This window comes from Hippopotamus amphibius, chromosome 6 (assembly GCF_030028045.1).
Source record: "Hippopotamus amphibius kiboko isolate mHipAmp2 chromosome 6, mHipAmp2.hap2, whole genome shotgun sequence".
NCBI lineage: Eukaryota > Metazoa > Chordata > Mammalia > Artiodactyla > Hippopotamidae > Hippopotamus > Hippopotamus amphibius.
Window position 1 is genome coordinate 27,240,455 of NC_080191.1, and position 144,179 is coordinate 27,384,633.

Genomic DNA, 144,179 nt, shown 5'->3' on the forward strand with positions numbered 1-144,179 from the left:
TCATATTACATTCCCACCAACAGTGCACGAGGGATTCTAATTTCTCCACATCGTCATCAATGCTTGTTACTTTCTGTTTTTTAGATATTAGCCATCCTAATGGGTGTAATGTGGTATGAACACGTTTTAAAATCTATAGTCTTCTCTGTTCCTGCTCAAACTCCTGTGGGTCTCTCTTTAGTTCCTTCATGACATCACACTCTCTTAGTTTTCCAATTTATAAATTAATATAAACACAGACTGTGTTGTAGGTCTAGAGTCTACAGAATAATGATACTCCATGGATTAGATCGGTGATTCTCAGCTGGGAGTGATCTCCCTCCTCTTACCCCAAGAGACATTTGGAAAAGTCTGTAGACCTTTTTAGTTTAGGGGGAAGGGAAGGAGCAGTGCTACTGGCATCCAGTAGGTAGAGGCTAGAAATGTTTTTGTTATGCATCCTTTAACGCACAGGACAGAATCCCACAACAAAAAATTACCTGCCCTCAAATGTCAATAGTGCTGAGACTGAAAATCCCACAGTTAGAAAGATTTTGAGAAAAGACTGAAGAGTAGGTTTAATGGATTTACAAATAAGGCTTCACGAGGATAGGCTTCACCAGAGCTGGCAGAAAGACTTTGGATGAGGTATTGCTAAGAAAGGAAAATGGTCAGAAGTCAGAGGAGTGAATGGCAGTCACAGACTAAAGAAAAAATTTATGGAACGATTAAGAAGAATGATGAAAACAAAACAAATATCTGGAAAGACAGTCAAAAAAGGTCTTGCTAAATAAGACTCGGTGCATCCCAGAGAATACTGGGAAAAGTCAGAACTGAGGTGCACGCGTATGTCTGCATGGGGTGGGGTGTCACTGGTTGAACAGCGTAGAGTAGAACAGTAAGTGAGAGAGTTAAGACAGATTCATTAGGAAAGAATCCACATATTAACTAAGAACAGGAAAGATCTATTCATGCCTAGATGAACAAAGTTTCTAGTTCAAGTTAATCCTAAAAATAGCAATTAAGCACACAGATTTAACTTATAATTAGCTAAATGTACAACTAAAATTTAAATTATAAAAATTTACAAAATAGATGAAAAGTTATAAAAATGTCTAATGAGTCAACTTAAAAAAGAATATGTTTTCCTCTCATTTAAAGATCAGCATTTTATTTCTTGTTACCTGTAGACTCTGACTCTGTACATCGTCAAGAGTTGGAAGATCAGCCAGATACTTTTCCAAGGTCTCAATTCTTCTCTGCTTTTCTTTATTCTGTTCAGATTCCTTCTGGCATTTCTTTTTCAAGCTACTGATGTATCTGTCTCTGGTTTTAAGCTAAAGAAAAATATGAATCTTCAGTGGTTTTGTGCCAAAAAGTAGTAATATCAAAACCAACATATGAATCTCAGGCATCACTGAATGCACCAACAGTTCCAGATATAGTTAACACCACTTTCAACTTAAGTATGATTTATCTTATTTCATCAATTCTAAGATCCACATTTTTTCAAATTCTCACATCACTGAAATCAAGAGTTTTGAAATTTTTGTTTAATTTTACAATTGATGATAGCCTATAAACTGCAGTCAGCCAGGCAACGGTAATGATGTAGCTTTTATCTCCTGCAAGTGTGCAAATTTGGTCAAGGCTATTCATGTCTTTGTCATTTCAACAGTATTATGTATATGTTGAAGCTGTGTTAAGTTTAAATGATGTTCAAAATACTTTTGAAATGTTACATTATAATTTGGCATTGAAAAATGTTATTGAGGACGCAGAAAGAAACAGTTTCAGGATACAATTTTGAAATCAGTGAAGCTAGTATTCACCTCTGAAAGTATGACTTCAATTTCTTATTTACTGCAAACTTATATGCAATGTTTTATGTGAACTAAGAAAGGAAGATACCTATAAGTAATTAAAGCTGTCTTGTTACTTACAAAGGAACTGCTCATCACGTACTAAAGCAATGCAATCAAAGCCAGGGCACTTACCAAAATTATCAAATTACTTACTTAGGAGCAAATAATGGGACTAGTGAGACCAATCTATACCTCAAGCAAGACTCTTATTAAGGCATTGTGTCAAACTGACAAACTAACACAATATGATTTCTTATTACAAAATAAAGATGTGCCTTACCACATCATCTGATGAAATACGTTACTTGAACACCTACTATGGAACATACACAATTCACGATCCTAATAAATCCCAATTTGCGTAGGCTGAACCTCAGATTTTTATGTACTATTTTTTTTCTACCTTTCTACTTGAAAAATATAAATCTTTAATTCTGTAGATATACTATCTTTAAAGTTCTTTCATACACAAGATCAATTAAAAACCATGTATAAACAAACAGTTGCCTAAAGAGTAAACTCCAGACTCACATTTACTTTAAATTACCAGCCTTCCAAACATTTAACATTCTTTCAGAAGCTTACAGGGTTCTAAAATATCTTTATAGCCTTTTCTCATATTCACCAGGGAAATAAGTATCAATAATTAGTACTATAATGGATTACTCTTTCAAATTTTATTAAAGCTAATGCTTGTCTACAATCTAGTTTCTTTCATGCCTTACCTAATTTCTTTCAGGTCCAATGTAAAACAACTTTTATTAAAACAATTTCAGTTGGAAAAACAAATCACATCTCATTTCACCTGTTCATTCCATTAATAACATTAGGATCCACTTACTTCTCTGGATAAGGAGCAACAATGGTAAAACAGACAAATCCTATTATTCTGGGGGGCTTTCTGAAGACTAAAATCAAGGGTGCTGGCGTGACGATTTAGCTTGTGATCCAACAGAACTCACAGACTGTTGGCACTGGCCATGGTCTGAAAGACCATATAATCCTGTTCTTGCCTTAGCAAATCACCCTGTAAATTACAGAATTAAACATAACTAACCAGCCTATTTTTCACCACATGGTCCTTAATTTACACTTAATTGTTTAAGTGTCTTAAATGCGACATAATTGTGTCCTCAAAAAGCAGCCACTAGAATAAGTTAGTCATGCTGCCTTCTACTTTGCAAAGATGTCCTAGGTTTCTTCTTTTTCTTTGGTTGGTCAATTCTCTCCTTTGCCATCATGTCAAGCTTGCTGCTCTTGATCACAAATCTTGGCCAACATTCTCATACTGGAGACCATCTCTGTTATTTGTGGCTGCAAGCTGAATCCACACAATTACTGGATCTTGTTTTTTTGTTTGTTTGTTTTTTCAGCTCTGCTTACTGATGAGAAGCTCTTTATATTTTGCTTTTTATTTTTTTAACTTCCAAGTTTTGTGTTGTTTCAGATTAATAGAGGTTACTGAATCTGGAACATCAGTAATTACCTACGAGTAACCGGCGCATCACTAATAAATCTTTCTTTCTTTCTTTTTTTTTTTTTTTTTTTTAGAATGCAAAGTATTTTATTTTTAAACTTCTAAATTTGAAAACAAGACAGCTTAGGTTAAATAATAATAAAGGTTCCCAAAGCTGAATGTGCTCATTTGGAGCTCAGTTTTTCTGCTTGAAGTCCCAAAAAACAACTTCCTAAAACTCCTAGACAGGAACACTACTGTTTGGATGATCTGTGATTAGATGAACTGATCAATCAGTTGGTAACATCCCTTTTTTATTCCTTGGTAAATAAGGGTTTAAAAAATTCTAGAACAGATGCTTTTTTTTTTTTTTTTTTAAACTCTTACACAGACAATTTCATTCCAAAAGTCTCCTGAGAGGTGTATACCATATGCAGGAATCCATCTTCATCCTTCTCACTTTCATACACTTCACAAATCGGTGTGGACACACTCACCATGCTATGTCCATTCACTAACAGGAAGAAGGCTTGATTAGCATTGAGCTGTAAGTGCCTTCTAATTATCTTGATGAACTCACTCATGTTGACATGATCAGGCACCAGGAACTTTGTTTTATCCAGGACTGGAAGCTGCTTCTCACCTTTGTATCGTTCTATTATTACCGGGATTTTGGTAGGATGCTGCTCTCGGATAAGTCGGACATCTTCTACTCTTTGTTCGAAGGTTCGGCGCTGTTTGAAGGTCTTCTCTGACGGCATGGCGCGGCAGGCTGGGCGGGGGCGGCGAGGTGGAGGGTCCCGGGGGCTCCAGACGGCGGCTCCGACTGTGGCGACAGCGACCGCTCTTGTCTATCACTTTTTACTAATAAATCTTTCTTATTCTAGTTATAAAAAGTTAAGTTTTTTCTTTCCAGGAGGTATTATGCAATACTGAGATCATTCCTAGAAGGCAATAGGAGGGCCCCCTTTTAGAAGAGGCTTAAGAACAGATTTATTTTTCTCTATTTTAAATACAATTATTAGAACAAAATAGATTAGGGGGAAAATGTTTTTCCCTAAATTTTTTATAAATTATTATTAGAATCAAGGCACCAGCCAGAGAGTTAAATTGTCTTGAATTTTACTTCTAGCTTTTCAACAATTTCTTATCTACATGCAACTGGACAAATTACCTAACTTTTCTCAAAATTTCAGTTACCTCATTTTTTAAAAAATGGGGTATAGTATATACCTCATAGGGTTTTTGTGACATTAGGATTGAATAAGAAAATGCTTTTAATGTACATTAACAAACTATCTGGTGCATACAAGAAAGAGCTCAACAAAGAGTAACTTCCCTTGTTATTCTTACCACTTATTAAATGTTTTTCGGTCTCAGAATTGGTCTTGATCAGGGTTACTGAGGAAATGCAGAAGGAAAACAATGCAGTCTAATCTCATGTGGGCCCAGGGTGCTATTCAGTTGATGCATTATCAGTGAGTCTATTTTCTAGCTTCTATACTCCCTTCGAGAACTCGTCATCTCCATGTCCTCTGCCACAAACTCTACCCTCTATGTTAACTCACTCCTCAAGATTCACAGGTATAGACACTTCCACTCTAATTGTCTCACTTCACAGAAAGGCTCTTCCTCTTCTTTTCCAAGGGGAACTCTTCCACCTTGGCATCTGTTATCAACATTCTCCTATTTCTCCTTAGGAATGTGCTCCATCATGCACCCAGTCTGACACCTTTGATATCTCTAACTATTCTTTCCCTAGTCCTTTGTTGGGATTATCTCATTCCCTTTTCTCCCCTCATGGCAAAAATCACTTGAAAGCATTTGTTCATTCACTCAATACACCAGGGACCATGGCTGCTGCCATACATGCTACAGTGGCACGTTCAGATACACCCCTGCCTCTACAGAACTTGCAGAGCGATGTAAACACATAGTAACACTAGAACCTGTGCTAAGAGCAAAATGCTTTAAGTACACATAAGAAGGGGTTGGAGGGAAAATATATTTAAGTTGAGACTTGACAAAATATTGAGAAGTAGATGACTGCGGAGTAGGAAAAGAGAGCCAACTATTCATCAGGCAAAGAGGACACTTTACGTAAAGAACCTAATACCAGAAATAAGGTCTCACCTGTTTAGCAACTGTAAGACACTGTACCAAGACACAGTGTACCAGATGGAGACTGGTGGAGCTATATAATTACATAATTATGCAGGCTCTTTCAGGTCATGGGAAATATTTAATTCTTATTTTAAAGACAATGAGATGGCATTAGCGGGTTTTAAACCTAGTAAGAAAAATGACTGGATTTTCATTTTAAAAGGTTCATTCCTCCACACTACTAAGAATGGATTTGCAAGGCTGCAGAGCACCTAGAATGCTCACTCACTGGTAGTGGAAGTGTTAAATGGTACACATACTTGGGAGAACTTGAGTAGTTATTTTTTTTCCCTTTTAAAAAGAGTTTTATTAAGATATATTTGACATATAATAAACTGCATATATTTAAAGTGTAAAATTTGATATTTTTTCTTATTAGTCATCTGTTTTATACATAAAAAATGTATATATGGCAATCCCAATCTTGGGTAGTTTCTTATAAGTTAAGTACCTATACTATGAACCATATGACCTAGAAATTCCACTATTAGGAATTTATCCAAAAGAAATGAAAACCTATGTATACAAAAAAAAAAAAAAAGTCCAATAGAAGAACGTTCACAGCAGCCTTATTCATAATTTTCCCAAACTGCATACAATCCAAATACCCACTAACAGGACACTAGATACATTGTGAGAGATCTATACAATAGAATACAACTCAGCAATTGGTAGGAACAAACTACTGATACACGCAACGGTATAAATAAACCTCGAAGACTGAGCAAAAGAAAATACACACAAAAGAACATATACTGTATGACTCCATTTATACGAAGTCCAAGAATTCTCAGAACTAATCTATAGTGATAAAAAAGTGTTTCAGGGAAGGAAAGAAGACTGACTAGAAAGAAGTACAAGGGAACTTCTTGGATAACTGAAATATTTATGGTCTCATTTTAGACAGTTGACCTTTGAACAACAAGGGTGTAAGGGGTGTTGACCCTCCATGTAGTGGAAAATCTGTGTACAACTTATAGTTGGCCCTCTGTATCTGCTTTTCCTCCACATCCTCAGATCCAATCCTCAAATTGTGTAGTATTTACTACTGAAAAAAATCCATGTATAAGTGACTCACACAGTTAACCCGTGTTGTTAATGGGTTGGCTGTATACTATTAGCAGTATTCGTAAAAACTGAATACCCAAGATCTGCACATTGGACTGTATGTAAATTATGCTTCAATTTTTAAAAGTGTAATAAATAAAACACATAGAATTACACCAATAACAACAACAAAAGTGACTGAAGAGAATGGGAGAACAGGTAGACAGGGCAAGGGTGAATTCAGAGACACCAATGAAGAGGTCATTACAAAAGCTTTGCCAGAAGATGAGAACTTGGACTAGGCTGGTAGTGTTGGACAGGTACTATACATATTTAGAAGACAGGCTTGATTACACTTAGTTGAGCTTCTAGCATGAATAACTGAATATATGCTAATGAACATTGAAGAAAATGTTTTTATTTCATTTGAGAATAGGGCAGTCAGAAGACAAAATTAAGAACTGATTTTGGACATAAAAAGTTTGAAGTATTTTGAAGACATCCAATTAGGAGCTGTCTAATAGATAGGTAACATATAAACTGATTTTATAAAGCACTAGACAAAAAATAATAAAACAGAAAAATTTAGATAAAACATATAAATATATTTTAAAAATCACATCCACTGAATCTTCACAATTTTCACACAATCTTTTAATTAGAAGTCTCAAGTGAGAAAACATTTAACCCCTCCCACTTCTCTATGACCGATGAATATTTCCATAGCTCCCTACAGATTGTGGTATTAAATAAAGCCCCCAAAATAAAGAAAAGAAACAAGAAACAGGTACTTAAGGTACTTTCAAGTTAGTCACAATTAAATACATCATATAGTTGAGAAAGAGAAACCATGTAAAGTTTGTCAGTTTGGGATCAAAAATTTTAGCATGCACGTGTGCGCGTGTGTGTGTGTGTGTGTAATGAGTTCTCTATTAATAGCTCCAAACCTGCCTACAGAAATCCTGGTGACTGCCTCAAGATCACTTTAACGGAAGGTCAGTTAATAGCATAATAAGCTGCTTAGAACAAGAGAAATCTAAAACCAGTCCTGCAACTAAGTAGCAGCTTACGGATCTATGCCTCTTCAATAAATGAGGGCTAGCGTGTTTCCTTATCCTATTTGATCTTTAATGATGCTATAACGGAATGAGATGAAGTCTGTGAAAATACTTTAATAAAGGTGGAAAGGTCAAATAAATGTAGATATATTGTGTATATATAGGTATTTGGCTTTCAGCTACTTATTCTGAATCAAGGGCTTCAGCTTAAATAACTTGAAGTCATGTGCTTCTGAAGGAAAGACCACTTTTATTTCATTTACCAACCCTTCATATCCCAAATGACAAAGCCCAAAAAGGAAAAACAGAACAGTTATTGGTGTCACATCTCAGTGTAGGCAACTAACTTTTAACAAAAGCTTTACTATTACTTAGAAAGACATAATATAACATACAGTAGTATTTTGATCTCTCAAAATAATGCCTAGATTTTTTGTAGATAGCACAGAGTTTCTCAAAAGTTACTGTAAAACTAATCACTTCAATATAAATAAAACCTGGTACGACACCTGGCATGGAGTAGATTACAAAAAAAAAAATCATATGGTGAAGAAATGCCCTTGACCTAATTCAACTTTATTAAAAATACCTACCTTTTCCTCCAGTTTCTTCTTCTCTTCACTAAATTGGCTTATTCTTTGTTTCAGACACTGATTGAGCTGTAAAACCTCTTTCTCAGTAGATGCCAGCTTTTGCTCAAGTTCCTCTTGCTGGGCATGGGATGCTGACTGGTCTGAAAATGGACTCTGGAGGGAACTGTTCTCATATTGTGGCTATTCAGAAAGGAAAAAACATAGGTAAGACTTTAAACATTTACTTATCTTGAACAAATGGAAAGAAATTGGAAATGAGGAACAGCATAAAGAGCACACGTAGCCTTTAATGACAGACCTTGGCATAAACCCCAGCTCTCCTGCTTCCTAGTTGTGTGCCATGATCAATTCAAATTACCATCACCAAGTTACGTACAGTTCCTAGCACACAGCAGAAGCTTAATAAAAGGCAGTTATTATTTGGTTAAAAAGTGTAATTAGAGTGTAAAAAGTACATTTTAAGGAAGTGAAAGCTCTGAGGAAATAAATAAAAACTAAAGAAATATTTCCTCACAGGTGATCATTTTTAGCTAATATTAAACTCAGTAAGTATTAATAGAGTGTTTCTCCTAACTAGAAAGCAAGGTCCATGAAATCAGGAATTTTTGTCCATCTTAGCTGCTCTTATATCCCTATTTCATAGAACAGTGACTGGCACAAAATAAGTGTTCAAAAAATAATTGCTTAATGAATAAATGTATTATTCTTTTCATGAGCAGGCTTTGAAGGAGAGTCAGACAAGATCTTTTCCCTCTCCTTCCCCCTGCAGCATTACAACCTAGAAGGGGAGGGCAGGAAATACAAATATTTCCTACAGCAAATTAGAATGTGATACATGCTACAAGAGATATCAACAAAGTAATGTGAAAGTAAAGAAAGATTATTTTTCTATTTACTGAGCACATATGTTAGGCATTGTGTACTGGGGAGTCCACAGTTAATAAAACAAGGTCCCACCAGTTTAATGAAATGTCACACACAAGACAAAAACTGTCTAAGTGCTAAGATAGTTGTATGTGTAGTAGCTATGGAAAGGCTTTATAGAAGTGAACTTGAATTAGGCCTTGAAGAACTCATACTTTTTCAAAAGGTAGAGCTGCAATTCAAAAATTATATACACAGTATGGTACTGACATAAAAACAAACACATAAATCAATGGAACAGAATAGAGAGCCTAGAAAAGAACCCATACTTACATGGTCAATTAATCTATGACAAAGGAGGCAAAAATGGGGAAAAAAGCAATGGGGGAAAAACAGTCTCTTTAATAAATTATGTTGGGTAAACTGGACAGCTACATGGAAAAGAATCAAAGTGGATGCTTCCTCACACCATATACAAAAAACTCAAAATGGATTAAAGACTTAAATGTAAGACCTGAAATCATAAAACTCCTAGAAGAAAACACAAGCAGTACACTCTCTGATATCAGTTTTAGCAATTTTTTTTGGATTATGTCTCCTCAGACAAGGGCAACAAAAGCAAAAATAAACAAATGGGACCAAATTAAACCAAAAAGCCTTTGCACTATGAAGAAAACTATCAACAACAAAAAAGGTCACCTACTGAATGAGAGACGGTAATGGCAAATGATATATCTGATAAGGGGTTAATATCCAAAACATACAAAGGACTCATACAACTAAATATCAAAAAAAAAAAAATTAAAAATGGACAGAGGACCTGAAAAAATATTTTTTCAAAGAAGACATACTGATAGCCAACAGGCACATGAAAAGATGCTCAACATCACTAATCACAGAGGAAACGCACGTCAAAACCACAGTGAGATTTGACCTCACAGCTATCAGAATGGCTATCATCAGAAAGACAACAAATACCAAATGTTAGTCAGGGTGTGGAGAAAAGGAACCCTCATGCACTGCTGGAGGGAGTGCAAACTGGTGCAGCCACTGTGGAACACAGTAGGGCAGTTTCTCAATAACTAGAAATAGAACTATCATATGATCCAGCAATTCCACTCCTGGGTATTTATTTATCTGAAGAAAACAAAAACACTTAATTTGAAAAGATATATGCAACCCTATGTTCACTGCAGCAGTTTTTACAATAGCCAAGAAATGGAAGCAACCTAAGTGCCTATCAACAGATGAATGAATAAAGAAGAGGTGACACCTATACCTATCCATCCAACAGAATATTACTCAGCTATAAAATAAGATGAAATCTTGCTATTTGCGACAATATGGATGGACCTAGAGGGTATTACACTAATTGAAGTTAAATCAGGTAGAGAAAGACAAATACCATATGATTTTGCTTACACGTGGAATTTAAAAAACAAAACAAATGAACAAACATAAAACAGAAACAGTCATAGACACAGAGAACAAACAGGTGAGGGAGGTTAAGGGGTACAAACTTCTAGTTACAAAATAAATGAGTCACAGGTATGAAATGTACAGTGTGTGGAACGTGGTCAATGATAATGTAATATCTTTGTACGGTGAGTGCAGGTAACCAGACTTACTGCGGTCATCATTTTGTCATGCACAGAAATATCAAATCAATATGTTGTGCACCAGGAACTAACATAATATTGTAGGTCATTTACACTTCAAAAACTAACAAATAGACAAACTCATAGAAAAAAAGAGATCAGCTCTGTGGTTACCAGAGGCAGAGGGTCAGGAAAGGGGAAACTGGACGAAGGTAGTCAAAAGATACAAGTCTCCAGTTATAGGATAAACACGTTCTAGGGATGTAACGGACAACATGATAAGTATAATTAATGCTGCTGTATGCTATATATGAAAGTTGTTAAGAAAGTGAATCCTAAGAGTTCTCATCACAAGGAAAAAAATATGTTTTTTTCCTTTTTTTATTTTCTATTTGTATGAGATGGTGAATGTTCACTAAACTTACTGTGATAATCATTTCATGATATATGAAGGTTAATCATTATGCTGTACACCTTAAATTCATACAGTGCTGTATGTCAATTGTATCTCCAAAAAACTGGAAGGAAAAAAAAATTTTAATTTTGTAAATAGCATTTATCATGTGCATGGTATTTCAAAGACAAGAGACTCAGGCACTGCCCTTTACAAACTCAAATTCTAATCAGAAGCATAAGAAATCCTTAGATAATTATATACAGAATACAATATAGTATGGCAGCCAAAGGAAAGCCATCTTTAGTACAAAGTGTTGGGAGATGGGAGGATAAATGAAGAGAGCATTAGGAGAAGCAGGGAAGAGGCTTTACTGGAGAGGTGGCTTTTAAGATACTTTGAAAATAACGAGGATTCCAGCAGGAACAGAGAAAGGAAGAAAAGCATTCCAGAAAGAACATTTTAAAAAGGTAAAAGATGGAATATATGTAGAGAGTACCCATAAAGTTATAGGTTACAAGAGGGGGGAATATAAGAGAAAATTAAAACATCTACATGAGATCATACTTTAGAATCACGAGGTTCAGGATTCAATGTTAATTCATAGGAAATGGGAATCCAATGATGGTTCTAGAACAACAAAATAACATGTTTAAGAAGTCTGTGAACTGTTTCATAAATCTTTGTATTCCCTAGCACTTACTTTAGTGTGTAAACTCTTCGTAACTTTAGATTAAAGGGAAAAGAAAAGAGGAAAGAGGAAAAAGGACAAGAGAGTACTATACCAACTGGAAGTAATGAAGAAGATGAACTAAAGGATATGCTGAATGGATGTGAATATATCACTTTAAGAAATTATCCTAACCTATTTAGCTAAAAAAACCCAAGGAGCTGAACAAGAACACTGAGAATAGAAGGAAGAAACTCTGGAAGCAGAAGTGAGAGGATTTAGAGAAAATTATTTTCTAAGGTGCGAATGGACAAGAAATGTTAAAGATAACTAAAGGTTCGAAATTCTGAGTCTAAGTAACAGGGAAGATCATATTCTGAGCAGAGGTAAGGAGGTCATGTGGCAGAACAGGTCTAAGCAAGCACACTTAATAGGAAAATCAGAACTGTAATTGATGAATCTGTTGCAGGCTCACAGTGAAAAAGTCTGAGTCAAAAACTCCAGGGGCACCCAGTCATAGGCGACACCCGATATTCTTGAATTACACCACTGGGAGCTCTACCAGGTCTTCACAACGAATCCCTTTATACTTCAGCAGAGGGAGGAGAAAATAAACCATTTCAAAATGCACTATGTTCTTCTTAACCAGGTCTGTCCTCAGGAGAAACTATTTTACCAGAGACTAACCTACCTAGAAGGGAACTAACACACCTAGAAGGGAACTAACACATCTAGAAGGAAAAAATCCCAAACCAGCTCTCTCTAGCCTTACAAATGGGGGGAGGGTTAATATCCAACTCAGTTGCCTCTAGCCATCGTTCCCACCTGAGGGTGGGAAAGAAAAAACTAAGAAGCACTGGTTCACAGCCCAGGAGCACAGGCTCAGGAAAAGATGAAGTCAGAGGACCACAGAATGCTTCCCCTGCCCCACACCTTACCATTACATTACTAAAGTCCTATTTACCACGTTTCTTTTTATCAGTACATGTGGAGAGACTGAACAAGCATCAGAACTAGAGTCAGACATGTCACGAACATTGGAATGATCAGGCCAGACGTTTTTTAAAACTATGATTAATATGCTAAGGGCTTTAATGCTTAAGTATACAACATGCAAGAACAGATGGATAATATAAGAACAGAGATGGAAAGAATATAAAAGAAACTCTAGAGACAAAGAACACTGTAACAGAAATGAAGAATGTCTTTGATGTGTTAGTAGTAGACTGGACCTGGATCAGGAAACAATCTGAGCTTGAGGATATGATAGCAGAAACTTCCAAAACTTAAGAGCAAAAAGGAAAAAGATTGGAAAAAACAGAACAGAATATCCAAGAGCTGTGAGACAACTACAAAAGTTGTAATATACATCTTATGGGAATACCACAAGAAAAACAAAGAGAAAGAAAAGAGCAATATTTTAAACAATATGACTGAGAATTTCCCCAAATGATCACATAACACACCTCAGATCCAGGAAGCTCAGAGAACACCAAGCAGAATAAATGCCCCAAAACTACACTTAAGCATATCATATTTAAATTTTTGAAAATCAAAGATTTTAAAAAAATCTTGAAAGAAGCCAGAGGAAAAAACACCTTACCTATAGACAGGAAAAGATAAAAGCTTTATATAACTTCTCAGAAACCATGCAAGCAAGAAGAGGGTGGAGTGAAATATATGAAAGTCAGGCACTTTCTTTCCTATATCACAGCAATGAACAAGTGTAATTTGAAACTAAAAACATATTACCATTTACATGAGCACCCCAAAAAACAAAATAGTATAAATCTAACAAAATGTGTACGTACAAGATCTACACAAAGAACACAACAAAACTCTGATCAAAGATATCAAAGAAGGACAAATAAATGAAGAGATATTCCTTCACAGATAGACTCAATATTGTCAAGATGTCAAGTTCTTCCCAATTTGATCTATAGATTCAATGCAATTTCAATAAATATTCCAGCAAGTTATTTTGTGGATAGCGACAAACTGATTCTAAAGTTCATATGAAAAAACAAAAGCTCCAGAATGGCAACTTAATACTAAAGCAGAAGAACGAACCAAGATGGATCACTGACACTCCCTGACTTCGAGACTTACAGTAAAGCTACAGTAATCAAGAGTGTGTGGTACTGGGGAAAGAACAAACAGGTCAATGGAACAGAGTGGAGAGCCCAGAAACAGATCCACACAAATATAGTCAACCAATCTTTTGACAAAAGAGTGAAAGCAGTACAAAGGAGCAAAAACAGTCTTTTCAACAAGTGATTCTAGAACAATTAGACATCCAAATGCCCCCCCCCCCAAAAAAAAAGAAAATTCTAAACACAGACCTTACATCCTCCACAAAAATTAACTCAAATGGACCACAGACCCAATAAAATAACATAGGAGAAAACCCAGATGACCTTGGATATGGCAATGACTTTTAGATACATTGCCAAGAGCCATGACCCATAAAATAAACAACTGATGAGCTAGACTTCATTAAAATTTTCTACTACGCAAAAGACAATATCAAGAGAATAAAAAGACAACCCACATGCTGGAAGAAAATATTTGCAAAAGACACATCTGATAAAGAACTTGTATCCAAAATACACAAAGCACTCAAATTAAACAATAAGAAAACAAACACCACAATTTAAAAGGGGCAAAGATAGGAACAAACACCTCAAGAAAATATACAGATGGAGAATAAGCATATGAAAAGGTGTTTGACATCACAGTCTTTAGGGAATTGCAAATTAAAACAACAATGAGCTACCACTATACACTTGTTAGAATGGCCCAAGTCCAAAACACTGACAATATCAAATGTTGGTGAAGATACGGAACTTTCATTCATTGCTAGTGGGAATGCAAAGTGGTACAGCCACTTTGGAACAGCATGGCAGATACTTAAAAACTAAACATACTTTTACCATATGAATCCATAATTATATCCATTGATATTTATCCAAAGGAAGTGAAAACTTATGCCTACAAAAAACCTGCACATGCATGTTATTAGCAGCTTTATTCACAACTGCTGAAATCTGGAATCAACTAATATTTCCTTCAGTAGGTGAATGGATAAACTGGTACATCCAGACAAGGAATATTATTCAGTGATAAAAAGAAATGAGCCATCGATACATGAAAAGACATATAGGAAACTTAAATGTATACTTACTAAGTGAAAGAAGCCAACCCGAAAGGCTATATTCCAACTACGCAACATTAAAAAGATTAGTTGCTGCCAGAGGTTAAGGGGCAGGGAGGCAGAATAGGCAGAGCACAGATTTTTAGGGCAGTGAAACTATTCTGTATGATACTAGAATTGTGAATATATATCATTATACATTTGTCCAAACCCACAGAATGTACAACACCAAGTGTGAATTAACTCTAATGTAAACTATGGGCTTCAGGTGATAAGGATGTGTCAATACAGGTTTAACTGTAACAAAAGTACCCTTTAATACAAGATGTCAATAGTGGAGGAAGTTGTGGGTGTGTGGGGAACTCAGTATGGGAACTCTCTGTACTGACTGCTCAATCTTGCTGTGAACCTAAAACTTCCCTAAATTATATCATTTATTAATTCTACAAAAAAGTTAATACAAGTGTTTTATTATAATTAAATGTACACATTATTGGAAACCCACTGGAAAATGATGAACTAAAAATAATAGGGCTTATGGAAAAGTAGGAATAAGAATAATCCACTCAAAACCTATCCAACTTTAAATCAGATCACTAATGAAGACAGTAACCAGGGAGTAAGCTGAACATTCTGGGCAGGCAGCCATGGTTGATATTAAATACAGCCAAAATGCTGGTGTCACTTTGATCAGAGCAGGTGTGGTGGGTGTTGAGATGATGAAGGTAGAACTCTGCAACAGAGGGACTGCCATCCAGATGGGCAGGAGGAAATACAACCTGCCATGAGTTGGAAACCACTAGCCGAGGAAGTGCACCTCTCAAGCAAGGACAGGTCCTCACAATTTTCTTTAAATGAAGCTTGAAGAGGCTTCTGTTGCCAACACAGTAGGTGAGCCTAGGTCTTTTTTACAGCCTGCCAAAAATTCTAATTTTACCCCCATTATTCTAACTCACCTTGCCCAGAAAAACAAAACAAAACAAAAACACGGATGAACCAATGAGACTTGAAAACTATGCTGACATCATTCTCCTATTTATCATTCCTGTATGAGCAAATTTGCACTACAGAAATGTGTTTTGCTGCTAGACGAGCTGTAGCTGAACCTCCAGATGAAATTAAGCAGAGAGAAAAGTCTAAAGCTGAAGAGCTTTAATTTCTACCTTTAATAAGATCTTTTCAGCCTTTACACCTACTTTCTCTAAGTGTCATACAACCACTAATTCTGGAGAAGGTCTTTCTTCCCTTCATTTCTATGGCAATACCCCACCCCACCTCCCATTCTCTTTCACATGTTGTGTTCTTCTAGTACCTTCTAGAACACTACTGTTCCTGTCTTTACTTCTGAATCCCATTTTCTTCACTCCCTGCAACAGCTAATCACGCCCAAGGATTCAACAACTATGCAGGTAGACTGACAACTCCTAAATCTCTAATCTCTCCCTCAGACCTGTACCTGGGAATCCAACCTCCCTCATCTCAGTCCCAAATTTATAATACATAAGCTTCACTCATTATTTTTCTCCTCTAAACCTATTCCTAATGGAGTGGTCTCTATTCTTGTCACTGACAATACAAACCAATCAATTTTCCCCACCTGAAACTAGGCAATCATCTCTTTCATCACATTAATGTCACTAAATCTAGCCCATGCTTGGTCACACAGATGTTTAATAAGTACTCTTCTTCTCATCCTGACCAACACTGTTTTAAAATTCAGGTGTTCACTTAACTTTCAGATTACTGAGATAGCCTCTAGACTGTTTCCCTGCCTCCAAAACCATCTTAAATGCAGTCTCTATTATGCCACTGGAATAATCAAACCAAGATATTTGGGTTAGTGAAAGACGGTGCTATTAGTAATTATTCTAGTTCAACAGACATTAACTGGAATTGTCCCTAAATTGGGGACAAATGGAGCCCTTAATTCTCAAGCCTTTGATACAACTTGACCCCTGCTTACCTCTTCAACCACATTTCTTACCACTATACTCTTCTCTCATTTTATACTTCATCCTTACAGAAGAATTTGTAGTTTTCCAAATGCATTACCTCCTTTCTTGCCTTTATGCCTGTTTGCATGCAGTATACTATGCCTCAAATACTATTCTGCCACCTCCTTCATCTGGATGTTTTCTTTTAGTCCATCCGGTTCTCAGATTAGATATCCCTTCCCTATAGGAAGCTTAACCTGACCTTTGGAAGGCTGGTTTGTATGCTTTCAGTATGAGTTCCTATAGTTCTTCAAATATATCCCTCTTGGGTACCTCTAACATAAGGCAATTGTCTGATGTTTATCTATGTTCTTCATTAGATTGTACACACTTTGAGGGAAAGACCAACTTCACTTACATATTACTAAAGCCTAAACAGTGCCTTATCCATAGTAAACATAATTTTTGAAGAAATGGATAAACATGTTTTTTGATATAGTCTCCCTTTGTGAACTTCAAGTTCCATGAAGACAGAAACTGTTCTTCACTTTTGTGGGCCCGGCATTTAACACATTAGATATTTATATTCTGTTCAATCAGCTCCTTTGCAAAGGTGGGATTCATTTATAAAACGCTCATTAGAACCAAAGGACTTGGGAGTAGAAAAAATAGCTGAAGGAAAAAGGAACAGAAAAAGATGATATAAATGGAAAGGAAAAGAATAAAATGGAAAGAAAAAAGGAATGATGCCTCAATAAAGCTTAAGAATAATCATTTGATTGGTCTTTCAAAAGAAGAGTTCTCTTTCTTCTTCAGTTTTTAACAAAAAAGGAAAAAGGGTCTTTCACATTTGGGTTTTTTCCATGCAAACCTGTTAACCACAGGTTGAAATTTTGGTATAAGGTATTATAAGCACAAATTACTCCTTGGTTCTACCAATTTCACTATTGAAACAACCTAGGAAGTTTGGATTTCAGGATAAAGAGCTGGTTCTTATTTTCTACCTATGAGACTTAGCAATGTCTAGTTCTCAGGTCATTTTGATCGTAAGGTTATTCAAAGTTTTTAATAGGCAAATAGACATTACTTCTCAAGAATATATTTTTCATTGATAAATTAATAAAAAGCCTTTTTATTTCAAAACATACTTTTTAAATCTAGAATATACAGAATATTAAAAGTATAATTCCCTTTTTAAAATATACTAGAAATTAGGGTGAACAAGTTATAGACCCCAAAAATGTGCATATACAAAATGTTGTGCATAAAAAATAATGTTGATAAATCCAAGGAAAAAAATTCCTTTTCTGCTCTTTACAGAAATAGAACAAAAATCCCTAAAATTTGTGTAGAACCAGAAAAGACCCTGGACAGCCAAAGCAACACTGAGAAAAAAGAACAAAACCAGAGGCATTATACTTCTAGACTCCAAACTATACTACAAAGCCACAGTAATAAAAACAGTTTGGTACTGGCACAAAAATAAACACACTGACCAATGAAACAGAACAAGAGCCCCAGAATTAAACCCCAGAATTTAAGGTCTACTAATAGTCAACAAGAAGTGAAGAATACCCAATAGGTATGGTGCTGGGAAAACTGGAAAAATACATGCACAGCAATGAAATTGGACCCCTATCTCACATCACTCACAAAAATTAACTCAAAATGGACCAAAGACTTAAACATAAGACCTGATACCATAAAACTCCTAAAAGAAAACACAGGGAAGAAGCTGACTGATATCTGTCATGGCAATGATTTTTTTTGACAAGATGCCAAAAGGAGAAGCAACAAAAGCAAAAATTAACAAGAGACTAATCAAACTCAAACGCTCTGTACAGCAAAAGAAACAATTAACAAAATGAAAAGACAACCTATAGAATGGGAGAACATTTTGCAAACCCTGTATCAAATAAGGGGTTAATATCCAAAATATATTAAAAAAATTCATCCAATTTAACAAAAAACAATGATTAAAAAATAGGCAGAACTAAATACACAGTCTTCCAAAGAGGACATCAAAATGACCAACAGACACATGAAAAGATGTTCAACATCACTAATCATCAGGGAAATACAAATCAAAACCAAAATGAGATCTTACCTCCCACCTGTTAGAACGGTTATCGTAAAGAAGACGAGACAACAGGTGCTGGTGAGGATGTGGTGGAAAGGGAACCCTTAAACATGGTTAGTGGGAATGTAAATTGGAATGGCCACTACAGAAAGCAAGATGAAGGTTCCTCAAAAAAATAAAAAACAATTCTACCATATGATCCAGCAATTCCATCTCTGGGCATATACGCAAAGGAAACGAAAACAGGATTTCTACAAGATACATGCACTCCCATGGTTATTGCAGAATTATTCACAATAGCCAAGATACAGAAACAATCCAATGTCCATCAACAGTTGAATGGATAAAAGATGTAATACACAATGGAATATTATTCAGCCATGAGAAAGGAGGATATCTCCATTTGAGACAACATGGATAGACCCTGAGCACATTACGCTAAGTGAGATATATCAGAGAATGCCTAGTATTGTATGATATCACTTACATGTGGAATCTAAAAAAGTTAAACCTGTAAAAAACAGAGAGTACCTCCTTACTAAAGATGGGCGGTGGGCCGTGGGGTAGTGCCCACAGGGGATGAGAGTGATGGTGTTTAAGGGTAAAACTTTAACAAGCAGTAAATATGCCATAAAAACCTAATGCACAGTGTAATGAATACAATTACATTGTGCTATAATTATGTAATGTGATGAAACCACAATAGCAATCATATTACATACAAATGTGTCAAAGTAACATGCCACACACATTAAACTTACACTGTATTACATGTCAAATTTGTTCAATAAAAAAATGAAGACAAATAAAAACACTATTCACATGCCAAAAAAATTCCTTCACTAAAGAAAATTTTATTATCATATTAGTCTTTTCTCCTAAACCTTTGCCGTTTTATCCACTCTCTGTATCAATATATTTAAAAAATTGTTTATCATATATTTATCATATCCATTTAGTACTTAGGGTTTTCCTTGCATTTCCTTTTATTAACTTCACTTATCTTTTAAAATGAATTTCTTAACAATATTTTAATTTCCCACACACTTTAAAATTCTTCTAATATTTTTAGCAGCCCCATTTTCTTTATCTTTCCAGATATTTCTATCTGTCCTTGCAGACTGACTTAGAGAGCCCTCTTCTGGCCTGATGCTGTGTCAAAAAACATTTTGTTCAGCTTGCAGATAATGTAAGTTTTATATGCTTTTGCTAATATACTAATTCAAGTAAAACCTTTATTCGGAATAATAAAGTTATAAGGAGAAACTGCATGGCTCTATTAAAATACCCTTATTAAAGCAAATTATACTACTTAAGTAGTATAGTAATACCACTTTCAAATAACTGTACACTATTAACGTCAGTAAGCTAGAGCCTATCATGTGATGGAACTTGTAGATGAAACCACACAATAACAAGGTATTTGATATATTAGTAACTGAAGTATGATAATCTGGAGTCTCTGTTAAGTGCCTCTGCTTCAAATAAATCTGATAGTTATTTGGTCTTTAATATGTTCTGATTTTAATGTAACAATGCCTTTAATAAAACTACAAGTTTGAAAATATAATGGAGGAAAAAATTCCACTTAAATTTTTTTTAATTCTGGGAATAAAGATGTTAATGAAAATGACCAAACAGAGGTATATACCACCATAAAGTAATCTGCCAATAGTTTTTTTCTTTTGAAAATAAGCCAATTATAAAGTTTATTTAGAAATATATAAAAACAAAATTTAAGGACAATTCTTAAAAACAGTAATTATGAAGAAAGTAGTCCTTCTGGGAATATAAATTTTGTTATAAGGCCTCAGAGACCCTATGTCTGTGATCCCATTAGACTGAACTCCCAAGGGCAAAACTAATCTTGTTCACATTTCTATTCCTAGCATAGCTAGACACTGCCTAACCTATAGTGAACACAAAAAATTTTAAAGGAATGGGTAAATGTGTTTGCCTATATGGTCTCTCCCTTTATAGTTTGAGATTCATGAAGGCAGGAAATATTTTTCACTTTTGTGACCTCAGAATTTAAATTTAGCACAGTGGATGTTTAATAACTGTTTATTAAATGGGTTCATTTGTAAAATGGGTTTATTTACAAAATACTCATTAGAATTAGAGAGACTTTGTGGTAGAAAAAAATAAAGGAAAAAATTACAAAATGATATAAATAGAATGAACATATGACAAATTCAGAAAATGAGTTTTCATATCAAATTAAAGGAAAAAAGTTAATTTCTTTTACATATAAAGGTTCATAAAATCAACAAGCAAAAAATACAGAAAAAATAAGGAAAAATATGAAAAAACAATTCACAGAAAAAGAAATATGAATGGGTCTTAAATAGAAAAAGAAGTTCTAATCACTCTTAGGAGAAATACTAAAACCGTATGGAGAAAACAAGAAAAAGATCTCATCAACAACCTGACTTTACAACATAAGGAACTGGAAAAAGAAGAACAAACTAAACCCAAAGCTATCAGAAGGAAGAAAATAAAGATTAGGGCAGAGATAAATGAAAAACAGAGAAGAGAAAAATAATAGAGAAAATAAATGAAACCAAAAGTTGGTTCTTTGAAAAGAACAAAATTGACAAACCTTTAGCTAGATGGCCTAAGGAAAAAAAAAAAGACTCAAATTACTAAAATCAGATATTTAAACGGCAATAATAACTTGATTCTATCAAAAAAAAGATTATAAGAGAGTAGCATGAAGCATTAACTGTGTCAACAAATTGGATAAACTAGATGAAATGAGCAAATTCCTAGAAGCAAACCTACTAACACTAAATCATGAAGAAGCAGAAAATGTGAGTAGACCTATAACTAGTAAGGAGACTGAACCAGTAATCAAAAATCTCCAAACAAAGAAAAGCCTGAACCTGACAGCTTCACTGGCAAATTCTACCAAACATTTAAAGAAGAACTAACACCGATCTATCTCAAAAATTTCTAAAAACTGGAAGAGGAGGGAACACATGGCTAACTCATTCTGAGGGCAGCATTATTCTGAAACCAAAGCCAGATGAAGACACTACAAGAAAACTATAGACCAACATCCCTTTTGAACACTGATGCAAAAACCCTCAACAAAATATTAGCAAACTGAATTTAGCAGTATATAAAAAGGATTATACTCCATGACTAAGTGGGATTTATTCCTGGGATGTAAGGATGGTTTAACATACAAAAAGTCAATCCATGTAATATAGCACAAAAACAGCATGAAAGAAAAAACAATCATCTCAACTGATGCTGAAAGCGCACATAGCAAAATCTGACATCCCTTTATGATAAAAAAAAAAACACTCAAAAAGCTAGGAATAGAAGGAAAATACTCAACATAATAAAAGCTATATAGAAAAAACTCAGAGCAAACATCATACTCAATGGTGAAAGACTGAAAGCATCTGCTCTAAGATCAGGAAAAAGGATTCCCACTTCCAACATTTCTACTGAATAGAGTACTGAAACTTCTAGCTAGAGCAATTAGGCAAGAAAAAGAAATTAAAGGCATCCAAGCTGAAAAGGAAGATGTAAAATTATCACTATTCACAGATGATGTGATCATACACATTCTTTAGAGATAAAGAATGGATTCAGAATACAAATTCAATACACAAAATTTAGTTGCATCTCTATAAGAGGAAATATGAAAACAATTCCATTTACAATAGTATCAAGAAAAATAAAATACTTAAGATGTAACTTAACCAAAGAAGTAAAAGAACTGTACAATGAAAACTACAAAGCACTTCTGAAAGAAACAAGATGACACAAATAAATGGAAATATATCCCATGTTCATGGACAGAAAAACTTAGTATTATTAATCTGTCAATGCTACTCTCTCAAAGTGATCTACAGATTCAAATGCAATCCCTATCAAAATCCCTATGCAAAATTTTTTTTGCATAAATAGAAAAACCCACCCTAAAATTCATACGGAATCTCAGGGGACTACAAATAACCAAAGCAATCTTGAAAAAGAGGGACAGAGGAGGACTCACACTTTGTAATTTCAAAATTTTCTACAAAGCTATAGCAATCAAGACAGTGTGGTACTGGCATAAAGAGAGACATATATAGACCAATGGAATAGAACAGCGAACCCAGAAATAAACCCTCACATATACGGTCAAATGATTTTTGACAAAGTACCAAGACAATTCAATGGGGAAAAGATAGTCTTTTCAACAAATGATGCTGGGAAAACTGGATATCCACATGCAAAAAGAATGAATTTGGACCCTTACCTAACACCAGATACAAAAATTAACTTGTAATGGACCTAAGACTTAAATGTGAGACCTAAAACTATAAAACTCTTAGAAGAACACATGTGGCAAAAGCTGCATGACACTGGATTTGGCAATGATTTCTTGGTTATGACACCGAAGACACAGGCAATAAAAGAAAAAGTAGACAAATTGGACTCCATGAAAATTTTTAAATCTTGTGCATGAAAAGACACAAAAGACTATCAACAGAGTAAAAAGGCAACCCACAGAATGAGAAAAAAATTTGCAAATCATATATCTAACAAAGGATTAATATTCAGAATAGAGACCCTCTAAAACTCAATAAAGAAAAAACAAAAAGCCCAATTAAAAAACGTGCAAAGGACTTGACAGACATTTCTCCAGAGAAGATATACAAGCAGCCAATAAGCACATGAAGATGCTCAACATCATTAATCATTAGGAAAATGCAAATCGAAATTACAAGATGTAATAACCATCTGGATGGCTACTATCAAAAACCAGAAAATAACAAGTACCAGTGACAATGTGGAAAAACTAGAACACTTGTACACTGTTGGTGGGAATGCAAAATGGTACCACCACTGTAAAACAGTGTGGCAGTTCCTCAAAAAATTAAACGGAATTACCATATGATCCAGCAATTCCATTTCTGGGTATATACTCAAAAGCACTGAAAAAAGGGTCCCAAAGAGATATTTGTAAACCCATGTTCAAATAAATAATATAAAAAATGTTCATAGCAGCATTATTCACTATAGCTAAAATGTGGAGTCAACCCCAGTATCCACTGAAAGATGAGTGGAAAAGCAAAATATGCTATACATACAATGGGATATTATTCAGCATTAAAAAATGAAATTCTGACACATGCTACAACATGGATGAACCTTGAGGATATTATGCTAACTGAAATATGCTAGTCACAAAAAGACAAATACTGTATAATTCCACTTAACATGAGATACCTGGAGTAATAAAAATTATAGAGACACAAAGCAGAACGGTAGTTGCCAGGGGGTGGGAGTGAAATGGGGAGTTACTGCTTAATGAGTATAGAGTTTCACTTTTATAAGATTATGCATAATAGTCCCAAACTAGAAACAACCCAAATTTTGACAAGTAGAGACAGGTTGAATAAATTATGCTGTCTCCATAAAATGGGAAATCAAGCAGCTGTAAAAGCAAAGCAAAGGGATGCTGCCTATGTAAATAATACGAAAATAATCACTGTATTTTATATAATTTTATAAAATATAAAGGAAAAAAGCAAGGTGTTGAATATTGTATATATTTTGATACTTTTTGTGAAGGTAGGAGGATAAAATACATTTATATCTGTTAGTTGTGATATACGTCAACTCTGGAAGGCTACGCTAGAAACTGATAATAGTAGTTCCTGTTTGTGTGGGGAAAGGATGTGAACTGGACAGATGGAAAACAGCACTTGGACATGTTTTACTACACATATAAATATGAACCATGTGAACAGATTATTAAGTCCAAAAAATGTCCTAATCTTACAAGCTTAGTATATAACACGTTTTACTAATAAAACAACTACAAAATCCTTTGTAATCTTACCTGCAAACTAGCCACATAAGAATCCTCACAATTTACATAATGTCCTAACATTGCATGTTGTGCTCGTAATTCATTATCCCTTATTCTTTCATGCAGGTGAGTAATTTGTTGCTTCTGCCTGCAAAACATAAATTGAGGTGTCACATTACAAAAAAATATACTTTTCTAAGTGATAATTAAAAGCAGAACTTTCAGTATTCTAATTTGGCATAGAGTTAAAAGTATGATCAATCTTAAAATTCATAACAGGAAATCTTTTTAAACCACAGTACCATGATATACGTTAAACACAGAAAAAGTTTATATTGTAGAGTACACTTCTGACACCTTAAAGAACATAATCTCTTGAAGAACACTCTTCTTAGATTCTAACAAAGCCATGCTTTGCTTTCTTTCCTCTTGTTGCCTAACATAAAAACTGTTTCATCCTCATATTATTATTTCCATTCATCCAAATTTTGTTCAACATTTAATACCAGTTGAAGCTTCTGAAAATTTCATTGTCAAGGGTGAGATGTAATATCATCTAGCTCAACTGCTGTGCTATGCCTGCATCTTATCTACAACATCCAGGTTGTATGGTCTACACATAAACATCACCAATGATGGAGAACTCACATAGTGGCAGATTTGCATCTCTGCATAGCACTAAAATTTCACTTTAATATAATTTTATGCTGGAACCAGACACAGTGAAGTTCAGATATTTCCTCAGCGGATCATGGCTTACTTTAATCAAATTATTTTTTTGTGAATAGATATCCTTAATCATTTGAAAACTATTATGTGCCAGGCAACACGCTAAGAGCTTTTTATGTACTATCATTAATCTTCAAAAATTTAATAATAAATCTCATAGTAAGGTCATGAGAGAGAGAGTGAGAGAGCAAGACAGAACGAGAGCCCACTTTAAAGGAATAATAAAGATACATGTGGGTACACAAATAGCTTGATGTTTTCCAAAATTACTTACAAAATAACTTTTGGAGCAAGTTCAGACTACATCAAAGAGCTTATTCTATTCAGAGCTGTTTTTATTTATTTTTCAGATATGCTATCCTTTAATAACATCCACATAGAAAACATCAAATAGGAAATAGATAAGCTGGGAGAGATTAGTCACATGGTTCTTCTCAAATAATGTAAAACTTTACAAAGAAAACTAAACTTCCCCTTCCAGCCACGATGGAGCAACAGGAATCAGTTTTGCCCTTCCGCTTGACATAATTACAAAACGGAACAAAAGACTCTCAAGACACCGGACAACAGGCAATTAGTCACAGTGACTTCCGGTGGACAATAATTATTTGAGTCCTAAGATTGCCAGAGATTACTGTTTCAAGCCTCTGAACAGGGAAAGAGACCTCTCTGAATTGAAAAAACATAGCTGGGAATCTGGAGAAACCAAGGCAGCTAGAGTTCACAGTGCAGACCCACCCTTGAGTATTTAGTTGAGGGTTTTTTTTTTTTCCCATCTTTATTGGAGTATAATCGCTTTACAGTATTATGTTATTTTCTGCTGTACAACAAAGTGAATCAGCTATATGTATACATATATCCCCATATCCCCTCCCTCCCACCCTCCCTATCCCACCCCTTTAGGTCTTCACAAAGCAACAAGCTGATCTCCCTGTGCTCTGTAGCAGCTTCCCACTAGCTATCTATTTTACATTTGGTAGTGTGTATATGTCAATGCTACTCTCTCACTAAGTTCCAGCCTTCCCCCAACCCTGTGTCCTCAAGTCTATTCTCTACGTCCGAATCTCTATTCTTGCCCTGTCACTAGGTTCATCAGTGCCATTTTTCTAGATTCCATATATACATGCGTTAGTATACAGTATTTTTCTTTTTCTGATTTACTTCACTCTGTATGATAGACTCTAGATCCATTCATCTCACTACAAAGAGCTCAATTTCATTCCTTTTTATGGTTGAGTAATATTCCATTGTATATATGTGCCACATCTTTATCCATTCATCTGTCGATATAGGTTTTTTAATTAATTTATTATTTACTTATTTATTTATTTTATTGGCTGTGCTGGGTCTTCGTTGCTGCACACAGGCTTTCTCTAGTTGCGGCGAGCGGGGGCTACTCTTCATTGTGCTGTGTGGGCTTCTCACTGCGGTGGCCTCTCGTTGCAGAGCACGGGCTCTAGGTGCGTGGGCTTCAGTAGTTGTGGCACATGGGCTCAACAGCTGTGGCTCACGGGCTCTAGAGCGCAGGCTCAATAGTTGTGGCGCACGGACTTAGTTGCTCCGCAGCATGTGGGATCTTCCTGGGGCAGGAATCAAACCCGTGTCCCCTGCATTGGCAGGTGGATTCTTACCCACTGTGCCACCTAGGAAATCCACCTAGGAAGTCCAATATAGTTTTAATAGTGTGTTTCTATCTAAGTTATTCTGGTTGTTTATATCCAGGTATACAACATTATAAAATCAATTTCTAAATCTATTTTGTTTCAAGGTCAATTGCTACACTGTGTGCAATTCAATTCTGACACTAAATACCTTAAGTTAGCACCAGACTCCATAGCTTTAAGGGCATCCCAACAAGAAAGCCTCACTTCAGATGCCAGATTCAAGTGGGATCCCCAGGTCACCCACACTTCTAACCAACTGGTTGCAAATCTGGGGAGTTCCCAGAGTTTTTATGATAGAATTTCATTGTGTGAGTATGACTGATTAAATCACTGGCTGTGTCACTGAACTCCACCTCTAGCCTCCTCCTCTCCCTGGAGGTTGGACTGGCTCAAAGTCCCAGCCTTCTGATCACAGGGTTGGTCTCTCTGGTGAATAGCCCCCATCCCGAAGCTGCTATCCAGGCCCCAAGAATCACCTTATTAGCATAAATGCAGGTGTGTTAACAGCAACAGCATAGGTTAACCAACAACCTTAACCTCTTTTTCATTAAAATGAGGCTATTTCCTCTGAATGAATATTTAGTGACTTCCTATTCTAAGTAATAAAATTTACATGAAACTGTCTCTTCTGTGAAGAGATCAGAGTCTACTTAAGAAAGATAAGCATGTAAACATAACTATTATATGTACAAAACATGTATAATGCGGCTACTATTTGCTGATGGCCACTATGCATCAGACAGTACTAGGGCTTTTTACACACAGTCATTCACTTAACCCTCATGCTATACAACTAGGTGCGAGAGCGGAGTTGCCTAGAACAGTGACCCTCAAAAACCTCTTTTTTGCTTAAATGGTGAAAGTCCTTGTACCCAGGTAGATGAGAAGATCAATATGCAAAAGGTCAAGTACCTTATTCAGAATTACCTAAATGGTTAGTATCAAATATAAAGAATTAGAAACCAGGTTTCCTCCTTTTTTTCCTGAGTTGTTTTTGAAATTAACCTATTTGCTTTTTCTCACAAGACGGGGAACATTTAAGAACAGTTTCCTTTTCTTTAAAATTTTTAAATTTTTTATTTTATATCAGAGTATAGTTGATTAGCAATGTTGTGTTAGTTTCAGGTCTATAGCAAAGTGATTCAGTTATATATATATACGTGTATCTATTCTTTTTCAAATTCTTTTCTCCATTTAGGTTATTACAGAATATTGAGCAGAGTTACCCGTGCTATACAGTAGGTCCTTGTTGGTTATCTATTTTAAATACAGCAGTGTATACATGTCCATCCCAAACTCCCAATCTATCCCTCCCCCCACCCATAAGAACAGTTTCCATAGCAGTTATTTTTCCTTAACATTTGATCTGTTTTGACCTAATTATCCAAAATCCATAAAAGTTATATGCATTGTGGAAAAAAACACATTTTTCTCATGCAATTGTGAATAACTTAATATTTTCAGGGGGGCTTCCTAGGTGGCGCAGTGGTTGAGAATCTGCCTGCCAATGCCGGGGACATGGGTTCGATCCCTGCTCCAGGAAGATCCCACATGCCGTGGAGCAACTAAGCCTGTGTGCCACAACTATTGAGCCTGCACTTTAGAGCCCATGAGCCACAACTATTGGGCCCATGTGCTGTAACTACTGAAGCCCACATGCCTAGAGCCCGTGCTCCACAACGAGAAGCCACGGCAATGAGGAGCCCGCGCACCACAACGATGAGGAGCCCCCACTCATTGCAACTAAAAAGAACGTCCGCGCACAGCAAAAAAAGACCCAACACAGCCAATAAAACAAATAAATAATTTATTAAAAAAAATTTTTTTTCAGGAATAATATCCAGCATACAATTTTTAGTTAAGGTCTTAAAATGTGTCATCAACCACACTGTATTCCAAAGTAGAAAAGCGCAGCTTCTTTATTTTTTATTCCTTATATTTATTTTCTATTCAGAAAGAAACTAAACCCTATCAATTCTACCTCTGAAATAGCCTCCGTATGCGTTACCACCATTGTAAAGGCCATTCATTATTCGAATCTGGTTCTTGGAAAAAAGATATACTATTATTTTTGTTCTAATTTTTTAACACTATATGTGTTACAAAGATCTTTATATATGAACATTTTTACTTTTAAATTCCGGTCATGTTGCTTTAGTTACAGGAGTTGCTACTTTTTCTTCTGTTTTATACAATATCAAATGCATTAACCATCAAAAATTTTATAATAAACTTATAAAATATCTAAGATTATTTGATACTGTGTGTGGTAGAGTGTTTACAAAAACATCCATAATTACTCCCTTCCCTGTATTACTTGTACTCTTTTACAATGTGATTTTGCTGTTCCTACTGTCCACAGATGAAGTCTCCCGGCCTTGTGACCAATAAGAACATAGTGGAAGTGATTTTGTGCCAGTTCTAAGCTTAAGCTCCAAGAGAATATGTACGCTTCTTTTACTCCTTGAACTTCACCCAGCCACCCTATGAACAAACCCTGGCTAGCACAATGGAGGATGACAGACCCCATGGAGCACACAGACCGTCCAGCTGAGGCTAGCCCAGGCCAGCCAACTCCTACCTGACAATGCAGCTACCACAGATCCAGAAATGAGACTAGATAAAGAACTGGCCAAAAAATGCGCAGAAGACCTAAAGAGACAATTCTCCAAAGAAGACATACAGATGGCCAACAAACACATGAAAAGATGCTCAACATTGCTAATTATCAGAGAAATGCAAATCAAAACTACGATGAGATCTCTCTCACACTGGTCAGAATGGTCATCGTCAAAAAGTCTACAAATAACGAATGCTGGAGAGGGTGTGGAGAAATGGAAACCCTCCTACACTGTTGGTGGGAATGTAAATTGGTACAGCTGCTATGAAGAAGAATATGGAAGTTCCTTTAAAAAACTAAAAACAGAGCTACCATATGATCCTGCAATCCCACCCCTGGGCATATATCTGGAAAAACCTGTAAACTGAAAAGATACATGCACCCCAGTGTTCACTGCAGAACTATTTACAATAGCCAGGATACGGAAACAATCTAAATGTCCATCAACAGATGAATGGATAAAGAAAATGTGGTACATATTTACAAGGGAATATTACTCAGCCATAAAAAAGAATGAAATAATGCCATTTTCAGCACGATGGATAGACCTAGAGCTTATCATATGAAGTGAAGTCAAAAAGACAAGGACAAATATCATATGATATCAATTATATGTAGAATCTAAAAAAATAATACAAATGAACTTATTTACAAAAGAGAAACAGACTCACAAACATAGAAAACAAACTTATGACTACCAAAGGGGAAAGATGAGGGAAGAGATAAGTTAGGAACTTGGGAGTAACATACACACACTACTATATAGAAAATAAACAACAAGGACCTAGTGCATAGCATAAGGAACTACACTCAATATTTTGTAATATCCTATATGGGAAAAGAATCTGAAAAAAGAATACACACACATACACAACACACACCCCGAATCACTTTGCTATATCCCTGAAACTAAGAGAACACTTTAAATCAACTATACTTAAATTAAAAAAAATTTTTAATTAAAAAAAAAAGAATTGGTCAATTGAGCAACTTAAATGATTTTGGATTATTTCCTCAGTATCCTTTTATACATATAAAATTGACAAAATTAAATATACAAAATAGTATCCTTTTATACATACAAAATTGACAAGTAAAATATATTTTAATAGATTATATCAATAATTATCTGCATTTCTTATTGCCATAGACTGAATGTTATGACCTTCCCCCGGCCCCGCCAAATTCGTACATTAAATCCTAGTGTCCAATGTGTGATATAGGAGGTGGAGAGCCTTTGGAAGCTGATTAGGTCATGAGGGCAGAGTCCTCACGAATGCAATTAGTGCCATTACAAAAGAAGCTCCAGAGAGCCCCCTTGCGCCCCTTTCACCATGTGAGGTTACAGCAAGAAGACAGCCTTTTATGAACCAGGAAGCTGGCTCTCACTAGACATTGAATCTGCCAGTGCTTTGGACCTCCCAGCCTCCAGAAGTGGTAAAAATAAGTATTTGTTGTCTATAAGCTAGCCAGTCTATGGTATTTTGTTATAGCAGCGCAAATGAACTGACACCTATTAACTTATACCCAACGAAATGGTATAATGGTGTTTAAAAAATAAAAAAGCCAAGTGATTCTGAGTTAGGGTGAGTCTACTCATGAAAGTCTGAATTTTGGTGTGTTGAAAAACAGTATTAATTTTGAGTATATACAATGAATTGAATTATTTAAGTGTTCAAAATATATATATACAACTGTGTCTATACTTATTTATATATAAAATTCACTTGTACTAGAAATATCTAATATCTTAAAATAGCTTTTTCATAAACTCAATTATAACTATCTCCTACCATCTTCATTCACTTATCAAGCATGGAAGCATCAAACACTAAGCACATGTACTAAATGTGCCAGGCTCTGTTCAGGATGTTGAGAACACAGTGGAGAATAAGGAAGTCCAGATGTCTATGTTCTAGTTTATATTCCAGCAGATCGTGCTTAACACTGTTAAGTTTCTAAGCAAAACCTTTTGAAATTTCAACTTTTAAATATATTTAAAGGTTTGAATTAAGATTTAATTTTAAGGCTAAAATATCTACTACTTTATCCCATATAAGCACATGAAAATAAGTAGTAACTAGCACTGATTAAGAAAAAATGGCTCCTCAAACTATTTTCCAATTACCATGATACACAACATGTTTAATTATCCCCAAAGTAGACATAAATGATGTACAACCAATATAGATCATAAATAAGTAATATTAAAGTTTATTGCTCAGAATAATCAGGAGACTATTAAGTTTAAAAGAACCTTTTTTTTTTTTTTTTTAGAGTTCTGGTACTCAAACAGGCAACATTTTGGAAATGTCTCCCAAAATTTCCAAAATTCTTATCTGTAAGTCACTTAATTTTAAACATTCATGATTTTCATACTTTCTGTACCTTCAGATCTAACATACATTAAAGGAAACTACCACTTTAAAGTAGCTTTCCAATTTGATAGTTCCCAAGTATAAAACACAAAGACACTAGCTTTGATAGTTCATTAGCACTGCAGCTAACTTGTTACATGTACAAAAAAAATGGAGAGGAGTTTCCAAATAATGAGTTACCCTAATGTAAATGGGAGGATGGTAGAAAACAGACATTGGTAGGCAAATAGATAGATAGACAGACAGGTAGATGGATAGACAGGTAGACCGACCAACTGATTCTCAGTTCTGACTGAGAGCGGTTCTTAAAAGCACTGGGACTGGGGATGGACAGACATGAGACATCAATGTACTTTTAAGGTTTTATTTCTTAAACTCTAAGTAGTGGGTACAAAGATATTTGTTTTTATTAATATACATTTCTGCACGCCTGAAATATTTAGCATTTAGAAAAAAATTAAGACTCACCGATCAATTACAATTTCTTTCTGCCTTAGCAGTCCTTCTTTTATTTTCAGCACTGATTCCCACTTACTGAAATCTTGATAGCCAGGAGGTGAATAACTCTGACAAGATGATCCAGTCAAAACCTGCACAAACATGTTTACACTATTAGTACTACAAGTGGCTAAAGGGAACATTTATATGTCATCTTGTATTTTCCCAACGATTTTCATTAAAAAAAGACAATTGTCCATTTGATTTTTTAAAAAAACATCTTAAATCACACCTGTGAATACAACATAATGTGAAGAATTTCAAGGAAGTTCTAAAGTAAATGTACAAATCTAATGAAGAATTGGTGACAACAGAACATATTATAATACTATATGTAAGATCTTGTTCTCATTATCTTGTGGAAGCTTTCTGGAAAGAAGAATTTAATCATTGCCTAAGGAAGGAGTACAATAAAAGAATATACCAAGGCTAGACTGTACAAGCATTACCAGAAGAGTTTCCACAAGGGAGTAAAAACAGCATCTGTAGTATTCAGACTTCAAATTGTTATTCAGCACATCATCCATTAATTACATTAAAATTTCAAAAGCTAAAATATTTTCACAAAGTAGTAAATATATCCATAGAAACTGACTATTTAGATAATGTAGATGATTACTGGTCTCCAGTGTATATCATTTAGAAAAAAACACATTTAGACTTTAAGAGAAATTTAAGATATTTAAAACAAATAAACAATAACAAAAACCAGTATAGAGGTCCTCAAATTTCTATCATTGAAACAAAATCAAATTTTCATGCTGGTGGTACTGGTTGAACTGTGTCTCCTCAAAAAGATGTTGAAGTCCTAACCCCCAATACCTCAGACTGTAACCTCACTGGAAACAGGGATTTTGAAGATAGACTCAAGTTAAGATGAAGTCATTAGACTGATGCAAAAGGGGAAATCTGAACACAGACACGCACATGAACACAGAAGACTATGCAAAGAGTACAGAGAGAACACCATGTGAAGATGAAAACAGAGATTGGACTGATGCATCTACAAGCAAAGGAACACAAGACTGCCAGAAAACCACTAGAAACTGGCCTGAAACAGATTTTTCTTCACAGCCCTCAGAAGGAACTAACTTTGCTGACACCTTGATTTTGGACTTCTAACCTCCACAACTGTGAGACAATAAATTTCTGCTGTTTAAGCTACCTCGTTTGTGTCCTTTGTTATGGCAGCTCTAGGAAATTGGTAAATTTCCAATACAACTGGTAAACCAAATAGGAACATAAATTCCTTGGCAAGCTAAGAGATGCAATATTAACACCAGAAAGCAACTTTAGGAGAATTCAAATGTGCAGCAATATTTTTATCCTTGTTTTGCAAAGATGTACTGACAAGACCTACTTCTGAATAAACCACTAACTGGGTGACATCAATTAGTCCTAGATTAAACTTTTAAATTAAGATGATTGTCAAGTAATACTAGGACAGGATGTTTCAGGCAGCAGAAAGGACAAGATGAACAGACTAAGAAGGGTAGAAACTAGGTGATAACAGGGTACATAACTCTGTCAGATGAGCAGATATTTCCAGTCTAAGTGAAACATAGGGTTACAGAGACAGGTTAGTCAGAGATCCGGTCTTTGAACTTCATTCTTTCTCTTGCCTAACACACAGCTCAAGCTGATACTGGGCCAGCAGGCACCAGTACAGACATATTAGTTGTTGCAGTACTGAAGTACTTTCACTGTGGTTGAAAACTAGCTGCTGCCCAAACCCCCTGACTGTCCTATCCACTCCTCAGAACTTTCCATCATCCAACAAGTAAAGAGTTACTTCCTGGCATAAAAAAGGGGCCTTCAGGACACTATTTATGGCATCCTTCCTGTTTGGTTGCTTTCTACTAGTCTGCCCCTCCAAATTCTCCCATCTCAACTCTACCTACCAGCTTACATTTAGTTGGCAGAGCTAGGATTCAAATACAGGCAGCCCAACAAAAGAGCACCACACTGTCTCACTATTTCTACTATAGCCCAGCTGACCAAGAAGGTATTTCAAATTTCATATCATCACAGGAGCTAGAAAAAATGTTTGAAAGTAATTGCTCTTAAAAACTAAGAGAAGATTAAGCACTATCAACAATATTGTTGGTATGAAGAGAAAGTCTCTGCTTATTGCAACTCCATGTTACTTAATAATGACTATCAACTTAATGAGTAGTCATTTCATGAAATTTATTTTGTCAAACTGTAGCTCAAACAGGAATTCATGAAAACTGGTAAAAACTAAGCAAGACAGAGGCCATCAATAATTCCAAAACCCAACATAAGATGTGGAAATTATCAGAATGATATGGCAAACCATTTGTGCTGTAATTTGTAATACTAAATATTTACTTGTAGAATAAAAGTGAATGTTTTATTTATATATTGAATTATATATTAATATCCTGATAACAGGTTACAGATATTTTAAATATTGGTTTTTGTATATTGTTATTATGCCTAACAAAAAACTTCTAAGATAGCTTGATAATCTATGGTATCCTCTTCCAAAAATCTATAAGTTTCTTCCATTGTTGATTACCGCAAATCAGGAATGCCCTATATCACAATCTTTTAAGCTATGCTTTACCTTATATGTCTTGTACCTATTTCAGTAAGACAAGTGCCTAGACAACAGACGATGATCTTTTCAAGAAGACATTAACTATTCTATTCCTCCACAAGTTATCTGCTAAAATTTTCCCATGGCTCACAACTTCCTAAGAAAAAGCCTTTTCTTGTTTTATAAAACTTCTTGATATCAAGAAAGAGGGAGTAAAGAGAAGAAAAAAGTAGGTCTGCAAGAGAAAAGCAAGCAACAATACTATTTGGTTTATAGCACCTGAGCCACTGACAGGACGGACTGCTGAAGTACTTGCCAGATATGTCCAGTGAATACACATAAAACAAAATATGAGACTTTACTCTTCTGATTTGTAGCTCCCTTAATCTAAACTCTTTAGAAAACAAAAAAAAATTGAGCTATAAAACTGAGCAAACAGGAAGAAAGGAAAGGAAGCCTTTTTCTGTAATTAAGATGCAATAAACAATTATCAAATCGGCAGCATGGCAGTCTTCCTACTCAACTTCAATCCTGATTCATAAAATTAGTTTAAAAAGGAGAGTGAATCCTGACACACAACCAAATGCTGCATGCGGAGTTATACGTAATTTTAAAAACCTGTTTATATCAGCCTATCACTGAAAATGACAATTATGGAAAAGTATCTTTTAAGACTTCTGTAATGAGGCCATAGTACATGTTATACTAAATGAAGTTAGAGAACACAATTTGAATTACCTAGCAAGAGTTAGTAAAATTATATTGTGAAGTCTCAAATAGCAAGGCAGCCAGTGTACCTTTATAATTTTGCATACTATATAAACAATGCTACGCTACTAAAGATATATAGAAAAGAAACTGATGAAATTTTATTTTTATTATAATTTATAGCAAATTGGACGTTTGTACCCTTTGACCAACATCTCCCCATTTCCCCATCCCATAGCCTCTGGTAAGCACCATTCTAGTTTCTGTTTCTATGAGTTTGGCTTTTTTAGATTTCACATATAAGTGACATCATACAGTATTTGTCTTTCTCTGACTTATTTCATTCGGGCAACTAACTTTCAAAAAAGGGGCAAAGGTGATTAAATGGGGAATTGAATTCAGTATCTAATCAAAAGAAGTGAAAACGTATGTCTATAAAGACCTGTAGGCAAATGTTGTTTAATCACCCAAAAATGGAAACCAACCATTAACTGATAAATGGATAAACAAACTGTGCTACATTCACAAAATGCAGTACTAACTCAACAAGACCAAAATATATACTAACCACAGGCCTAGACTTTATTTTTCTCTCTACCTCAAAGCAGGAAATGAGGGGAAATGAAGGGCTTGCCTTCTGGAGAGAATATGTAAGTACTCAAAGATGCACTGTAGATGATACAATGCACTATCTTGGCTATAATTTCCTATCTATTCATCACTACAATGCTATCCTACATCAGCAAATAATCGACAGATAAAAGACTAGATGAAGTAAATACTGTACAACAAGAATGCCAAAACAGAGTTGGTAATGAAAGGTAGCAGAATATGCCACCCCAAAGCACGACTGTAGTAGTTCAGGACATGCCACCGTAATAAATGACATATTAATCATTTTGAGCTGTAGGCACTTGAAAACCAGCAAATGCAGGGAGAGGCTTTCTCTGAACTCCACTCTCTGCCTAAAGACAGATCTTCCCAAAGGAACTGGATTGTCATAAATCCCCTCCCTGGGAGTTTCATCAATCAGGGAGGATTGGCTCTTATCACAGGCAAGAAGACTAAAAGGAGACACTGCACCCAAACTTTCTCACAGGTTATCATCTCTCCTATTTATTCTTCTAAGGGCCTATTCATCTCTCATAAAAGTCATCTATTCTCCCGAGAGGCCTGCACCTTCCTCTGCTTTTCCTGAATTGAGTGGTATTTAATCCTTAATTCTAAAGCCACCTCTCTGAGTTCCTCATTTTTCCCTGAGTATCTTCCATGTGTATACAAGGTATACATGTTAATAAACTTCAATTCGTTTTTTTCTTACCTATCTTTTATTACAGGGGTTTCAGCTAAGAACTAAGAATGGTAGAGGGAAAATTATTTGTCCTCCCCTGTAACAGCCTACAAGCTGGTTCTTAAAACAAGTTGTTAATACTTAAGAAGAACAAGAAGCCTTCTACTAAGATGGAATGACCCTGTTTCCAAGTATGAAAAAGAAAGCATCTCATATTCAAATAACCTCTCCCCTATAGCCATTAGTAACACATTTTTATCCCAAGCAGTTAGAAAACAATTAAGAATTTCTATTCAATAACATCATAACTGGTCATGGGAGGAATACCATTTTGTGGCTGAATTTCAAGTCATCAGTCATGTTTCTATTTTACTGTAACCAATATAACTAATAAAGGAGAACATAATTTAAACATATGAATATATAATTTATATTTATAGCTTGCGAATAATAAAACTGTAACTAGACATAAACATGAAATCTAGAAGATAATTATCAAGGCATGTAACTGTGTGAGCTAACCTCAAGCATGGAACAGAAGGGAGGTCAGCAAAGTAACGAACATTTCCAAATCTGTACAGGGAAACAAGGACACCTTTTACAAGTGAACATTTTTCATACATGTTTGGTAGTTACCAAACTCAGGCAGGGAAGGGAACTCCTCATTTAGATGTTTTACCTAAAAATATGTAAGATACATTGTTGCAATGGTGGTTTAGAGGAGAAAACAGTAGACTAGCCAGTCTAGCCAGTCGACTAGTAACTCTTCTGCATCTAGAGCTAAATCACCAAGAGATGTAACACATATATAGGCACTTCTTACTGTAAACAGCAAATTCCACTCTCATAATTGAACAGGGAAAGCAAGTTATCTACAACAATCCCAAATATATCTATTTAGATGAGACCCAGATGCTATGAAAAGTTGCCAAAATATGTCATGTAATGGTCAAACATGCTTCTAAAATAAGCTCACTATTTGCATCTGAAAATAGCTCCAAATTCTTTGGCCTCAGCCTGGACAAATACTGTTAAATTTAGATAATCGTGTGTTGCCGGACTTAACTGGAATACAACCTCTGCAATTCTTCAAGTTTGTTATCTCTCTTTCATTTGCTTTTGTTCCTTAGCTCATTCATCACTCACAACATGTCAAATAACACAGCAAATCTTCCTCTCTTTCCTGGAATAGTCTATCTGAAGAGATACTCTACAAGTGCTTTTTGGTAAAAGAATCAGGAGACCTCATTCAGCAGCAAATTCACAAAGCTCAATAATGATGATGAAAATAAATTACAAATTACACAGAATTTAAAATTTTTAGTCAATAAGGAAAAACATGGACTATATGATTACTAAAAGAATTGTCATTAAAATAAAATCTGTATCTTACATTCTGTATTATTACCAAAAGGATGTGCATTTAATTAAAAAAAATCTGTATCTTAACTAAGCCCATGTAATTATTTACGGAGTGTATTACTACATATTTCTCTAACAAAATAAAAACAAATCATATTAAAAAATTCTATCATAACCTCTTCATCAGAGTGACTAATTATAAACAGAAGCCTGCACCGTGACTCTTGAAATTCAAATTACAGAAGGAACTGAGTTTTTAATGATCACATTATTTCTTTAATTTGTCATTATAACTAACTCTGTAATGCTATTCTTGCCATCCTGATATGCTTTACTGAAATAACAATGCAAATATATCAAGTGACTTCAAGGGTAAAAGACCCTAAAAAAATGATAAAAAGAAACCAGTGAGAGAAATATATACCTACATCTTACATCTTAAAAACACACGTACATGAAAATAAAGAGAACCCTAAACATATTACTGATTTCCACCATGCTAAATGACTAGGTTACTATTAACTTAGCTCTTTTCTTTTGGAGGAAGGGACATTTTTCCTTTCAAAAAATCAATCTGGTTTATGTCTAATGTGTCAGCATTAGTATGTTTTTTTAAAATGCCAACAAAGAAATGGTCTATGCATGAAACATTGCAGTTATAATGCAAAAGTGAAGGGGGGTAAATGATGTATCCAAGACTGAGAAGCAAATCATTTTCCCCAAGCAAATATAATTAGAAGATTGGGGGGTGGGGAGAGTATTTAAGTGTTCAAATTTAATCATGAATTTTACTTATAAACAAACAGAATGTAGCATTTTCCAAACCTTTTGTATAATTACTTAAGGATAACAAATGTACCAGACTACAGAACCAGATTCTACTGAACCAGAGCTGTAGCATAAGGACTAACATATTTCACTTCTTTTTAAAAATATTTTTATATTAATTTTATTTTATTATATTCTTTTTTTAAGCTCTTTATTGGAATATAATTGCTTTACACTCTTGTACCAGCTTTTGAGGTACACCAAAGTGAATCAGCTGTATTTATACATATATTCCCATATCCCCTCCCTCCCGCGACTCCCTCCCACCCTCCCTGTCCTGGCCCTCTAAGGCATCACCCATCATCAAGTTCATCTCCCTTTGTTACACAGCAACTTCCCACTAGCTAGCTATTTTACAGTTGGTAGTATATATATGTCTGTGCTACTCTCTCACTTCGTCCCAGCTTCCCCTTCGCCCCCTCAACCCCGTGTCCTCCAGTCCATTCTCTGCATCTGCATCTTTAATCTTGCCCTGTCACTGGGTTCATCAGTACCATTCTTTTTTTTTTAGATTCCGTATATGTGAGTTAGCATACAGTATTTGTTTTTCTCTTTCTGGCTTACTTCACTCTGTATGACAGACTCTAGGTCTATTCACCTCATCACACATAGCTCCATTTCACTTATTTTTAAAAGCAGATTACCAAAATATGTTTTATCTATTTTTTTATCATATTGTACTATCAAGAGATAAAAGAAAAATACATTATAATAAATGTGTTTTGAGACCTAAGCACTGCCTACATTATTTTAAAATGTATGAAAGGATTTTTCTAAAAGGAATTATTAATGTGAGGATAGAGCGAGTAGGCTTTTACTTTATATCAGTTGGGATTAACTGATTTTGCTTACCATACATATACTACTTTCTTCTTTTCTGACAGTGTAGTTATGGGCTAATAAATACTTTCTTCTTCCATATGTTAAAATTACTGTTTTTTTTTTTTTTTTTAAATTTCAGAAGTCAACAAATGGGTGATTTAAAATTGTTGAGAGGAGTTGAGAGGCAAGTTGATTGCTATTTAATTGAAACATCCCTTCACATATTTCTCTAAAAAGTGTAAGCACCAGAATTGTTAGAGATTTTCTTTTGTAATGCCCAGAGTCTAGTTCATCCCCTAGCCCAGAGCACACAATCAACAAAAAGAGAATGACTAATGACAATCCCTCAAGCATACTTCTCACCCTTCAAAATATCCAAAATTATTTTGAACAGCACAGACAGGTATTATAATTAGAGTATTATGACAGTACTTATAACAGTGGTTCCTTTCCCAGTTTAGTCTGCATCATGATAAGCTTGGCCTTATTCTTTTATAACTCCTGGTACTTAGCACAGAACCTGACAATGTTTGCTAAATATTAAGCAATCTAAAACTTTACAATCTACAAAAGGTTACCATCCCTGAAATTATCATTACTTAAAAATCTCTACTATCATTTTTATAGCAATGATATACATAATAAAAAGAAATGTATACACTCTAAAGATTATAGCTCAAAGATCAATCCACAAACTTACACTTGAATAAAAATCATGCTTTCCAGCCCTTGAGGTTCAGCCTCATTTCTTTCAGACCCAGGACATTTCTGAGTAATCTACATAACTAATTTAATTTTAGTTTACATTTTAGAGATACATTTGAAAGAAAGTCTTCAGTGACCATACTCTTTTTATTTTGTAGGTGTAAAGTCTCAAGAGGACTTTTTGATTCTCAAACATTCAGTACACAGATTCATAATGATCCAAATACTGAATTTTTAGATATTTTATGTTTTCAAGTCGGATTTTTAAATTAACATATTAATGCTGGAGTCAACAATCAAATCAACTCTTCAGATATCCACGGCCCCAACTAAGCAATAAACCTATAAAATGAATACATTAACAGGGCAACCTGATAAACAACTTTGCCAAAAGTATGCTCTTGATCTTAACGCTCAGGGCTGATCCACCTTTGACCAACTCAAGGGTGAATGAAAATAGCAGATGATGATGTGTTCACATCCTTTTGCTGTGCTATATAAGCTTTTAATTTGGAGATGGGTTCAGGAGGAAGCACACATTTACTGAGATCTATCTAAGCAATGTACAACAGGTATAACTCTCAGTACATTAAATTGCTGATAAAAAGTTACGTCTGCATATTAGAAAGTTGGGCTTATTAATCTTTTCCACTGGGAGATCTCTTGCTTTAAAAGAAAAACATGAATTCTACATATCAAAATCCATCTTACATAACCTTTTCAAGAATGCATCTATGATGAAAACTCAAGGGTCGGTTGCATTTATATTCTATAACTTCCTTTAACTTACTCTTTTACAAGCTCACTCGTAATGGCAAAATAACATTCAAAATATTCATTAATTTTAACTTCTAAGGGATAAGCAGTGTGAGGAGTAAAGAAAAAATAAATCAGCCCCATTCATGAAATTTATGGCAAAGAAAAAATAAATACCTATAAAATATATGTCCCCCTTCAGCTTCTGATTTACCTGAGTTTCCTGAATTGTAAGAGATACTCACTTATTACTCATATAATCAAAAATTGAGAACAAACAAAAACAGGCTTCTCCCTATTTTTGAATAATAAATGCATTCCAAAAGAACAAGAAAGTAAGAAATAGATTCCAGACAGAAGAAATAACACACACAAATGGCAGAGTTGTCAAACATGGTGGGAGAACAGATGACAACACCAGATTAGGAAAAACCTCTGTACACAATGCTGCAAAATTTAGGTTTTTAATCCTGAGGGACATGGTGATAATAAAGTTCTCAGCATGCGAGAGCCAAATGTACCCTCGAGAAGGCAACTTGGATATCAGGGTAAAGAACAGAAGAGGGTCAAGGCAGAAGGTATATATATATAAATTCAGAGGAGAGCTGATGAAGCTCTGAGAACACAGATTTCTAACTGGCAATCTGCATTTGCTTTCTTAGTGCACCAGTCTGGGAGAAGACAGAAACAAGTATGAGTCTCACATTTCCATTCTGGATGACAAAATAATGATGCTACCGTAAAGCCTGAGAATGCAAGAAGCTCCGTTGCTGGGGTGCCAAGCACAAAGATAATAAATGTAATGGGGGGAGACTAAAGTCACTGAACCGGATTAGAATCTTCCTAACAACAGAGCAGCATCATGGTCTACAGAGTTCTGAAGCAAGTATCTAGAGACCCCAGGACTGTTCTTAGTTGTTAAATTGGGTGTGTGTGTGTGTGTGTGTGTGATTTTCTATTTCTTATTTTGGCTTCAGTTCTGTCAGCTTCTTTTGTATAATATATGCTGTTCTCTTAGAAATCATACTGCATCTTACTATATGTGCTAATTTGATTCTCAATCCTGAATTTTCTTGTCCTCCTGGTGTTACCTTGCCCTAGTGGTTAACTTCCAAATGTTAAATGTTTCATTTGTGTATTACTTGTTTACTGATAGACGAGTTCCTTAAAAAGCCACAGAGCTATAGCATTTCCTTCCATCTCTTACACTGTGTTTCATAAATTTCTCCCAAATGGTGCAAATCTACATGACAAGCACTTCCCTTAAACTAAATGGCTTCTCTTAACGCCAAAGTCTTCTCCACTGCTAACTGGGATATTTAATAAGGAAAGACAGTCTGTCCAGAGTTCAGCATTTATGAAAAACTAAAATGCTTGTGCCTTCAAGTATCTGACAAGTCAATTCTAAAAGCGAATGCACCTCCCCTAAATGATCTTAAGTTTTTTAAGTTACTTTATTATTGGTCTTTTTTACCCCCAACTTGGCGAATAACTCCTATTCTCTCTTCTCTGTTACCTTAGGCAATTCCCCATCCCCTAAGTCTCAGACTACTGTTCTCATCATTTTCAACTAATCTTTCTTTAGGTAGCTTTAAATTTTAAGGCAGTAATCTCAAACTTAAGAACAGAACCCTTAAGAGTTAGGTACAGTCCTTGGGCGTCTACGAGGTCTAACCTTAAAAAGCTCCCTATCTTTGAAGTACCACAAAAATTTATTCAAAGCTTGCATTTTACTGTATTATATAGTTTAAGTATTAAAATGCTTTAATTTTGTCACCACTTAAATTATCTTTTTGTCAAAAAAGTTTCCAGAAAAAAAAAAGTTCTACCTTGAAGCTTCTTTTCCTTCTGACACACCACTAGGACTTGGAGTTTAAATACTCAATGTAAAAGATTTTATGCATCATAATTTCCTTTACATAAAGTTAAGTAAAATTAAAAAAACTTTAAAGGAATACATAATTAAAAATGCCACAAAACTATATAAACAAATGTAAAGAAATTAACCCAGGAATCAGAATAATCACTTACTTGGATGGGGAAAATAGGGGGAACGTGACAAGACCATGTGGTTAGATGTAAGTTATTAACATCCTGGCTTTTGTTCAGGTGGTAATCTGAGAGGTGCTTATTTTTTTAACTATTAAAATAAAATTAAAACTAAATAATTACATAAATAAAAGCAGGGCTTGCAATGTTAAGAGCATATAAAGTACTATGAATTATTATGAATCCAAAGAGCAATGAAAATAAAATTAAAAAAAAAATTAGAGGCTCAATTTGGGAAGTGTGGTTTATGGTTCAACCTTCCTTCACTTTTACTCTACAAATATTTACATCATCTTGAAATGACAAGAAAGAAAGTTATTTTCTCAGTTACTGAGAAATAACTCAGTCTCTCCCAATTATTTTCCTCCTCCCCCACAATGAGCTTTAAAATTGAGAAGAATTTTTTAATTGTCTATAACACTTACTTCTGCAGAATCACTCCTTCACTACCACCTTGCAATCTTTCCCACTTTATTCACTCACTCATCCAATCATCCATTCAATCAGTATTTAAGAATTGCTATGGGCCAGGTTCTACACTAGGTAATAATACTATAAGGAATAAAGAGGGTATAAATATGAGTTATTGGATCAGCTCTCAAGGAGTATGGAATCTAGTCTAGGCAGATACACTAATAAACACAATAAAATGAGACAGATAATAATAGGGGTACATGCAAAAGTGTTTATCATTAAAAAAAAAAAGAGGACTACGCAGAAGATGTAAATTGAAACAGCACTCTAATGGGCATAAAGGTTAGTAAGGAGGACATTCCTACAAAAAGTGGGGAGGCTTAAAATAGAACAATAGCCTGTTCAAAAAGCCGCAGGCAGCTGTACAGGGCCAGAGCACAGGATACAAAGGAATGTGATAAGAGACAAAGCTAGAAAAGCAGGGCCTAAAAAACCAAACTAGGAGTTCTGGATGTTAGCCTGTTTGAGAACTCAGTCTTCTTTCCAAAAAGGGCTGCCCCATACAATGACAGAAATATCCTCCAGCACAGGACTTTTGAATTTTTTGTGCCATGGACTTCTTGGCAGACAGCTGAAGCGTACTGATCTGTTCCCAGAACATTTCTATAACGTAAAATACATAGGATGGCAAGTAATTTTTGTAGACACTCCACTGTTAAGGTAGTGAAGCGTAAGTGTGGGCTGTGCATAATAACTTTCATCTGGAGAGGACAGTAAGGAAGGAGAGGGAAAAGAGTAACTTTGCCATGGAGAAACCTGACGAATACTTCACTGCAGCCAGGTGATCAAGGTTAACGACATTGGTAAGTCATGCCGATAGTATACACACTTGTTATGTGATGAAAATGGCACTTTATCCCTCTGATCTTCCTCTCAAAAACACACTAACCAGCCTAACCATGAGAAAAACATCAGACAAATCCCAACTGTGGATATTCTGTAAGAAACTGTCACAACCATGGGGACCAAAGGAGACATGACTACTAAATGTAATTTGGTGTTCTGGAAGGAATCCTGGAAAAGAAAAGGAACGCCAGGAAAAACTGAGACAATCTGAATAAAGTATGGGCTTTAGTTAAAATAATATATTAACATTGGTACAACTGTTATGACAAATGTACCATACTCATGTAGGATATGCTAACATCATGGGAAATAGGGGTATGGGATATATAGGAACTCTCTATACTATATCTGCAATAATTCTGTAAATTTAGAAGTATTCTAAAATAAAGCTAAAAAAATGAGATATATAGGATCAGAAAGGAAATAAATTACACTGAAATAAATACTTCTAAAAAACAAATTTGTGTTGTAATAGTTCTGCTTTTTTTTTTTCCTTTATTTTTCTTTTCTGTTCTACTTCTTTATTAGTGCATTAAATAACAATATTTACAGGCAGGTCTAATTGTGTAATTTCAGGTGGTATGAATGTAAGCAGTATTTCAAGCTATCTGCAACAATTATACTATATGAAATTATTTAACACTGCTACAGTGACAGTCAAACATGTTAACACTTCTGTAGTTAGTGGCCTACAGTCAAAACCCAAGAAATGCTAAATCTCATTTAGAGTTCAGTAAAAATAAAGATATCTAACATTTTTCCTACCCAAGTTCAAAGGGCACTGAACTCTATCCATGGACTGCAGATTAAGAATCATGTTCAAAAGGAAAATACTAACACTAAATGGACACTGTGTTGTAAGATCTCTAACAGTCATTATACATGTCATCTCATTAAATCCTCAAAACAAACCCATTCCACAGATAAGGCAGCTCAGAGAAGTTTGCATAAGGTCACGTGACCAAAAACGGATTCAGACTATAGACTGACTCCAAGTGAAGATTCTGACAAAGCACCTCTAAAAACGCTTTCCAGCCCCTCACTGTGGAATTTCTGAGGGACGATCTGATTATACTGTAGCTCACCAATGTTCCTAGTAAACAACTTTCCGTTTAGGCAATCGGCCTAAAATGAAGATGTAAGACTTTCTAGATCTCCATTTGGACTAATAACGATCAGCAGCAGCAGCAGCAGCAGTTAACCAAAAAGAAAAAAGTAAACACAGAAGCTCCCCACCCTTGTACAAACCCGAAAAGTAAATTTTTATCTCCATTTTCCAACTCTAAAATACACAATTTGTTAGTATCTTTCTAAGGATGTGTGTATGTGTATATGCACCTATATATGCTTTTAAGCAAATCTGCCAACATGTGAAATACCTAGGCCATATTTTTATTCGGTCTATGGCAGTTTCTTAGTTTATACAACTAAGTATTACTAATCCAATTTTCTTAGAACCAGAGGTGCTCATAGTACAATGATAGATCCTCTAAGCTTCATTTTCAAATGAATGTGTAGGTGAACTTAAAGCAGACTTTCTTAAAATAGTTTGTTTTCAATAATTCATCTATCTCCATCTTAAAATTTCTTAGTTGATGTATACTACTCTCTGAAATCCATAACTAAATTATGACTCCCCCACGCCCAACATGCCAACATATCAGAGAATTATAACTAAACAGATCCGGATTTGAACCCTCAGTCTGTTGCAGCTATGTCATCTTTGACAAATTACTGTAAACCACTTTAGGGTTGTATTTCAAGTCCCTAGGTTTTGTATTTCAGTAATTACTGGCAATTGATAATAATAAGAGATCCTTGTTATGTAATGATTGAAAGAAAAAATGTCTGAATAGCACTGAGCAAAATGTCAAACATTCATGCAATTTATTTAATTTGGGGTTTTACTTTTAAGTTGTAAAATTTTTCCTCAGCAATGTTTACAGAGGGCCTTTGCTGAATATTATTTCTCTTAGTTTTAGTCGATTCTTTAAATAACAAGAGATTTGTTCTAGCAAAGGATTTATCTTTGGAAGAAGCCAAAATCATCTCCATTTAAGGACACATAAGCAGCTGCTGCAAAAGATTTTAGTTACCCATAAGAAAGTGAAGCAGACTGAGTTCACTCTGCTATAAGTATTTTAAAAATTAAAAAAAACAAGTAGCTTCTCCAGAATTACAGTCGAGATTTAAGAATTAGAATCTGGAGGTGTGGTGATCTAAGTAAATCTAATATATAAACAAAAAATTGGAAAAAAACAGGAAAATGATGCCTGGCTTATCAAAGGAATTCTTTTCTGTTCTTGGAAGTTCAAAATATTCCATTTACTAAAATTTCATTTACATAGTAATTTTCAGGAAAACAACTACTGCATTAAATGAGGCACACCCTTTTAGAAATCCTACTTAAATTTCCAAACACATGCACACATATCGTCAATAAAGTATCATTTAACTAGGATGCCACTGATTAGTGATTTGTGATTATTTCTTTTTTGCTAGAAAGTTCCTCTTGATATTGTCAGTTTACTGTCAGCTTGGAATTTTAGAAATATTTTACAGTAACTAAATGCAGCTGTTAAAAAATCCTAAGTACTTAAATGTATAAACAGCGACTTTTCTTGGGGTGCTATCAGTTTATATATGAGAATTACTATTCATAAATATGTTGTTAAAGCCCTAATTGAGAAAACACAAAAGAATTAAATACATTTCTTAGTTCTTACTTTAACTATAAAATAAAGCTAATTTTTTAAAACCAAAATCAGATTTCTTAGCCTGGCTTTCTCACACATACTCTCTCTACCATACACACACAGGAATGAGAAAAGAAGAAAATAAGTCAGGAAAACATATAAAATTTGATTCTGTGACAGTGTTTAATTATTGCCTTGCTAGAAGCTAACATTATGAAGCTACAGTATTAAAGCAACAGCAACAACAAACTCAATGAAAGTTGTCTGACTTAAGCCAGTATTATTATTCTCACTCTATTAAAATTCCTATTACTTTTAGTTCTTCAACATTACCACCCTCAGTTGACAATTTCTTCTAAGCCTGAAGATGCATGAACCTTTAAAAAAAGAGCTTTCTACCACTCCGAACTTACTTTTTCACTTACCTCCCATATACTTTTTAAAATTAAAAACGAAAAATGAGGCACAAAGTGTTAATGACCTTTCCATACCTAAGGTTAAGACAAATGACATTCTAAAAAGTTTGGTTGTGATAAGACTACAGCTAACCAATCATAACTTCAGAATTCCTGCATGACATCATGAGACCTCCCTAGAACACTTTTTCTCCTCCATCTACTTCAATTGTTCCCATAACTCTGGTAACAGTCAGAAAACTTTCCAGCTAAACACCAGATAATACTTCATACAACTCACAATATTCTATATTGTGATCATCACAACAGCCAAGGTAAGAAACAGATTTCACAGCTTATGGCAATTCTTACTTTCTATTATTCAGACTTAAAGAGTTAATCATATTTTATAAATTTCAGTTCAAAGTTAGACAACAAAATGTTTGACTGACATAAAGCTTAATTTCTAAATAAATGCTTATCCATTCAGTGACAGTAAGAATGAGACTTAACCCAGAAATGATAAAGGTAGCATTAATCTTTGATCCTGGTTATTGGCTTGTCATTTTAATTTAACTTTCACTTTTATTTTGCTGTTCAAAAGTAAACTTCTGCCAATTAAAATATCCTTCTATCATGTTGCTGTGTTTGGTGCTAGTGGTGATTTGATTTCTCCATGCAAAAATAACGGTTTCATTTTGTTATGTGTTACTCTGCGGAGAAGTAGGGTAGGACTGGGCTGTCGGCTTACACCCGGAATACTATGAACAGTTGTGTGACTATACAAAATGCACATTACTGGCATGACTACTCCAATATTATCATTATGATTCTTTACAGTGAATATTAATGAAGTGGAGTTTAAGAATGTATAGCACAAACTATTTTTACAAAGTCCAGCCAACTTCTATTAAAAAATCCAAGCTTTTAATAAATTGAGTAATTTACATTAAATTCAATATCATATCATAAATAACAAGTTTGGACATTTCAAAATACTTGTCAAAAGCATGTAAAATTCTTTCTAAAGTTACAGAACATTAATTTCTTTATTTTAAAAATAAAGAGACATTATTTTGGTAGCTCAAATATTCCTAAGTATCTCATTTGAGTGAATTTGATAAAATAAATGTTTATTCTGCCTGTTAATGAATATACTTTTATCAAGTTACTATCCTCCAGTGTTTCTCAGTTTCCTCTCTTGCACTTAGAAGGTGGGGAGGGGGATGAAAAAAATGCCCAGGAATGGAGATGCGACCATAAATTTTATAATTCTCATTTAAATTCTACTCTACTCTTTATCCTCAATATATGAAATGTGTTTTCATTCTTATCTTTCAGTCAGGGCATAAAGGAAACTACATCAATTTTATTTCATTATTTTTATTTATATATATATGTCAAAATAAAATTTACTCTAGAATTCTTAAGTTCTTATGACAAATGTTAACTCTACTGCTTGTTATAGATAAGAACTTTGTATAATTCCTTAAGCAGCTTTTCCTAAGGCATGCAAAAGCATTTCTAATTTTTGTCTACCACTGAGGCACCCTAACTGCCTCTAAGTATCTTTATATTCATAAAATGTTCTTCCTTTGATATTAACAAAAGTCACTCAGTGCAGGTGTTTTATATGCAGATTTATGCATTTTACTCAAATATCTATCAAATTACATTCTCACACTTCAAATGAGATCTTCATGAGTTCTTTTATAGTAACAGAATTTCATATCATATTGCTCCACAAAGTTGATAACTTCTACAAAGAGCAGAAATTCCGCTATTAAAGTTATCCTTCATGCGTCCAGATTAACAGAAATTACATACTTACAGTGACTGTTATTCAAATTTCAAACATAATGCTCTAGTGCTGGACATTATGTCCCAACTAGTTCATCTTTTTCATAAGATGAAATTTAAGTATTGTTTTTGTTTCATGTGATTTAAAAGTAAGTGCTAAAAAAAAGTGATGAAATAAAATGGAAGAAATGTGAAAGATGCTTATAAATTATGAAAAATTAAGTTTTAAAAACACATAAAAGAGCTAGAGTACTTTGCTTAACTGAAAGGAGTCATGTCACTATCATTTCCTAAAACTCAAATGTCAAAATTAACAGTATTTCAGTGGACATAAAGGAAAATAATATTCCAGAAAAAACTGTATTTGGTTACATACTGATATTGTTTCTTTATCTCACTAATTAATTGGAGATAGGAGAATATTTGCATAAACAAAATAGTTCCCCCAAAGAATTAAAATTTTAATGTATTAAATGTATTAGGTAAAATATTAATTATGTAATGTACTAACATTTTAAGTAAAAATTAAATGTAAAAGGGCACCTAAATTAGACTATATATTTATTACCAATCCTAGAAATAAAGAGGGTCAATTAAAACGTCCTTCTTTATTCTTGAACAACTTTCTAAATGCACCATACACAAATATTTCATTTGATCCTCTTAATTCCCTATATGTCTGACACTCCATTTCTATTTTACAGTTTAGGAACAGATGCAAAAAGGTGAACTGCCCAAGGTCACAGAGCTAGGAAATGGTGGAGCCTTGGCAAGAGCCAAGATTTTATGACTCTAAACTGCACACACATCTCATCCACTGATCAACATGGCTTAAAAATAAATCATGGCATTGGCAAAACAAAATAAATTGAAAGTCCTCAAATATTGTATGGCACTCTAAAAAAGTCAAAATCAGAGGATACAAAGTTCTATTTTAATTTAAAACCACTCCATTTCATTTAAAGTTAAATTTATGCATAGGGCATGATGTCCTTAATAGCCTTTATAATACTCTCCTGATCAATTTCAAAGCCAGGAATATAAGAAAACTATAGATGTCCTCAGTTATTAAGCGATACACCCTGAGAGACAAAACTCAAAATAACTGCACAGATTTTAAAGAAAAATAACATGCACAATCAAATTAAAGTTTCTTTTTATTTAATTTGTTTCATTGCTAAAATACTCATGCCTTTAATCTATTTAGCTTTGATACCTAAAACCCAGGTTAATTTCTCCTCAAAACTTTTCAAAAAATTGCATTTGGTTATGTATTGATATTGTTTCTTAATCTCACCAATTAATTGGAGGCAGGAGAATATTTGCATATACAAAAATCACACTTTTGCATATACAAAAACCACACTTTTGCATTTTACTCCAGTTCCATATTAAATCCTTAGCTTTCATCAGTTTCATTTCTGACCTTCCACATTCTACTATTTAAAATATTCAACCCCATTTGTTCTGAAGTGCTTGAATAGAGGAATTCTGCTTTATTTATGATATGAAAATCACTGACTTTCATCTAAACCGTGAATTAAGTACTGATCACACCAGCAAAGAAGAAAACCTGAAGGTTAGAAATCAAGGAAGTGATGCTTCTAAATTACAGTGACCTGAATCAGACAAAATGTAGTCTCTTTCAGCATTTCCAGAAATAGCACATCAATGCTCTTACCCTACATGTATTACCAAATAAACACAAGAAAATGAGGCCTGGGTGTACATCTCCAGCCCAGGATATTCACTTGTAGTCAACTGAGGACCTCTAGTGCTTTTTAAAATGTATTTCACCTAGAAGTCTTTCAAAAAGGAGGAGGGAGTGGGGACCAACTTACTCACATTACTGGGGGTATATTTAACTGGCGTTCATTTCTCTTAAAACTTCCTCTACACTTCCTCCCCACATGCTTTTCCCCCTAAAGAAGAATCTGAAGGTTAAAAAGAATACTTTAACTGCAAATAAACTAATTTCAACATAATAAACATAATAAAGACAAGCCTACAGACTAACAACAACAATGTGCCAATTTCAAAGAGAAAATCTCTATGCTGCTATTTAATGAATTTTCCTAAAGGCAAGAACTTTGAACTGAGGGAAACATTTCATTATGGGGTCAATTTATGGGTTGAGAATATGTTGCTTTTTATGTTTACACAATTCTTTTCATAACCAGGCAGAAGCAGCTTGAAGATTCTTTCAAATAGCCAGTGTGGACCAACAAAGCTCTGGAAAGTTGCGGTCACAAAATAACTTCCAATACAACTTCCAAGTTTATTAGCATTAGGCAATCTCAAAAGGAAAATGATTCTACCAAAGTGAACTTTTGGATGTCAACAGATTGATGACAAATCTAATGATGAACTGTCCTGATTTAATTCAACAACAACAAAAAGATGCATACACAATCACTTCTGGATTATCTGTGAAAATGACAGCAAAAAGTGGGAAAAAATAAAACCCTCAAATAATCCTAATATAGACAAGTCTTATAAACTCAAATCTATAGAGAATTCTACTCTTCCGAACCCACTTAATGGGAAAATTTTTTCAAAAAATTATCTGTCAGACTGTAGTCTTAGATATGTATTACTTGAATTTACTAGCAAAATATGCCCATGTTTATTTTACTAAAAGCATAAACAAGCAGACAAAAATTAAAGGGAAGCAAAATTCAGAATACCACAAATAAAGAATCTAAGGAATTTATAGTTTCAGCAGAGGGATACTGAAAAAAAATGAAGTTCACTAAATTCTGCAAAGCACTGAAAGTGCTTCATTTACAGGTGGGGATTACTGCTCAGCATATGCAACATCAATTGTCTAGCAAGTCATAAAGCAGACACCAAAAGTTTTCAAAAGTCTACTAAAGTTCTTTTTGCCCAAGAATGCATCTGATGTCACCTTAAGAAACAGAACTCAATGCAGACAAAGTGAGAACTACTGCAGAAGCTGACAAGGCACCTTTCACCCAAAATGTTGCCTAACATGGCACATGATACCTGTTGAAGGATTAGAGTTGCCTGTAGCTTATTCTCACCTTCTTCCACTTCGAAAAACAGAATACTATCTTGAACTTGACTGTACTTACTTTCCAATTTCATCTTTTTGAGAGAGGAAAAGTGGACTAGCAAAGGCTTTATAAATCCTACAAAGAATAGTAGAGTTATTCTTCCCATCCTTCCAAAAATTAGAATAATTACAGTGCCCACAGACATAAAAGATACTCTGTGGGTACTTTTCTGCCTCTTATGTGTAACTCAAGAGACAGGGATCTGGCATATCTACAACCAACAACCAAATTCTTATCAAAGCATCTTTCATATTTTCAATATTCTGATACTAGGGCTTGGATGGTGAATTAATTTTCAAAGCATCCTCACTCCTCTTGTCTCAAACACCTAATCTACACATGTCAACCTATGAAAAAGGCAAGGGGCGGGGGAGCTAATTTCAGTTTCCATGGCTGTTTAGGCCAGATGCAAGTTCAGAATACCCCAACACAATATATTTCTGATTATCCCAAAAGAATGCTCTGAAAGATTAGATTAAATGAAAATACAGTGAAACTATTTTCCTAGACTCTCCACCAAATACTACTGTATTAACAGCTAGGCTCTAAGAAAAAGAAGAAAAAACAAGACTGTGGAAGTTCTAAACTCATAGGATGGTTGTGGCCACAGAGGGGGAAAAAAAAAAAAGATAAACACCTGACAACCATGCCATTAATTGTGATGTAGTGAAAGTCACAGACAACTCTACAGATAGGACTGTGCTGTTTCCACACACAATTTTTCAATTCTCAACATATGACTGGAAGCCCCATCTTGTAGGGATGAATTCTGGCTTGTTATCATACAGATTTTGGAAGTTTAGCAGAAATAGGACTCAACACATTTCAGACTGTACCACTGTAAAATAAATTGAGCCCAATAAACTGCATGCATACAGCTAACACTTCACATGTAAAGTAGGATTTGTTTTGGTTTTAGCATAAGATTATAAAGTGACTACAAATCACTTTAGAATTATAACATATTTCTAAGTTTGACAAGAAACCAGACAGTATCTTTGGTTGTCTCCTTGATACTCAATTTGTCTCCAGGAACAAACTATCCTTTTCCAACAATAGTTGGCTGAAGTATTACGAGGTCACCTTTAAAGTCTACTCATTATATATTCACCATTAGACAGCTCATCTCTTTAGGGCACAACTCTTTGTATTTCACAAACACCAAATACCCACTTGTATAAAGCCCAGTTCAGGTTAACGCTGTTAATCATTAACAACAATTTATCTAAGTTTTAATTCTTAAAGTAAATACTCTAAACCTCATTTTCCTCATCTGTGAAAAGAAAAGAGATTTGAGAAGAATATTGGAGATTATGTGTTTAACTATCAAATTTTATTATCTAAATTGTTAATCTGTTAATCACAACACTATCTTTGATCATTAATAATTTTCTTAAAATATTAAAGTAAATCATAAAGTCCCTTGTTCAACTTCATTGACTTATTCAAATGGTACTCATTTTGCACTAAGTACTAGAATACAAAATAAAAACATGATTTCTTATACTCGTGAACTAGAAGTCTAATTGGGGGCACAGGCATGTAAATCAACACTACAGCACAGCCTGAGAGTCATATCTTGATAACAGGTAATACTAGAGCCCTACTAAAACCCTACAGAGGTGATAACCAGTTCTGCCGTACTAACTAATGGAAGGTTTCATTAGGAAGTGATATTTAAACTGGACCTTAAGGATTAACTGAAGTTTGCCTGGCAAAGAATCAAAGGTAGAGGCAGGGGGAGGGGAGACATTCCAGGCAGAGCCAGAACAACATGTGCAAAAGACAGAAGCATAAAAGGGAATGAAGTATTTATGGAAAGGTGACACGTTTCATGTGACTAAAGCACCACTCATCGGTGTCAGGGTTGGGAGTGACTCTTGTATATGCTTCATGATGAACAACTGGCCTGCTCTTCCTTTTCCATGTTCTATCTCACAGTAATTTTAAAATTTAGACCTTTTACACCATTTAAGTCCTGAAACTTCACAAACATTAAGTTCAAATAGGAATTACCAATGCTAATTATTTACAACCTTCTTAGTTGTACTGTTATATAAAGACTAGTCAGATTTATATAATAAAGTAATAAGGAAAATCTCCACAATTACCCAATAGTATAAATGTGCTATATCTACAATAAACAAATACAAGCCAAAACAACTTAAATGATGCTTTTTCTTAAAGAACAAAAGAAACCCCTTTTAACAGTATTTTATCTGAGGTATTCAAAAAAAAGTAATTAAATTAAATTAATTTGGAGAATGAAGAATATATGCTAAAGACATACATGTGCGCGCGCACGCGCGCGCGCAGACACACACACACACACACACACACACACACACACACACAGAGTTTGTTACCAACTCTTTGAAAGAATAAAGTTTGACGTAAGTTGGTTTTTTGGATCTCCTCACTACAGGCCAATACTATGAAGGAGACCAGAGTCTTTAGCCAAATGAAAGCCCATAATTTAAAACTCAATAGAGCCAAGTTGAAGTGCTGAAACTATACAGAATCTAACCCCTGTATACTACATGGTTTCTTTGTAACAATAAATGAGGAGTTCTAACTGATCAGCCCTAATATATATCTTCCCCTTTCTCATTCTTTCAGCTCTTCCCTCTGCTGTCTTCAGCACTAGTCTCTCTCAGAAACAGAGCTGAAGGCTGAGATGAGTTTTCATGAGATGACTAGCTGCTAGGGAGAAAATGAAATCAGGCAGATGTGAGAAGGTAGTAGTATCTTGATTAGCAGTGATACATCATCAAATATTAACAGCTATTATCTCTGGCAGTTAATTATGGTTATTTTTAAAATTCCACCTCTAATTTTTCTTATTTCAAAATCTACCTAGACGAATCCTGACTGACAACAAATATCACCAACTGTTAACAGCTATCATCTCCGGGCAGTTAACATACAGCTAATTCTTAATCTATATCTAATTTTCTACAAGGATGTGTTGTTTTAAGTTTTTTTTTTTAATAATAAGCACAGATAATTGATTAGGCAGCAACTAGTTAATTAATTAGGCAGAATAGCTTGTGGGAGCTCTGACAAAAAGCAAATGGAAACGCTGTTCTTAAAGTACAGGTCCTTTGCAAACAGCAACTGTCTGTGGTAGGCAGTGACATAATGATAATTTTATTACTATGCCTTCTGAGTCTTGACAGTCTTCTGTACTTCATGTCGTCTTGTTAAAATGTTACTTAAAATAGCATATTCTACAAAGCTATAAAAACATAAAAAGTGACAAATCTGAATCTACAGTCCTGGTAAAACACTTCTCATTTAATTATTTTATTCTGGAATGAAATCAACATCCAGAGAATAACTTATTGCATGCATTTCTTTTTATAAGACTTGCTCTGGAGCTATTTATATACTAATGTTCACAACAATTATGCTCACAGAGAAATAGTCTTAATGAATCTATATGTAAGAACTTATGCCCAAGGGACTAGACCGAAACATGCTGCACCCTAACCAAACTATACTTCCTGTCATTTTGAGAGGAGGAGGCAAAAGACTAAAGTTACTATACCCCAGATACAAGACATCATGGTGACCATCACCAAAAAAGAGAGACAGAGACAGAGCAACACCCCCAAGTATAGAGATATTTGATGCCATAAATACAAATAACGTTGAGGAAGAGAGATTAACACAAAACTGTGTTTTACCTGTTCAGAGAATAGGTTATACACGTGATCCTAATCCATTTACTATTCTTACATTCCAGGCTACCTAAAAGAAGACAGTCATCTCACAGCTGGCTGGCAGAACCTTTATCTTTCTCTTGACCATTTAAAACTTCAGGCTCCCTGCCTTCCTGGTATCATGGATAAAGTCCAATACCTCACTCGCTCTGCTATAAGAAGAGCTTCAACCATTGAAATGCCTCAACAAGCACGTCAAAATCTCCAGAACCTATTTATCAATTTCTGTCTCATCTTAATATGCCTCTTGCTGATTTGCATCATCGTGATGCTTCTCTGAAGTTCTACTGCAATCTCCAGTGCTGCAACTTATCACCATCAGCTTAAAATCTGGCATCCCATGAAGAAGGGAAAACGATACTATATAAGAACCACTTCCTAAGCAGAAGAATTTCTTTGTGAAAAGGTCAAGATTTGGAACAAAACAAATTGTTAGCAAATGTATTGATCTGCTGGATGTTGTAAACATAAAAAGGGCTTTATTTTCAAAAATTAACTTTAAAATGACTATTATGTAAGTGTGCATAATGTAACTGCTAATTTTCTCAACAGAGCTTATAAGTTTCTATCCCAAATCTTTCCTGAGGATGAACTAGGGGTTTAGTTTTGAAACTGCACTGCTAACAAGTTCACTTCATATATAAAGCATTAGCTTCATTCTTTGGGGTAAATATAATTTATACTGTACTGTAAAAGCATCTTTGATGTTTATTAAGTATTTTTCAGGTCTTCACCAAGTATATCAAAATAATCACTCAAATGAAATGTCATCATTTGAAATAGCCCTCACCTCTGTTATCTTTATTATCATCATGCGTAAGTCTTTGTAGTAACTCTATCAGAATCTACATTGTTTTTCATATACCACCCTAATATTTTAAGTTTATGAGAATCAAGTTAAAAAAGGCAAGACCATACCCTTCCATAAATAAAACTTAACTAATTTTTTCAAAGAATTACATAATTTTAGTACGTGTAGGTAAACCATAATCTGTTCTCTCTAGGACTTTATGATCAATAATAGACAAGAACTATTGGTTAATTTAACATCTGACAGGGTGATAAGACATAATTACTAATATACTAATAGAATAGAATCAACCTTAATTTAAGGCACTATAGCTAATTATCTGAGTTAGAGCACATAAGTTGCCACACTGTATCTCTGGAATTGTGAAATTTTAAGGCATTAGAATGACTTTACAGGTTGTCTTCTGTTCTAATCTCACACTCAAAGTAGGCAAGGAAAAGAATAAAAGAAAAAATACTATTTCAAGCATTAAAAATAAAACTTTTAACTATCTCTCCAAAATTAACAAATTCTTTGATTAAATTTTGAAATGAACTTTTTATCCCACTATTGTTTATGATAGGGTATAGCTATTTTCCTTAATCTATCAACCAGATGGTAAACACTTATTTGGTAGGCCACTCTACTATGCTAAATTATAGACCCAGCAATACTAATCTACAATGATTTTCTTGCTGAATACATTTCCAGTTTCCCCTTTAGCCATTTAAAAATATCTTCCAACAACCCATAAAAAAATGGAAGTAAAAATTGGATTGGAAAATATATTCACCAAAATTTGGTAATTTAAATGGACTCAGTTTAAAATTAAGTCTAAAATGGTTTACACCTATATTGCATAATCCAATAATTTTAACTTCGATTCAAGACATACTACCAATATAGTAACTATTAAAGGAGTAGAAACTATGTAATTTACTAAATGATTTGCCAAAATATGGTTACTAAAAGAATTGGAAAAGTCCATGTTGACCTTGGTTTGTATACAAGTGCTACTAAGAAAATACTGAAGGAAATTTTTCTGAGTCCTTGAGAGGTACTGGAGACAGGAAGAGAGATACTTTTGGTTCACTGATACCTGAGAATAGAGGGAAAAGGGGTTTCATACTGAGAGAGGGATTGCTTGAGTGAAGCCTCACCTGTGGGTAGGATATCCCTAATATCAACTAGAAGAGCTCATAAACAAGAAGTAATGCATTTACTTCACTGGTGTCAGTAATTACCCATGCAAAAAGTAACCAAATTCTATAATTAGCTGCAATTATCTTAAAAATAAGTGGAAATTTTGAAATAATAAATTCTATCCTTTTCATTATGTTGCTCATTACAACATCAACTTCAAACCACAAGCTGTGAGGTTATGGAATTTTTCCTAAGTCAAACAGAAATAAAGAATTTTTTTGTTTTTCATTCTGCCTTTAACAGAAATTAAAACCTTATACTGAGGATTACAGAATACTGTAACTCAGATAATATTGTAAAACAAAAACCGGTGCTTTAAACGGAACTTACTTATTATTCTGTTTATCATGATGTGTAAAGAGTAAGATATAACGAACTATGTGTTTAAACATTTTTAAATACCAAATGCTCAAATACTTCCCACTGTAGAATAAATTCTAATCTTACTTTACAGGGTACCAAAACTGAACTAATTTTTAAATGTTTAATATTGTCTTTTATATTTTATTTGGTTTAAAATGTTTCTTTAATGCAAATCACCTACATTAAAATGAACCTTCTTGAACTCAGTGAAATTGCTCATGATTGATATGACCATAAACAATATAATTATAAGCAGTTTTGATTTTGTAGGTTGTTTTCAGTGACTTTCCTCAAATAAAATAAGATCAAGATTTCCCAGTACAGACACAAGAGGGCAGACCTTCATAAAACAATGAATTTCCTACTATACAGAAGTTATGTCTCCTTTGATTATTTTTGAGTCTTCTGGCAAAGTGAGAAAATGCTAAAATTTCAAAAAAGATTTGCTCTTCTAAGTAACAGCACACTTTAAAATGTCTAAAAATTATATGCCAATACTATATAGAAAAGATGACAGATTGAAAAAAGTCAAACATATTAATAATTTTATTAAAACACGTATACAAAAAGCAATTATATGCATTTTAGTTACCTAGTGAATGTCATAATGTCATATCCTATCTATTGAGAGTATCACAGTGTCCACATCTTTCAATGCAGCTATGTTATATTATCTTAAACAGTAAAAAAATTAAAAACGAAACAGAGTGCAAAAATAATAAAAACAAGAAAACTTTCTTTTCAGAGAATGTAAGAGAACACACAAAATACTCTCACATTAAAAATAAAACCTTTCATTCTTACGTCACGTTAGACAAAAACCAAGTTATTTAACTTAAGGTCATTCTACCAAATATTTATATTTTTTATTTACACAGGAGAAATCCTCCAGTAAAATATGTTGAGATCATTAGGTGCCAATATCCTGGCTAATCAAGACCCTCCTTGATTAAAACAAGCATAAAATTTTATCTTCCTCTTTTTAATGACTGCAACCTAGAACTTAGAAACATCCTACAGAATATAAAAGAAAAGAAGAACTACTTTTTCAATAAAGAGAACACTTCTTCACTTCTGTCTGGGAGATCCACTGTGATCTTATAGGGATCCAGTGTGTAGAAGTATGCATACTCCAAGCCCTCCACCCTATCCCCCCAAAGAAAATGCAAAAGGGGCTTGGAAATGGAAACAATTTTTCCAAAGAGAAGATAAGACTTTGCTGTTTGTTATTCTCTTATATCATAGTCCTTGTAGGGTTAGACAGCTTTTGGGGAAGGTGGGAAGAAAGTAGCTGATGTAGAACAGAGGAAAGAACCAAAGGCTGTGGTGGACATTGCACATGAAGGCCTATATTCTAACCAGCTTAGGGCATTGATGGCTTCTCTTCATTCACAAGGGAAAATGCTTCAGAGTTCTACACCACCTGCACTCCAGCTGATTTAGTAGGAAACCATGGGAATTAAGGAACACCATGCACATAAGACCGTGAGGCTGGCTCAGTAATTATTTAGGACTGAATCCTAAGAAGAGTGACACATTCATGTTACAATACTAACCTTCTGAGGGAGTAGAGGGAAGGAGGAGGCTCTGAAGATCAATTGAGATACAACACTCTGACAGCTACAAAGTTCTAGATAAATTCATGGTGATGTTAGATTGTGACTCTCAGCCAAACTCCTTTCCTTAGTTGTAAAATAGTTTTTTTTTTTTTTCTTTTTTCTTCACGGTGACAAACAGTTGTCCTTGAAAACCATACACATTCCCATAATTTATCAGTGGGATAATTGTTATTAAGCCTCTTCCCTTTATGCAAAAATCAGACTAAAAGGGAAGTCAACGTTTTAAAGAGATTTAAGAAACAACAAAGACAAGAGCTTTTAAAATATAGTATTTGGAGGCTTTAAGGAGAAGGTATTTAAGAATTTTTTTCTGCAGTAGTCCAAGAGGATTAGAAAAGAAGTGGTCATTTAAACAGTGCAATGAAAGTGTCTAGGTTTTCTTTACCTGGTTTCATCTTTCTACTATGAAACTTAAAAGCACTGTAAAGAGACCATCCCAAAGAAGATTAATCAAAAAGCAGGGCTTACCAAGCACATGCAAATTTTTTGTCCCTTTATAGCCTTCTTTCTCTACCATGCACAAAGAAGATTTAAAAATAAGTCCTCCACAAAGCACCTCCAAGCTCCCTACCCTCTCTACATTGCTCCAAGGTTGGGTAAAACTTCAATTACAGCAGCGGGTCCTCCCACCAGAATGAAAGCAGTGAATTAGGACTTAGTCCTTTAAATTCACTCAGTTTTCTCAGTTACCTCTCTATCCTCCTTCAGGCTGGGGCAGAACATTCGGCCCCCTCCCCCCACCACCCCAGACAGCTCCAATTCTGTGTAAAGACACCAGCTGGAGAAACAAGTACCTGATTGATCCCTGTTCTCCTATAATCAAAAGCAGCTGAGAACTGAAATATGATAGTATTTGGTAAGTTAGGTTTCCTATCTTTCAATTGCTTGAACAGATAAATCACAAATAAATCTGGTTAAATTGCTCTTTTCTGATTTGTAATTCACACATCATAATGACACTTCTGTTTGGTCATGCAGTTTAAATACATATAATCAAGATGTTAAGAACTAAGTCCTAAACAAGAGTAAAGAAGGCACATAGGATATTTTAAGGGTTCTCCTGTGAATGTAGCACATTAGGTTATGTGTATGTTTGGGGGCTGCACCCAGATTTGTGAGGTTCCTAGATAAGTGAGTTCCTTATCTTTTCATAGATATATTTCTTTAGTCTTTATTACTTTTTATTAGTAATTGTAATGATTAGTAATTTAAAGTTTTTACTCTAGGGAAATTTTGCAGTTTTCAATGGAATTCCTTTGTTTCAGAAAATTCTGGTAATAGAAAAAAATGGATCATAGAATTTATGAAAAATTCTACAGATAACTGGGTTCCCAGTTAAAATGGGCTGTAGAAAATTACCATGAAATAGAAAACATTTCCAGATCAAGAAATTCAAACATTTACATGTTTCGTTAGGGGATATACACTATTTTTCTTTTATGTAGTATTATCATAAAGTGCTTTCCTTAAAATGATTAATAAATCCTGACACCCAATTTAATTAAAAAAAAACAAGTACATCTGTTTCATAAACCTAAATACATACCAACCACTATCAAAGCTTTATAAATGACTTTAGTTATACCTTCTCATTTTATAGGTGCAGAAACTGAGAAGAAACATATATGGCAAACACGTACATGAAAAGGTGCTCAACATCACTAATCATCAGGGAAATGCAAATCAAAATTACAATGAGATATCACCTCACACCTATTAGAATGGCTATTATCAAAAAGACAAGAAATACCACGTGTTGGCAAGATGTGGAGAAAAAAGAAACCTTGTACATGGTGGGAATGTAAACTGATCGAGCCACTATGGAAAATAGTATGGAGGTTCCTCAAAAAATTAAAAAGAGAACTACCATATGATCCAGCAATTCCACTTCTGGGTATTTACCCAAAGAAAATGAAAACACAAACTCGAAAATATATATATGTACCCCTATGTTCATTTCAGCTTTACTAACAATAGCCAAGACATGTACGTAACCTAATTATCCATCAATAGATGAATGAATAAAGAAAATGTGCCGTGTGTGTGGAATATTATTCATCCACAAAAAGAAGGAAATCTTGCCATTTTTGACAATATGGATGGACCCTGAGGGCATTACGCTAAGTGAAATAAGTCAGAGAAAGACAAACTATGTTTTTAAAACAAGCAAACAAAAAATCACACTCGCACATACAAACAACAGATTGGTGGTTGCCAGAGGCACGGGCTGGAAGGGTGGGTAAAATGCATGAAGGAGATCAAAAGGTACAAAGTTTCAGTTATAAAATAAATAAATCACAAGGATATACTATATAGCATAGTGACTATAGCTAATAATGCCGTATTATATATCTGAAATTTGATAAGAGTAGATCTTAAAAGTTCTTACTACAAGGAGAAAAATTCTGTAACTATGTACGGTGATGGGTGTTAACTAGACTTGCTGTGGTGATCATTTTACAATATATACATATAGTGAATCGTTGTGTTACATACCTGGAACTAATATAATGTTATATGTCAATTATATTTCAATTTTAGGGGAAAAAAAAGAAAAAGGGAAAGAAAGAAAAACTCAGGCCCAGAGATATTAAGTATTAAGTGACAGGTAGAGAATCATCCAGACTCTGAATCTGATAAGACCAGAAACAAAATCCAAGCCTTCACACACCCAAGTTAATGTTCTTTCTATTATACCATGCCAGCTCCTTTGTTTCTATTTCAAGTTTCTTTAGATTATTTTTTGCTTTGTTTATTTTTATGCCCATTTAACAAATGAGAAGGAAAATAAAGACCAAGTCAGGTACAAGGTTTCAAGTTTTCCATGTTAATCAGTCTCAAAAAATTTAAGTTTTGTTTAACACAATGCTTTTGGAGTTTATAACATTTATGCTTATTATCCTGCAGGGGAAAGGAAAAGCAAAACAATCTGTGCCTATGGACATACTGTCAAATGCTTACTTCAAGTGTGCTTGTTCTCGTAACACCCACTGGAGGGAAGCAAACACTAGATTTTGAGACTTACCTGCATTGGTGTTTCACTTTCCTGCCGAAACTCTTCAATTTGATGCTGCTGCCAAGGAGCTAAACTGTAAGAGTCCTCTGTAGTTCTACCTTCCAAAGGGTTTGTCCGCAACTGTTCAGTAAGCCACATCTGCGTCCTCACAGAAGGCTGAATGGGAACTCCACCTACTGCTTGTTGACCAAGCATTAAATATTTCGGAGGTTCAAAAGCCTCTGAGCTTGTCATAATGGGCTTGCTTTCAGGTAAGGCACTATATGTCATGTCTAAGGCCTGTCTCCTAAGAGTGGAAGAAGAAGCTCTGAAGTCCTCTTTGCTACAGCTCTCAAATTTATATTTGTTGTCCAGAGTTGATGGTCGTTTTTTATTTATTTCCTTGTCCTCTAGCTTAAGCATCTCCATGCTGTCATGTAAACAGCTAGGTCCAACTGTCCTAATTTGTGATGTTAAAGCCCTGTCTCTCCCTGTTTTTTCCGAGCCTCTCCTTGACTCTTCTGTGTGCACGATGCCACCCTGGCTGCAGTTATCTGTGACAGTGAGTTTGGATAAAGATGACCATTTCCGGAGGGGCCGCAAGTCCTTCATGTCTAATGAAGTGTCCTGCTCCCCCCTACTGTGGTTTCCCAATGTCTGCATGAGGCTTATACTCCATTTTGAGCCATCTGATGGCAACAATTCCCTATGTTTGGAAACTGGAGCACTGGAGTTAGACGGCATGACATGGGCAGTAGGAAGAGTAACCAATGATCGACTAGGCTTAAAAGATAATGTGCCACTTGAAGTTGAATGATCTGGAAAGAAAAAAGAATGCCAAATTAGTTGTAATTAACAGGAAAAAAAAAGAGGCAAATGTAAAATGCCAAAACAAAAATCTGAATATGGTTTCCCAGCACAAGTTTTTCAGAGGTACTTTATCAAAACGTGGGACTTATTACTGCTACTACCATTAGTACTATTCTTTTAAGTTTATCTGAAACAAATTAAACATACTTTCAAATATTTTCTAAAAATAGATGCATAACAAAATATATGCTCATTTGCCATCCACTTACAGATGAAAAATGACTGGAAAACAGGTTTATATTCATGCTATTTAATCTAACTATTGTGCATTAAAAGAAAAATCCATCTTCCCATTGAAAGGTCTTATTCATGATCTATCATTGAAGCCTCAGACACAATTTTATTAAAAAATCGTCTTAGTGTCTTTGCTCAACAGTGGAAATCTAGGCCCAATCTGAACATTTTAGCACCTCCTCAAACTTGAATTCAAATCAGAAATATGGGTAAAGGTGCTCCTGCAATAATGGAAAATAATCAGAAAGGGTTCTAGCAATGTATTTGCAGATACAGAATAGTTCCTACACTCCCAGTCTCCCTTAATGGCATCATCAATAATGTATTTCCCAAGCTAGAACACATGGAGTCTACTTTGATTCCTATCTTTCTCTGCACACTTCCTAAATCCCCAAGTTGTACATCTTTACTTCCAAAATGATTACACAGCTACTGCCATAGATCAGGCCTTCACATAATACTATCCTACACGTAGGAACAGTTGCAGTAGGCTCTATGGAAGCCCAAAGGATATATAAGGGCCTCTACACTGAATGGACTTACTATCAAGAGCCAAATTATCATCAAATATGCAAATTAAAATCAAAGATTATCATTTTTATCACATGATACCTAGAAAGGGGATAGTGATTTGAAGTGTAGGGGGAGAGGAGGTAGGTGGTGAAAGGCAACTTTTACAGTTTATTTTACATCTTTCCATACTGTTTGCCTCAGAATATATTTAATATTACTTGTGAGGTTTGACACTGTTTTAAAGAAATAAAGTAACAGAAAAAGAAATTTTGAGAAACTCATAAGAAAATTCAGATGAGAAATAGCCAGGCAAACTAATTCAAAAATGGAATTCCAATAGGTCTTTGCACAGAATTTATTCACCTGGAGATGAAAGGGGAGAAACATTATAGGTGCAAGAATATAAGAAAAAGTATTATGGTAGACATTTACCATGTTACAGTTTCCCATCAGCTTCTGCAGAACCTTTTCATACTCAAGAAAATTCCCACATTATAAGCTCAACCTCCCAAAATAAATTTTAGACCTTAAATTCCCAACATACTCTGCAACTGTGATACAGACATTCAGAACTGCACAAGATGGCAGCTTAGAAGTGAGTCACATGAGAAAATACGCTTAGTGTGGAGCTACCCTTTTTGGCAACAACAGGGGCATTAGCCCCCAACAATGATAGCAGCAGAGGAGGCCAAACCAAGTTCTGGCCCAGAAGTGGCAGTGGTTGGGCAGCACTGGTGGTTTCCTCCAGTGGGGCAGGAGAGTGCCCACTGTCAGAGGTGATTGAGGCATATTACCCGGAAGCTGAACCTTAAGCCTGGTTCTCCAGCACTACTCAAAAATTCTGAGTTAACAAAACACCCTTAAATAAATCCCTCATGTGCTCAATCATCTAGACAACCTCTTCTGATTAAGAACACTAACTGATCCAAGTATGAAGCCAGGAGAATGTGGCCTCAAAAGAAGAAAAACAAATTATCCCATTTATCTGCAGTATGCAGTAGGTATCAAGAAAAGTTGCTCAAGATAAGTCTTGAAAGGTCAAAGTGAAGTAGAGTTGTATGAATCTTCAAGTGCCCTGCTACAGAAACAGCCTGGCCTTCGTTCAGCAAAAAAATGTGATATACCAAAAGTTTCCAAACAAAGGAGTGTGTGACATGATCAAAACTGTACTTAAGATGATTATTCTAGTAACTGTTGAGGACGAATTAAAGCAAAATGACTGGCAGCAGGAAGATTAATGGGCTACTATGGTAATCAGTAGAAAAAGGAAACGGAGAGGAATATGCTACTGAAAGTCAGTTCTAAATAGAAATAAGACAAATGACCCCAAAAGTCTATGGAATATTTGTATTAATACATTACAGCAATTTATCTACATCTATATATGTGTGTTACTATTCCTAAAGGAATATTTGTATTAAAATCATCATAGCCTCTTAAAAATATCTTTAATTTTTTAAAAAACAAAAGAATGAGTTTTATATCAAATTTAAAATTTCAGACTTTTACATTTTTAAAAAGCTGTAAGTAAAGACAGTGTAAAGGTTAAGTGTAATATTTCTGAAATCAGCATTTTTAGATTCAAATCCTAGCTCTACCACTTAGTAGTCACATGTGCTCAAATAAGTTAATTAACCTCCCTGCATCACAGTTACCTCATCCATAAAGTGCAGATGACAACAGTGAAGATTAAATAAAATAATACATGTAAAGGACTCAAAAGAATTCCTGGCACAAAGCAAAATGTCATTATTATTACACCATTGAAATAGCTAAAAGTAAGTGATATTTTCACTATAACAGGCGAAAGGCTAAATATCCATACTGTACAAAGAACTCCCCTCCCCCAAAAAACTAACACCAAAATCAAAACCCTAACAACCTAATCTTAAAATAGGTAAAGGAAATCAATAAGCAAACTACCAAACAAAAAATGCAAATAAAGAATCCATGTTTAAAACGTATGGACACCAAGTGGGGACAGCAGGGAGGGATGGGAAGGAATGAACTGGGAGACTGGCATACCAAATTGTACACTCTAAATATATAGTTTATTGTATGTTAACTGTAACTCAATAAAAGTTCTTAAAAAAATAAAAATAAATAAAAATAAAAACAAACAAACAAAAAAGAATCTATGTTTAATGGAGGCAGCCTAGGTGTCCATTGACAGATGAATGGATAAAGATGTGATACATATGTACAATGGAAAACTATTCAGCCATAAAAAAGAATGAAATAATGTCAGTTGCCACAGCATGGATGGACCTACAGATTATCATATTAAGTGAAGTAAATCAGAAAGAGAAAGGCAAATACCATACGATATCACTTATATGTGGAATCTAAAATATGACACAAATGAACTTATCTACAAAACAGAAACTTGCAGACTTGCAGACTTGTGGTTGCCAACGGGGGTGAGGAATGGGAGAGGAATGGATTGGCAGTTTGGGATTAACAGATGCAAACTAGTATATATAGAATGGATAAACAACAAGGTCCTACTGTACAGCACAGGGAACTATATTCAATATCCTGTGATAAACTATATGAAAAAGAATGTATAAATGTTTAACTGAGTCACTCTGCTGTAGAGCAGATTAACACATTGTAAATCAACTATACTTCAATAAAATAATTTTTTTAGAAAAGAATACTTTTTTACTCCCCCAAAAAATAATAAATAAAATTAATAAAAAAAAAATCTTTACCAGTACATTTTGCTAACAAAAAAAAAAAAAGAAAAGAATACTTTTTTAAAAAAAAAGATGCTTTAACTCACTAAATAGTAAAAGTGCATGCCCTATCATATTCATAAAATTATTAAAGGCTGCTAATATCCTAAGATGATAAGAACACAGAAACTGTTATAGCCTTTGGAAGAAGAGGGGCAATCTGTTTGTATACTTCAATGCTTAAAATATGCAAACATATAAGTGAATATATGTACACATGTGCATATGTATATAGAAATACATATATATTCATGGGCAGAGAAATGATGAGGAGGAATATACCCAAAGCTTAATAAACAAAGGTAGAAAGAGGAGAAAAGGAGAAAGATGCTTTCACATTTTACTTCATACTATGTCTTATTTTATTTTCAAAGAGCATAAATTTACCATTTGGCCAAACTTCTGCAAAGATGTTTCATTTTGTGACCTCAGAAAGTTTGAAATATCTCAAAGAACACTGTTAACTAAAGTATGAATTTTGTATCAGGTGACTGTCTCACTTTTCATGTCACAGCTGCAACTTGTGAGACCAGAGATCACCAGTCCTGGGTGTTACTTCTACCTAATAATGTGTTAACTTCCTGTCTACCTTGCTAGCTCAATATTTCCCAATTGCATAGAAAATCAACAATTGGTGATAAAAACCAATTCCACATCAGACTAGTATTTACTCCTACAAATCTGAAAGCTACTGATAATATATGCTGTTCATAGAACATTACACTGAGAATAGAATTTACTCCAAAGTCACTTATATCTGAAGTTCTCAAACTTTAGCATACAACAAAGTTACCTGGTATCTGGAACCCTACTCCAAGAGATTCTCATTTAGCTAGAGTAGAGAGGGTCCAGGAAATATCATTTTTTAATAAGTGATTCTGCTATTCTATTCATTCCACCTGGGACTGATTCCAGTTCTGAAGCCTTCAAGCTTAAATATCTTGAGTTCAACCATCACCAGTATCTGAGTTTCATTGTAAAAACTGATTTACTGTGGCATTCAGAATTCATTACTGTGAAAACTAAGGATTAAAGTTCAGTCTATCCACATACATGTGCACATACGCACACACACACAACATGAATTAATGAACAAAGTATTAAATATTTGATATAGATCCCTGAAAAAAAGAACCACTCTATCTTAGAGATGAATCAAAAAATAATTAATTTTGCCTAACAAAACACAATCAGAGATAGATGCAATGTGATTCTTAATGTACTTTACTATACTATCTAATAGTAGCCACAAATTCCAAATGCAAGTTATTACGATGGCATCCAGCCCATGTCTAAGTTAAAACAGTGAAATTTAAAACCGGCAGAAGGCAGTCCTTTTAAAAACCAGAGGACACGGTTTATAATATTCACAGAGAGGACAGAAGAGACAGATTTCAGCTTAAAGGGGAAAAACATAAGAAGAGGACACTGCTGTAACCTGATAATGCAAGTGAATTATATTTAAGATAAAGTTCTGAATTCTGAACAAAATCCCAACCTTCTGTTTCACTGTCATATTATTCTTACCTGGCAATTGGTATGAGATTGTTTCTTCTTCTCTTGTATACAGGGACAGTCCCTCTCTCTGCTCTTTCTTACAGTAAAAAGGAATTAAATTTAAAAAAAAAAACAACAACACATGTTCCAGATCTATATATTATAACAATAAATCATGAGCCTTTACAACTAAAGAAAAAAAATCAGAAAACTATATAACCCTATATCAAAATATTCTGATTTAAAATGTAACAGCTTAATATATTTTCAGTCAATATAAAATATAATATTTTATACTTTAAATAAAAATATTAAGCCTAACCCAAAGGCAATAATTAAGTTTTATAGAACACCATGACTTTCTCCCCTTCCTGCTAATGCCATGATCATGCGGCATATGAGAAAAAAAATTTTAAGCCACATTTAACTCTCCTTTTTTTTTTAAACGAATGTTTCTAAGTATTCCCTATATTTTTAGGTAAATACTTTTAAAATATTCTAAACTACACTCTGGTAGGAAAAGAGCTATTTAAAGAAACTCAGTTCAACTAAACAATCTTCTAACAACGTATTATGCGCAAGGCACTGTGCCAGGCAGAAAAGACAATGCAAATATATTACTCACAATAAAATATGAATATAGCCCTTCTCAGGGTTTACAATTTCACCATTACACACACACAGCTGTGGGACAGGACTAAAGCTTATCATAAGGAAACTACAAAACACCAGACAATAAGAAGTGAGCCAGAGAGAAAAGGCAGACTATTCATTAAAGGACTCTCAGAATGATAGCCAACTTCTTAACAGCAATAATGGAACCCAGAGCACAGTGAAATAATACCTCTGCAGGGTTAAGAGTAAATAATTGGCACCCAAGAATTGTTTGGAACGTGAAGCTACCTTTCTAGATTGAAGACAAAATATATTTTCTGCTAAATAAAAACAGAGCTTATCACCAAAGGACTCACTAAAAGAACTACAAACATTCCTTAAGTTTCTTTCACTGAAGAAGAAAAATGAGTCCTGAGCTGTAAAAAGGAATCTACCATTATAGCCAAGTTAGGGATGCACATTATAATTTCTACATTAACAACTAGAAGAATAGGCAGAGGTCACAACTGTATAGCCACAAGCTAAAGAATATAAAGCTGGACCTCTACCTTACACCTTCAACAAGTATTAACTCAACATGAGTCATAGGCCGAAATGCAACAGCTAAAACTACAAAACTCTTAGAAGAAACCATAGGTGTAAATCTTCATGATCTTAGGTCAGGCAGTGATTTCTTAGAGATAACACAAAAAGCCCAAGCAACAAAAGAAAATAAAGGTAAACTGAACTTCAGTAAAACTTTTAAAATTTTTGCTGCAAATGATACCATCAAGAAAGTAAAAGGACAACCCAAAGAATGGGAGGAAATTTCTGCAATCACACATTTGATAGGGACTTTTATCTAGATTATATAAGAAACACAACTCAATTATAAAAACACAAATAATCCTATTTAAAAATGGATGTGGATGGGACTTCCCTGGTGGCCCCAGTGGTTGAGAATCTGCCTGCCAATGCACGAGACATGGCTTCAAGACATGGCTTCCTGGTTCCGGAAGATCCCACATGACGCAGAGCAACTAAGTCCATGTGCCACAACTACTAAGCCTATGCTCTAGAGCCTGCAATCCACAACTATTGAGCCTGAGCCACAACCACTGAAGCCCATGCACCTAGAACCAGCGCTCCGCAACAAGAGAAGCCACAGTGATAAGAAACCTGCACGCCGCAATGAAGAGTAGCCCCCGTTCACCGCAACTAGAGAAAGCCCGTGTGCAGCAACAAAGACCCAATGCAGCCTAAATAAATAAATAAACAAATTTATTAAATGGATGTGGAATCTGAATAGTCACTTCTCCAAAGAAGATATACATGGTCTTATTAAAGTATATGAAAAGATGCTCAACATTTTTAGGGAAATGCCAATCAAAATCACAATGAGACACCAATTAGTATGGCTATCATCCAAATGATAGATAGTAAGGCAAGGATGTGGAGGAACTGGAGCTCTCATACAATGCTGATGGGAATATAAAATGGTACTGCTGCTTAGGAAATACTCTTGCAGTTTCTCAAAAGGTTACACACAGAGTTACCATATGATCCAGCAATTCCACTCCTAGGTATACACCCAAGAGAAACAGAAACATATTCACAGAGGCACTATTCTTAACAGCCAAAAAGTCAAAATAACCTGATGTTCATCAATTGATAAATGGATAAATAAAAAGTGGTACAATGGAATATTATCTTTTATTATGGTAATAGAAAGAAATGAAGTACTGATACATGCTACAACATGATGAATCTTGAAAACATTATGCTAAGTGAAAGTCAGTCACAAAAGACAACATATTAGACAATTCCATTCATATGAAATGTCCAGAAAAAAAATTTACACAAATTAGTGATTGTTTATGCATGGGAGGGAAGATGGGGAGTGACAGGTAACAGACTTTGGGGCGGGGTGGGGGGCCCTAAAATTAGATTGTGGTAATAGTTGAACAATTCTGAGAATATATTAAAAAGCATTAAATTGTATACTTTAAACAGGTGAATTGTATAGTATATGAATTATAGCTCATAAGAGATACTTGTGTATAACTTCTGATAGACTAGAAAGAAAATGTCATGAATCAAAAAGTGAATCAAAAGAAGGCAAGAAAGAAAAAACTTGAGAAAAGCAGAACAGAAAGTATACAATATGATTAAAAATGTATCAAAATTTAACAATCACAGTAAGTGAATATCCACTCAAAAGACAAGAATTGTCCACACAACTTTTTTATTCCAGCTAAATGTTTACAAAAGATACACCTAATATAATAAGTGCTATTTTGCCATTATGGAATCTGCATAAAGACTGAGAATGATTACATAAAAGAATTTTACAGAAATAACTGTCAAGAACATTAGGAAAACTATATGTCAGATATCAAGATCATAAAAAGCATACTTCCCTGAACTGCTTGCTTTTATTCGTTATATCTAGAGATGGTGAGAAAGAAGCTCCTGTTTCTCTACTGTTAAACCTACGGCCTATTCTTTTAGCAACTGTACTTGATAGCAATAGTACACAATCCTGTGCAAATCTTGGTTCTCATTTTGTTATTGTCTAATCATTATTACCAATTACCTTTTTTTCTTGAATATTTTATATTTTTTCTCAATTGTATTTTGAAGTCACTTCAAATCCTACTGAAGCAGAAAATAAGTGGAAAGTTCTAAAATTACTTGTTTAAAATAATTACAGAAGCCTACACTGCTCACAAATTAGTTCTCAAGCCCTTTATATATACTGTCCCTTAGCAACCATTCACAACAAACTAAGAAACTTCATTCTATAAGTTTATATAAAACAAGATAAAAGCTGTTTTTAAAAAGGAGGGGGGGGGCATTTTTGATCTCCAACCAGACTACTGGCAGCTTAACTAAAGGACAATCTGAAGTACAGTTTAAAGAGGCCAACAATTCAAGGCAAAACTAATTTTAAAAGCTGGTCAGTAAAAAAGCTCCTTTTCGTATTTACACAAAAACTTTATTTTTTTTCTTGACTGGCTTTTAAAATTTCATTCAACTGTACCCTTTCCTAGGTATCTCCTACTAGTTTCAATTTAGATTAAGTCTTGTCAGGCAGTTTACTTGCAAAGAGCTACAAGTGTTATTTCCTATAAAATATTTATAAATCAAGTTATAATGATCTCAAATTATGGGATATGATTTTCAAAAACTCAAATTTTCTCAGGAAAAAAACCTGTTACTTTATGACAGAACTGACAAGAAATTATCATTTGGTCCTCTAACCACCTGCATGTCTGGAGAAATGTGAAGTCATTAACCTCTTCCCTAAACCCATGGCTGTGTGACTGAAGAGCTTTTCCAGGTCAGAAGTACATGGGTTCATCACAGTTCTCGAAAATGGACTAAATTCAGCTCAGCTTGGTCAGGTTCAGGCATTCATATTCTACCAGGCCAAGAAGCAAAATGATAGAAAAAATGAGTGAGTGAATAGATGAATAGATGGATGAGTAACAATGAAGGTAAAAATGAGGTCCACAAAGATATAAAATATACCTCCAACAAACAATTTTAATTTCTGCAAATTTACTACAGCTGTAATGCTCTTATATGCCATGTTTAAAATTTTAAATTCAAATATTTTATTTTAAGCAATAAGGTAGATTAACAAGAAAATTAAGTAGAGACAGGGAGCAAAGGAAAAGGGTTATTTACTTTGCAGAAGAATATAAATCATAATTTTTAATACTGCCTTGAAACTGATTTTACAAGCAAAAAATATTGTGTGTATGACCTCTGACCTCTTTCCATATGCAAATGAAGAACTAAGTACATAAAGGTTAAATTACTTTACCAAGTACAGATCTCAAAATAGAATCCTGGTCTCCAGTTTCTCAGTCTAGTGTTACCTATACACTATCCTACACTACACCTCTCAGTTCTTCCTCCCCTCAAGAACAGGTATCTAACAGTGTGGTTAACGGCAGGGCTTTGGAGTTAGACTTGAAGAATCTCAGCTCCACCACATGAACTGCTGTGTAACCCCAGATACGTTATTAACGTCTTCTAAGTTTTATTTTTTCATCAGTAAAGAGAAGATAATTATATTTTACTTCAGAAGAACTCCATAATGAAAAATTTTTAAATCATGTATAGAAGTATAAAACCTCACATTGCAAAAATGTATGGTACATGTTCTCATTAATGTTAAGGTCAACAGACCAACTAATCCACTGTAATATCTAGAGGTCATGTTATGAGAGTACTCATCATCGGAGTCCTGAAAGTTCCAAAGATATGAAGTTGCAGCAACATAAGATTATTCACTAATGAAATGAACCTTAATAAAACAAGGAAACAGGTTAGAGAATGGTCTAAATATCATTAACTACACTTATAAATAGGTATAAAATTGTACCCAACATGTAATTTTCAAATTAACTGAAACAATCATGTAAACCTCTTATCATGATGCCTTATACATAATAAATGCTCAAATATTAATACTATTATAATTAAAATGTTAAGAGAGAACTCTTGATTTGCTTGAAAATATTACCTAAGATATGGGGGTGAGCACAGAATACCTGAAATAAGATGGCCACGTGTTATAATTTACAATTGTATAAGTTTGGTGTTGTGTGCATGTGGGTTTACCATTTTACCATTTTTTTTACTTTAGTATATGTTTGAAATATTCTGTAAAAAAAGAGTAAGAACAAGAGGATGTTTTACATTAAGATGAGGTGGTTTAAAGAAACCATTTAGCAAAGTAAACTAATGAAACCTATTCACTTTAATAAAATACAAAAGCAAAGAAAACAGAGCCCTGGGAAATTTTAATGACGTCTTCCAAAATTAGTGGTTGCCCAGGGTTGGGGGCATAGGGGTGTTGGGGGGCGGTGGTGGCTAAGGGGAGTGGGGTTTCTCTTTGGGGTAATGAAAATGTTCTAAAATTCATTCAGGTGATACATATATAACTCTGTGAATATAATACTAAAAGCCACTGAGTTGTACACTTTAAATGGGTGAATTATATGGTATGTAGTTATATCTCAATAAAGCTGTAAAAAACAAAGAATGTATGGCTTTCATTGCCTAATTACCTCCCAAATCATCTAATTTTCTCCTTTCCTACTGTCTTTTATGAACAAGTCACCGCTGGCTCCCACCTGCAATGCCAGTAGTCTCCTGGGATGCTGTTTTGCTCTCCTCTGATTCATCCTCAGAATGTTCTCTCACCTCCCAGTTTTGACCATGCTGTTCTCTCAGCCTAGACTACTCTCCTGCCTTGTTTTGCCCTGTCAGTTCTTACTTAGCATTTTGGTTCCCAGCTTAAACATCACTTCTTCCAGATGTCCTTCCCCTAATCCACTGGATTTAGGAATGTCCTCCTACCCTGTGTACTTTGCCTATCATACTGCTCATATTTTATGATAATTATTTCTTGTCTTGTCTTCTCCACTAGGCTTTAAGTATACTATAAACAGTGAAAATGTCTATTTAATTCTAACCTCTAGCACAGTACCTGACACACAGTAGACCTCAATAAATATTGGTTACATGAATGAATAAATGACTGAACAAGTCTTTACCTTACAAGACCTTAGTTTCTTCATAAAATAAAGACTATGCACCAAATGTTAACTTTCCTTATTTTTCTTCCTTTCTGACATATATTCACAGGATGACCTCAAAATTTATACTATTCAACAGTCTTATTATTTCTTAGTAAAAACAACTAACTAATGAAGATATGATTAAACTGAAGTCCATTTTTATCAGTCCCTCCTATCTGAAATAAATGAGGTTAATTAGATAAGAAAATTATCTCTGATACAAATTAGCATTTGGGAATTATCAGAGTAAAAATATTTAACTCTATCTGTACCTTTTTTTAGTAAAATATATAAATATGCTTCAAAATTCACCCCAAACAGACTATTAGAAATTACATTTAAAAGCTCAGATTTTAAAAAAAAGAACTGCATGTGAGCCTGCCTTTCAGACACCATGCGATTCAGGAGAGGTAGACTGTCCTGTGGAAGGTTCCAGACCAAGGTCTAAGCAAAACTTAAGTTCTTTTCTAGCCTCAGGGTCCTATACTCCCAGTCCTGTATTCCTCTTGCTTCTCCCTTAATCACTCAAATCTGGGACCACATCTAGGTTATGTCCTTCACAACAAGTGCTATATACCTGAAGTACAACTCTCCTCTTTGTGTCAAAGGCAGCTATTTATATATGGCCTCCAGGTCTCCAGCAAAGAAAACCGTGGAAGAAACTGGTGATCTGCTGGTGTGGCTTATATTACAATTTGGTAGTTCTGCAGGCACATCTATCCTCATGTCACAGATCTATTTCCTCCCACCCTGGAACCTGACACCCCATGAACAAATTACCACAGCTAAAAAGTGGTGTGGCTAATGTTAAATTAGTGTTCCCACTTGTTAAATATAAAAATCTCACACTCTTATTTAGCATTATTTGAAATCTCAAAATACCATAACTAAAAGCAAATCACTCAATGGTAATTTTAGAATATTTTTCTGTACTAGAGTCCCTTCCCTGCTGAGATTCTGATGTAATCCTCCCCATGCTGATCTCTGCAATTCTGCAGTTCTTCAAACAGAGTAAGTATTCAGTAAATGTTTATTAAATGAATAAATGAACAAGCTGCATGTGAGAGAGCAAAGAATAGAAAGATACCTTTATTTATATCAGGTCATTTACAAAACTGGATATTTATAATTCCTAGAGCATTTAGAGTCTGTATGATAAATACCTATCCTACACTCTTGTATGAATTTTAAGTTTTTAAATAATTAAAACACATTAAAATAAAAAATATTATGTTATTTAGCAACGGCCAAAGAGCATCAATTGGAACGTCAGTTATAAGCAAACAATACTATAGGACAGAGAGAGGGGACGGAGAGTGAAGGTCTAACTAGACAGTACCTTTTAGTTTAAAGTTTGATGACTTACTTCACAGCTATACTGTTTACTTAATGTATCATGGAATTTAAGTAAAATTTATTCATGTACTTTTATCTACACCCAAAAATTAAATTTACATTTAGTATATAATATAGAGGTACACCATTTAACAAATGTCTTTTAAACAAAGATAAATAATTACTAAGATAAATAAGAACTCAAATTTACTATTACAGGTTAATTATCTGAATTATATAACATGAGCACAATGTTATTTACAAAGAACAGAATTCAGAGGCTTGTGGCAAGATAGGCTTTTTCCTCCTAAACGCTCAAATTCCATCCAAATGTTACATATGAAAAACTGGTGCAATCACACCTGCTTGCCTTCATGTGGGTACCCATTGGTCTAGCAGCCAACTATGCTCTGAGACTCCAGGGGAATGTTTCCTCTTCCTCCTAATTAAGTCTGAGGGCCTGTACTTCACACCTGATGGGAGAATTCCAGCAGGAATTACTGACATTATTCTTTTTCCCCATTCCCTAACTGAGCAACAGAACTCTATAGAATATCAGGGATTCTCCAATCTAAAATCTTCCCTAACCCAAATATTTATATCTCACCATAGCCACCTTAACTAACTTTCTCTTTGCCAAAGGAACCAGGGCAATCCCACTGCAATGAAGCTTTTATCACTGTCAAAATGATAAAAGGAGTATGCTCCTAGTACTCCCAGACTGACAGTAGAATATAATTTATCATAGTCATAATGCTATTGATATAAATTTCTATTATATTAAATATTAAGTAGCGTGACAGGAACTATTTTGAGAAGCCAATATTGTTTCTACTGGGAAATATATATAACACACATACACACTCATAAAATCTTTGAAAGTTAACCGTTTACAAATTATACTGTCAATACCAATATGTCCAATAAAAATGTAACGCACGCTACATTTGTAACTGTAAGTTTTATAGTAATCACATCAAAAAAAAGGTAAAATTAACATTAGTAATATCTTTTATTTAATCCACTATACCTAAAATATATTATGTAATCAATATTAAAAAGTATTAATAAGATATTTTACAATCTTTTCAATACAAAATATTCAAATCTAGTGTGCATCTTACATCTCAATTTGGACTAGGCATAGTTCAAGCACTCAATACCCCCATGTAACTAGTGGCTACCATACTGAATCACACAGTTCTGTACTACTGTTTTCCATAAACTACCTCAAATATCTTCAGAAAGGAAATCTACAATAGCTGTAAATACATATAGTGTATCAAGTATAGTAAGTAAATTGTGGTAAGAGTTACATTAGGAGTTTTTGTTAATAGTCAGCCCCACGTTGTATGTAAATCATGCAGTTATTTTCTATGTATATTGAGGTCTTTAGAATAATCAGTGTTTTAAGAATTCAAATGCATTCACGCATTTCACCTAAAAACTGTCACAGCAAACGAAAATAATACAGCACTTCGTGCCACAACCTCAGAAATCAAGAACGTATACCCTCCTCGAAGACAAATATTAACAGTAAAAGAGTTAAAGGCAGTTAACTAAAATATTGTACAAATATACTCTAAAACAAACTCAAATTATATTTAGTAACAGGTCCAAATTTCATGTAAATTATTCAAAATTAATATAATTTTACACCACCGTAATTCTCAGCTGAGGTTTAGTACAAAGGAGATGAACACTTTTTAGGTTACTCTATTATGTTTGGAACGTAATAAAGATAGATTTGTTTAATTTTACAAATGAGAAAAAATAAAAAATACTTTATAGACCTATGGTTAGTGGATGATAAAAAGATTTATATAATCAAAGACCAAAGTACATAAAGTATATGTGAAGTGTGTATATAGAGATATTTAAAGTATCCACATGACACTGATATGAAATAATCTAATACACAGCATGTTAAAGCTGACGTTATGTTATAAATATCAACCTAATATACTCTAATGCAAGGCTATTTTCAATATTCAATAATCCTCCACAATGGTTATTTCCCTGAGCCCCTTACATTAAATAGATATGGCATGAAATAAACCCAACAATGAAAAACAAAGATTACAAATTAGAAGACTCAGGAAACTTACCAGAGAACAGAGAAAGTAAAAAACAAATGAATAGCTCCCACGAAGCAGAAATCATGAGAACTTCAGAAAAACATAAATTCAGGAAAGAAAACTACACTAATTGGAATCGTGTTATATCAGCAAACACGCTAAGCTTTCATTCTAAATAAATAATCTTTAATATGCCTGCTAAAACTATTTGTTATTTTTAAATAACATTTTTAAATAACTGACTTTTTTTTTAAATAGGAGTACCCTTCACCTCTGACAGTCAATAAATAAATTCAAAGTCATTCATTACTAGTACTATCACTCCAACCATAATTCTGAATCATTTTCCACAGGAACCCCTAGTTTCTGTTATTTATTGTCAGTCTCCCAGAGTCCTACTACTCCATCTTACTTTCATGCACCATTCTTATACTCATTCTCCTTTCCTAGAACCCTCGCCCTATTTGCCCTTTGTCTTCAAATTCTGACACTGCTTTATCCACATAGAATAGACTCTAAATAACACTACCTACCATGATCATGCCTTAAACTCAATGGATTCTTTGTCCATTAAATATTTTGTATAGTGCTCTGTAACATACCAGTAAAATCACTCACTGTTTTATGTAGTAACTTAAAAAACTAGCAGGGAAAGGAGTTAGAGTTCAACTTGGAGGTCATGGCAGGAAGTAAAGGAGGGCCAAAAAAAAAAACAACAACAACAACAAAACTTCACATCAGCCCAATTCAAGAAGAAAGTGAAAATTAGGCTCTTCATCCCTAAAAAATTATATGGACTTGTATTTCACACCTGATGAATTATTCAGTGAGAAAAGTAGGGATATTTGCTGTTAATGCAAATAAATTAGTTTTAAATTAATTCAAAGAATAAAGAGAAAAGGCAGTTTTCTAAATAGCAACAGAAAAGATGAGTAATATATAATAATACACAGCAGAATCAAAGGGTTTCTGGAGATTATAAAAAAAAGATATTATAATAGTTATATTCTCAATGAGGTATTCTCAGTTCTTCAGCCAGTCATTATGAAAATGCAGCATCCCAGCCCTAACATTGTGTAGCCTAGTCTGGAGGTAGAGAGGGGGAAGTTTTTTAAGCTCTCCCTGGACGAACTGAGGAAGGAAAATTCTCAGCTGGACCCAGATTAATACCATAATATTCTATGCAGAATGAAATAACTGACTATAAAAAGATGATTGAGTTTCTAAGCCAAAGCTTCAAAAAGCCAAAAAATGTATCTCTGAATCTCAAAGTCATAACACAGGAACAAACTTAATAGACAGTATGATATGCTTAAAGCAAACAGCTTTGCAATAGCACTAAAAGAAATCCCAGAGCATCCATCCTGCAACCTTTAAATCTCCAGATCTGTATCCTTCCCACATCTTTCTATCCTCAAAAATTAAGTTAATTTTTAAAGTTTAATGATGAGACCAAATAGCTAATGATACATTTTTTAACACTTTAAAGTAGTTTCCTGCTTTATTTTCAACTCTACTTAGACCAAATTACTCTCCAAAAATTTTATGCCTTTCTATTTAACCACATAGATGTAATAGAGAGTGTTGTGGATTGAATTGTGTGCCCCACACAGATACACTGAAATCTTAACCCCCCAGTACCTGTGAATGTGATCTTATTTTGAAGTAGGGTCTTTGGAGATGCAACCAAGTTAAGGTGAGGGCATACTGGATATGGGTGGGCTCTAAATCCAATGACCAGTGTCCTTATAAGGAAAAAGAGAGAAAAAGGGAGGTATCTGAAGACACAGAGAAGACCTAGAGAAGGTAATGTAAAGGAAGTAGATATGAAAGCTATCATGCCACAAACCAAAGAATGCCAGGGATTGCCAGTAACCACCAGAAGCTAGAAGAAGCAATTAAGGAAGACTTGTCCCTAGAGCCTTTGAAGGAAACATAGCCCTGTGGATACCTTGATTTTGAACCTGCAGTCTCCAAAACTATATACTTCTGCTGTGAGTGAGAAAATACACTTCTGCTGTTTTAAGCCACTGAGTTTGTGGTAATTTGTTATGGCAGCCCTAGGAAACTAACAGAGGGGAATATGGGTTAATAGTTCCAAACCTGCTTTACTTGTATACTGCGGGCTGAATAAACATGTAAATGGATGGTAGACGGTGGGAGGTATCTCACTGTTGGACAGGGATATTATAGACAAGTAAGGGAAAAAAGCTAAAATGAGCTCTGCTATATTGGATTAGAGTCAGAGACAACAGCATGAACTCATTTAGCTTAATACAGATACTTATGAATAGACACAGAAATAATTATAGATGTGCATGTAAACACAGGTAAGTATATATACCTATATAACCTAGTTCTGCCTCTCTGATAGCGTAGAAGCAATGACACCCCAGCAGTAACAAGCACTCCCAGCACCCAAATCTTGGTTTCTAAATACTATCCTCCAATAAAAAGAACCAGAGATCTTTGTAGAAATGGCTGATTCTAGGGCTACAGCAGAAAAAATAAAAGATGACCATGGAACACCTTACAGTGCCCAAAAGGAAGCACTCAAAAAACAAAAGGATGGGGATGGAGCACAAAATATCACAGGAGGAGTCAACCTGAAAGAGTTTTATTCTCTGAAGAGAACAAAAATCACTTCTAAAGTAATGATGTTAATACAAAGAAACAGCGCTAAGCAATTTAAGTCATATTACTAAATCTTCATAAGACATTTTTAACCGTTATTATCTCCAATTTGGAGATGAAAAATCTGAGGCTCAAATAAATGAGAAATTATTCAAGGTTGCACAGATAATTAACTGATAACAGGTTTAACCAAAGCTTAAGCTCTTAATCACCATATTGATAAGAGTAGTTATTTCATCTTTAGAGAACTAGTCTACTCATTTATATAATGGTCTAATTAATTATATCTAAAGTCCCATCCAATTCTAACACTATGGCTAATACCAAAAGAAAATAATTCTACTTACCACTTACAGCTTAAGAAAATATTCCATTAGTATAATCGAAAGCTTGAAAAAATATATATCTATATAATGAGAATTTCTTAAATACCTGAGGATTATACCAGCCTCTCACTGAAAGTAATGCCCTTAAAAGCAATTTTTTTTAAGATAATAATTTTTACATTTAGAGAAAACTAAATTTGTTTGGTTTAGTTTCTATTTCCTTACTGAAATATAATTCTGTCTTTATTGTATCAACTTTTTCTCAAAACTTTGATATCAACTTCAAAAGTAATACACATAAAATATTATACTAGAATGCTATTTCAGATCAATTAAGTAGAAAACTCCATTATACAACTGTCAACATAGCCTGCCGACTTTATCCCAAGGATCCCGATGTGAATGATAATACTTGAACAAATTTACAATAAAATCAATAGTCTTAAGAGTATTCATTCACAAACTAAATAAGGCCATGGAAAAAGAATAAAAAACCTTAAATTTAGGGAAGGTAAAAAGAAAAGTTAAAGAAACAGAAGCACTAGATATTTAAATTACTTTTACCTTTCAATTTAACAAAAGAATAGTATTTGTCATATAATAGGATTTTTTTTTTGGTAATTGACATTCCTATTTATCTGTTCCTTCATCACCTTTATATTTCCTTCCTTTCCTTGAGTTGTATGATTTAGTCAACTGATACTAGTTGTAAGACCATAATGAAATCAATATTCCATGCAACTGCTAGCAAAGTTATGACAGATAATAATAAAGTAAGATTTTTATTGGCCGACTCGCACACGCCCCCCTCCCTCGGTCTCTCGCGCTGGACATGCGCATGCGCAAGTCCGCAAGATGGCGGCGGCTGGAGCCCGCCGTTAGAGGTGAGCAGCTTCAGCCCTCCTGCGCCAGGCCCCGCGCCTGCCGGTCCGGGAGCTGTCAGCTTCGGTTCGGCGCTATCACATGAAGGCTGTTGATCATTACAAAAATCCCCGAAACGTGGGGTCCCTTGATAAGACATCTAAGAATGTTGGAACCAGACTGGGGGGAGCTCCAGCATGTGGTGATGTCATGAAATTACAGATTCAAGTGGATGAAAAGGGTAAGCTCGTGGATGCCAGGTTTAAAACATCTGGCTGTGGTTCTACGATTACCTCCAGCTCATTAGACACCGAATGGGTAAAGGGGAAGATGGTGGAGGAAGCCCTGAACATCAAAACAAAGACATCACCAAGGAGCTGTGCCTCCCGCCTGTGAAACCGCACTACTCCATGCTGGCCGAAGATGCCATCAAGGCCGCGCTGGCTGATTATAAACTGAAGCAACCCAAGAACCCAAGCAAGCCAAGAAAGGAGAGGCCGAGAAGAAATGAGCCCCCGGCAAAGCCTCCCGCAGGTCACACTGGCTGCTTGCCCCCCGCACCGTGCAGTCACGTAGGTTCAGAAGCCTTCGCACTACAATAAAAGCGCAGGGAGATCCACACAGCATTTGTCCTTCACGTTCTGACTCTAATGCAAGCAAAATACACAGTCTAGTTGTTCAGAATCCTGTGGCTTCTCACTTTCATCACCTTAACCTAAGTGTATGTCTATTTCAAATTGTGTGTATGGTCCCAAAACTGAAATCAATAGTTAAGTCTCAGGTCTGGGTACTCCTGAAGTGCACAAATATCTAACTTTACCTGAATCTATTTTGGGGAAGATTACCAGTAGAATGCCTTGGTAAGATTATTTGGTACGACTAAGTATTTTACATAAAACAGATCTGCATATATGTAATAAATAAAGAATGTAAGACAGTAAAAAAAAAAAAATTTTTATTAACAGTCATTAAAATTACATTGAAAAGATGGAAGAGATAGTCCTCTCTATACTTACCAGTAAGTGTAACTAAAAGTCATGGACATTATATCTACAACTAGATATAACTCCAACTTGGAGAGAAGAAAGCAGACCAGCTAGCAACCTCACGACCCAAGGAACAAGATGTCAGTAAAACTCCCTGGGTTTTCTTTTTGCCTTGTTATCTTGGACTTGGAGCTAAAAAAGCCAGCAACCCAGAAGAACCAAAGGGCAGAGCCAAAAACAGTCCCAACAAAAGCATGTTCTCACTACTCAACAGACCAAGAAAGAGTAAGCCTAACAAAACAGAAGATTTTTAGACAGTAACCATCCTCTTGAGGAAAATACCACAAAAAAAACTGCAGCCCTACCTGCACGGACACCAACAAAAGCCAAGTGGGGAGCCTAGACTTCCAACCTTGCCAAGTTGTAACAATGCAGTCCAATAACCCCACCAGGGCAGTATCAAAGAAGGACAGGTAAATAAACAGAACTTTCATCCCTGTCTGGCAAATATGAAGCCCTCTGCCCTTCACCCCTCCAACACATACACGTTTATGTTAGAGAAGGCCTAACAGAAAGTCTAGACATTCACCATCACCCAGCAGTAATGAGGCCAACAACATGGTGGCGTCAGTGATGATAACATGGAAAACCAGACTTGCCACTTCCACCCTTCAGCAACAAGGCACTCCCTTCCAAACTTCTCAGATGTCAACAAAGGCCAAGTGGGGAACTTGGACTTCTAACTCCACCTGGTAGTAAGGAGACAGTGCTTTCCCTGCTTCCCATGCCTGAGCAATATCTAACAAAGCTGTCTAACAGAAAAGGTTTAAATATACAAATTAATTAATATTTGTAAATCTTATGTTTACTTAGATGTAAATAAATATAGTTTATAAAACACATAATAAATGCAAATATAAACAATATTCATTATGTAGTAAATTAAATTCAGAACCTCATAGCAATACAAAATTCTCCAAGTCTCAATTGAAAATCATTTCTCATACATAAGAATCACTAAGTTCCCAAACTGAATGAAAAAGAGAAAATCAATAGATGCCAACACCATGGTAACAGAATTGTTAGAATTCTCTGACAAACATTTTAAAGGAATCATCATAAAATTGCTTCAATGAACAACTGAACATGCTTAAACATTGCCTAAAACAAATGACAAAACAGACAGCATTCATATACACACACAAAAGGTCTCAACAAAGAAACAGGAGATATAAAGAAGAACCAAAATAAAAAATTTATAACTGAAAAATACAACAGAAATAAAAACCTCAGTGGATAGGCTCAACAGTAGAATGGAGTGGACCAAAGAAAAATATTAGTGAAGTGAAAAACAGAACAATAAAAATTACCTAATCTGAACACCAAACAAAACAGAAGGAAAAACAAACAAAAAGGACAGAGCATCAGAGACGGGTAGGACAAAAACAAAAGATTTACACTTTGTGCCATCAGAGTCCCAAAAGAGGAAGAGGCTGGAAAAGTACTCAAATACAATAATGGTTGAAAACTTCCAATATTTGGCAAGAGGCATAAACTTGCAGATTCAAGATGTTGTACAAATCCCAAAAAGGATAAACCCAAATAAATCCACCTAAAGACCTGTAATATTAAATTTCTGAAAACTGAAGACAGAATCTTGAAAACAGTCAGGAAAAAATGAGAGCAGATTTGCATTCAGAAACCAAGGAGGCCAGAAAGAAGTGACAATATTTTTCAAGTACCAAAAGAAAAGAACTGTCAAACTAGAATTACATACCTACTGAAATTATCCTTCAGGAATCAAGGGGATATCAAGACATTCTCAGTTGGGAAAAAACTAAGATAATTTGTCACCAGCTCATGTATCTTAAAAAAGAATGGCTAAAGGGAATTCTCTAAACCAAATGGAAACAAGAAAAAAGAACCTTGGAACAACACAAAGGAAGAACACAGGAAGCAAAAACATGAGTAAATACAATATGCTGTCTGTCTCCTCTTGAGTTTCCTAAATTATGTTTGATAGTTGAAGTAAAAATTATAACACTGCCTGATATGGTTGTAAATATATGTAAAGGAAGAGCTGAAACAATTTTATTATAAATGCAGTAGGTAAAAGGATATAAAGGGAGATAATGTTTCTATACTCCACTCAAGCTCTTAAAATGGTAAGCTATGTATATGTAAATTATGTATATTATATATCCACATTATATATAATAAAACATATAATGTAGTACCTAAACCAACCACTAGAAGGGCTATACAAAGAGATACTTAAAAATACCATAGTTAAATTCAAGTAGAAGTCTAAAATTGTTCAAGTAACCCACCACAGCAAGGCAGGAAAATGAAAATAGAAACAAAACAAACAGAAAACCTGAGTATTAATACATCAATAGTTACATTACATGTAAATGGTCTAAATATACCAATTAAAAGACAGATTGCAGAGTGGATTAAAAACCATGATCCAACTGTATGCTGTTACAAGTAACTTAACTTTGAGTATAATGTTACAGACAAGTTAAAAGTAAAAGAACAGAAAACAGCATTTAAACATTAATCAAAAGAATGCTAGCAGGATAGGCTATATTAAATCAGATAAAGTAGACTTCAGCACAAAAAAAATTACTAGAGACAGAGAAGGACATTATATAATAATAAAAGAGCCAATCCACCAAGAATAAATAACAATTCTAATTGCATATGCACCAAACAACAGCTGCAATATATGAAGCAAAAATTTATAAAAAATAAGAAAGGCACAGATCTACAATCACAGTTGAGACTTTTAATACTTCTTTCTCACCAACTGAACCACTAGTAAACAGAAAATCAAGAGACAGAAAGAAATCATCAACACCATCAACCAACATGATCTGACATTTACAGAACATATACCAAACAGACCACATGTGGAGACCTAAAAGAAATCTTGACAAATTTGAAAGAAAATCGTAAAGTATGTTTCTGACCACAATGGAATTAAACTAGAAATTAATAACAGAAAGACAGTAGAAAAATCTCTAAACACTTCAAAACTAAACAACATGCTACTAAATAGCCCTGGGGTCAAAGAAGAAGTCTCAAGGTAAATTAAGAAAATATAATGAACTGAATGAAAACACAAAATATCAAAATTTGAGAAGCACAGCTAAACACTGTCTGAGAGAGAAATTTATAGCATTAAGTGCATACATCTTAAGAGGAAAGTTTCAAGTCAGTGTCTAAGCTCCCACCTTAAGAACTCAGAAAAAGAGCAAAATAAACCCAAAGCAGAAATAAAGAAATAATAAAGAGTAGAAACCAATAAAACTGAACACAGAAAACAAAAAATTAATGAAACAAACAGCTGATTCTTTGAAAAGATCAATAAAATTGACAAATTGCTACCAAGACTGAAAAATAAAAAAGGAAAGATGACACAAATTACCAATACCAGAAATGGAAAAGAGAATATCACTACAGAGGCTGCAGAAATCAAAGGGATAAGAGAATGCTATGAACAACTCTACATACACAAGTTTGACAACAGACAAAGGGGACTACGTCCTCACAAAAACAAACTACCACAACTCATCCAACATGAAAAATAATTTGAATAGTTCTATGACTATTAAGGAAATTTAATTCATGATTTTAAACCATAAAAAAAGATATTTCTAGGCCCAGATGGTTTCACTGAAAAATTCTAATAAACATTTAAAGAAGCATTAACACCATTCTACACAATCTCTTCCAGAAAATAGGAGGGAACACTTCCCATTTCATTTTATAAAGTTAGTACTACTATCCTGATATCAAAAGGAAAAACATTCCTATGTACAGGTGACATAATTGTCTACAGGGAAAACTCCAAGAAATATACCTCAAAACCCCTCCTAGAACCAAAGAGTGAATTCAGCAATGTCACAAGATACAATTAACATATTGATACCAAAATTGGAAAACAAAATGCCATTTACAATCACTCCCCCCAAAATGAAATACTTAGCTATAAATCTAACAAAACATGTACTGGACATGTATGCTGAAAACTATACAACACTGATGAATGAAATTAAGATCTAAATAAATGGAGAAACATACCATGTTTTGGATTAGAAGACTCAACAGAGTAAAAATGGCAATTCTCCCCAAACTGATATATGGACAACACAATTCCTATTCCCAGGGACTTCCTAGGTGGCGCAGTGGTTAAGAATCCACCTGCCAATGCAGGAGACACAGGTTCCATCCCTGCTCCAGGAAGATCCCCCCACATGCCACATGGAGCAACTAAGCCCATGAGCCAAAACTATTGAGCCTGTGCTCTAGAGCCCATGAGCCATAACTATTGAGCCCATATGCCACAACTACTGAAGCACATGCACCTAGAGCCCATGCTTCGCAACAAGAGAAGCCACAGCAATGAGAAGCCTGGGCATCACAATGAAGAGTAGCCCCTGTTCTCCACAACTAGAGAAAGCCCGTGTGCAGCAACAAAGACCCAATGCAGCCAATAAATAAATAAATTCATGAAAAAAAAATCCCAGCAAGAATTTTAAACTTATATAGAAAAGCAAAGCAACCAGAATAGCTAAAACAATTTTGAAAAAAAAATAAAGTGGGAATTATTCTGGTTTCAAGATTTATTAGGCAAAGAAAATGAACCTTAATCTAAAAATCTCACACTATGCAGAAAGAATCAGCATGTCTGAGTTTTCCACACTCTGCACATTCCAAGAAAGGTTTGGTCCTTATCTGGCTCCTAAGATGTAACCTCTAAATCCTTGAAATATCCTGCCTAATAAGAGTGTCTTTGTTTACCTGGGGACCTTGGGTAACTCCATATAGCCTATGCTAATAATGTAATTTATATGGGAGCCTTGAACCATGTAACATCAGCTTGACTTCTCCAGCGCTAGAGCCTAAGGTCATCCACACAGGCAGTCAACCATATCAACATAACCTACTCACAATAAAAACCCTGGACACCAAGTCTTGGATGACCTTGCCTGGTGAGCAATACTCTGTATGTGCTAATCACATACCACTGCTGAGAAAATTAATCACTGTCCACACAACTCCACTGGGAGAGGACAACTGGAAGTCTGGACCTGGTATCTCCTGGACGCTGCCCTTTGCTTCTTTTTGTATTACTAATTTAAATCTGTATCCTTTTGCTGTTAAAAAACAAAACAAACAAAAAAACCATAACCATTAGTATAACAGGTTTTCTGAGTTCTAGCAAATAACTGAGCCTAAGAGTGCTCTCAGGGACACTCAAACACAAACACATGATAAAAAATTAATTCAAAATGGATCACAGACTTAAATGGAAAACAAAATTTTAAAAAATTTTAGAAAAAAGACCAAAACAAAAAAAAAGTGTATTCATGATCTGGGACTATGCAGAGTTCTTACTTAGCCTTGACCCCAAAAGCACAATCCATGTAGGCAAAAACGGATACACTGGACTCACAAGCTTAAAAACTTTTGCTCTGCAAAAGACACTATTAGAAGATGAAAAGACAAGCCAGACTGGAAGAAAATGTTTGCAAACCAAATAGCCAACAAAGGATTAGTATCTGAAATATATAAATAACTCTCAAAACTCAACAGTAAAAAAAGGAAAAAACCCAACTGGAACATGGGCAAAAGACATGAAGAACATTTCAACAAAGAGAACATACAGATGGCAAATAAGCATGTGAAAAAATGTTCAACATTATTAATCTTTAAGAAAATGAGAATTAAAACCACAGAGATATTACTACATTCCTATCAGAAAGGCTAAAATTTAAAAACCACCAAAGAAAAAATTAATTAATTAAATAAGATAAAAACCACCAAGGGCTATTAGCAAAGATGAAGAAAAAGCTGGATCACCCATACTGATCCATTTTCATTGCTGACGGAAATGGAACAGTCACTTTTGAAAATAGTGTGACAGTTTCTTTAAAAACTAAACATGCAACTAACTGCCATATAACCAGCAACTGTGCTCCTGGACATTTACCACAGAGAAATGAAGACATATGTTCACACCAAAACCCATACATGAATGTTTACAGCAGCTTTATTTCTAATAGCCAAAAACCGGAAACAACCCAGATGTCTTTCAGCGGGTTAATGGTTAAGCAAAATGTGGTCTATCCAATACCATCATTGCTAACTACAACTCAGCAATAAAAGGAAATGAACTATTGATACATGCAACAACCTGGATGAATCTCCAGAGAAAAAAGCCAATTCCAAAGGGTTACATCCTGTATGATTCCATTTATAGGGCGCGCTTGAAATGACAAAATTACAGAAGTGGAGAATAGATTAATGGTTTCCAAGAGTTAAGAAGAAGAGGGAGGGGAAGTGAGTGTGAGCAGAATAAGGTATATTGTGGTGATAGAAATGTTCTATATTTTGACTATATCAGTGTCAATATCCTGGTTGTGATCTGAAGTGTAGTTTTGCAAGATACTAAGTTTGGGGTGAGATAAAGGGTGCACAGAATCTGTGTATTATTTCTTTAAATCACATGTGAATCTACAATTATTTCAAAATATAAAGTTTAGTTTAAAAATGAATGAAGGAAAAATTAATACAAGCAGAGGAACAATTTCATTTGATATATAACAACACTGAACACTATTAAATATTCAAACACTACTTTATAACTTAGTTTAGAACAATAAAACATATCCCTTGAATTTTCTCAATCACGACCATTCTACAAAGATTCACGTCTAACCAATAAGAATTCAGCTCACCTTCCACGCTGTCAGAACAGGAAGTTCCAATGCCAGTGTCACCACTGTCAGAAGCTATACTATGTCTCCTGATATGGTTATTTCGCTGGTTAGATGGAACGGTTGTGGCCTGCCACAATGATTCATTACCAGGTAACCATGCTGATGAAGAGTAATCTGGGCCTATAAAGGAAAATATGCAAAAGTTAACACTTTCATAATGTCTGTGAGTAGGCAGAAGACATCTTTTGACCTGGTAAAAAATAAAAAGCTTATTTTCTGCCAAAAATAATTTAAATAGATCAATGATACCTAAGATTCACCAAATAAACTTATCACACATATAAAAATTCAGTGCTGATTTAGCAGCTCCCTCTGGCTGAAGAACTCTCATTTCTGCTTATAGACACTGAACTTTTAAACATGGGAACTACTGTCTGATTTAAAATGTCAACTCTTATCATCAATCTATCTGGAAATGTCAGTACTCTGCTTTGTAATATTTGACAGGTAGGCATCTGTGATCCCACACACAAGCATTAGCTGAGAATTGGGACTCAGGGAAAATCTAATCAAATCATACTGCATGACAATATAAGTAAAATGTGCTCGTGGAAGGTCAAAAAAATCTATTTTTTCCTACTATATCCTAACCACTTAAAATTTAAAATTCTTTTCCATTATTTTAATTGATTATATTTCTTTAGTTATCTTTTGATAAAAGTTTAACACCAGAGCATTTTCCTGGCTGTCTGCTTAATTTTCCCTTTTGAGTTACATTAAATCTTCATTGTTTAGCTAATTTATCACTTTGCAATGTTCTCTTAATCTTTATTTTCACTTATGTTATCCATTTTTACTTAAATTACACTTGCCTTTTTCTGACTTATCCATCGTTTTACCTTTTTGCTCACCTCATTCTTTTACTGTCTACAATGCCACTCAAAATATACTCATGGACCAATGTCAGTCTGTGAACTATTTATTACTAGGTCATAAAAATTAGGTACAGAAATAAAGGACAAGCATTGAAAAATGTTTATAGTAATTTGAAAGAGCAATTTTAAATCCTGAATTTTATACAAAGTTATAGTAGCACATATCTTTGCTAATGATTAACACAGACTCCAAAACTGAAGCCTGTAGACTTATTTGTGGGAGTTAATAAGCTCTGTACAAGCCTTCATTTCAATTATAGCCTTGAAAATTAGTATGCATATTATAGATGACCTGAGGAGTTACCTTAAGGTAGACTTATTATCATGTAATTATAATTACGGGTCTTATGTTTACAATTGCAGTTGCTTCTAAGTTAAGGGGAAATGACTGGGCACTTACCATGATGTGAAAAAAACATCATTACAGAAATATCATGTTACATGCTATTGAAATTGACATGCAAAGAGAGCTTTCTAGCAGTTTAATAACCATAAGGATCACAAAATGACACACATATCCACAAAATTTATTACATCATTTTTTACCACACTTAGGAATAGGCATTCTCTACATTAACATCAAAATACATGAAAAGATTAATAATAAAACCAGACCTAAAGCAATTTTCTACCATATTAACCCCAACATTAAAGATTTAGTTTCAATAAAACATTATGCCAAATTATTATCTTTAATTTCTATTCATACATAATTTATAAATTAAGTTTGAGTTTTATATATCCATGAAGTATACAAACAGCCTTAAAAGCCATATATATTTAAATTAACTCAAGTTTAAAAAATAGTGGCCAAAGAAACACTTCTACCAGCTTTGAGATCCAGAACAACCACTTAAAACTTTGTAGATTCTAGACCTATCTCAGAATGGGATTTACCTTAATTCATCTGATTAAGCACTCACACATTAAAGCACCAGGTGAAGGCATTTTGTCACCAGATCTGCTCCAACTCTGATTTGTCTATAACCTGCACCAAAGATATTTTCTTTAAACAGCTCCTCAGGTAATATTCCATTTAAATGAACTCAAAGTTCTATCTAAACCATTATCAAAAAGGGCAACCAGCCTACTACTTTCTCTCCCAAGTGCAAACCTATTAGTTGAAGAAATATTTTCTTAGGACTACTCAGAAAACAACATAACTAAGCTGGTAGTACATGGAAATGAAAAATAAAGATATGAAAAAATGTCCAACCTTACTAATAATGAGAGAAATGAAAAAGACAACAATGTTTTTATATTTATATTTTTAAATTATCTATAACATTAAATACCATTGGCAAATATTTGAAATACTGATGTCAAACAAAGTGCAGAGAATGTTCACATACTTTTGTGGGTATATAAATTGACAGAACCTTTCTAAATTAGGGCATCTGAAAACAGGTATCTAAATTTCAACATGTATCTAAATTTCAACATGTATCTAAATTTCAACATAAGACTTCCTACTAGGTGTTTTTATAAAGAAATAACAGAGAAGTATAAAACTATATAAGCACAAGGACAGTACTTCTTTAATAATAAAATAAATGCCTAGAAACAAAATATGTATCTGTAAGTTAGTTGATATTTAAGTGCTAAAAATTTTACTGACCTATTTTTTTTAACATGTAGTGACATCCAAAACATTAAGTATGTGTGGGAAAAAAGGCTTTAGTTTACTTTTTAAAGTTTACTTATTTATTTATTGGCTGCACTGGGTCTTTGTTGCTGCGCATAGGCTTTCTCTAGTTGCAATGGGTGGAGGGGGATACTCTGCATTGCAGTGCACAGGCTTCTGACTGTGGTAGCTTCTCTTGTTGCAGAGCATGGGCTCTAGGCGTGCAAGCTTCAGTAGTTGTGGCACATGGGCTCAACAGCTGTGGCTCTCAAAGGAGCCCTTTTCACTGATTATACTGAAAGTCATGGAGTTTTTAAAAAGTAAAAGCATAGAATAATTTTGCCATCAACTTCAATGAAAAAGATATCTAGAATTAATGCAGATAGGAAAAAAATTAAACAAAATGTAGTCACTCTCTTTCAAGATGCAGTAGTAGATGGAAAGACAATTTCTACACTGTTCTCTTTATCACAACAAGATGTGATAATCTACGCAGCCATCCATGTTCCTGCTTTAAGAATGCAAAGACAAGGTGACAGCATATAAAAGTGAAGTATAAGAGCATTTTGAAGCTAAGAGGCAAACCACATTTACTACCTCTTGGTTTTTTCCTCCTTACAGCTACCAACTTCCACTTATAATAGATGAACATTTTTCTTTTATTTTTTAACCAAATCATGTTTATATATTTTTGGCTGCGTTGGGTCTTTGTTGCTGCACTCGGGCTTCCTCTAATTGGCGCTAGTGGGGGCTACTCTTCATTGCAGTGCTTGGGCTTCTCACTGTGGTGGCTTCTTGTTGCAGAGCACGGGCTCTAGGCGCTCGGGCTTCAGTAGTTGTGGCTCGTGGGCTCTAGAGCACAGGCTCAGTAGTTGCGGCACACAGGCTTAGTTGCTCTGAGGCATGTGAGATCCTCCTGGACCAGGGATTGAACCCGTGTCCCCTGCACTGGCAGGCAGATTCTTAACCACTGTGCCACCAGGGAAGTCCCAAGAAAAGCACTTATATAGCTGCATATATAGTATGATTCCATGGTTGGAGAAGAGATCATACATTTACACATACGGAAAAAAGGAGCTTTCAGGGAGCTCTACGTCTAAATGTTAACACTGACTACAGTGTTTTACTAAAGGAACAAATACATTACAGAAACATTTACTCTATCGCTAAGGATGATGATGACCTTAAGGGGGAAAATGTTGAAAATTACTTATACTGATTTGCAGATTACATCAACACTTGATTCTGAAAGGAAATCACTACAGAGCAAGATATGTAAATTCAACAGATTCCTAGTTAACAATTTTACAAAAGCTGCATAAGACCACTGAAATAAAGTAAAAATTTTTGTTTTTAGACACTCTATTTTGAGCAGTATAAAGTAGTAGTATATGTTTAGCCCACAATACCTCCACCCCATTTGTTGTTAACAAATCTTGGCCCAAGGAAGCCATTTGTAGATAAAAGGATATAAATCCCCCCCCCACCAGTAATGGGGGTAAAAAAAGAAAAAACCCACTGATAATGATATGGTGTTATTATCAGAAGCTAGAAAGATTTTTAACAGGCTTATATCATTAACTGTTACCAGGAAGAATAGCTCAACAAAACATTTTCTATAAAAGGTCAGACAGTAAATATTTTCACCTTTGCAAGCCATTTGATTTCCATCAAAGCTATTCAACTCTGTCACTGTTGCAGTAAAGGCAGCAACAGACAATGGAATGGGTATGGCTGTGTTGCAATAAAACTTTATTTACAAAAATGGATGACAAGCTAGATTTGACCCATGGGCCACAGTTTGCATACCCCTCATCAAGAATAAAAAAATTATTTTAACTGGTAAATATTCTCTAAAATTCAGCTGATTCAAAATGAGTAACTCCAGCCAGCATGTTAATTCATTCCTTTATTCAGAAGAAATTCTAGTTCATCCTAGAGCACATACCGTCGAGTTCTGCTGCTTTAAATCTGAAAATTCACAGCAGCATTATTGAAGTTATCTAAGGACTACCAACACCAACAACTTTTTTGGATTTCTTTTTCCAGAATAAATAGTCTCAGTTTGTAATAAGAAAGAATGTTTTGTATTCTATTACTAAATCACTAAAGGGATGTTGCCTATAAGCTTAAATTATACATAATGGGCCTTCTCTGGGAAACATGCTTCCCAGTAATGAGCATTAAGCTGAAACACCTCTGTTTAGAGCACAGGAAACATCCTGACCAGGCCCACCTGTGAACCACTACAGGGTGGCTGACAGGAACCAGGAAATGTCTGACTTTACTCCTTCCCCTTTTAGTATAAAAGAAGCCTGAATTCTAACTCAGGCAAGATGGTTCTTTGGGGCATGAGCCCACCAACTCCTCAGTTTGCTGGCTTTCCAAATAAAGCTGCTGTTCCTTGCTGCAACAACTCATCACTCGATTTACTGGCTTGTCATGTGGTGAACAGTATGAACTTGGACTTGGTAACAAGTTTATCTCTATGGTTTATTTATTTATTTTTTTGGCCATGCCATGTGGCTTGTGAGATCTTAGTTCCCTGACCGGGGATTGAACCCAGGCCCTTGGCAGTGAGAGCACAGAGTCCTAACCACTGGACTGTCAGGGAATTCCCTTGTATGGTTCAAAACTCTTAGACAATGTCAAACATACATATACTTTATGTGTCAACATAACGGAACCATGGGGTGGCCAGATACTGGGTCACACATTATTCTGGAAGTTTCTGTGAGACTCTTTTTGGATGAGACTAATATTTAAATTTGTAGACTGAGTAAAGCAGATTGCCTCCATATGTGGATGGGCCTCATCAAACCAACTGGAGGTCTGAATGGAACAAAAGGTTGACCCACCCCCAATAAAGGCAGAATTCTTCCTGCCTGAAGGCCTTCAAAATAGAACATTGGCTTTTCCCTGTCTTTGGACTGGAAGTGAAACATCAGATCCTTCTGGATCTCAGGCCTGTGAGCCTTCAGAAAGAAACTCAATCATCAGCTCTCCTGGTTCTCAGGCCTTCAAATTCAATTTGGAAGTAAACCATTGACTTCCCTGGGTCTCCAGCTTGCTGACCCACCCTGCAGACCTTGGGTCTTGCCAGCCTCCATAATCACATGAGCAAATCCTTTATAATAAATCCCTTCCTACAGATATATAGATAGAAAAAAAGAGAATATAAACACACATTTTTTTCTCAAGTGCACATGAAACATTTTCCAGGACCAATCATGTCTTATGCCACAAAACAAGTCTCACTACATTTAAGATTTACACCATATCAAGCCATCCTTTCCAATAATGATGGCATGAAATAAAGAGGAAAACAGAAAACTCAAAAATATGTAGTTATTAAACAATATGTTCCTAAACCACCAATGGGACAAAAAAGAAATCAAAAGGGAAATCAAAAAATATCCTGAGACAAATGATGGAAACAGAACATAAAACTTACAGAACAAAAAAGCAGTTATAAGAGGGAAGTTTATAGTGATAAATGCCAACATTAAGAAAGCTCAAATGAACAACCTAACTTTATACCTTAAGGAACTAGAAAAAGAACAAACTAACTCTAAAGTTAGTAGAAGGAAGGAACTAATTTAGGATTCCAGGCTTCTACTGCCATGGCCTGGGTTCAATCTCTGGTCACAGAATTAAGATCCTGCAAGCTCCAGGACTTCCTAGGTGGTGCAGTGGTTAAGAATCCACCAGCCAATGCAGGGGACATGGGTTCGATCCCTGGTCTGGGAAGATTCCACATGCCTCAGAGCAACTAAGTCTATGTGCCACAACTACTGAGCTTGTGTGCCACAACTACTGAAGCCCACATGCCTAGAGCCTGTGCTCTGCAACAAGAGAAGGCACCACAGTGAGGAGCCAAAGCACCACAAAGAAGAGTAGCCCCTGCTTGCCGCAACTACAGAAAGCCCATGTGCAGCAACAAAGACCCAATGCAGCCAAAAATAAATAAATAAATTTATTAAAAAAAAAAAAGACCCTGCAAGCTGCACGGTGTGGTAAAAAAGTTTAAAGAAGGAAGGAACTAATAAGAATCAGAGTGGAAATAAAGACTAAAAAGACAACTGAAAAGATCAATGAAACTAAAAGCTGTTTTGAAAATATAAAGCTAACAAGTATGAATGACTAGGTGAAAAAAAAAGTCTTGAGGGAGGCATCTACAACGGCTCAAAGAGGGTGAAACTGCGGAGCTATGGCAGACAGGAGTGAGTGAGAAACATGCAGAAGGTCCGCACCGTAGCTCAGTGTTCCCGGACTGAGACGTCAATTCACAGCTCAACAGTGGATCCGGGAGCAGGAGCGTGAGAACTGGAGAGCTGGTTCAGGGTGAGAAAAATTGTTGCCAGAAAGGTGACGGACCGAGAGGAGAGGAGGGAAGCGGTCCACGGCGAGGAGTGCCCGCCCCGAGAGCTGCCTGGCCATGATGGCAGCTGGATGCTGCAGGCTCAAGGGCAGTGGGGAGGAGCCATGGGCATAGCCTCTCTCTCTCTTTCGACGCCTGCAGTGGGCAGTGGAGAGACACCCTGTGGGCCACCTAAGGCGCTCAGGGAAAACAGGGGCCCTCAGGCCCTCGGGCAAGGCTAGATTAAAACCCCTTGGAACTCTGGCAGCAGGGAGACTGCTGAGAAAGAAAAACAAAACCCTGAGAGAGGCCCAACTCTGAGACTTTCTGTATACACCAGAGCCACGGGCGTCCCTCTGCAACAGGCACCTCCAAGCCCGACTGAAACAACAGTGCGCCACTGCTCACTCACTCCCAGGGGAAGGAGCCACTATTGTACCCTCTCCCTCCCCACACACCAACGCTTACAGATGAACAATAAAGGAAGCTCTGCTGGTCACAGAATAATACAAAAAACCCAAGGCAAGGAGAAGGACACTTACAGCTGAGACGCTAAGGAAACAGAAATATTACCATCAATTCTATTGAATTAGTCCATTCTGGGATCAGTTCTGGATTTTTTTTTTCCTTTATTAATTACGATCTTAGTCCTAAGAGACCTACAAATTTTATAACATTTTTTTAATTCTATTTTTTATCCTATTTTTATTTTTTTGTCTTTTTATATACTCCTATATCTAGCTAAGTTTTTGGTAGTATGGACAATATATCGCTCATACCTTCCTTTCATCCTTATCTTTTATACATTTTTACTCCTTTCTTTTTATTTGCATATTTCCAATCACACTACCCTCTTCTCTTCCCATCTTCCATCCATTTTTAGCTTATTTTATCTTATCTTTAGCTTATCTTTATCTGTAAGCAACACTATTGATCTGCACAGACTCCTTGCTCTATTCTCCAGATGACACACCACCTTGGTATTTAACATTAGGTTTTTGTCTTTATCTTAGTTCTTAGTACAATTCTCTAATTTCATTCTGAGAATCTCCATTCTGTCTGGTGGTACTCTAGCCCTTTTTTATATTTCATCCTAGCTTACAAAATCTCCCTGGATTAGTGTTTCTATGTGTAAGGTGTTATTTGTTTGTTAGTTTGTTTTTGCTTTTGTTTCTGTTTTGTTCTGTTTTGCTTGTCAATTTCTGTTGGGTTTCTCTTTGAATATCTGATAGCATACTGGGGTTCTTCTGTCAGGTATTTCCAGAGCCTTATGGCCTAAGGGATTCAGTAATTGTGTGTCTTATACGCGTATGTGTTTCCTAGACTTAGTATTTCTTTAACCCAATACTCTGCCATTAGCCTGGGGCTTGGACAGTCTTCTATAAACACCTCTATCACCGGGACAAGCAACCCCAGAAGTTTGGACTACCATGAGGAAAGAAAGAAACACCATGCAGGTAAAGGAGCAGGAAAAAAACCCACAAGACCAAATAAATGAAGAGGAAATAGGAAAAATGCCTGAAAAAGAATTCAGAGTAATGATAGTAAAAATGATACAAAATCTTGGTAACAAAATAGAGAAAGTACAAGAAACAGTTCATAAGAACTCAGAAAAACAAATAGCAATGGATAACAAAATAAATGAAATTAAAAATACTCTAGAGGCTATAACCAGCATAATGACTGAGGCAGAAGAACGAATAAGTGAGTTGGAAGATACAATGGGGGAAATAACTGCCACAGAGCAGGAAAAAGAAAAAAAGAATAAAAAGAATGGAAGACACTCTCAGAGACCTCAGGGATAACATTAAGCATACCAACATTCGAATTATAGGCATCCCAGAAGAAGAAGAAAAAAAGAAAGGGTCTAAGAAAATATTTGAGGAGGTTATAGTGGAAAACTTCCCCAACATGGGAAAGGAAATAATTAACCAAGTCCAAGAAGCACAGAGAGTCCCATACAGAATAAACCCAAGGAGAAATACACCAAGACACATATTAATCAAACTAATGACAATTAAACACAAAGAAAAAATACTAAAAGCAGCAAGAGAAAAGCAACAAACAACATATAAAGGAAAACCCATAAGGATAACAGCTGACCTTTCTACAGAAACACTGCAGGCCAGAAGGGAATGGCAGGATATACTGAAAGTCCTGAAAGAGAGAAACCTACAGCCAAGAATACTCTACCCAGCAAGAATCTCATTCAGATTTGAGGGAGAAATCAAAAGCTTTCCAGACAAGCAAAAGTTAAGAGAATTCAGCACCACCAAACCAGCCTTACAACAAGTGCTAAAGGAACTTCTCTAAGTAGGAAACACAAGAAAAGGAAAACACCTACAAATACAAACCCAAAACAATTAAGAAAATGGTAATAGGAATACACATGTCAATAATCACCTTACATGTAAATGGATTAAATGCTCCAACCAAAAGACACAGACTGCCTGAATGGATACAAAAATAAGACCCTTCTATATGCTGCCTACAAGAAACCCACTTTAGACCAAGGAATATATACAGACTGAAAGTAAAGGGATGGAAAAAGATATTCCATGCAAATGGAAGTCAAAAGCAAGCTGGAGTAGCAATACTCATAACAGACAAATTAGACTTTAAAGTAAAGACTATTACAAGAGACAAGGAAGGACACTACATAATGATTAAGGGATCAATCCAAGAAGAACATATCACAATGGTAAATATCTATGCCCCCAACATAGGAGCACCTCAATATATAAGGCAAATGCTAACAGCAATAAAAGGGGAAATCGACAGTTACATAATAATAGTAGGAGACTTGAACACCCCACTTACATCAATGGACAGATCATTCAAACAGAAAATAAATAAAGACACACAAGCTTTAAATGATACATTAGACCATCCTGACTTCATTGATATTTATAGGACATTCCACCCAAAAACGACAGAATACACTTTCTTCTCAAGTGCACACGGAACATTTTCCAGGAGAGATCACATCTCGGATCACAAATCAAACCTCAATAAATTTAGGAAAATTGAAATCATATCAAGCATCTTCTCTGACCACAACGTCATGAGACTAGATATCAATTACAGGAAAAAAACTGCAAAAAATACAAACACATGGAAGCTAAACAATTCGCTCTTAAACAACCAAGAAATCACTAAAGAAATCAAAGAGGAAATCAAAAAATATCTAGAAACAAACAACAATGAAAATACAACAACCCAAAACCTATGGGATGCAGCAAAAGCAGTTCAAAGAGGGAAGTTTATAGCAATACAGCCCTACCTCTAGAAACAAGAAAAATATGGAATAAACAACCTAACCTTACACCTAAAACAATTAGAAAAAGAAGAACAAAGAAACCCCAAAGTGAGCAGAAGGAAAGAAATCATAAAGATCAGAGCAGAAATAAATGAAAAAGAAAGGAAGGAAACCATAGCAAAAATTAACAAAACTAAAAGCTGGTTCTTTGAGAAGATTAACAAAATTGATAAAACATTAGCCAGACTCATCAGGAAAAAAAGGGAGAAGATGTAAATCAACAGAATTAGAAATGAAAAAGGAGAAGTAACAACCCACACCACAGAAATACAAAGGATCATGAGAGAATACTACAAGCAACTATATGCCAATAAATTGGAAAACCTGGAAGAAATGGATACATTCTTAGAAAAATACAATCTTCCAAGACTGAACCAGGAAGAAATAGAAACTATGAACAGACCAATCACAAGTACGGAAATGGAGACGGTGATTAAAAATCTCCCAACAAAAGCCCAGGGCCAGATGGATTCACAGGCCAATTCTATCAAACATTTAGAGAAGAGCTAACACCTATCCTTCTCAAACCCTGCCAAAATATTGCAGAAGGTGGAACACTCCCAAACTCATTCTACGAGGCCACCATCACCCTGATACCAAAACCAGGTAAAGATGTCACAAAAAAAGAAAATTACAGACCAGTATCACTGATGAATACAGATGCGAAAATTCTCAACAAAATACTAGCTAACAGAATCCAACAGCACATTAAAAAGATCATACACCATGATCAAGTGGGGTTTATCCCCGGGATGCAAGGATTCTTCAATATACGCAAATCAATCAATGTGATACATCATATCAACAAATTGAAGGATAAAAACCATATGATCATCTCCATAGATGCAGAAAAAGCTTTTGACAAAGTTCAATATCCACTTATGATAAAAGCTCTCCAGAAAATGGGTTTACAAGGAAATTACCTCAACATAATAAAAGCCATATATGAGAAACCAAAAGCCAACATCGTTCTCAATGGGGAAAAACTGAAAGAATTCCCTCTAAGAACAGGAACAAGACAAGGGTGTCCACTCTCACCATTACTATTCAACATAGTTTTGGAAGTGTTAGCCACAGCAAACAGAGAAGAAAATGAAATAAAAGCAATCCAAATTGGAAAAGAAGAAGTAAAATTGTCACTCTTTGCATATGACATGATATTATATATAGAAAACCCTAAAGACTCTACCAGAAAACTGCTAACACTAATTGATGAGTTTAGTAAAGTAGCAGGATACAAAATTAATGCACAGAAATCTCTTGCATTCCTATACACTAACAACGGAAGAGCAGAAAGAGAAATTAAGGAAACTCTCCCATTCACCATTGCAACCAAAAGAATAAAATACCTAGGAATAAACCTGCCTAAGGAGGCAAAAGATCTGTATGCAGAAAACTTTAAGACACTGATGAAAGAAATCAAAGATGACACAAACAGATGGAGGGACATACCATATTCCTGGATGGAAGAATCAACATAGTGAAAATGACTGTACTACCCAAAGCAATTTACAGATTCAATGCAATCCCGATCAAATTACCAATGGCATTTTTCACAGAACTAGAACAAGAAATCTTACGATTTGTATGGAAACACAAAAAACCCCAAACAGCCAAAGCAATCTTGAGAAGGAAAAATGGAGTTGGTGGAATCAGGCTTCCTGACTTCAAACTATACTACAAGGCCATAGTGATCAAGACAGTATGGTACTGGCACAAAAACAGAAAGGAAGATCAATGGAATAGAATAGAGAACTCAGAGATAAGCCCAAACACATATGGGCACCTTATCTTTGACAAAGGAGGCAAGAATATACAATGGAAAAAAAGACAGCCTCTTCAATAAGTGGTGCTGGGAAAATTGGACAGCAACATGTACAAGAATCATATTAGAACACTTCCTAACACCATACACAAAAATAAACTCCAAATGGATTAAAGACCTACATGTAAGGCCAGACACTATAAAACTCCTAGAGGAAAACATAGGCAGAACACTCTATGACATACATCAAAGTAAGATCCTTTTGGACCCACCTCCTAGAATCATGGAAATAAAACCAAGAATAAACAAATGGGACCTCATGAAACTTAAAAGCTTTTGCACAGCGAAAGAAACCATAAACAAGACAAGAAGGCAACCCTCAGAATGGGAAAAAATAGTTGCCTAAGGAAACAACGGACAAAGGATTAACCTCCAAAATATACAAGCAGCTCATGCAGCTTAATACCAGAAAGCATATAACCCAATCCACAAATGGGTGGAAGACCTAAACAGAGATTTCTCCAAAGAAGACATACAGATGGCCAACAAACACATGAAAAGATGCTCAACATCACTAATCATCACAGAAATGCAAGTCAAAGCCACAATGAGGTATCACCTCACACCCTTCAGAATGGCCATCATCACAAAATCTGGAAATAACAAATGTTGGAGGGGGTGTGGAGAAAAGGGAACTCTCCTGCACTGCTGATGGCAATGTAAGTTGGTACAGCCACTATGGAAAACAGTTTGGAGGTTCCTTCAAAAACTACAAATAGAACTACCATATGATCCAGTAATCCCACTCCTGGGCATATACCCAGAGAAAACCATAATCCCAAAAGAAACATGTACCATAATGTTCATTGCAGCACTATTTACAGTAGCCAGGACATGGAAGCAACCTAACTGCCCATCAACAAATGAATGGATAAAGAAGATGTGGCATATATATACAATGGAATATTACTCAGCTATAAAAAGGAATGAGATGGAGCTATATGTAATGAGGTGGATAGACCTAGAGTCTGTCATACAGAGTGAAGTAAGTCAGAAAGAGAAAGACAAATATTGTATGCTAACTCATACATACGGAATCTGAAAATGGTACTGATGAGCTCAGTGACAAGACAAGAACAAGGATGCAGATGCAGAGAATGGACTGTAGAACTTGAGGTTTGGGGGGGCGGGGGGTGAAGGGGAAGCTGAGACGATGTGAGAGAGTAGCATAGACATATATATACTACCAACTGTAAAATAGATAGCCAGTGGGAAACTGCTGTACAACAAAGGGAGTTCAACTCGAGGATGGATGAAGCCTTAGAGGACTGGGATGGGGATGGTGGGGTGGGGGGTAGTCGAGGGAGGGAGGGAATACAGGGATATGTGTATAAAAACAGATGATTGAACTTGGTGTACCTTAAAGAAAATAATAAATAAATAAAATTTTTAAAAAAGTCTCAAAATCAGAAATGAAAAAGGAGATATTATAACTGCTCACAGAGAAACACAAAGGATCATAAGAACCTTCTATGAACAATCATAAGCCAACAAACTGGACAACCTACAAGAAATGAATAAATTCCTAGAAACATACAGCCTACCATGACTAGATCATGAAGATAAAGAAAACCTGTATGGGCAATTACTAGTACAGACACTGAATCATTAGTCAAAAACCTTTCAACAAAGACATGTCCTGGACCAAATGGTTTCACTGGGAAATCCTAACAAACATTTAAAGAATTAATACTAATCCTTCTCAAACTCTTCCAAAAAATGGAAAGGGAGAGAATAATTCCAAACTCTTTTTAAAAAGCCATCATTACCCTATACTGAAGCCAGACAAGGACACTACAAAAAATCACAGGCTAATATCCCTAATAACATAGATACAAAAATCCTCAACAAAATATTAGCAAAGCTAATTTAAAAGCATATCAAAAGGATCATATACCATAATCAAATGGGATTTATCCCAGGGATGAAAGAATGGTTCAACATATGCAAATCAATAAACACAATATACCACATTAACAACATAAAGCATAGAAATCACAGAAACTCAATAGATGTAGAAAAGTATTTGACAAAACTCAACATCCTTCCCTGATAAAACTCTCAACAAACTGGGTATAGAGGGAATATACCTCAACACAATTAAGGCCATATATGACTAGCCCACAATTAACAACATACTCAACAATGAAAAGCTAGGGAACAACATCAGAAACAAGACAAGAATACCTACTCTCACCACTTTTACTTAATAAAGTACTAGAAGTCCTAGCCAGAGCAATTAGACAAGAGAAAGAAATAAAAGGCATCCAAATCAGAAAGTAAAACTGTCTCTATTTGCCTATGACATACTATATATGGAAACCATTGAAAAACAGAACTAATCAACAACTTCAGTAGAGTTACAGGATACAAAGATCAATGCATAAAAGTCAGTTGTGTTTCTATATACTAACAACAAACTACTGAAAAGACAGATTAAGAAAACAATCCCATTTACAATTGTGTGAAGAAAAATACTAAGAAGTAAATTAAACCAAGGTGGTAAAATATCTGCACGTCAAAAACTATAACATGTTGAGACGAAAGAAACTGAAGACACAAATAAATGGAAAGATATTTCATGTTCATGAATTGGAAGAATTAATATTGTTAAAATGTCCATACTACCGAAAGCAATCCACAGATTTAATGCAATCCCTATAAAAATTTCAATGGCATTTTTCACAGAAATAGAAAAAAAAAACTCTAAAATTTGCATAGAACCACAAAAGACCTTGAATAGCCAAATCAATTCTGTAAAAGAACAAAGCTGAAGACCTCAAACTTCCTGATTTCAAACTATACTAAAAAGCTATAGTAATCAAAACAGTATAGCATTGCCATTTAAAAAGACTCACAGATCAATGGAATGGAATAGAGCCCAGAAATAAATCCATGCGTATATAGTGCATTTATTTACTATAAGGGACCCAAGAACATACAAAGGGGAAAGGACACACTCTTCAATAAATGATGTTAGGAAAATTGGACAGCCATGGGCGAAAGAATGAAATAGTTCCCCTATCTTACACCATACATAAAAATGAACTCAAAATGGATTACAGAGCTGAACGAAAGACTTGAAATCATAAAACTCCTAGAAGAAAACATACAGATATGCTTCTTAACATTGGTCTTACAATGATTTTTTTGGATTTTGACACCAACAGCAAAAATAAATGGTACTACATCAAACTAAAAAGCTTTTGAACAGCAAAGAAAATCATCAAAAAAAGAAAAAGGAAGGAAGGAAGGAAGGAAGGAAGGAAGGAAGGAAGGAAGGAAGGAAGAAAAGAAAAGAAAAGAAAAGAAAAGAAAAGAAAAGAAAAGAAAAGAAAAGAAAAGAAAAGAAAAGAAAAGAAAAGAGAAAAGACAACCTATGGAATGTGGGAAAATATTTGCAAACCATATATCCAATAAGGGGTTAATATACAAAATATAGAAAGAACTCATACAACTCAACAGCAAAAAAACCACCCAATAAACAATGGCCAAAGGGCCTGAACAGACATTTTTACACACACACACACACCAGAATATTATACAGCCATAAAATAGAAAGAAATCCTGCCATATGCAACAACCTGGGTGAACCTGGAGGGCATTATGCTAAGTGAAATAAGCCAGACAAAGATAGACAAATAGTGCACAGTATAATACATGTGGAATTAAAAAACAAGAGTTGAACTCAGAGAGAGTTGAATGGTAGTTGCCAGGGTCCAAGAGATGGGGGAAGTTGGGAGAGGCTGGTAGGGTACAAACTTCTAGTTAGAAGATGACTAAGTCTTAGAATCTAATGTAGAATATGATGACTATAGTTAACAACACTTTTGTATACTTGAAATTTGCTAAGAGAATAAAACTTAAGTGTTCTCAACTAAAAAAAAAAGTAAATATGTGAGGTGATGGATGTGTTAATCAACTCTAGTAAGAATCCCATCACAATGTATACATATATCAAATCATCACTTTATACTTTAATACATCACAATTTTATTTATCAAATATACCTCAACAAAGCTAAAAATAACAGAATCCAACACTTGGGGGAATGGGGCTATTCAATGTTCCTTAAGCATTGCTTCTAATAAGGAACTATTACAAATAAACCCAAAAGGGAGAATGGAACAGAATTTTGGCCATTAACATAATGAATATCTACAAGTATAAAATTCTTATATTGCCAATCTAAGTAAGACATAAAATTCAATAAATGAGAAATTCACAAATAATCTCAGATTTCATATTGTCTGGAATTCTCTGAACTCTTTTTCTGCCTGTTTCTAGCTTAGCACTCACCATATCAAACTGAAGTTATCTATGCATGTATCTGTCCTCCTTCTAGACTTTAGTAATAGTCACTGAGGGCAAGGGCCATGTGTTCCAGACCTTACTCAGTGCTGCAGCAAGCATACAGTAAAGACTCAAACAACAAAACAAAATGCACAGAGCAATTGGAAAGAAATACATCAAAATACTACTTGTGGTTTTCCCTAGATGGTAGGATTACTGCTAATTTCTTTGACTTTTATGCTTTGTAGTATTACTTTAACAATCAGAAAAATAAGCTTAATTTTTTTTAATGCTTAACCTCCACCACTAATAAACCAAATAATTTATTTATTAAGTACCTCTTAGTTATTCTATACCTATGCTAAGTAACTATTAATGAACGTCTTTGGAGATACGTTTTCCTGGCAATGGGTATACAACTTACTTGGCCTAGTTTGATTTATGTGTTAGAATGTACCCATTTTGTTTCAAACTACCATAACTTTTTAAAAAATGTCCCAAAATTCAAAACTACATATTAATGTTCACAAAATGAATTAGATTTATACACTTAAAGGGAAAAAACTTTCTTCAAATTCAAAATAAAGAACTTAGAACAGACTGGTTCTTTGTTTTGGTTGATAGCTACAAATCTGTTTTAATAATATCACAATTAATTTAGTCCAGTAGAAAAAAAAAATTACGAAGCTTCTCCTAAAGCTGTAGGAGAGTCTATCACGGAAACATAGCAACTCACATACTTTGACAAAAGACCAGTGCAGTCCTTTTTCTAGGAAGGTGTCCTCCTCAAAATAACTCTAGAAGAAGGAAGCATATAATAAGTCCAAACACATCAGAAAAATCATTTGATCAATCAATGGGGAAAACATGTTTGATTCAGAACAGCATCTTATTCTCTTACATCAGTAAAACATTTTAATTTGCTTATGATGGTATCACAATGATATTATTTTTGCTAAACTTTTCCTTTTAAAGGAACAAGCAATTCATTCAGGTTTCCCAAAATGGCAGATATATCATAAAATGACAGATTTATCTACAGAAGTTAATCTCCTACAGCCTTAATTCACTTTCATCTTAACCTTTAAACATAACTACTTTTTAAAAAAGATCCGATATTTTATGTGCCTAGAACACTGAAGATAATTAACAAAACGTCATGATTAAAATAACATTCTAATCTTTAATTCAGACTGAATGAATTCAACCTGGGAAGAATGACATGCCATGTCTCTATTCAACATAATGCAGAATCACAAAGCAGTCAGAACCAGACATGAATATGCTTACCAGGTGATATAAGGAAAATTTTCTCACACAGTAGCTGTAAGACTGCACTACTAAAATGGAAATTACTCAATTTCTAGATATGTGCTATACACTTAAAAAAAAAACAAACTTAAAATAAGGCTCAGTGACCTCTGAAATAAAGTCTTACCTAGGTCCTATTATATTAGAGCAACTGAATGACTGTGTAGAATCAGCTCTCTCTAGAACAAAGACAGAAGCATTTCTGTACCAACTGCAAAGATTCCCAAGACACCATACATTGGGACTTCTCTTTGGAAGACAGTATGTTACATTTTTTTAAACCAATTTCAATTATTTTAAATAGTATACTGAATGCCCAGGAATAACTTACTTAAAATTATTAATATTTCTCACACTGGAGAAAAAGATTAGCATCAAATGAATAAATAATGTATTATATTTTATTTTCTTTCTGAAGCTTTTTTTCTAAATTAGAAGCAAAAATGCCTACAATATCGTCTTCCACAATATGCTAACATAACTGTAACTACACTTAGAACTAATCTTATCGAATTCTTAATGACAATGCTAAGCCAAAATAAATACCATCGACAAAGCAGATTTACAGTTTTAAATAAAAAGCTGAATATATAATACAAATCATGAATACAAATTAGTGTTTTTTAAAATCATATTAGAGCAACTTGGTTGTCACCCACTCAGTGCATTGAGACCAACCTTTTTAAATAAAATAAAACAGAAACAGAAAATATCAAATCATATTTACCCTTATTTGACATACGATACACAAATCTCACAATATCTCTGAAATGTTAACAAGTACAAAGTACTTCTCAAAGTTCAAACCAGTGCCTTCAACTGCCCCAATTCAACTATCAATAGAAACCAAGTTATGAAGAAATAAATCCAGGGAATACAACAAAAAAAGTCTCTCCTTAACTCATACACCTAATCCGTTTCTGAAACTCTTCAGACCATTTCAGAAGTATTCATTGAACTAGATCTCTCCTCTTCTCCCCACTGTCACAAATCATATGTCTTTTGGCTAAACTGCTGCAGAGATCTCCTGTAGGAGTAAGAGTAACTCTGCCCAAGCCAGCCTCTACTCTACTATCAGAAAATATATTTACATCATTCTTTTGCTTACACAGGTCTGTGGGTTCCTTAATGCATACTAAATAAAACTTCAACTCCTTAACTTTGGTAAAGTTCTTCACCAAATGGCAATCTCATTTTCTACTACTTTACAACTCCTACCTCCCCCACTCCAGCTCCCCTACACTCTGTAGCCAAACATACCTAACCACTGCCTCCAAACAGATCAGGTTCTTTCGTGACTCCAAGCTATTTCTCTTCTCTCTCTTCTTTAAGAGTCCCAATTCAGAATTAACTTGCTCTAAATGTTTTCGCTGATTCCTCCAGGTGGTATTAAAATAACTACCAGTTTGTACTCTCCCAATGTATCATTCAAAATACCATAACAGCATTTACTAAATTATATTAACCCATATGTATATGACTTTCTTATTCCTCACCAAAATGCAACATTTTTTAGTTTCCAGCACAGAGCTGCACAGTTAAGACAGGGTCTCAATAAATGTAGTCATTATAACCACCGGGTACCCAATATATGTTTCTGGTATAAAATTAAAATTCTGGAAGCTTTATAATTAGATCTTAAAAATATTCTTTTTTTTTAGAAGAATTAAAACAGGGGTTTTTTTGTTTTGGTTTGGGTTTTTGGTTGTTGTCTTGTTTATTTTAAAATCCAGGAGATTTTAAACTAACCCTTGAGCCACTTAGCTTTTAAGTATCTATTTAAAGATCAGTAAATATTTTCCAAAGCAGCTAAAAAAAAAACCAAACAAAAAAACACTAATAATTATAAGTGATTTGAGGGGCTGCTCGCCAAAATTCCTAACAAATGTGGGAAAACAATCTTCAATAGTGTCAAAAGGCACAAAAAAAGTCACCAAAAAATTAAGAACATTAAAACACAGAAAAATATTCAAATTAAGAGTAATCAGCAAAATAAAAACAGAAAATCTTGTACTACACTGGAGAATACCTAGCTAAGATGAAAGAAACTTAATATAGAGGTATTAAATTAAAAAAATATATATAGAGGTATTTATGTTATTCACCCCACTCTTCATTTCAGTACTGTTTACCTCCAGGGTAAGTAACTCCAATAGTTTTAATTTTTCTTTAATTATAGAACTAATAGTATAGCTTAGAGGAAAAGAATGTAGAGTATGAAACTAGACTGCCTGGGTTCAAGTTCTATAACACCCTTATAAGCAGTGAGATCTTGAGTAAGTCACTTAGCCAATCATACGTAAAAAGAGAAAAAAAAGTTACAGTATCTATCTTATAGGGCTGTTGTGACAATTAAATGAATTAATAAGTAAAGATATTTTTTTAAAGTGCCAGGCACAAAAACAGACACAGATCAATGGAACAGAATAAAGAGCCCAGAAACAGTCTCTTCAATAAATGGTACTGAGAAAACTGAACAACCACATGCAAAAGAATGAAACTGGACCTTATTTTACACCATACATAAAAACCAACTCAATGGGTTTAAAAATGTAAGACTTGAAAACATAAAACTCCTATAAGGAAACAGAGGGGGGTAAGCTCCTCCACATCAGTCTTGGCAATGATTTGTTTTTGGATTTGACACCAAAAGCAAATGCAACAAAAAGCAAAAATAAAAAGTATACTACATCAAACCAAAAAGCCTCTGCACAGCAAAGGAAACCAGCAACAAAATGAAAAGGCAATCTGCTGAATGGGAGAAAATATCTGCAAATCATCTATCTTATAAGGGATTAATATCCAAAATACAGAAGTAACTCACACAACTCAACAGAAAAAAACCAATCTGATTAAAAAATGGGGAGAGGGACTGAATAAACATTTCTCCAAAGAAGACATACAAGTGGCAACAGGTACATGAAAAGGTACTCCACATCAAAATTAGCAGAGAAATGCAAATCAAAACCACTATGAGATAGCATTTCATACCTGCTAGAATGGCTGTTATTGAAAAGACAAGAAATAACAAGTGTTTGCAAGAATATGGAGAAAAGAGAAAACTTAAACACTATTGGTGGGCATGTAAATTGGTGCAGCCACCATAAAACAGTATGGAGATTCCTCAAAAAACTGAAAATAGAATTATCCTATGATCCAGCAATCCCACTTCTGGGTATGTATCCAGAAGAAATGAAAGCACTATCCCAAAGAGATATGTGTATTGCTCACATTCACTGCTGCACTATTTACAATAACCAAAACACAGAAACATCCTAAAGGTCCATCAGCAGATGAATGACTAAAGAAAATGTGCTTGTACAGAATGGAATATTATTCAGCCATAAAAAGAAGAAAATGCTGCCATTTGCTGCAACATGAATGGACCTTGAGGGCATTACACTAAGTGAAATACACCAGACAAAGACAAATACTGTATGATATCATTTATATGTAGAATCTAAAAACAAACAAACTCATAGAGACAGGGAACAGACTGGTGGATTCCAGGGGCAGGTGGTGGGTGGGTGGGGGAAATGGGTGAAGGTGGTCGAAAAGTACAAACTTCCCCAGGTATAAGATAAGTAAGTTTGGGGATATGATGCAGAGCATTGTGACTACAGTTAACAATACTATACTGTATAAAGTTACTAAGATTAGTAAATCTTAAAAGTTCTCATCACAAGAAAAAAAAACCACAACTCTGTGTGGTAATGGATGTTAACTAAATTTATTATGGTAATCATTTTGCAATATATACATATAGCAAATCATTATACTGTACACCTTAAACTAATACAATGTTATATATCAATTTCATCTCAAACTGGAAAAAAAATCTAAGTTAATTGGCTTTCTTGCCTCATTCTAAGTTAATTGGCTTTCTTGCATTTAAGGATTTAAATAGAATTTTAAGTAATCGACAACTAGTATTTTTTGCTTTCTAAATATAAACAAGAAATCTGGAGGTTCATTCATTAATTATTATTATTAAAACTACTTATTAGTACTATTATCACTAAAATTAACGAAAATAATTTTAAAAAACATTACCACAAAAGGTAAAAGACAGTCTTCACATGTGATTCTAAATTTCCTTATTTTTAATTTGAGTATAACAAGGGAGAGCTTTAAACTAGGCTGGTTCTGGCTGAGGTTAAAATTAACTCAATTAAGAACAATGATCAGATGGATAAATAAGTGGTTCACCTTTCACATAAAAAGTATGAATTCAAACCAGTAATATTCACTCATCATATAAAACAAGGAACTCAAGAGGGTTAGGGTAGCAACCAATATAGATAAGACTATCTGCTTCTGTGAAAAAAATTATGTGCCTGTTAATTTCAATCATGTGCCTGTTGATTTCAATACATGGACAGGCCAAAGATTCCTATCTTACATTTTGGTTAAATGAAATGCTGTATTCAAGAGTATTTTAGTAGCTATTTGGAATGAGGGCCACATATTTAATTTAGTCTCTCACAGCCTTTGTTTCTGTTTATAAACTGGAAAAAGTTAGGTATGATAAAAACTAATAAGAAGTTTCCTTAATAAAACCACTACAGAGGGAAAGATGGCGGCAAAGTAGAAGGACATGGAATGCATCCCTCTCCATAGATGCATCAGGAATACACCAAAAGATGCAATAATTCCCACAGAGAACCAGCTGAACACCAGCAAATGACCTCAGACACCAGAAAGAACTGCAAAGATCCCGCCATAACCGGGTAGGACACGGGGGGGAAAAAAAGAGAGAGAAGAAAGAGGAGGAGAAGAAAGAAAAGGGACGGGTCCCACACCCTAGGGTGGGGGGATCTGAAACAGAGGGGAGATTGCCGAATTTGGGGAAACATCCCTTATCTGACGGGGAAACCCCTTCTCCAACGGGGAATGTCCCTGGGTCAGAAGGGAGACATTTGGGACTCTTCAAAGAGGGTGAAGTGGCTGAGCTGTGGCAGACGGGAAAGAGTAAGAAACATACAGAGGGTCCGCACCATGGCTCAGCATACCCGGACTGAGATGTCAATTCACAGCTGAACAGGGGGTCTGGGAGCTGGAGCATGGGAACCAGAGAACTGGTTCAGGGTGTGAAACAATGTTGGCAGTGGGGAGACGGACTGAGAGGACAGGAGGGAAGAAATCCGCAGTGGAGAGTACAGAAAGCTGCACGGCCATAGTAGTGGCTGGATACTGCTGACTCACAAGCGGTGGGGAGGAGCCACGGGCATAACCTCTCTCTCAGTGCCTGTGAGGGATAGAGGAAGGACCCCGCTGGGCCTAGCTAATGCACTCTGGGATAACAAAGGTCCCCGGGCGGGGCTGGCCTAGAGTGACTGCAGCCGAGAGCCAAAAGTCCGCAGAGTGGCCCAGCTCTGGAGACATTCTGTTTACAACTGAGCCGCTGGCATCCCTCTGCAGCAGGCACCACCACATGCAACTGAACCGCTGTGACCCAGGCAGGGCGCCCGGCAGAGTCAAAGCAGGGGGCAGGAGCCGCGGTTGGAGTCACGCTCTCGGCGTGAGCCGCCCAAGCCGCTGTGACCCAGGCGGGGCACCCGGCGGAGTCATAGCAGGGAGCAGGAGCCACGGCTGGAGTTGTGCTCTCAGCCCAAGCCGCCATGACCCAGGCGGGGCGCCCGACGGAGTCATAGCAGGGGTCAGGAGCTGCGACTGGAGTCGCGCTCTGAGCCTGAGCCAGCCAAGCCACCGTGACCCAGGCAGGGTGCCACTGCTCACTCACTCGCAGGGGAAGGAGCCACTACTGTACCCTCTCTCTCCCCACAAACCAGCGCCTACAGATGAGCGATAAAGGAAGCTCTGCTGGTTGCAGAATACTACAAAAAGCCCAAGGCGGGTAGAAGGACATCTACAGCGGAGACCCCAAGGAAACCGAAATATTAATATTAATTCTATTGATCTGCTCCATTCTGCTGTCAGTTCTAGTTTTTTGTTTTTGTTTTGTTTTGTTTTTAATTAATTATGATCTTAGTCCTAAGGGATCTACACATTTTATAACATATTTTTCTATTTTTTTATTCTATCTTTATTTTTAGCCTTTTTATATATTTCTATTTCTAGCTAAGTTTTTTGTAGTGCTGACTATATCTCTCCTATCTTCTTTTCATCTCTATCTTTTATACTTTCTATTTCTTTTTTTTTTCATATTTCTAGTCACACTATGCTCTTCTGTTGCCCTGCCTTCTATCCTTTTTTAGTCTATTTAATCTTAATATACCTATAAGCAATATTATCGGTCTGCTCTGTTTCCTTGCTTTATTCTCCAGATGACACACTGCTTTGGTATTTATCATTACGTTTTTGTCTTTATCTTAGTTCTAAGTATAATTGTGTGATTTCACTTTGAGAAGCTTCCGTCTGTCTGGTGGTACTCTCACTCTTTATTATATTTGATCCTAGCTTTCAGTATCTCCCTGGATTTGTGCTTCTGTGTGTGTGGTGTTATTTTTTCATTTGTTTCTTTCTTTTTGCTTTTGTTTTGTTCTGTGTTGGTTATGAATTTCTGTTGGTTTTCTCTTTGAACGTCTGATAGCATACTGGGTTTCTTCAGTCAGGTCTTTCTAGTGCTTTATGTTCTATTAGATTCAGTATTTGTGTGTCTTATATATGTATGTGTTTCCTTGACTTAGTATTTGTTTGACTCAACTTTCTGCCATTAGTCTGGGGCTTGGACAGTCTTCTTGAAACCCCTTCATTGCCGGGACAAGCAATCTCTGAAGTCTAGACTACTATGAGAAAACAAAGAAACACCATGCAGGAAAAGGAGCAGGAAAAAAACCCACAAGACCAAATAAATGAAGAGGAAATAGGAAAAATGCCTAAAAAAGAATTCAGAGTAATGATAGTAAAGATGATCCAAAATCTCGATAACAAAATACAGAAAATACAAGAAACAGTTAATAAGGACTCAGAAGAACTAAAGAACAGACAAACAGTAATGGACAACAAAATAACTGAAAAATACTGTAGATGGGATAAACAGCAGAATAACTGAGGGAGAAGAACGAATAAGTGAGTTGGAAGATAGAATGGGGGAAATAACTGCCACAGAGCAGGAAAAAGAAAAAAGAATAAAAAGAATGGAAGACACTCTCAGAGACCTAGGTGACAGCATTAAGCACACTAACATTCAAATCACAGCCATTCCAGAAGGAGAAGAAAAAAAGAAAGAGTCTGAGAAAATATTTGAAGAGGTTATAGTGGAAAACTTCCCCAACATGGGAAAGGAAATAATTAATCAAGTCCAAGAAGCACAGAGAGTCCCATACAGAATGCAACCAAGGAGAAATACACCAAGGTACATATTAAACAAGCTAAAGAAAATTAAACATAAAGAAAAAATATTAAAAGCAGTAAGAGAAAAGCAACAAATAACATATAAGGGAAAATCCATAAGGATAAGAGCTGATCTTTCTACAGAAACTCTGCAGGCCAGAAGGGAATGAGAGGATATACTGAAAGTCCTCAAAGAGAAAAATCCACAGCCAAGAATACTCTGCCCAGCAAGAATCTCATTCAGATTTGAGGGAGAAATCAAAAGCTTTCCAGATAAGCAAAAGTGAAGAGAATTCAGCACCACCAAACCAGCCTTACAACAAGTGCTAAAGGAACTTACTAAGTAGGAAACATAAGAAAAGGAAAAGACCTACAAATACAAACCCAAAACAATTAAGAAAATGGTAATAGGAACACACATCAATAATCACCTTACATGTAAATGAATTAAATGCTCCAACCAAAAGACACAGACTGCCTGAGTGGATACAAAAACAAGACCCTTCCATATGCTGCCTACAAGAAACCCACTTCAGACCAAGGGACACATATAGACTGAACATAAAGGGATGGAAAAAGATATTCCATGCAAATGGAAGTCAAAAGAAAGCTGGAGTAGCAATACTCATATCAGACAACTTAGACTTTTTTTTTTTTTTGGGCACACGGGCTTAGTTGCTCCACGGCATGTGGGATCTTCCTGGAGCTGGGATCGAACCCGTGACCTCTGCATTGGCAGGCGGATTCTTAACCACTGCGCCACCTAGGAAGCCCAGACAACTTAGACTTTAAAGTAAAGACTATTACAAGAGACAAAGAAGGATACTACATAATGATCAAGGGATCTATCCAAGAAGAACATATAACAATTGTAAATATCCATGCACCCAACACAGGAGCACCACAATACATAAGTCAAATGCTAATAGCCATAAAAGGGGAAATCGACAGTAACACAATAATAGTAGGAGACTTGAACACCCCACTTACATCAAAGGACAGATCATTCAAACAGAAAATAAATAAGGACACACAAGGTTTAAATGACACATTAGACCATCTCGACTTCATTGATATTTATAGGACATTCCATCCAAAAACGACAGAATACACTTTCTTCTCAAGTGCACACAGAACATTTTCCAGGAGAGATCACATCTTAGGTCACAAATCAAGCCTCAATAAATTTAGGAAAATTGAAATCATATCAAGCATCTTCTCTGACCACAACGTCATGAGACTAGATATCAATTACAGGAAAAAAACTGCAAAAAATACAAACACATGGAAGCTAAACAATTCGCTCTTAAACAACCAAGAAATCACTAAAGAAATCAAAGAGGAAATCAAAAAATATCTAGAAACAAACAACAATGAAAATACAACAACCCAAAACCTATGGGATGCAGCAAAAGCAGTTCGAAGTGGGAAGTTTATAGCAATACAGTCTTACCTCAAGAAGCAAGAAAAATATGGAATAAACAACCTAACCTTACACCTAAAACAACTAGAGAAAGAAGAACAAAGAAACCCCAAAGTGAGCAGAAGGAAAGAAATCATAAAGATCAGAGCAGAAATAAATGAAAAAGGAAGGAAACAGCAGCAAATTTAATGAAACTAAAAGCTGGTTCTTTGAGAAGATTAACAAAATTGATAAAACATTAGCCAGACTCATCAGGAAAAAAAGGGAGAAGATGTAAATCAACAGAATTAGAAATGAAAAAGGAGAAGTAACAACCCACACCACAGAAATACAAAGGATCATGAGAGAATACTACAAGCAACTATATGCCAATAAATTGGAAAACCTGGAAGAAATGGATACATTCTTAGAAAAATACAATCTTCCAAGACTGAACCAGGAAGAAATAGAAACTATGAACAGACCAATCACAAGTACGGAAATGGAGACGGTGATTAAAAATCTCCCAACAAAAGCCCAGGGCCAGATGGATTCACAGGCCAATTCTATCAAACATTTAGAGAAGAGCTAACACCTATCCTTCTCAAACCCTGCCAAAATATTGCAGAAGGTGGAACACTCCCAAACTCATTCTACGAGGCCACCATCACCCTGATACCAAAACCAGGTAAAGATGTCACAAAAAAAGAAAATTACAGACCAGTATCACTGATGAATACAGATGCGAAAATTCTCAACAAAATACTAGCTAACAGAATCCAACAGCACATTAAAAAGATCATACACCATGATCAAGTGGGGTTTATCCCCGGGATGCAAGGATTCTTCAATATACGCAAATCAATCAATGTGATACATCATATCAACAAATTGAAGGATAAAAACCATATGATTGGGCTTCCTAGATGGCGCAGTGGTTAAGAATCTGCCTGCCAATGCAGAGGTCACGGGTTTGATCCCAGCTCCAGGAAGATCCCACATGCCGCGGAGCAACTAAGCCCGTGTGCCAAAAAAAAAAAAAAAAAAAAAAAGAATATTAAAAAAACAAAAAAACAAAAAAACCATATGATCATCTCAATAGATACAGAAAAAGCTTTTGACAAAATTCAACATCCACTGATGATCAAAACGCTCCAGAAAATGGGCATAGAAGGAAATCACCTCAACATAATAAAAGCCATATGTGAAAAACCAAAGGCCAGAATTGTTCTAAATGGTGAACAACTAAAAGAATTCCCTCTAAGAACAGGAACAAGACAAGGGTGTCCACTCTCACCATTATTATTCAACATAGTTTTGGAAGTTTGAGCCATAGCAATCAGAGAAGAAAATGAAATAAAAGCAATCCAAATTGGAAAAGAAGTAAAATTGTCACTCTTTGCAGATGACATGATATCATACATAGAAAACCCTAAAGACTCTACCAGAAAACTGCTAGCACTAATTGATGAGTTTAGTAAAGTAGCAGGATACAAAATTAACGTGCAGAAATCTCTTGCATTCCATACACTAACAACGAAATCGCAGAAAGAGAAATTAAGGAAACTCTCCCATTTACCACTACAACAAAAAGAATAAAATATCTAGGAATAAACCTGCCTATGGAGGCAAAAGACCTGTATGCAGAAAAGTATAAGACACTGATGAAAGAAATCAAAGACGACACAAACAGATGGAGGGACATACCATGTTCCTGGATGGAAGAATCAACATAGTGAAAATGCCTGTACTACCCAAAGCAATTTACAGATTCAATGCAATCCCTATCAAATTACCAACAGCATTTTTCACAGAACTAGAAGAAGAAATCTTACGATTTGTATGGAAACACAAAAGACCCCAAATAGCCAAAGCAGTCCCGAGAAGGAGACGGGAGGTGAATTAGGCTTCCTGATTTCAAACTATACTACAAGGCCACAGTGATCAAGACAGTATGGTACTGGCACAAAAATAGAAAGGAAGATCAATGGAGTAGAATAGAGAACTCAGAGGTAAACCCAAGTACATATGGGCACCTTATCTTTGACAAAGGAGGCAAGAATATACAATGGAAAAAAGAGAGCCTCTTCAATAAGCGGTGCTGGGAAAATTGGACAGCAACATGTACAAGAATCATATTAGAACACTTCCTAACACCATACACAAAAATAAACTCCAAATGGATTAAAGACCTACATGTAAGGCCAGACACTATAAAACTCCTAGAGGAAAACACAGGCAGAACACTCTATGACATACATCAGAGCAAGATCTTTTTTGACCCACCTACTAGAATAATGAAAATGAAATCAAGAATAAACAAATGCGGGCTTCCTAGGTGGCACAGTGGTTGAGAATCTGCCTGCCAATGCAGGGGACATGGGTTCGATTCCTGCTCCAGGAAGATCCTACATGCTGCGGAGCAACTAAGCCCGTATGCCACAACTATTGAGCCTGTGCTTTGGAGCCCATGAGCCACAACTATTGAGCCCATGTGCTGCAACTACTGAAGCCCACGTGCCTAGAGCCCATGCTCCGCAACAAGAGAAGCCAGGGCAATGAGGAGCCTGAGCACCACAACGAAGAGTAGCCCCCACTCACCGCAACTAAAAAGAAAGCCCGCGCACAGCAAAAAAGACCCAACACAGCCAATAAAATAAATAAATAAATTTATGAAAATAAAAAAAAAGAATAAACAAATGGCACCTAATGAAACTTAAAAGCTCTTGTACAGCGAAAGAAACCATCAACAAGACAAGAAGGCAACCCTCAGAATGGGAGAAAATACTTGCCAATGAAGCAACGGACAAAGGATTAATCTCTAAAATATACAAGCAGCTCATGCAGCTTAATACCAAAAAAGCATATAACCCAATCCACAAATGGGTGGAAGACCTAAACAGACATTTCTCCAAAGAAGACATACAGATGGCCAACAAACACAGGAAAAGATGTTCAACATCACTAATCATTAAGAAATGCAAGTCAAAGCCACAGTGAGGTATTACCTCACACCAGTCAGAATGGCCATCATCAAGAAATCTAGAAACAACAAATGTTGTAGAGGGTGTGGAGAAAAGGGAATTCCCCTGCACTGTTGGTGGGAATGTAAATTGGTACAGCCACTATGGAAACAGTTTGAAGATTTCTCAAAAAACTAAAAATAGAACTACCATGTGATCCAGTATTCCCAATACTGGGCATGTACCAGAGAAAACTATAATCCAAAAAGAAACACTCTGTCACACAGAGTGAACTGAGTCAGAAAGAGAAAAACAAATACCGTATATTAACACATATATGTGGACTATAGAAAAATGGTACAAATCATCCAGTTTGCAAGGTGGAAATAGAGACACAGATGTAGAGAACAAACATATGGACACCAAGTGGGGAAAGTGGGGAGGGTTGGGGGGGAATGAATTGGGAGATTGGGATACCAAATTGTACGCTCTAAATATATGCAGTTTATTGTATGTTAACTGTATCTCAATAAAAAAAAAAAGATCAACATCTGTAGAAGAAATGAAGTTATCAAGGACCTAACTGGGGATAATGCAGCAGGCTCAGATGGTTTTAAAAGGGAAAAAAAAAAAAACTAAAAATAGAACTACCATATGACCCAGTCCTCCCAATACTGGGCATATACCCAGAGAAAACTATAATCCAAAAAGAAACACGTACCATAATGTTCATTGCAGCACTATTTACAACAGCCAGGACATGGAAGCAACTTAAATGCCCATCAACAAATGAATGGATAAAGAAGATGTGGCATATATATACAATGGAATATTACTCAGCTATAAAGAGGAATGAAATTGAACTATATGTAATGAGGTGGATAGACCTAGAGTCTGTCATACAGTGAAGTAAGCCAGAAAGAGAAAAACAAATATTGTATGCTAACTCATATATACAGAATCTAAAAAAAAAAAAATGGTACTGATGAACCCAGTGACATGGCAAGAATAAGGATGCAGAGGATGGACTGGAGGACACGGGGTTGGGGGGGTGGGGGGCGAAGGGGAAGCTGGGACAAAGTGAGAGAGTAGCATAGCCATATATATACTACCAACTGTGAAATGGATAGCCAGTGGGAAGTTGCTGTATAACAAAAGGAGATCAACTCGATGATGGGTGATGCCTTGGAGGACCGGGACGGGGTGGCTGGGGAGGGGGAGTCACGGGAGGGAGGGCATATGGGGATATGTGTATAAATACAGCTGATTGACTTTTGTGTATCTCATAAGCTGGTACAGCGTGTAAAGCAATTATATTCCAATAAAGAGCTTAAAAAAATAAAAATAAAATTTAAAAAAACCACTACAAACATGAGGGAGTATTACAAGTGGTATGTATTCCAGAGGGGTTTACCTTTGTCTTTGAATATAACTATTTCACAATATCAATTAATAGAGAAAATATTCTACATGGTAGCAAATTATGTCCAAACTTAAGAAGGATCATCAGCCCAGGAGGAAATAAAAGTCACAATAAAAATAAACATTCCTGAATAAAGTTGTTAGACCTAATGCTGTTAGACCTAATGAAGATGCACAGCCACTAACCTCCAAAGAAAGCAGAGTAATAAGCTCATTGTTTCTCAATTAGCCTTTTATTTTCTGATACCTAAGTGCTTTACATAATACATTTAAATGGCAAAACTAAAACAAAACTTTAGTTTTCAAACACTCCAAAATAAAATTTTGAGAAAATTTATAAATAACACCCCAGAATTTAAAAACTTAATTTCTATGCAAACTTTTCAGAACATTATTCCTAAAATGAGATGGGATGCTCAGAATTAATGAAAAAGCTTCAAAAAAGCTTCAGTAATGTCATGACAAAGCAACGTACACTGATTATGATCAATAAACACACTCTCTGCCTCTACGAGACAGTGCAACCACCTCATAGAAAACTTTAAACTTTACATGAAATGTAGTCCAAATTTCTCATCCCATTCTCTTTCATAAGGATAACTAAAAACTAGAGTTCACTTCCAAACTCTGACCTTTAGTACCAAAACAGCATCAATAAAGCAATGAAGACATCTACTACGTAAAGAGGGAATAAAACAAAATTCCTGATCTTAAATCTGCTCTCTTTAAGTAATTTAAAACCTTACACCAATTCAGATGTCCTAGGGAGAATCCTACAGTCAAGACTCAGCCACTGTTCAATGCAAGGCATCCCAGAGACACTACCCCTAGTTTTAAAAATGAATGGCCCAGGCAAACCCACATAGTTGGTCACCCTAGCTTGAGGAGTGATAAGGGCAAAGAAAGCAACTCAAACACTTATTGAGCACTTATGTACCAATTTTATGCAATAAAATGTGCTGATTGGATTAGAGGATCCCTAGTAGTTCTAAATTTTTAAGTCTCTCGCTGGAACTGTGCAGTGGCACTGATCCATTCTCTTCTGTCTCATCTTACACGGCCTCTTGGAAGCATGCGACTCTGGTGGTGAAGACTCCTTACAGTCTCCTCTGCATCACCACACTCTCTTGGTTTTACTCCTACCTCACTGGCTGCTCCGTCTGTCTCTCTGGATGGCTCCTTCTCCTCTATCTGACCAGAAAACGTTAACCTCTGCTATCTTCTCTAATCTCTGTTGCCTTCTCCACACCCTATGCAATCACGTTTAAACACCATTTAGACATGGGTAAGTCTCAAAATCCACCTTTCCCATCTCCCCACTGAGATCCAGACTTGTACACCCAACATCTCACCTGAACCTCTAAAACTTTGCTTGGCTAAAACAGAACTCTTAATTTCACTTATCTCCTCACATTCTTTCCCACCTCAGGAAATGGCACCACCATCCATTATAATTACTGAAGCCACGATTAAGACATCTTTGATTCCTCTTTCCCTCAGTTGCCACCCCCAAACCATCAGTAAATCCTGTCAGCTTCCTTTAAGTATACTCCAGGCCCATTCTGTTCTCCCCGACCCAACTTTACCACTCTAATCCAAACCATCGCCTCTCACCCGACCACTGCAATGACCTATTCTCCGGCTTCCCTACTGCCAAGCCGTTCCCCATCCTGCCACAATTTCTTCCCCCACAAAACCACCAGGAGTGATCTCTAAGCACCAAGGATAGGGAATGTCTGATTCATCTCCCCTGTACAAAGAACACAGAACAAGGTCTGCCTCACAGGAGCACTCAATGTGCTGAGTGAGGGAATGAACAGTCATCTCCCCTACCCATCCACAGCTGCCTTCCCCTCACGTAGAACAGAACCCAGCATTCTCACAAGTTCTTACAATGCCTTACACCATGCCTCCCTCCCCTCATATCCCTGCTCACTATGCTCCAGACTCACTGACCTCTGATATTCCTCAAACTCCCCAAATTCATTTCCACCTTGGAGCTGTTCCTACACCCTCTGACTGAACACTTCTACCCTCACGTGTGGCTCCTTCTCATCATTCAGGTTTCAATGTTACCTCCTCAGAGAGGCCTTCTCTACCCAGAGCTACCCATCCCATATCATCTCACCCAGCTTCCTTTTCTTCACAGTGCTTAACATTAGCTGAATTCTCTTGTTGTTAGTTTACTTACAGACTGTTTCCTCCCTCCTAGAATGTAAGTTCCCTTAGAGCTGGGTCCCTGTCTTTCCTGTTCAATGATGTATCCCGAGAGCCTAGTACAATATTTACTGAAAGAATGACTCACATTTAGCAAGCACTTATGTGCCAAGCACTATGCTAGGTAACCACAATGAATCTTTTTTAATTAAAGAAAAATAGAAAGTGCAAGTAAAATATCAGTATGAAGAACAATTTGATATTCTTTTATGTTAATCATTCCCATTCTTAAAATGAATGACCTTATACAATAAATTTCATTTTGTAGAATATTATTTTGCCAGTGTAAAATACATAATTCTTAAAGTAGTAATAATTAGTATTTCCTTGTGGCTTTAGAAGGTATCCAAATGATCACATCATTCATTTTTTTTTAATACACAATTTGAGGGAACGAATTAAGCTATAACTCAATAAAATCTGAAAGCCTTCATTTCTTCATCTTCTTCTCAGAGTATACACATACACATTTCATCCAGTCAGAAAACTCAAGACTCTATAAAAACTTTCTGTTCTCAACATACAGAAACATTCACAACAGAGGTTGTCAACTTACCATTTATCGTCTGGCCTCAGATTAATTTACCAGCTTCATTCAAGCCAAGAAGCTATCAGTAATAATCAGGTTCATTTCACAAAAGTCATCACTAAAGTTCACATTCACCCCTCACCCCCCAAAGCCTATTATAAAAGAGCATGCCCAATTGAGTTTAGGCAGGAGAGTTATGTTTCATTGTTATCATACTACTGCTGGGTCCATTTAATTTAGAACCACAGAAAAACAGTATTTGACGTAATCATAACAGTTACTACCACAATCACTATGACATCACTAAACACCTTATGGTCAGGAATCAACCAGGAAAAGGCAGATTTAAAGCTTGAGGCACTGAACAAATGACACTTCTTCAGATCTTGTAAGTATATTCTATAACATTTTCCTTTTAGCACACTTTAAAACTCTCATAGCCTATATCCAAATGTTTTAAGGGTTAAATATATCAGTATTTTGAAAATATGATTTATAAAAAGGAACCAATTCAGTATAAAGTACTCAAAATATCCCCATATCAAACTAGATTTTTAAAAACTAAGGGAAAGATATCTATCTTTCAACCAACTTTGAAACTACTATACATTTTGAATAACAGGGTATTCTTAAATGCACTCAACCCAATGCATAAAAGACAGAACACTTGTCCTATTTAAAATTAGCTTTGTAACCACACTTGCCAATCAAAAAAAAAAAGGGGGGGCTTTTGTTTGATCTTTGTATGGAAATATAAGAAATATTCATTTTATTTTCATTTATAACAGTTATCTCTATAAAGCTGAAAAACTGTGGGTAAAGCCAAAATAAATTAAATCCTAAAGGAAAGGTCAAAAGTTCAGTATTTTCCAAACTACACTAATTATTCCTACTTGCTTTAACTGCCATTACCTTAAAAATAAAGTTTTCTCCAATTTTTTAGAACACTGGTTCTATATTACCTTTGGTTTTCCCTTTAGTATAGTTACATAACTGTAGAAACAAACCAGTTTTAGGACACCTAGAATTAACCCACATATTAAGACAAACTCATTTAAATACCAGAATTATTTATGTATCCCTGTCTTCACACTGGTCCTTGATATCAAAATGATTGCTGATAAATTCAATCAAAAGACTGGTTCCTCCTGCTTTCAGAAAAGCTCTAAGATTGTTCAAGGTAGTCAAAATAATACTGGACAGTGTTTCAAATATATAAATTTTCTTTAAATTCTAAGAAAAAAATGCCTACATGAATCAATTCAGAGGTCATTATCTTGACCTTCATCATCTGCTCATTTGCTAAAGAAACCACACTGAAGTTTTTCATCTAAGGTATAAATTTTTACATTACAAAATAATTTTAAGTATTTGCTTTGCTCAAGAAGAGAATAAACATAAATAATTACATCCCTATTCTGTAAAAGTAATCTATTCTCAGCATATAGCTGAAAAAAATTTTATTGGAAAGGCATGTCCTGACTTACCAAAGGTTTATCACTCTCTGTCAAAGGTAAGATAAAATGTGTTCCAAAGATACACTGTCCAAATTTATTAAAATTGGGTCGTATTTATAAAGTATCTTCTTCCACTATATTCTTTGCCACAGCAAGGGTCTAATCCCTCCAAAGGCTGCAATATAACCTCAAAGTCCTTCCTTCAGTTAATTAACAATTTCTAAGCACTATGATGTTTTCTTCTTCATAGAAAACAATTAGAAAAATGGATGCAATGCTTGGGTGATATTATGACTTCAAACATGTTATTATTACAAACAAATTTTAAGAGGTTAGGTTACAAAGACATTACAGATGGCTTCTGACATGTACCCATAAATTGAAACCATTCCCTCCAGCCCCTAGGGATAATGAAGTGCCTTCTCACTCAAGTTACTTTGATTGCAGAATTTGTAAGTGAGCATCAGAAGCCTCTCAACGGCTGTCTCCTCCTCTTAGGACAAATGGTATACATTTCAGAGAAAATAATTTCCTACTTATTCTTTTACTAAACTCATGCCTACATTAAATTCTATTATTTCTAAAAGTGTTGCAGGACCAAATTTAAGAGAATGATTTCAAATCTAACTCTGGGTTTTAAAATTTATATATGTCTAGATTTAATGTACAGTATGCTACTACAGTTAACAATACCGTATTATATGCTTGAAATGTGTTGAGGGTAGATCTTAAAGTTTTCTCACCAAACACAAGACACAAAAAAATGCTAACTATGAGGTAATAGATGTGTCAACTAGTTTGACTGTGGAGATCATTTCACAACGTCTCTACATATGTCAAAACCAAGTTTGCACATATTAAATATATCTATCAATACAATTTCTATTTGTCAATTACACCCTTAATAAAGCTGAGAAAATTATGTATGTCAAAAAAAAATCACAAATTTATAAACTATCACAGAATTGCATTATTTGAAAATTTTAATAGAAATCTGTTTGTGCCTGATATTTTTTAAATAGCAAAAATACTACCAACAAAAAACCAATTCCAAATGCTTCTGCTTTTTTGTTTTGCAAATAGCTTTGAACATGTATACAAAGATGTCAGTTACACAAGGAGCGCTCATTTTGTGTAACAAGGTTACTTAATAGGAGTCCTAGAAGCACCTAAAGTTATACGAAATTTTTTGTGTATGTACATATGGCGTTTTTTTCTGGATAAATGGTCCGTGTAACTTGCAGCTTCTCAAAGGGGGTTCAAAATTAAGATTAAAATGCCTGAAAGAACCGTCAACGTCAGGTAACTTGTCACAGGCAACCCAAACCTTATTTTTTATATCCCAAAGTAAGGGATGATTTATCCTAATTTGATGGCTCCTACACAACTTTTAAGTGATGCAGGCATGAAATGGCTGTGCATTACAAACAGCTCCCTTCACACATCCAACTCGGCAAACCCCAAATGTTCCTTGAAAGGGCCAGGGGCAGGCAAACGGATGAACACCCCTACTGCTCAAAGATCGACTGGCTTTGGCAGGACGTGTCCCCCACAGAGGGCTGCTGGGCGGGGACCAGGTTTCAGCGAGGGGCTGGACCCCTCGGCGGGCGCTTGTAGCCAAGGCATCACCAGCAGCCTCCTTCCGCCCCCAAACGCGCCCGAAAGTAGGGTCTGCGGACGCGGCTGCAGCAGATCCCGGCCCCCCCGGCGCTCGGCGCGCCGCCGCCGCTGCAGCACGGTCGCAGCGACCTTTCCGCCCGCGTGTCCGTGAGCCCCGTTCCCTCACGTCGGCCACACACCCCGCGAGAAAACAGGAGGAGGACGCACAACAAAGCCCAACCCGAGGAGGCCCAAGCGAGCTGTAAGTGGGGGCGCCCGGGACACCGCGCCGCGATGCGGGGCGGACAGGGCCGGGGAAGCGGGCCGCCAGATGTCAGCCCGCGGGGCCGGGTGTCGGCAGCCGGGAGGAAGCAGGGCGGGCGGCCAGGCCTGAGGAGGGAGGGAGGGAGCGGCGGCGGGGTCCCGAGGCGCCGCGGTCGGCCGCGACCCCCACCCCGGCCGAGGGCCTGTCCCGTTCCTTACCCGCCGGCAAGCTGCGGGCTCCGCCAGGGCTATCCCGGCCACCGGCCTCCGGGGCCAGGAAGCGCCCCCACATCGCGGGCGGGCGCGCCGAGGGGGCCGGGGGCGCCCGACTCCCCACGTCCGTCCTCCCTGCCTTCGCCTCCTGCTTCTTTGGCGGCGGAAACTTGTGCGGAGCCTGGGCCGCGGCGGCACCGGCGCGGGGGCGAGCGGGCCGGCTGGTTAACGGCCGCTCAGAGACGGGCAGGGAGCGCAGGGGCCCGATTCGCGTCGGCAGCGGCTGCCATGGGCGAGCCGGCTGGGTTGAGGCCCGGGTCGGGGAAGCGGCGGCTCCGCGGCGTCGGCGACGGGGTCCCCGGCTGAGCCCAGGCTCGGGCTCCAGACGAAGTTGCAGCTGCGGCTTCTCTCCGCCCCCTCCGCCGGGGGGAGCCGGAGCCCGAGCCGGGGAGGGGCGGGGCCTGGCGGGGGCGGGGCCTCGGGCGCCGACAAAAGGCGTGCGCGGCGCGGGGCGGGGACTGCGTGCAGGTCCAGGTGGGGACTCTCACACCCCTTCGCTCCGCAGGTGGCGAAGAGTCGGTCCTGCACGTCAGCTGCGTCCCTCCTTCCGCATCCCCGCGCCCTGCGAGACGAGGAGAGGGCGGAAACTTGGCCCCGGGCCTTGTCTTCTTTTACACCCGCCCCCCCACCTAGGGTAATCCCTCAGGCCCTGCGGGGCACGTCTCAGAAAAAGGCGTGGAAGACCTGCCTTCGCATCACTACTGCTTGTGATAAAAGAGGTTTACCCGGGAGGGGCTGAGGGACTCCCGGTCTCATTTGGGTTGGGATTACAGTTGTCATCATGCATTCCATAAACATCATTTACAGATCACTGTGGAGGATAAAAAGGAGGTCATTTTCCTCAACTCGCAAATTCATTGGGGCGGGGCGGGGCGGGGGTGGGGCGGTGGGGAGCAAGCTGGTACCGTAATATCTACGACACAGAGAAGTGCGCAGAAAAATTCAGGAAAAAAGGCCCAAGGTACTCAGTAGCAGAGGGTTCAGGAAGAGGCTGTAAATTTTAATCTAGTAGCCCATTGTTTCAGATGAGCAATGGGAAAGGGGTCAAAATGGCGCGAAAGTATGTAATGGGAGTGTAACTGCCTTACACCCTACACCCTCACGTTCCTCTTCACGTTCCTCTTCTGCCTGGTTAGTTCCCACCCTTCACCTCAACCCAGACTGCAGGCAGGTATCCTGAGGAAGGACAAAAGGGTGTAGCATCCTCTTTTTAAATCTTACTTCTCATTGGCAATATTTATAATCCTTCCAATATTTAGATTTTAAATAGTGCATTTAATAAATATTGGTCGAACACTGTAGAAAGAGGCGAGCTCTGCGCCTGGCCGACGAGTCAGGTAACCCAGAAAGGAGGAGGTCCGTAACCCTCAACAGGCTTTGAGTCCAGTGATGCTTTTTCCCGTTTTGGATGTTTGCTAACAAAGGCCTCATATTTGTATTTAAGCACCCTGTAATTAGGAAATACTGTTTAAAACTTTTAGAGGTTAAATTACATCTAGGTATATAAAAAAAAATCTATCACTTACCACAGCTGTTTCGTAATTTATCTGATTGCAGTTTTACATTTAGTCTACCCCAGGGTAGAGTTCCACTTATTTCTCCAAATCACGAGCAATTGGCCAAGGGTCAGCTGTTTCTACAGACAGAAAGGGACAGAAACATGAAAAAAAAATGTTATTGGTTCCTTTCTGTGATTTAAGTGTGCATTAGCTCATGTAATATGACACTTGGATAGTACAGGTTCAAAAAGAAACCTAAAAAAGTAAATTCTAAAACTAATTAACAGAAGCTATAGAACTATATGAAAGTATCCTTTTTTTCATAATTCATAGTTACCATAGTCTCATATTAGGTACAACATTTATTAAATACCAAACTTTTTTAATACAGTTCTAAGAAATGTATGAATCACTACAGATATATCTTGGTCCTTTGTGAGTTTAATATATACTTTCTGTTATTCCAAAACTCTGCCAACTTCCACTCAATTCTAAGCAGTGTTTTTAAAAAATCATTTACTCAGGTTTTCTACATGTTTTTATCAAATTGAAGGCCATGCCACACTACATACACCAAAAAAGTATGAAGCTGAGACTATGTAAAATATTTCAATACTCATTACAGAGTAAAAGCAAATAGAAAAACACATTGCTATTTTGGCAGTTGGCACTAAAGAAAACTTTTTGTGTTCCCACTAATTAAACTTGAGAGGATAGAGATCTAATGCAATTAAAATACTTGAAATACTAAGAATATTATGTATATGAAATAAACTATAACCATTATTTTTTTATCATATGAATTCTGAATATATATGTAGTTGATCCTTGAACAACACAGGAGTTAGGGGGCACTGACCCTCTGCAGAATCCTGTAGTACTGCAGTATTTACTATTGAAAAAAATCTGCATATAAATCAACCCACACAGTTCAAACCCAGTTGTTCAAGGGTCAACTGTATACTGAACTGAGATTTCCCTCCACATCCATGATACAACCCATATCCTTGGTTCCCAAAATGATTAAAATTAGTCATAGCACAAGATTGAGAGCCTGAGGACGACCTAACCATTACTAAGCCCAATGTTGTAAACCAGCATGTTTTTGCTTCATTGTGACAGTATATAAAGACTTAGGTAGAATTTACATACTCAATGTTTTGGGAGAGGGCTTTAAAAGCGGAAAATAATACTAAAAACACCATAGTTAACATCAAACCATATTAAACTCTTCATTTGAAATACTGCGTTAAAAAAAGACATTATGTGAAAATGAAGAACAAATGTTACATTAATAAATCTTAAAGTCTTTGGATATGAACCTGTGAACTGATTAAGTTGAACTATCTTACATGTATTTTTCTTTTTTTTATACATTTATTTATTTTATTTATTTATTGGCTGCATTGGGTCTTCGTTGCTGCACACGGGCTTTCCCTAGTTGGTGCGAGCGGGGGCTACTCTTCATTGTGATGCGGGGCTCCTTATTGTAGTGGCTTCTCTTCTTGTGGAACACAGGCCCTAGATGCGTGGGCTTCAATAGTTGCAGCACATGGGCTCAATAGTTGTGGCACGCGGGCTTAGTTGTTCCACGGCATGTGGAATCCTCCCAGGGCAGGGCTCAAACCCGTGTCCCCTGCATTGGCAGGCAGATTCTTAACCACTGCACCACCTAGGAAGTCCTTACATGTATTTTTCTTATATACATTTATCATATTGGGCACATGACAACCAGAGAACTGAAGAGTGATATAACAATGGATAAAAGTGATATTTTAAAATTAGAAAAACATATTGTATATAATATAGGGAACCTCAAGAGAGGTTAATGTTTACAAAAATGTAAAATATCAAAAGTAACAAAATGTAGAAAAATTAGCCAACCAGTAACAATTGAAAGAGTTCCTAAAGAACAGTTGATAGAAACAGATTTGTGGATGAAGTCTGAAAAATTCGAAGGAACAGATAATTCTGGTGTATCAAGGATGTAACAAGGACTATGATATACAACCTCTTCCAGATCACAAAAATGACAAGTTATCAGGTTTATTGTAGGTTGTCATAATAGCAAATAATCATTTGTAATAAGAATAATAAGAAAAGAAAAGGAAACTAAGAAACTCAATGAGTCTGAAAATCTTAATTGGATTCCCTCGACTATACAAAGGTGAATAGAAAAGATATGTTACTTAACCTGTCTGTGCCTCAGTTTCCTCATCTGTAATTTGTGGATTACAGTAGTAACGACCTCATAGGATTTTTGTAGGCATTAAATGAGTTAATATTTGTAGCATGCTTAGAACAATGTGCACACTATATTGGTGACGCAGACATACAGTCTAGAAGTGGCGTCCTCACCAAGGAAAAATAGCATTGATTGGTACATCTAGGTCAGTTATAGTTGATGCTTTGTATCAGAATGGCATATCAGAATAGTGTAAAGTACTGATTAACATCTTTTCCTGGCCCTTTGGGGGACTAATTAGTCCAAGGATTAGGGTGAAATGATACACTTCTGAAAAATATTTACCAAATTCTTTGGGACAAGTTCATAGAAGCCTTCATTCTAGGCTGTGACTCCCTGAACTGCTCATATGGATGTCTGCTTAGTTACTGGGTTTCCTGTATCTGCCCATTGCTACCAAAATAGAAGAAGGAAGATTAAGGAGAGGTGGCTGGATGGTATAGCCAGGCCAAGAGGGTGGGGACACCTCATCTCAAGTCCCTGATTCCTGGGAGATACAGGTAATGAACCCCACCTATACCTTTGGCTCCAGAGTTGGGTTGCAATGGCTAATGAGAAGTAGGTAAGATATGAGTCACTGAATAATGGAGTAGTCCTTCGGGTGGGGAGTGAGGCTATAAAGGTTGAAATTAAGCCAAAAGATAAAGTTTAGTCCTCCAGGGACCATCAGTGTTTACTGGAACTGCTTAGGACTAACATCTTTGTCAGTGGAACTTATGGTCGCTACCTGGTCATAGGGAGCCTATAGAAAAGATTCAAGGTCATGTACAATGAAAGGGGACAGAGTATAAAGAAACAAATTCTTCCTTACCTGTCTCCCTTTTCCAACACCAAATGGATATGTAGAAGGAGGGAAATGTGGAGTTCCAAAAAGCTGATCATGCCTTCACTAAAAACACACACACACAGAGTCTCCTATCTAACCCACACTAGTGGAGAAGAGGACTGGTTTAATAACTTAAAATGTCCAAAATGTTGTGGAATTGGATTGAGATGTACTCAGTGGAAAGAGGGGTTTTCAATAGAGTACAGTTGGTAGCAGTTAGTGGGGGAAAAAACCTTAGGGTATATACTTTCAATGATTTGAGAATTTTCACTAAACTGATTAATTTTACGTAATCCTGAAAACAATCTGTCATCAACAGTTAATATTAGCTCCATTTTAAAGGTTGGAGGAAAAAGACCTAGAAGAAGTTAAATAAGGCCACACAGGCAGTAAAGAACTAGAATTCAAATCTAATCTAAGGAGATTTCCTTATCATGCTCTTTAACATGTTCCAAAACAAAAACTGTAAGAGTTTTCTCCAGGTGCCAGGTAGAAGGAAGTACCTAATTATAGGATTTCTGTGTAGTGTTTAGGGTTCAGCTAAGATTGGAAACCATGTGACATTAATCTGTGGTATTGTATGATTTTCTTTAGCTGTAGCCATCAGTTTGAGCACAGGAATAAAGAGGGCAGATGGATGAACATGGTTTTGCATTGTGGGCACTTAGGGAAAAGGGGCAAAGAATTTAAGGATATTGGCTGGAGCATGGATGAAGTGACGGGGAACTGGGTCTAGCCTATCTGGAGAAAGCAGTGATGTCAACAGAGGGTGAAACGTTGAGAGAAGGTCGAGGGAGTAAGGGAGTAGACGTTTCACATGAAATCAAAGAGCAGATATGATGAAAGTAAGGGAGTGAACGGTGGAAAGATAGGGCATTAGGGTGAATGGATAGCATGTTGGAGTTTAAGATTTCAGAGGTGGGACAGTGGAGGAATTCCATTTATGAGGCATCACTGGAGTTGCCACTCTCTGATTTCCCTTCCAGAAAGATCCTGATGCCTGATGTTCATCCACAAGGATGTTCAGTCCACAAGCTGTTAACACCTGCGGGATCTGCCTCAGCTTTTGAGTGGAGGCCTCTGTTTCCCTGGAGAGCCCCAGGCAATGGCCGAGCACGCAGAAGTACTGGGGCCTGCCAGTCTTTCCAGTTCAGAATGCTTCTAATCATCAGTCTTTGTCCCCTAGCTCCCCACTGGATTGACTGAGACCTCGTCAGATATGCATTGCGGTCCGAGGCTTTCCTTTCCAGTCCTATTTCCTGCGCCTTTTATCTTTCACAGGTGTTACCCTCCAATAAACCTCTTGCACTCCTAACTCTATTTTAGTATCTGCTTCCCAGAGAACACAACTGAAACAATCTGTGAAGATAAAGATATAAAGGAGTTGAGTTTTCATCTGTGTATCTGTTTATTTGTTTTAAATAGTGAAATGGGGGTTCTTAGCGCATGTTGAAAGTGCTTCTGAGGACTGTCAACGAAGGATGAGTTACCTGGCAGGGCAGCACAGAGCAACATGGACTGACACCAGACAATAGACAAATAAGCGCCTTACATTTTGAACAGCAGAGGAAGACAGAACTGAGAGAAACAACAGGTTTGAGTGAACTCAGAATGCCACTTGGGCACACATGAAACTCATGGGACAAAGTCCTCAATAGTCCTGACTGGGCTGGTCCTGGCAGCTGCTGCCCCAATTAGACAAGTTTGCCACTATCCAAAGTGCTTCCAGAAGCAGACTACGAACTTGTGCAAGCTGTTGAGTTCATTGAGGCCCACAGGATTTAATTAGTTCGTTAAGAGTAATTGGTTACAACTTCACCATTCAAATGATTTTAAAACATCAAGACAGTTTTCATGGTAGCTTTGTTACTTCTAGGTAGTAGGTGGTATTCAATTCAATAGCTCTGTTAACTTTGGTAAGTTTTCATTCCAAAGAATTGTCCCTGTATTGCTTACACAATGGAAGAATGTAGGGATTTCTGGAACTATAAATAGAGCTAATATCACTAAATCCCTAGAGTGATCTGGGCTAATTTAAAGAGTAGACACTTTAGCTAAAATTGCAATGGAATTTTAACAAGTATTATATTCAGAAAACAAAAGACAAGTCTAGCTATAATTTCTGGATTTATGAGGGGACCAGTTTCTTATCTTTGTTATTTTTTCTGATTGTAAAAATAATATATATTAAAAAACCGAAAAAAAGATAGTATATAAATGTTCATTACTTACTCATTTAGTAAATATTTGTTGAGTACCTCAGTAGAGCAGGAAAAAGTAGGGACAGGTGTGAAAGTTGGCTTACTTCACTATAACCCCTTATAGCTTTTGAATTTTCTGTTTTATAAACACACATAGATATCTATAAGGTAAGGGTTGTTTGGGGCTTTTTTAACCCAAATTATCTCTCAGAAAAGATGGAGTCACTTTCTGCTCCAGCCCTTACAAGTCTCTGATAATATGGATCACTCTCTTACTTTATTTTGATCAACCACATACTGATTGGAGAGGTTATCTAGCTTCATGTAAATTCAATCTGTAAAATCAGGAATCTGCATTTTTTTAAAAAAAGATGAATTTAAAACATTAAAATGTACTGCAATAATTACTACATTGTGGTGATTATAAATATTTATTAAATGTGAAAGTGGAGAAAAGCAACATATCTTGTATTATTGTTGGGCAACAATATTGTGTTGACATTTAACTACTTACTAATATCTCAAGTTGTCCCAAACTTGGGACACATTTTTGAAAATGTGTCTTAAAAAATGGGGATCACCTTATATTTGGACATATCTAGACTAACTTGATTAAAATTAATCGATTAAAATTGGTCTACTTTTTTCTCTGCTTTGATCCATAGACAAGCTATTTCTTAAACATTTCTAATATTTTATAATGCTGTATTTGGGGGATCTACTTTAACATACTACCTAAAACTGAATTCAGAAGGAATAACTTCTTATAGACTTTTTTTACACCCCAGTAAGACTTATAAGTTTTTAAAAACCAATCTGTACTTTTATTATAGTAATTGAGACTTTTTAAAAAATGTTCTCTGTACCTTTAATCACCAATTACCGAACTGCAAAACTGCAAATGAAAGCACAGAAAAGCCACCTGAACATCAAATACATTCATCATCAGAAGTACTGACAGAGAATCTGAGATGAATTAACAATGAACAAAGCATCTATATGTGTATAAAAACAGATGACTGAACTTGGTGTACTCCCCAAAAAATAATAAATAAATAAAATGAAAAAAAAATTAAATTCACGCTCCTCATACCTATATTATGAATGATAAAATAAATTACAAAAGATATATATATGGTATACATTAATTTATGTATTTTCCTAATTGGGATAGTATATAAATCTTTATATTATATAATTAGGTACTTTTTTTTTCCATTACAGATAATCTCCTAATGAAATTATGGAGCAAACTTTAGCCTTAATAAACTTGGGCAAGTTATTTATACTATGACAGTCAGTGAAAGATAACCTTTTTCAACTGAGACTGAAAGGTAAAGATAGGGGTAGGATTTATTTTCTTTGTCTTAAAAAGGTGTATGATTTAAGCAGGGGACACCTGTAGTGACACTAAGGAGGCAGGGGATGGATTGGGGGCATCTGACCAGCACTGGGAAGAACAGAGCCAAAGGCATTATCCAGAGAATTCTGCACAGCAGTTGCATAAAGGCTGCTACCTTCTTTGCTCACCCTTGAACGTCAGCCTGGTTCTGGCCCAGGCCCAACAGCTAAGTTTCAGATCATGGCAGGCTTAGGAGAACAGTGCAGACTGGAACATATAATCCCACCCAGCTTGCCCTAAAATGGCCCCTGAATTCACCCAGCTCCTGAGCCCACAGCCTGAAGCTGTTTCTAGAAAATCGAAGCATGGAAAAGCAATGCCACTTTTGGTCTGGGTTTGAATCTGGGTTTTATCACATCTTTTTTTTAAAGGAATTTTCATCTTCCTCCATATCATCTCTTAGGACAAATTGCTTAAAATTTTTTGGAAGAAATAAGTTTCAGTTAGCAGATGAACGCGTGTACATCTCCTTGTGTCCAGGGCAGAGGTAGTTATCACCCTGTAAGTACCTACCTGCTACACGGGAAGCAGATACAAGGCACTGTAGTTTTTCTGTCGTCTTTTCATCCAGGGGCTTACAGTGAATTTGCTTAGAATGTTTTAGTATGTCTGGGCATTTGCCTGCTAATACAATCTCCAGGAAGAGGTGAACTTTGTCAGCTGTGAGGTGGCTTTCTGCTGAGGTGACTGCCGGCTCCTGGAGAAGGTCTGCTGAAGGAGACCTGCAGTGAGAGCCACAGTGAAGCTTGTGTGCCTTGATCCCTTTTCACATACTGGCAAAAGGCCAGGCCCAGAGTATTGCTCCAATGAGTAGCTGGGAGAATTGGCAGATTGCTAGCTGAGGGGCAGACTGTCATTTATAAAGGGATGGTTTTTATAGACTCCCAGTAGCCCATACTGCCACTTACCTGAACACTGTGGTTTCTGGGAGAAAAAAGAACTAGATTATTCCCATATTGGAATAAAACCAAAACAAACACTGGATTTAGGTTGGCGGAATTTATATTGGTCTTTTCAAAATAGTTCAGTATTTAGTTCAGTAAACAGCCTTTGCATGATCGTGTGTCTGTAACTCACACTTTTCCTGAGTCTTGAGATGCTCTCTGCTTCTCTAGTTGCCATTAAGAGTCCCTTGGTCTACCATGCCCTGGGGGCTTTGTCTTGTTGCCTGTAACTGCCTCATTAACTCCTTCCCCTCTTGGGTTCTTTGAATCTGGTTTTCTTAAATGTGATAAGAAGAATGTCACAATGTGAGAGATCAGAATGTTCAAAGAAAAAAAATGAGTGAAATATGAGAATTGAGAAAAATATGATTACCATAAAATGTCATCTTAAAAAATGTTCTTGTAGTTTCAAATTTATATAAACAGAACTGATATTTATTAATGTGTTCTATTAATGCATGCCAAAGTAGATTATAATCTATACCCAGGGCACATTTTTCCTGTGCCTTGAAAAAAAAACAATAAAAAATAAGGTTTCATGAAATGTAGTTTATAAATACATTTTAATAAGACATTATTTTTCTTTTAAAATTGTTTTAATCATAAAATTTTAATCTTACTCTAGCTAACTGTAAAGCACTCAAGATCATTATAGGGTTATTTTAGTTAGAATGCTTAGGGTTAATGCATTCATGGACTGAAATTTGAATGCAGCAATTGCTTAAGATCTTTACTTTGCCTTGCTTCCTCCACAAGAGGGCAGACAGCAGTATCAAGCAGTATCAGCAGTATTTCGTCTTGTGGAACTGAAAACCACAGCCACAGAAAGAAAGAGAAAATGAAAAAGCAAAGGACTTTGTACCAGATGAAGGGACAGGATAAAACCCCAGAAAAACAACTCAATGAAGAGGAGATAGGCACCCTTCCAGAAAAAGCATTCAGAATAATGAGGGTGAAGATGATCCAGGACTTTGAAAAAAGACTGGATGCAAAGATCGAAAAGTTTACCAAAGACCTAGAAGAACTAAAGAACAAACAAACAGAGATATGCAACACAATAACCGAAATGAAAAATACACTAGAAGGAACCAATAGCAGATTAACTGAGGCAGAAGGGCGAATAAGTGACCTAGAAGACAGAATGGTGAAAATCACTGATGTGGAAAAGAATAAGGAAAAAAGAATGAAAAGAACTGAAGACAGCCTAAGATATCTCTGGGACAATGTTAAACACACCAACATTCGCATTATAGGGGTCCCAGAAGGAGACGAGAGAGAGAAAGGACCTGAGAAAATATTGGAAGAGATTATAGCTGAAAAATTCCCTAACATGGGAAAGGAAATAGCTACCCAAGTCCAGGAAGCGCAGAGAGTCCCAGGCAGGATAAACCCAAGGAGAAACACGCCAAGACATATAGTAGTCAAACTGACAAAATTAAAGACAGAGAAATGTTATTAAAAGCAACAAGGGAAAAACAACAAATAACATACAAGGGAACTCCCATAAGGGTAACAGCTGATTTCTCAGCAGAAACTCTGCAAGCCAGAAAGGAGTGGCATGATATATTTCAAGTGAAAGGGAAGAACCTACAACCAAGAATACTCTACCCAGCAAGGATCTCATTCAGATTTGAGGGAGAAATCAAAAGCTTTACAGACAAGCAACAGCTAAGAGAATTCAGCACCACCAAACCAGTCCTACAACAAATGCTAAAGGAACATCTCTAAGCGGGATACAAAAGAGAAGAGAAGGACCTACAAAAACAAAAACAAAACAATTAAGAAAATGGTAATAGGAACATACATCTCGATAATTACCTTGAATGTAAATGGACTAAATGCACCAACCAAAAGACACAGACTGGCTGAATGGATACAAAAACAAGACCCATATATATGCTGTCTCGAAGAGACCCACTTCAGACCTAGGCACACATACAGACTGAAAGTGAGAGGTTGGAAAAAGATATTCTTTGCAAATGAAAATCAAAAGAAAGCTGGAGTAGCAATACTCATATCAGATAAAATAGACTCTAAAATAACAAATGTTACAAGAGACAAGAAAGGATGTTACATAAAGATCAAGGGATCCATCCAAGAAGAGGAGATAACAATTATAAATATATATGCTCCCAATATAGGAGCCCCTCAATACATAAGGCAAATGCTAACAACTATGAAAGAGGAAATGCAAGGCAGAAATAGAGACACAGATGTAGAGAACAAACATGGACACCAAGTGGGGAAAGCGGGGAGGGTTGGGGGGGGATGAATTGGGAGATTGGGATACCAAATTGTACACTCTAAATATATGCTGTTTATTGTCTGTTAACTGTATCTCAATAAAAGTTCTTAAAAAAAAAAAGATCTTTACTTTCTCTTATTTTAAAAACTCAGAAAAAAGTAATACCAAACTTAGAGATCCTAAATCTCTAACAATGTAAATATAATTATATTATATAACTGGTAACATTTTTTGTTGCACTTAAAAGTATATCTAGTTTTATAAAAGCAATAAATATTTCTTATAGAATGTTTAAAAAATATAGGAAAAACGAATTACAAATAAACTGGGATCTATCTATAATGACTGTGTTACAGGATAGCGCTAAAACTATCTCATAGGCCAGTTCTATCGTATCATGAAACGGCTTGTTAACGTTCCGAGGGGATGGGACTGCAGCATAGAAATGCACAATGTAAGGTACCAGCACAGAGATGCGAGTACAGACACAGTTCCACTCCACTGTGGACCTTTTGGGCTCAGTTTCCTCATTTATCAAATGGGATCACTGCAGTACTCTCTCGTAAAGCTGTCATGAGGTGTAAACAGGATCATGTCTGATGAAGTGTTTCACAGGTTGTAGGGAAGCTAATCTTTTTAAGAAGGACAAGGAGCAAGCAATCCAAAAGAGAAACTAGAGTGATAATGAAAGCTAGTGTTGGGTGCTGAGCACTGTGCCAAGAATTTTACCAGAACTGTAGCATTTAATCTTCATAACAACATAGAGAATAGTAGGAATAATTATATCTCCATTTTCTAGATAAGTAAACCAAGGCACAGAGAGCTCCAAGGAGACATGGGTAGCGACAAGCAGAGTAGGAATTCAAAGCTGGTTCTACCTGACTCTAGAACCTGAGTACTTTCATGTTAGCTATGCCATAGGAAACAGTTTAACTTCATTAGTAATCAAAGATTTAACAATGAAAAGATATGGAAATGGAAACAAAGGAATGATAAACATCCAGAGACAATTCCAGTTCTCTGTAGAGGGGGCATAGGGAGTAGAATTGGGAAGAGGGTACACAAAGACTTCAACCACATATGTCATATTTTATTTTTATAAAACTAGTAAAAATATGGAACTATGTTAAGATTTGATAAACCAGAGCCATAGATAAATATTTTTCTCCATACTTTTCTGTGTGTTTTAAATAATTCATAGTAAAAATTAAAACAGTGAACTAATGTCATCCTATTTTGTTTGTATAAAGACTAAGAAAATAATTCTGGTAAAAATCTGGAGAAACTGATATTCTCATGTGTTTCTGGTGATATAAATTGGACCAACTCTTTTGGAAACCAATTTTACAATATGTTTCTAAAACCATAAAAATAATCATATTCTTTGGTTCAGTAATGTTTCTTTTGGGATATTACCCTAAGAAAAAAACATCGGACTTCCCAAGTGGCACAGTGGTTAAGAATCCGCCTGCCAATGCAGGGGACATGGGTTCGATCCCTGGTCCGGGAATATTCCACATGCCACGGAGCAACCCATGTGCCACAACTACTGAAGTCCGCGTGCCTATAGCCCGTGCTCTGCAGCAAGAGAAGCCACCACAATGAGAAGCCCACACACCGCATTGAAGAGTAGCCCCTGCTCTCCACAATTAGAGAAAACTCGTGCACAGCAACGAACACCCAACGCAGCCAAAAATAAAAATAAATAAATAAGGGAATAAATTTTTTAAAAAAGAAAAAGATATCAAAATATGCATGCATGTACACAATAAATACACTGAAAAAACTATATGCATAAATATGTCAACTGCAGTATTATTTATAATAGTGGACTATGATTAACAACCTGAAATTGTAACCATAGTCAATATTATGCAGGCTTTTATTTATTTATTGGCTGTGTTGGATCTTCGTTGCTGCACTCAGGCTTTCTCTAGTTGCGGCAAGAAAGGTCTGCTCTTCATTGTGGTACTCAGGCTCCTCGTTGCGGTGGCTTCTTTTGTTGCAGAGCACAGGCTCTAGGCACGCCGGTTTCAGAAGTTGCAGCACACAGGCTTAGTAGTTGTGGCACACAGGCTCAATAATTGTGGCAAACGGGCTTAGTTGCACTGCGGCATGTGGGATCTTCCTGGAGCAGGGATCGAACCCGTGTCCCCTGGATTGGCAGGCAGATTCTCAACCACTGTGCCACCTAGGAAGTCCCTATGCAGGCTTTAAAGTAATAGTTATGAAGGCTTATAGCAATTAACATAATGGTGCTGATGTAACATTAGTTGAAAAAAGTCAAAACATGCAATTGCATCACCACTGGAATTAAATCAGTGAAAAAAAATAAGCATAGAAGAAAATTTAGGAAAAAAAACCCTAAAATGATGACTACAATGTTAAGATGATGAGATTATATTTTTCTTTCCTCTCGCTTCCAAATTTTTGATACTCTTGATCTCTGTCGTATTGTTTTTGTAATGTGAAATTGTTACATAGTACAAACCTAGCTTTGGAAATAATGAGATATATTTGAAAATAAACTAAAGTTCAAGGGAGAGAAGGAGAAGTGCTAAGGAAGGCTGAAGACCATGCACAGTGAATGCAGGAATTCAGAGGAGGGGGAGTTCATTGGGCGGGGGTCTTTAGGAATGCTTCCTGAAGGAGGGGCTGTCCGTGGGCTTCAATAACGGGTCGAGCAGGATGAGAGCTGAACCAGGAAAGGGCCTGAGGGAGGCGGTGTGCAAGCTTCGAAAGCGGAAAGATGTGAGATGATCTCAAGCAACAGCACTTCATGTCATGGAATATTTTATTTTCAGTTTTTATCTGCAGATGTTTTTGGAAAAATGTGGTGACTTTAAAGTTGTCACGGTTGAATTAATTCCACAAAACAACTGGTTGTAGAATCATAGCCACATAATTATGAGTTGTGCTTCTGGCTCCAAATCTTGCATCTAAAAATAATCACAATGACTACATCTTGGGAAAACAAAGCCATTACCTATTCTTGTGCTCCAACTATCTTGGTAGTCACTTACTGGAAAATGGATCATGGATAAAATAACTCCATGTTTTTAGAACCCTGCATGTCACTCTTACCTTAACTGAGTTGACCAATGAAATAATTTTTAAGCTTTCCGTCTATATGCATTCTCTTATATGAACATGACGTAGGACAAATCTTTTCTAATCACACAAGCCTGCCTGTGCTCCCCGAGGGGCACAGCCCTGGCCCTCCTAAAGTCTCAGGGAGTGTATTTTCTTGTGCAGAAAGACAGAGGCTGGGAGTAGAGATGTGGGGAGTAGGAGGGATTGTCAGGCAAGATGAAGGAACCTGTGTGCTCCACTGCCGTCAACATACACCAGCTACTCTTCGCCCAGCTTCCTCGGCTTATATAAACATGCACTGAATAATATGTGAATTAACAGGGTGAGTGGATGACAGTTATCACTTATAGAATGATTACTTTGTGCTAGGAGTTTACATCCATTAACACTAATTGTCATAAGAGTCCTGGTGAGTGTGTAGCACAAATGTCAGGGTACTTAGTTTCTTCAGCTGACTCTTGGGAGGTATTTTGGTTTCCCATTTTTTAAATCTTTTAAGATCAGTGTAAAATGAAAGCGCTTGATGGCGATCTCACCCTGGTGAGAAATCTGTTGATTTTCCCCACGTCTTCGGTTTTCTCTTCCTTACCTCACACTCTGTTTTCCTTCCTGGACCCAATTTCTTCATCTCTCCTTTACATCCCGCTTGTGTTTTTTGTTCCCTTCAACTGTACTGCCTTACCCAGTACCACAAACACACCACCCCAATTTCTTTACTTCCCAAAGTATCACCCACACGTGATTGCTTATGTAACAAACATCCATTTATATTCTGGTGAAAAGGTAAGGAATGGTTACTTCGTGCCAAGTAACAATTCAACATTCAATATTAAGACTCCTGCCCCAAACAGAGCCCCAGATTTTTGGCTATTTTGCTGGACTTCTCTCCTTCTTGGGGTTGGTGCTTTCACCTCAAGCTCTGGAATGCTTGAAAGTCTTACTTTGCAAATCAGTTTAGCTGTCTGTTTGGCTCTTCCTCCCTTATACCCAAAGCAGGCTCATCAAGGTGTTTTCCTAAACTTAGAGTCTCAGGAATCTGGAGGCTGTTGTCTGCTGTAGTTTTAAACAGCATTTTCCCCCACCACTATGTTATTATCCACATTTTATACGAGATGAAACAAGTTTAGTGAAATTAAATGATTACACAAGGAAAAGGGCCAGAGTATGAATTAAAAGCCTGGCTTGCCTAACTCAAAGCTTATGCTCCTTCCACTAAACCAGAATGAATACGTGAAAGTCAATACCTACTGAATGTTTACAACATTCCTGGCTCTGTTCCAAGAGCTTTGGGGCATCAACTCATTAAATCCTCACATTAGCTAATATCCATTTCATAGATACAGAGATAGTAAGTAACTTGCACAAGGTTATGTAGCAAACAAAGGACAGGATTAGAACCCAGGTAGTCTCTGTGGTTCCCTCGTCAGCTGCCTTGCTCCACCCGCCTCAGGCTCCTTGTGGTTCTTTCGGTGGCTGGAAATGGGGGCGATACTGGATGGCAGTTCGATCTGCACCCTAAAAATGACATCAACGTGGTTTAGAAACTCAAGTTTTCTGAAGCTGTGACAATGCGGGAGCACTGTTGGAGTCTGAAGGTATAAACTAGATTTGCTCAGTGACAAACTGAGTTATAAACATTCGCTCAGTGACAAACTGAGTTATAAACTTTATCATTGCTGCTTTTGAAAATAATAATGTAGTTCAGTCTTTTCTTGCTTAATGAGTTGCTACAAATTCACTTAATTCATTTCATCAGTCATTCAAGATTTATCGAGTGTCCTTTGTACCTCAGGTCATGTTAGGTGCTCAGCAAACAAAAACAAATCCTGCGGTAGCTCAGAATCTTATGGGGAACTTGCAGTCTAGAGCACTCTGTGATATGACTCATTCATCAAACAGTTACACATTTAATGATATTTGATTCTATAGAGAGTTGTATTTCAGATCAATGTATGAAAGAAATGTCTTAAGAGTTACTCCTCGGAGGAAAGAGAAATGACTCTTATCTCCAG

The 144,179-nt window shown here is 35.9% G+C and overlaps 3 protein-coding genes and 1 pseudogene across 3 annotated transcripts; 2 read left to right on the top strand and 2 right to left on the bottom strand.

The window, feature by feature from the left end:
• Nucleotides 1-3,397: 3,397 nt before the first annotated feature.
• On the bottom strand, nucleotides 3,398-4,239 carry LOC130855484 (microtubule-associated proteins 1A/1B light chain 3B-like). The gene has a single exon (XM_057739205.1). The coding sequence runs from the start codon at nucleotides 4,059-4,061 to the stop codon at nucleotides 3,684-3,686; it is 378 nt and encodes a 125-aa protein (XP_057595188.1). The 5' UTR covers nucleotides 4,062-4,239; the 3' UTR covers nucleotides 3,398-3,683.
• Nucleotides 4,240-8,107: 3,868 nt separating this feature from the next.
• Nucleotides 8,108-90,795, bottom strand: CEP85L (centrosomal protein 85 like). Its single transcript, XM_057739204.1, has 5 exons — nucleotides 90,642-90,795; nucleotides 63,660-64,447; nucleotides 32,533-32,654; nucleotides 24,704-24,821; nucleotides 8,108-8,341 (listed from the first exon to the last, which is right to left on the bottom strand). The coding sequence occupies exons 2-5, from the start codon at nucleotides 64,371-64,373 to the stop codon at nucleotides 8,108-8,110; spliced, it is 1,188 nt and encodes a 395-aa protein (XP_057595187.1). The 5' UTR covers nucleotides 64,374-64,447; nucleotides 90,642-90,795.
• PLN (phospholamban) lies at nucleotides 48,268-59,205 on the top strand. The gene is made up of 2 exons (XM_057739206.1): nucleotides 48,268-48,392; nucleotides 56,683-59,205. The coding sequence occupies exon 2, from the start codon at nucleotides 56,781-56,783 to the stop codon at nucleotides 56,937-56,939; it is 159 nt and encodes a 52-aa protein (XP_057595189.1). The 5' UTR covers nucleotides 48,268-48,392; nucleotides 56,683-56,780; the 3' UTR covers nucleotides 56,940-59,205.
• LOC130855483 (iron-sulfur cluster assembly enzyme ISCU-like) lies at nucleotides 82,901-83,417 on the top strand (annotated as a pseudogene).
• Nucleotides 90,796-144,179: the final 53,384 nt, after the last annotated feature.

Bases quoted from the DNA above. Each gene is read 5' to 3' on its own strand.
- LOC130855484 (XM_057739205.1), bottom strand. From the start codon at position 4,061: ATGCCGTCAGAGAAGACCTTCAAACAGCGCCGAACCTTCGAACAAAGA.
- PLN (XM_057739206.1), top strand. From the start codon at position 56,781: ATGGATAAAGTCCAATACCTCACTCGCTCTGCTATAAGAAGAGCTTCA.
- CEP85L (XM_057739204.1), bottom strand. From the start codon at position 64,373: ATGCCGTCTAACTCCAGTGCTCCAGTTTCCAAACATAGGGAATTGTTG. The intron at 32,655-63,659 runs GTAAGTCTCAAA...ATGTTTGTGCAG, and splicing joins AAAGTGAAACACCAATGCAG to GTTTTGACTGGATCATCTTG. The intron at 8,342-24,703 runs GTAAGATTACAA...CTTTCTGAATAG, and splicing joins CTTATGTGGCTAGTTTGCAG to CCACAATATGAGAACAGTTC.